This window comes from Anabas testudineus, chromosome 6, assembly GCF_900324465.2.
Source record: "Anabas testudineus chromosome 6, fAnaTes1.2, whole genome shotgun sequence".
NCBI lineage: Eukaryota > Metazoa > Chordata > Actinopteri > Anabantiformes > Anabantidae > Anabas > Anabas testudineus.
Genome location: NC_046615.1, coordinates 9,286,847 through 9,431,025, shown reverse-complemented (window position 1 = coordinate 9,431,025; position 144,179 = coordinate 9,286,847). Strand labels below are relative to the sequence as shown.

At 41.0% G+C, this 144,179-nt stretch overlaps 5 protein-coding genes across 6 annotated transcripts; 3 read left to right on the top strand and 2 right to left on the bottom strand.

The window, feature by feature from the left end:
* The first annotated feature begins 32,784 nt into the window (after positions 1-32,784).
* On the top strand, positions 32,785-38,837 carry ehf (ets homologous factor). Its single transcript, XM_026366504.1, has 9 exons — positions 32,785-32,972; positions 35,089-35,227; positions 35,737-36,015; positions 36,874-36,918; positions 37,014-37,052; positions 37,134-37,205; positions 37,323-37,367; positions 37,459-37,654; positions 38,452-38,837. The coding sequence occupies exons 2-9, from the start codon at positions 35,152-35,154 to the stop codon at positions 38,549-38,551; spliced, it is 852 nt and encodes a 283-aa protein (XP_026222289.1). The 5' UTR covers positions 32,785-32,972; positions 35,089-35,151; the 3' UTR covers positions 38,552-38,837.
* A 4,631-nt stretch (positions 38,838-43,468) lies between these two features.
* Positions 43,469-65,022, top strand: pdhx (pyruvate dehydrogenase complex component X). Its single transcript, XM_026366117.1, has 11 exons — positions 43,469-43,609; positions 46,027-46,110; positions 47,880-47,980; positions 51,800-51,984; positions 52,721-52,819; positions 56,546-56,723; positions 57,122-57,269; positions 58,839-58,897; positions 59,886-60,044; positions 63,390-63,454; positions 64,160-65,022. Exons 1-11 carry the CDS (start codon positions 43,474-43,476, stop codon positions 64,413-64,415), a joined length of 1,470 nt encoding a protein of 489 aa, XP_026221902.1. The 5' UTR covers positions 43,469-43,473; the 3' UTR covers positions 64,416-65,022.
* Positions 65,023-70,672: 5,650 nt separating this feature from the next.
* Positions 70,673-82,963, top strand: cd44b (CD44 molecule (Indian blood group) b). The gene is made up of 8 exons (XM_026366293.1): positions 70,673-71,067; positions 78,209-78,374; positions 78,830-78,972; positions 79,110-79,145; positions 80,162-80,485; positions 81,026-81,097; positions 81,189-81,267; positions 81,405-82,963. Exons 1-8 carry the CDS (start codon positions 70,686-70,688, stop codon positions 81,616-81,618), a joined length of 1,416 nt encoding a protein of 471 aa, XP_026222078.1. The 5' UTR covers positions 70,673-70,685; the 3' UTR covers positions 81,619-82,963.
* A 4,994-nt stretch (positions 82,964-87,957) lies between these two features.
* On the bottom strand, positions 87,958-94,959 carry slc1a2b (solute carrier family 1 member 2b). The gene is made up of 10 exons (XM_026365687.1): positions 94,820-94,959; positions 92,938-93,090; positions 92,488-92,738; positions 92,133-92,280; positions 91,670-91,796; positions 91,250-91,483; positions 90,960-91,154; positions 90,188-90,322; positions 89,797-90,055; positions 87,958-88,029 (listed from the first exon to the last, which is right to left on the bottom strand). Exons 1-10 carry the CDS (start codon positions 94,947-94,949, stop codon positions 87,958-87,960), a joined length of 1,704 nt encoding a protein of 567 aa, XP_026221472.1. The 5' UTR covers positions 94,950-94,959.
* A 24,306-nt stretch (positions 94,960-119,265) lies between these two features.
* pamr1 (peptidase domain containing associated with muscle regeneration 1) lies at positions 119,266-138,589 on the bottom strand. 2 transcript variants are annotated; one of them, XM_026365765.1, is made up of 14 exons: positions 138,140-138,589; positions 132,191-132,367; positions 131,300-131,425; positions 130,651-130,765; positions 128,346-128,563; positions 127,795-127,902; positions 125,627-125,797; positions 125,325-125,516; positions 124,433-125,146; positions 124,162-124,338; positions 122,580-122,646; positions 122,184-122,413; positions 120,409-120,767; positions 119,266-120,276 (listed from the first exon to the last, which is right to left on the bottom strand). In XM_026365765.1, exons 1-14 carry the CDS (start codon positions 138,291-138,293, stop codon positions 119,701-119,703), a joined length of 3,384 nt encoding a protein of 1,127 aa, XP_026221550.1. In that variant the 5' UTR covers positions 138,294-138,589; the 3' UTR covers positions 119,266-119,700. The 2 variants fall into 2 exon arrangements, with proteins under 2 accessions (XP_026221550.1, XP_026221551.1); XM_026365766.1 differs by lacking the exon at positions 138,140-138,589 and adding an exon at positions 132,461-132,760.
* Positions 138,590-144,179: the final 5,590 nt, after the last annotated feature.

Below are 144,179 nucleotides of genomic sequence, written 5' to 3'. Positions count from 1 at the left end.
ATGGTTAACTAATGGGCAAGGGTGAACCACGGTGTGAAGAGGCTCCATTTGGCACTGATTACCCTGTGACAAACTAACTCCCTTCATATCCTCTGCCATTGTGAAACTGATGAGCTATGTCTGTAATCGGCTCTAGTGATTGGAGAAACCAGCGTTGAGGGAAAGCCTGCCCTTCATTTGGCAGCGACAGCTGGAAGCAACTATGTCCACTGTTGGTGTGCTAGGGAAGGTGGTCTACTTGTGTTTCTCTTGGCAGCAGCACTTTGTGCGTTGGGTTTACAGGGAGGGAACAGAACCTTACACAAACATTAATGACCAAGCTGGAAGGACAGTGAGACACATTTCTGCTGGAAATGAAAGCTGAAGCACTGTGCTTGCCAAAATGTGACAGAAAATGTTCTTGTTCAGATGTCTCTTAGGGGAGAGATTACAATGGTTACATCCAAAATCATTGTTCTGCAGCAACTGTAAGTACACAAGTACATGAACACAACTGGGAATGGAGGAAATCATTTTCTCTCTGACAAGAAACAAGAACAAAATGCGAAAAACAGGAATCCGTTAATTGAAATGGTTAATCATGTCTGTGAACTGGACTTAAATGGCCAAGAAGAGCATTTGATATGCAATACTCTAAATAGGAGTCCGAAATAGGAAGGCTCAAAGATAATAATATTAATATTAATAATAAGGAAAAAAAGATTTCTGTGTGAATGTGACCATGATTATTTTCTGAGTTTCTGGATAACGAGGACATGCTTGAATGTGACTTGTTATTCACTTTTGCTGCAGTTGTATGTGTGCAGTGGAATCGGCTGCATTCTTATAGTGAAGTTGTATTCTTGAACCCATTCCTTTACTACTTTATACTTACAATTTTTATGGCACACTGTGGACATTATATCCTCTAATATCCCCCAACAAGATTATGTAATATTTTGTAATCAAAACAGACAGAAACACATCTTTGTACATTGGATTACAGTACAGTTAAGGACACAATTGATTATATAAATCAATAATGTTTTATGAATAAGTAAGTAAGCATTGGTGGCGAGGTTTACTGTGTCTACACTGCCAGAAATTCCACATTTATTCAAAAAACTATTTCAGTCTTCCTTTAGCACATCTTGTCTTTATCATTATGCCAACTTTTCTATCTCAGTAAAGCGTATGAACTTTTTATGAACCTGATGTTTACCTTCAGATTTTATTTGGCTGATATTCAAGATTTACATAAAAGCTGGAACTCAGGCAGTTCTGGCTACAAAGCACTGCTGCCACCACTAAAGGTGCTTATAGTGTTTAGCAACTTTGCTCCGCTGACTTATCCCCTTGATAGAGATATTTGGAATCCCTTTGCACATCAAGACATAATGGTTCTGATTGTAATACCCTTGTCATACATGATGTCATTATTAAAATGGCAGCAATTAGAAGTCATTAAGTGTCTTATCTACCACTGTGTTATCTTTAGAGTTGTAGAATACAATTGATAGTTTTCACATAATGTCACAACCTGGGAGAACAGTCTAGCTGAAGGGCAAAGACGAAGCATGTCACTTGATTTCTTATTTCCTTTCATTCCTTATGTCACTACTGCACACTGAAACAAAGGATCATGGATCAACGTTAGGTATTTAGGTAATGTTAGCTAATTAGTACTCACCTTGTATACAGTGTACAGTGCAACATGTCTTTAAATTCAACAAAGTAATGATCATGATGCCCATTAAACTCTGATGCTCTTTTTCTAAGGGGTATTATGCATATGTGATTGAATGTATGACTGGAGTGCTATACAGTTATTTTATGTATTTTAAATCAAACAAAATTATAGACAAAAACATTGGCATGTATTTTTAAAACCCCTTTGTTTTGTACTGTAAGTGAAGCACCTATATTTACACTTAAATCCACTGAGTTGCAGACATTGAAACAAAGAGGCAGAGCTGTATCCAGCTCTCTTAGTACATCTCTCTTAGCATTTAAGCTTGCTGTCAAAGAGCTTTTTGTCCTTCTGACTCAATAACCGGCCATGAGGTAGCAGGAGTCACTTTTTATGCCAGTGCTGCCATAATGTAACACAGCGAGACGTAGTGTGAAAAAACATTACAATCAAGCTCAAAATGCACATTTGGCTCCTACACTGTGGTATGGGATACACAAAGGGAACCATCAGGTTAATTAGGAATAAACTATGGTTGAGGAAGTTGTCATGGCAACTGGGGTCTTACAACCCTTTCTACCCCCTTTAAAGTGAGTTGGTGACTGTAGATTTCCTGGTGGATGTGTAAAATGAACTTGATTTTCCTATTGTTTTGGAATAGATGAAAGTTAAAATGGAGACATTTTGTATTTAAGGGTTCCACCTCAAACTGCAGGAGAGGTTTTCATCTTGAACGTGTATAGCCCCACCTATCCTCTCTCTGTCCAAAATGTGAACCTGATTGTCCTCAAATGAGTGACCTTTGTTATAATAAAGGTACGATATATAGTCATACAGAAAACCCAACAAATCTCCTTAAGGGAGCACAAAGTGACAATAGAAAAGAAAAACCTCGACCGGTTTGGGAGCAACAACATGAATTAAACTGAGCACTGGGCAGGTTGGTAGGACCAGTAGCTGTACTCTGTAAACATCCAGATCAGAGGCGGGGGATACCTCCAGAAAGGTACAGAGAGGGAGACAGAGAGGAAGAAACACAACTACAGGAGACATAAGACACTTTTAACACTGAAACACTGCCATATCAGTGAGAAGGTGGCCAAGCACAGAACTCCATGACTAACTTTTGTGTACATAGAAAAGTCGTCATTAACTTGTATAAACTGAAATCTATAGCTAGAATCTCGAGCTGAGATTTAAGAGACCTGTCGGCCTTGTCTTATAGTTAGATTGTTGCTTTGGTTACTCTCCAGCCTATACGCTCTGCCTGTTATTGCCTTTTGATCTGTTCCTGTTTTAACAGAATTACTGGTTCCTTGATTGAATCCTTTTGCCCGCAAGTATTTGTTGTCTACTATTCTGACCTCAACACCGTTCCTGGATAATCCCTCAGCTCTGTCCCCTGATCTTTTTTTATTATGCCTGGACCTGGCCCTGTAGTCAAGTTGACTGAGAGCTGGATTGTGGATATTGGATACTGTTGTTGATCTGAGGATTGGGGACAAAGATTTGAATGAAAGACTTTTCTGTTCTTTATTGAAGAGGAATCTTTATATTCTTTGTTTGGACTGAAGATTTCTCTTTAACTACTGTTACTTTCCTGTGAAGGAGATTTTCTGTTTCTGCTCGCCTACAACTTCACTCACTTGTTTTCTCAAAATGGTGTATTGCCCAAGTGCCAGCTCACCTTCTTGTCTGCTTGTCTGTTTGCTCACATGTTATCTCAAGTCCTCCGTAAATAATCATAATGGCTATCCTGTGCTTAGATACTGTCTGTTCCACCAAACTATGGGCGCTGCACCCTCTATGGCCTTTGTAATAAACAGTTTAAAACATTTGTCTCTGGGTGTTGCAATTCCTGCCAGCTATTAAAAAAAATATTCACTCTCATTTTTAGTTCTGATCTCATTGCTTTGGTGGAATATATCTATTTTAGCATCAACGTACTGAAGTACTGCGCAACTGTCATTTTCTGGGAGCTTATCATCACATTATAAAATATTGATTAGGGCACTTTTACATTTCTAACTAAATATGATTCCAATTTATGAACAAAGATCATAGTTGATTGTTTTTTTCCACGAAAGTCACTGGGATGACTTAAACTGCACAAATCTTTATTTAATTCTAGAGGTGGCGCACACCTGTGTATGTGTATACATGTGTTTCAGAGAGTGCCAGAGGGTCTCACTTAGTGACCCAGTCCCTCCAGAGTGCACTGGCCTAGCCTTGTCCTCCTGTCCTTTATAACAATGGGAAGGGTAATGGTCTCCCCAAGGCCTCCTCATTCAGTCTGATTGTGCTGCCAGCATCAGGCCAACCATGCCATAAAACAATTAGCTCCATTTATCAACCTCACAACCACTAACTGCGGGAGGGGGGGGGGGGGTTAAGGTTGGAGAGAGTAGTGAAGAAAAAAGAGGACCAGTTGGGCATAAGAAACATGGAACTGGAGGAGAGGTGAATGAGAGAGATAAGCATCAGTTCTCTTTTCATTTGTTAGTTTCTAGCTACTTACTTCAGCCTCAAAATAGCATTATATGTGCTTTGATACTGAAGAATATCTTCTGTTGTTATCAGCGTGTATGAATGAGTGACAGAGCAACAAGCATTAACCTTTGAAAAATACGGACTAAAACAAAACCTGAGTCAGTATTAACAGCAACTCATTTCTACCTCAAATGAAAGCATTTCAAAGACTGCTTCTCAACTGTAGTACCTCCAGGAAATTAAAATTGTAAAACCTGACATGCAGATGACAAACTGGAACATCAGTGAAATTAGAAAATGCTATAATTGTATGGCCTAAAGCGTCACAGCAGGATCCAGTGGTGTAGAACTTAATACTGCAACAAACATATGATTTCATATTTTCTTTCCACTACTATTATTAATTATTAATGTGGTGCCATGTAATACACAAACATGGCAGTGATTCCCATTCAAAATCAGGAAACATATTATTGTAATTACTCTCTCTGTGCTTTGATGATTTCACTCAGCATCCGTGACCATGTGGAAAAAGGCTGAGGTCAAATGATGAAGCCATAATCATATGCTGTGCGTGCATGCACCATGGCGACGTGTGCAATTGCAAGTATGATTAAGCTTGAATAACCAGACTGAAAGTGCAAATAAAAATAAACCTGTCACAAAAGATAGATAGCAGTCTGTGACACCTTTTTCACTGCAGTCCACTTCTCTGGAGAGATGTATGATGCAGCTGCTTCAAGCTGAGGAAGAGTAGTAGAGTTTTTTAATTCTTCTTTTCTTTATTTCTCGTACCTTTAATTCCTTTGAGCTATTTCCCCAACATATTTCTTGTCTAAGGCATCTATATGAAATAGTTATTTTATAACAAGAAGGGTCTTCTGCTAAGAACAACGCTGGTACTTACTGAGACATAATTGAACAGAAGTGGCCAAATGTCTTCCTCTGTAGTTCATTTTAAGAGCTGCAGTGTTTTAACAACAGAGGTCTGTGTGAGGTGAAATAAAGCCCAGTGCCAAAACCATGTATTATTAGAAAGCTCACCCTTCTTCAGACTCTTACATCATGTTAACATGTGGATGGTGTGGTAATTATCCCACAGCAGAAATAGCAACTCATTATGAGAGTTGTAAAGAGGGCACAAGGTCTCCCGAAACACACCCAGTTGTCGTGCCCCCATAATCCTCGTTGCTCATCGTTGATGTCCGCAGCAAAGTAGTATATCTCTGGCCCTAAATCATGCCCTGTACTTCTCAAAGTCTTTAATTAAGTCCTGCTCATCCTTTCCTCCATTCATGGTATTAGTGTGTTTAATTTCCTGCTGTCATATCACCTTCCCTTTTGGATATATTATTCATCAAGCCTCTCCACTTCTCAGTGTTTCTAGGGGCAGCAAGTGTGGTGCTTACTGGATGACTGCTGATTTCGATCCATTGGCTCGACTATTAAGGACGGCTTAAAACCATAATTCCTCAAGATATTACTCTCAGGTTCAAATGTCAACATTTAGATAAGAGTTTGATGTGCCTCCCACTGTGGATGAGGGATGAAGTCCTAAATGCCTGCTGTACTACATTTGTGTTTTCATTGGAAGAGAGTTCAGTGTATTCCCTCAGCAAATAATGCCAGCAGAAAAAAACAACAATCTGTGCCACAAGAGCAGCAAGAGCTGTAAAACAGCAAAAATATGAAGCCACAGTAGAAAAAACCCTACTTCAAAAATAAGCAAAAATAAATTATTACTATGTGTTTTTATCTTGTAATAAGTAAAACAAACATGTCAATAGAAGTAAACATTGGCTTGGTAAGATTTCTTGATATAAGATTAAGATATAATATTTAGAAAAAGCTGATCTCATTTTAAGTTATATGTTACAAGTATTTGGAACTGTTGTGCTTCAAAATAAGACAGCAATGCTCAACATTAGTGCTCTTGAATCAAAAGTTGCTTTTTGTTTAAATTTCAACATCTTTATTTAAGATGCATTTAATTTTTTTTAAGTTGTACAGTAGTGAGTCTGTTCTAGATTTAAGATGATTTTGTACTTGAAATAAGGATTAGAAAGTGTTATTTAAGCATTTTTAAGATAAAATGTTATTCCAGTTAAGTGAAAATACTCACATTTAACATTTGTTGCTAATATTAAAACATGTATAATAGCTGTTTGTAAGCTGTACAATGGTGATAATACACAACTGTATGATATATTTTATTGCAAAGTTCATCTTTACAGTGAATTACCAGCAGCTATGGTTGCCAGAACTTCACGGTAAAAAGGTACAAGGTTTGCAAGGTAAACAGATAAATCAAGAGTTATCCATCAGTCTGTTGTGGGCAGACATGATCCTCTCTGCAGCCAAAAAACAGAAAAAAACAAACAAACAACTGATTATTGTAGTGTTTGAGCATAAACTTGATGAACTGTACGTATACGAAACTGGGTCTATGGTATGGAGTCTTGGGGGGTCACATTTAAAATTAATACAGTATCACAATAAATATAGACATAGAGTGGCAAGGAAAAGTATGTGACCTATTTGAATTTTGTGTTGTTTTGGGTTTTTTTTTTTCATAAATTGTTATCTGACCTGCATCTTGTTTTTCCACTAGCACTATGAGGTTTTTAAGGTTGTTCTCAATAAAAACACATCGTATTTGTTAATACTCTTGCCTTTTTTATATGACAAATCAATGCAGAAAACCATGAAATTCTAAAAAGTTCACATACCTTTTCTTTTTTCTTGCCACTGAATTCATCTTTAGTCCCTTTGGGCAGTAGTCATCCTATGATGTCCTAGACAGTCCAAAGTCCACATTTCTCACTTTTGTGTTTGGGAGATGAGTTAAAGTAGACCTAGAGCATCATATCTGCTGAAATCATTCCTACACGCTGTTGGTGAATCTCAACGGTTTTTCATTTTCTATTTTCTTTTCGACAACACTGCAGAAATATCTCTGTCCGGTCAGAGAGCCAATCAAGTGTAGCAACTGGCCACCCACTGTAGTGACAAGCACAGAATGAAAAACACTCTAGTCCATGACACATAGAGTTAGGTGTCACACGTCAACAGGTTGTCTTATCGCTGTGCTGCGGACCGTGAGCACTTGAGTGAAATGGGCAGAGAGGCTCTCTGCTGTGAGATGAGTGGAAGAGACGGCGTTGCCTCTGATCTGGTTGGGTGGCTGAATACTGAGGAGCTAGGGCCAAAGCGGAAGCTTGTGGGTCAACATGACGGCCCAATTTTACAGTTGAGGTGCATTTGTCACCATGGATGCTGGTGGCCACTGCAATGCTTCAGCTAAAGCATCGTTTGAGTGACACACGAAGCCACAGAATGTGGCGGAATGTGGCCAGTAAAGTGTTTTTTCCCTCTCATTTTGATCCATATCCTTTGCTGGTGTTGCTGAGGAATTTGTTCAGCCATCAAACCAACGGGAGTTGACACAGAAATGTTATTGTAATGTCTTATTCCGACAGGTTTAGAGAAAATAGAGAGAGAGAAATCAAGCAGGATTACAGCTGTGGGTCTTTTTGTGTTTTATCTCATAACTGTTAGTATGTAGTAGTTAAAAAAAAAGCCATTTCATTGTATCCTTATCTCCGTGATCATTGTAAAGCCTGATCAAATAATGGCTGTTTAGTAGATTTCAAGTCTAAAGGTCAAAAGAAGCTGAGTAAAAAATAGAGATGATTCAATCATCCATAGGTGCCTAAAACATATAAATATACATATAAACTACTGCTCAAAAGTTTGACATTACTTGCAATTTCTTAGTTTTCCAAAGAAAAACACATTTTTATGCAATTCACAAACTCTTTTATCCATTTTACAAACAATTCAAATTAATCAGATGATTTCCAAAGATTGATCTACATCATACTATGCACAACATGCATAGAGACCTTATTATTAGCAATTGTTCGTCCTCTACATTAATCACCTGGTTTAGCTGCTAATTCAAGTTCTTCATTTTATAGGATTAATTGATTATGAGAAAACCTGTTTGCAATTGTGAACAGTTGTACTAATGGAGCAAACAAGGGAGCATGGCATTCTTTAAGTTAGCCTATTGTTTTATGAACGTAAATATAATATTATATATACATATATTATTAAGTTAAGTTATAAGTTAGCTAAATTTGTGCCTGGCAGGAACTGAATGTCGGTGCTATTTGTAGCAGTGATATTGGTATTAAAATGTCAGCTTTATGTATTATTGTAGTGCAGCTGGGCATGTGGAGGTTCAAACAACCCTGTCTTCTGTTAATTATCTTGCTAAACAACTCAACTCATCTGCAACTGTGGCTACATTTTCATATAACATAATCACTATATTGTGGTGAAACATATTTTTTGAATGTTGTTGAATATCCTTTGTTGATTTGTTGTAAACTTGCAATCTGACCTGCATGTACTGATAGCCATAACATGTTGTTTGTGAAACATGTTTGATGAGAATTAGGTTCATAAGTTCTTATGGAACAACCAACATCAATTAAAATATCAGACCTCATATTTAAATTCAGTGGATATTATTTTAAATTGCAAATGTCATTTTTCTCCAACCTGTTAAAAGGGCATAAATTATTGGAGCCCTGCACATTTAAACGGACAGATTCAATTTGTCACTGGTTAAATCAAAATAAAAATCATTTTTTTACAAATAAAAAAATACTAATCACCGCTATTAATTTTACAGTTTGTAGCCCCAGGCAATAAATGGATTGGCAGTAAAAAAAGAAAATCCTGTGCAAGTGAATTTCCACTATTCATTAATCAATTACCACTGCATATACATTGGATTTGTTAGCTTTAGTGCCTGACAGGGTAAGCAGTGATTCTTATATTAAGTTGATGTCGGATCATGTGTATTCTTCCATTTGCACACATGCTCAAAGTAGCCTGCATGCTGTTGTGCAATACTGAACTGAGACCGTGAGGCATAAAGCGTATACAGTAGGTGTTTGAAGTTATTCGAATTAATTAAAATCAAGTCAGGATCCTACATTTTGGGTGTGTAATGGCTATGACTACACCTTCAGTCATGTACAGATGCATTGAAAATACACACATAAGTAAATACTTGCAATTATATAGACTGTTTGTGTTGAACTGGTACCATTAAACTGTGAGCGAATTCTCTATGAACTTACCTTGTGTAAGGACACTGATAATGTTCCAGTACTATGGGTCAGGGGTGTGGACTGTTCATCCTCAACCCCTGCTCAGTCAGCAGTACAACCTACACCTGACAGCCCACAGGACCTGCGCCCTGGAAGTCCTGGCACCTACCTTATGAGCGGGCTGTAGATGACAGCGAATGTTCGAAGAAGCAAGGTAGAAATCACAGTGCACAGTGCCAGGCCCAAGATGTGTGTGGTCTACGCTGTTTTATAGTGCCACCTTATAGTCACGTACCCAGAGGTCAGTGTTGCCTTTGTTCCGGCTCTGGTCTCCAACGCCACGTCGCCTACAGAAGTTATAGCTCTGTTAGCAGAAGCTTGGGCGACATCAGCTGGTATTTTTTTGCCCACCCCGAGGCACTCCCAGGTCACCCTGCAATCCTTCACTTTCCTGCAGGTTTGACACTTTCTTATATAAAGGCAATACATCAAGGGGAAGGAATTTCTACCCCGTAAAAAGTTGCACAGAATGGCAAAGTAAAATACAAGATGGTGTGAAATGTGAAAAGAAACGCAAGGCTGATCGACACTGAAATCTTTTCTTTTTAAATAGACCTAAGAGGTCATCAGTCGTATTGAATTAAGTGAGCACAAACTCAGGATCTGTTGTGTTGGAAACTTATGTAAACAATTCTATAGTGTTTAATCCCTCATACACAGAAACATTCTTTGCCACACATAACACTGAGAAATCCACAAATGAACATAAAATGAAATTGCTCAAAACTTGAAAATGCTTGACAGTGATTGAGCTGGCTGAAATGGGCTTACACGGCACATTTGGTAATTTGCACACCTACCTGCTCCTTGCAGCAGTACAATTACAGAGTGTCTCAGGGGCCGTCAGTACCCCAGCAGCACCCAAGCTGCTTCCTTCTCCCAGTGCCCTGCTTGGCCACCGAGGTGCTAGCGTGAAATAGCTGTTAATTCCTTCTGCTATCTGTCCCGCACAGAGCCTGTTTTAAGCCTTCATATGAATCTTTTTTTGCCTGCTGACAATATATATATATATATATATATATATATATATATATATATATATATATATATATATATATATATATATATATATGTTAGAAAAAGAAAAACAGAAAGTGAAAAAAAAGAGCGAATGCTAAAAATGAAAACATCAAACATCAAGTATGAAAGGAAAAATAGCATGAATCTTCCATTTTCTCCCATCAGTGAGATTTAATGAGTATTCCACCTTCTGGCACCAACCATAGAGAAACAAATATAATGAAGAAATAACAATTCAGAAAGAAATGATAAAAGACAATCAGGACAGAGAAAAAAGAGTCAAAAACTGTGTGTTTGAATTCTCACTTTTGTTCCAAGGTTTCATTGGGATCCTTGAGCTACAGCATGTCTTGTCTGCAGTAAAGATTGATGTTTTTGTGTAGATTCACAGTCCAATCACATTCGCCTTGATTGTTGTCTTGAATCTCACGAAGCTTTAATGTTGCCATTTTGAGTTCCAAGTTTTAACAGCGTACTTTGTGCCTTTGTAACCAAACCATACTGTTTATGTAGCTGGAATAAAAAAAAAAAGCTATTTTAACCTGTCAGCAGTGAGTGATTGGTCAGTTTTAGTGGGGCTGTGATGGAAGTCTGGGCCCGACATGTTAGCTCACAGCAGCTGCATGCATGTCAACACGGTGACATGATGGACATTGGCACCTGTCGTTACACGTTAGTCCATTCCCTAAACTCAGGTTCGAACTACTGTGTTTCTCTTGAAAATGTAGGTTTTACATTCTGCTCCTCACAACTGAGCCAGATAGGATGAATATTAAATCAATAAAGTTGTCACAACACTGTGCCGAGCTGTGGTTGCTGTTCTGTGTTGGATTCTATTATCATGCGTTGCCATTATGTAGTTCTCTCCCTTGATGTTCACATTACTTTCTATGCAGCTACCTAATTGCTATTATTGTCACTCTCTGCTCAGCTGGAAGTGAATAAAAAAAAAAAAAACAAGGGATCAAATGAGCAAAGTAAAAATAGCCATTCCCTAGATGATGCTCCATAAAAGATGATTAGCAAGTTGATTGTATGAATAATGTATTGCGATGATGCACGCTATTTAATTGAAGTCAGCGATAGGAGGAGCATTAACCAAGTTTCTTCTCCTTCCGTTACCTCTCAAATTACAAGGTCACAGGTCAAGACACTTTAACACAAAATGTTCCCTTTCAGTTAACTTGCAAAGTATGTTCCTCAGTGAACAGGGGGGAAAAAATGTGAAAGAAAATGATAAGGGTGAAGGAAAAATCTTTTTCTAGTATTGTGCAGACAGCTATAATGAATGGGTCTCTCCATCTCACACTTTCTATTCTGATTCATTTTAAATGCATTGCAGAATAAGCTTTAGAACTGAAGAATGATCACCTATATTTCTATACAGCTTAGTGGGCAGGAGTGAATGATGTGGAGTACATCTTCTCCCTTAACATCTGTAGCTTTAAACTGCTGGGCAGCATAATACACTTTGGACCCTTTTTAATAATGTATGACAGGACTGACAGAACGCAGTTTTTATCCTTAGGCAAGCATAATTGTCTCTGTCATTATTGATATTTTTGCAAACGCAAACATGGTCAAGTTTTTTTTCTTTGTAATTATTAGGCAATCTGTATTGTTTGTAGCACATTTTGCAAGAAATTATTAACAAACTCCCAAAACAAACCTCTGTGGGTGGATGATGATAAAAGGACTTTTAATGGTTTGCTTGTTGAGTGCATGACTACAGCAGACACTGGTCACCATGACAGCGCTTTGTTTCCCTCTACTGGATACTGGTGCAACCACCATCTGCACCAGGCAACTTGATAATTGCAAGTCTGTGTTTGAACACAGACACAAGATGTGCGACTGTGCCTCGTGTTGTGTTAGTGAAATGCGCCTTAAGAAGCGCTACAAAGTAGGAAGGAGACAGCAGCACGGGGAAAGAACCAAGAGGTGCGTAAATGCTGTACCCACCCGCAGTTCATCAGTGCTGTGATGGATGTATGGCACTTGTCTTAAATAGAGCTGCTGGCAGCAGAGCGTAAGGGCTCAGCGCAGCAGATCAGTTGTGACAAAAATCGTCTGCTGCTAGGTCACATTATCCAGCAGCAGGTGAGTTACGTCACCAGAATGAGGAGCACTCAGTTCAGTCTTCTCGCCTGTGTTCAAGCATGCAAGCCGCTGTCTGCTCGGAGTGTTTTCCCAAGGTAACGCTGCAGTGCGACTTCAAAAAGCTTGCAGTGAAGCTCTTGCAAAGGCTGCCACTTTCCATGGGATTGTTTTGATATCAGTTGATAGGTTGATAGAAACAGACCAAAAGATCATACTGTATATGGCTTCCTGCTGATGACTCTGAGGTGCTTATTCTCCCATCTCCTATCGTCTCCCTAGAAACTCAAGCTCATCCTGGGGATATTGTGCATCGGCGCTCAGTGAGGTGTGTTTTCTTATACGTTTCAGATTTCATCTGTTCTTCTGTTTGACTGGCTGCCAAAGAGAACTCACAGAATGTGTGGTCCACACTTTCAGAGACCCTGCCCTTGAAGAAAGTGTTTATGTGCGAACCCTTCTCTTTCTATGTTTTCCCTTACACTCGGAGGACAGCACATGCATTACTAACATAAATGCATGCTTGCACAAACACAGACACACACAACACAGAGAGCTGCGCACAAACACGCAACCGCAACGTGAAGTCCCGATGCTGAAGTGGTTGTGTGAGGCCAAGGTCACCCAGTCTCATGACTTTATTCCCATAGTCCCTTGTGTTGGCTGGGTGAGAGGCCTGATAATGGCTGGAACTCTCCAAAAGGAGACTACTGCATTAACGCAGACTCTTGAGACTCTCACAGCCCACCACCCTGCGTAAAGAGCACTGAGCACGGTCTATACAATCCATCAACATGGCTAATTAAGCCTCAACAATATCCCTCAGAGAAGCATTAGGAGGAGAACCAGGGGTGTTGTATTAGCAGCATAGTTGAGATACAGTAATTAGAATACAGTAAAGTTAGACAGCTGGGGAAAAAGATCTGGATTTTTTCAAATCTATGACAGAAACAGACTTGATCCCAGAGAAATACTGAACATGAATCTTCAAATCACTGAAATATGTTTCCCACAATAAAATATGATGAAATAGAACAATGCACAGCCAAAATGTGACATTGGGATTTACACGACTATTCATTTGCCTGATGTCTGGAAGCCTCCTCAAGCTACACCACACATTACCACAGTCTATGTGTCTAATAGATAGGACAACATGACTTGGTTGTTTTTTGTGTTATTGTCAGTTAGATTTAAGGGAAGTGTGGTAGTTTAATCTCATACGGTCACAGAGCTCAACACATGACCCACATTTCAGAAAGTCATCCCAATTATATAGAATATAGAATTTCACCTTTACATATAAAGTCTGAGCATTTACACAGAAAATCTGACTTATGAACTGTGTACATGTACACCCTCTTTCATTTTAAATGTAGCTGTGTCATCCTGCTGAATTAAGAGCATACTGTATTTTTATTCTCTACTGTGTTGCGGAGCTGAAATAGTAAAGATTTGCTACAGATTTCACATTGATGTAATCTCAGTAGCGGCGTGATCGATGATCTGCATCTCACTCATCAGCATGTCACTCCATGCTTATTGACATCTGCTAGGTTTTACTCAAGAAAGACACGGTATTCATCAGCTGATGGATTTCCTCAAATTGAGGTGAGAGTAAAATTTAAGACTCTCAAATAGGATTGTCTCTCTGTTCCCTATTTCAATCCCTCAGATCAACAATCTGTCCTCCAGGTAGGCGAGAGCAGGCAGGCAGCCGAGAAAGTGGTTCAGATTAAAACGAGGTAATGGCACATTTGCTAGGCCCTTTGTGTGAGCCGTGCATGCAATTTAAGGGGCTGCCATACAGGACGAGTTAATATTTCATTGCACGCCAGGGAATGGGAATAGAGAAAAAAAAATGCACATGTCTCATTTTGCAATCTGATTCGTCTCAGCAAATCAGCCTGAGTCAATGTCATTCCATAATGAACTCTCCTCTACTCTTCTGAGCATTCTGCTGCTATGCGGCCGCTTACTTTCACACCCACTGAACGTGGAATATATTCTGCAGTAAAGGGTAGAGGTCCTTCTCTCTGTTTTTCCCTTGTCAGGTTATAGACAACTCTTTTTTTTTTTTTGCCTTTCATCTTTTCCTTTTTCTTTCTCCACCACCAACCCAGAAACCTGTTACTCCTCCTCCACAACCCCCCCCCCCCCCCCGATCCACGCCTCCCTCCTGCGCTGGGTTAGAGATCGAGTTGAGGGAAGGAATGAGAGGTTTTGATTGACTAAGTTGCTGAGATGTAATCTTGTGCAAGCTGAAATGTGAAGTGCGCGGTTGTGGGCGCGCGTGTGTGTGTGTGTGTGTAAGAGGGAAAGGGGCTGGGGCAACGTGTGATGCTCGGTTTATTGCATCGCAAGCTCATTTGTTTGTATTTTATACCTCATTTCGGCTCAGACGAGCCAGCTCCACGTTCCAGCTGCGGGTGACCCACTTTCACAACACTGTGACTCCCTCTCTCGCTCTTTCTCTCTCTAATAATATAACATTCCCCTTTTAATACATTGCTTTGAGTAAATATGCTGCACTGTGTGGATATGATTTAATGCAATATACCTATAAACTAGTTCACTGGGAGGAAAATACAAACTTCAGCGGTTGCACTGCGATAGTTTCTCTTGTGTGTCCTCGGGCACATCTATGCAGCACGTTAGCATGTTAGTGCTGTGCGTGACACCGCTCTGACAGCACTCTAAACATCAGAAGGACTACAGCACATCTGGGCCGTCAGAGATATAAACACGGGGTACTTAAACATAGAAATGTAGAACCTGTTTATGGTAAGCATATAAGGAGAATAACCTGTGGGTGAGACTATATAAATAGAAGCTTGTCCTATTTCTGTAGTAGGGGAGGCACTTTTTTTTTGTAATTTGCTACAGCGACACTATAGACAGTATTTCTTATGCCTGAATTAGTAGAAAATCTAGAAAGGGCCTAAAGCCACTCAGGAGTCAGATCAGAAACAAGGATCCTTCTCTTAGAGGAAGCTGTCTAACACAGCTGAGAGACTTTAAGTAACATTAACTCCACAGCTTTATTCTGGTATTATCTGCTGTGCCAAACCACAAAACCCATAGTTCTGCATTATCTGCTGTGCCAGAGCTTTGTTCATTCTCCCCTAGGAGGCCCCGAAGAGTTCCTTCCCTTCAGGTGGACAGAGATAGTGTGCTGGGGAGCCTGCTGTTCCAGTCCAGGTGCACAGAGAGAGCAGGTGGACAGGGGTAGGACTGCCAGGGGACTACAGGGGGCAGGGAGGCTTAGTGGGTCACAGTGGAAAAGGGTGGTGCAGCTCAATCATTCCCTTACCCTAAGGGCACCTCCGAGCTATGCAGCTGTGAAAGGACTGCCTACATAGGTACGTTGAAGCATTGTGGGACTACACAGTGCATGACAGCTTCATGACACGCACACAGTTTCCATCCAGCCAACTAAGATACGAACATACGCACAGGAGCTGACGTACTGTAAAAACTAAACACAAATGCTCTTTTTCACATTCTCTCCTGCACATCCCTCTTTTTGTTCTCAGTCCACAGTCCAAACATGTCCCCCCCCCCCCCAATACAATTCCCACCGCCTAACCCCGCCACCTCCCCTTCATTTCTCCCCCACTCCTAGCTCCGGCAGCAGGGCTTGGTTGTAGCTGGCTTGTGCCATCCATTATTCCCAGGCAGGAGTACATTAAAGATTCATCTCTGCAGCTCAACCTCAAAGGAAAGACTATGACCCCTGGTATAGCTGCTGAATTATGGAGACCGCCAATAAAGTTGTTTGCCTTTGATCTCATTCTCAGCTTTCTCCCTCCCAGGTGAATGTGGACAGGTGAACACATGGACACACGCTGATGCACACACACACACACACACACACACACAAAAACAAAGTGCTGTCACATACTCTATATTCCATTTTGACTCACTCTCGCCACTTCACTCCACTCTCTTACAAACACAAATTTGCACTCATGTGTTCTCTATATTCCATTTTCACTCTCTATTCCCCCTTCTCTCCCACTCATGCTCTCTCTTTGTCCCTCACAAGCACGCAGCGATACACACAGAAACACACAAGAATAAAAAAAAAAAACACTACAAACAAAAGCATATCTCTCAGAAGATGATGATGGAACAATTATGTGAAAACAGTCTTGTCTGTCCCTTCACTGCATACCAAGTGACTGTCTGGCGCTATAATTTTTAACCCTTGCCACCAGCCACAATCTGCGCCTCCTTCTCCCGAGCTGAACACGTCTTGCAGCGGAAAACACATTTCCTCACACATGTGCATTGTTTATATTTAATCGATGTCGAGTGGAGGGTCCTGTTCACAATGGCTGTCATTTGTCAAGTATTAATAATTCAGTCATGAGCACAAATAGAGCAGAATGTGCAGGAAAGCACAGGCGAACACACACACACATACTCCCAACACTGAACTGCCAATTTCACCTTAAGGAATGTACTCACACCCGGTTTTCATTCTCTTCTTCTCTGCAGTGTCAGTGAGGCAAAGAGGGTTGCATGAACAGCTTCACCGGAAACCAAATATGAACAACGAAGATGTCTCGAAGTGAGTCAGTGAGTCCAAGCATGGTCAGAGTTCATTTTATCATGATATGGCTAATGGACACTTGTACTGGTGAGCATAATAGGATATTAGCTTTCCTTTGAATCAATTCAAGGGAACCACACACACATATGCACACAGAAAGGTTATGTGAAGCCTTGAAGACAAAGAACAGATAGGTGAAGGTGGGGTTGCATGTGTGTGTGTGTGTGTGTGTGTGTGTGTGTGTGTGTGTGTGTGTGTGTGTGTCCTATTATCTACGTACCCAGCATCTCACCCTGGACCCAATTATAAATCTGGGCTGACCTGGACAGGAGTCACAAGGAGAACACAAGGAAGGACAGAAATGTGGAAGCTGTGGTTAAATCCAGCCTGTCTCACACACCAGACAGACCCGGTCTTGTGTCTTCCTTATGCGCTGATAGATTTGTGGAGGTTGTTACAAAGGATACAGGTGTATGGCAACAAAAAACAAGGATTCCTAGTTGATTAATGAGGTGTGACCAGCCCTCAGTGTTGAATTCTTACTGTAGATAGAGTGAATGCTTTTTTTTTTCCCAGGGGATTTGCAGGGATTGGGGGGGCACATACGCACACCCATTGAAAGTGGATAACTCCTTGCGGAGTTCTTTGTAAGCCTTGTGAAAGTGCACATGTTGACTGGAGACCACTAATGGTGTGTTGTTGCTATACAGAGGTGTTGCACCAGTGGTTTGGGAAGTGGGAGACTACTTCCTTACGTACGACAGCTTCTGAGTGGCAACTTCACCGTTCAAGGGCAGGTGCCTATTTGAGGACACCAGGTGGAGGAAGCGGGCATTAGGTGTCCGCAGATGCAGCAGCGGGGGGAAAGAGAAACGAAGCAGGACTGTAAGGAAGGACAAAGTAAGAGTGCAAAGTGATGGCCACGTAATGTTGCATTTGCACTTCAGGAAAAAAAACAAAAGAAAACAAGGTGACAAGAAGATTAGTGTTTTTAAAGGAGAGGTAACTTTCCAATGTCAGGGGATTAAGAAGTTGTTTTCGCACCAGCGTTGACTCTTTCCTCTTGAAGGTTGCCGAAAACATGCATACTAGAAAAAGCACACGGTCACAAAGTTGACTTCTATTATCGCATAATGAGCAACAGCAGGCCTCGAATAAAGCACAGTATATTCAATAAACCGTGATTTATTCGTTGTTTTCCCCCACGAGAGCATCTCTAAGACAATGTGTTACAATCACTTATCTCTCCCTAATGCACGTTACCTATAAACACTGACACGGATGCATTTTTTTTTTTAGAGCATGTAGATGCGATGCAAGACCTGAAATGACATACTAGTCTCTGCTCTTGGTCGCGTAATAGGTCAATCATTTTTCACGTGGAGGCAATTGTGCACTCCGCCTTTATCTGTGAGTATTATCATATATTAACCATCCAAAAAGCATTCACGTCATGGCTATAATACTCAAGGTGTAGAGAGCGGCGATGTGTGAAATAAAGGACAGCTTGACAGCACTTGAGTTGTGGGGAATCATCCACATTAGAAGACAATGGAATTCTCCGTGCAAATAAAATGCAATACATCACGGTGTTCAGCGCCACAATGGGAGAGAGACAAAAGGTAATAAATTACTCCAGACATGTGTGACCCGTTTACGTAATCCTTTTCTAATTTTGTCTCTGCTGTGCCCCTTAGACGGCCCTAACATGTTGTACCTGTGGAAGACGATTGCTGCCAGATGGATATAGGAGAATCTCCGTGTTTGCTTTATTACTGATCACAACATGGCCACAACTTGAACTTTCACAGATGACATCTGCCGGATCTGCCACCAGCTGCAGGATAAAAATAAATTACCCATCATGTGTGTTCATCCCAGGTGACTGACTATTACATGCAGCAGATATGAAATATATTTCCCAGCGTTCATATTTATTAGATGCAAATTAATTGCTCAAACCGTCAATAATCATCACTGCTGAGAAAACATGAGCAGACATATGGTATTTTTTAATCACGTTACATCAGACACAGACATTCAGAGATTCTTGGCTCTCGGCTCATACTTATTACTATTACTGTTAATAGACTGTTAAAAGTCTGTTGTTTGAATCAGCAGCTTACTTAATGTAATTGGGGTCACTTTGAAGTGCAGGTAAATAGAGACCAAAATCTAGCCAGGCTGTGTTTAATGTTTCATATAAATGTACCCTTGGACTGGTTTACAAGGTAGACATAGATGTGCTGTACACGGCGTGATGAGGTGAGACTTTACAGTACCGTCCGCTTGCGCGTACGCGTTGAATCAAGTGAGGTGAATGATGTGAAGTAGCAAAGTCGCTGTCAAGGTCATGCTTAAAGCTTTATACAGTAATTTTTATTAAAGGATTTTTTGCTTCATGCCTCCCTCCTCTACCTCTAACATGTGGTACTATCCAGTCTTAATCCTGGCATTGTTATTTCTTTACTTTATGATTTGATTGAACGCAGACAAGCATGCATCGTGTATAATGTGTGCACATGTATGTGTTTGTGTAGAGTGTTTGTGTGTGGATGTGTGTGCAAGTTGTCAAGGGCTGCAGGAAATGATCCTCCAGGGTGCTGTTTTATCTCACACCTGTTCTATGTCCTTCATAGTTCTCTCTTTATTCCGCCACCTAATCTGCAGAGATGCTACTGAGCATACATATCTTATTTGATTACTGCAGGGCAAAGCTTCCTGGAGCATTTGATGGAACCATCTCCATGGCAATCAGATAAGACGAGTATTGCTGTATAGTCAGCTGAGCCAAACTCAGCCAATGATCAACAACCTTCACTTTCTGCCTAATGACTATCACAGTGAACACAGAAACAGGCCATGCAGAGAAATCAGGTTGAAGATCCTTGTTCGCTGCCTTGCCTCTGCTAATTATCTGTGTTTTGTTATGATTCAAATTAATTGTTGTTATTTCCAGAATCTTAACATGGTCCAAGATAATGGCTGGCTATTAGGCAAAGGGACTAAACGGAGCCCACAATTAAAGATGATCAAGTCAGTGCGCAGAAGTGCCCCAGTAATAATGCATCTGAACTCAATAATCTATGGATGCCATCTCTGAGGCTTTGAGCTAATGCCTTCTCACTTCTGAAATTCATAGTATTCATAGGGCTTGTCTTATAACTTGTGCCTTAAAATATATTTTAATGCTTTTCCCAACTTAGAGTAACCTTTCACTATAATATGTTTTTCCTTTTAGAGCCAGGCAACTGCTCACAGGCAAAGACCGTAATAAGAGTTACAACATGACTCAGCTGATAGAGAGCTATGCATTTACCTAGTCCATACACACACAGCTTCACGCCAAAAATCAATGCAATAACTGCATGAGGTCTAGCATTAGTGTGAGGAGAAATGAAAGCAAGAGCTTAGTGGCAGTAAACAGAGGGGGGAAAAAAACACAAACATTACAATATCCCTCAAAAAGATCCAGATTTCTGGAGAACAGTACATAGTTCTTAACTGAAAGCAGTCAAATTAGATGAGTGTAGAAACTATCTACAAATTAATGTAATGTGTTGAACTGAGATCAGATGTAATGGGAGAGGCATCCAGCAGCGAATGAACTGAAAAAGGAAGGCGTGAAGGACGTTCTTTGCAATTTATATGAAAATTTTTATTCTGAATTTGTGGTATAAGGAAATTGAACCAGTCTTAAATGAACATGCCGCGATCACAAAGCGCTGTAACATGTGCTTCAAGCTCAGCAGGCTGGCCCTCAGAAAAGGAAATGGATAGTTGAGATGAGAGGGAGCACATGAGAAGGAAACCGGAGCAAATTGGCTTTGCTTTCATTTATTAGGTTAAAAGAGTAACATTTAGGTTCCCAATGACACTTTCAATGCCATCTGCATCATCACATAAACGTCCAGACAGAAAAGTCACCATGTGATTTGGTTTCTATTTGAAATGAATGTCTTATGATGGAGAGCATTTGATTTTTTTGCCATTAAGAATTATTTTTGAGTTCTACAAATCCAAACTGCAAGTGGAGAACTCCTACACAGTGCATATGTGTCCTGTGTTTGACTGGATTCAAACAAATATGATGGCTTAAATGTCATCACAAAACACTAAAAAAGCCAAAAGATTAGCAAAGAAAAAAAAAACATTCCTCTCATCAGTCTTCACTTTTGTGCTTCGGTGCAATGAGACTCAACCAAATTACAACAGAACTTCATTTACTCACAAAGGGAAAAGCACAGAGGAAAATATAGCGTTATGTGGCCATAAAGAGACAGAGCAGAGTGGCAGATTACCTGACTATCGAGAATGGCATTCACTACAGAACCACTTTGACAAAGCACACAGTCAGCAGGCAGGGCTCAGCTGTGCAGCTCAGCTGATTCAAGAAAACATGGCGTCCAAGTGACGAGCACCTTGAACGGCTGCAAAAAACAACAACTTCTCCACTGAAAACAATATATTCCAACAAGTCCGCGCAAACTATCTTAATATCTTACTATCTGAATGTAGGATTTCCTCCCACTGCAGCCTCAGAGAGTGTAGAGAAGGGTGACCTAAAAATACAGCCTGAACGCACCACATCTATAGTAGGCGAAAGCACGGACACCCATGATGCCAGTGCAATACAGAGCTCAGGTTTTGGCAACGGTGGAAAGAGGCGTGACTTGAAAAAGGTTTTAAATTTTCCTGTGGTGAATGATGTAGCAGTTAACTTTAGAGAAGGAGAAAAGCACTGGAGTGATGGATGAGAGATTGCACACAAGTGGAGACAAACAAGAAAGTCGCGGAGTTGGATGAAACTCTTTTCAGAACAATAAACAAGAGAAGTAATGCTTCAGTTTCAGAGGACCGCAGCAATAATGTATGTCATCAAAGCCCATTTTGAGGAAACATAAACAGTTTCAGTGGTCAGAAACAGTGGTCTTACTGGGCATAGATTTGTGAAACTGTTCGCTGCATGATGAAATTCACATGTGCATGTGTTAAATATAGCAGGAGTAAGGCGTGATTCATTTAGGACGGTTAAAAACCCTTATCGTGGTTTTGGTCATATACTGAAAGTATGTCTCTGCAGTTCTAAATCAGGATGCACAGCAAACCTGTTCTACCAGGAAGAAGAAGAAAAAAAAAATACTTCATGTCAGGATCTAGCCTACATTCCATAAGGTCATCGCATGACTTCCTGTCTTTGTATTAAAATATCTGTCAATCTAATGCAGCACTGATAACGTGTAGATAGTGAAACACCAATGAAAACTGTAAACTTTGTGTTATTTGCTGAGAATTCATAAAGCTGCCATTTTCAAAAACCATTCACAATTTATTTCTTATTTCAATAAAGATTATATTTAAAGAATAGATTTTTCTACATTCAGCAGCTGACACTGATCCCTGATATTGTTATTTAGTTACAATTTAGGAATCATCATATCGCGATAATATTACAGTTTATGTACATTTTTATGGATGCACTTTAAATTTTACAAAGAAAAACAGGAAATTTAAATTACTAAAACAAAGTCCACCAGTGTAAATGCATAAGCATTATGCATTTGCATAACCTAAGCAAAGGGCTTGCGCCATGGACACAGCCTTTGAGTTGAGCAACACTTTAACTCCACCACAATTAAAACATCACATCCACATGACGTTGAACATGTGGTGTGTCAAGAGGCGTTCTTCTAAACCCAGGTGACCTGGATGTTATCTTGTACACAACTGGTAGGCTGAATATGTAAATATGTGGCCTCCCAGAACAGAAAACCTAATCCCTGAGTTTGGTTCTGAAGAGGCCTCATTACATTTGTTGCTCTGGATTCATCATGTGGATTCCAGTGGGGGCTGGGAGTCTTCCTCCTGGAGACATGAGGGGGACATCAGAGAGCACAGCACATGTCATCTTGCATCCATCCCCTCCGTCCCTTTCCCCTGTCATTGACGACCGGATCAGGGCTAATGACTCTCACAGGGACCCGTTACAGGAAGGCGGTTATTACGCAGCCACAAACACAATCATCTATGTGATGGTTAACAATATGCTGTAATACAGCAAACAAGATCAGGCATTAGTGGTGTAATGTAGTGCGTCATCAGCCATTCGTCCTTCGCAGATACGCAGATCTTCGCTGCTTTGTGCTTGTTAAATCCCTACGCCAGCCCTTTTACAACATTTGCATTCATAAATCAGCAGGGGGGCTGTGAATAGCCTATATTCCCTCACTTATTATTTTCTCCCCATCTACTTGAATGTTTCCGTGCGGATCAGAGGGTCAAGACATCAACAACATGGTGTAGAATAAAAAGTCAAAATATACTCAAAAGCACAGCAGCTGCTTGTGATGTTCAGGTTTTGGGAGATGGCTCTTGGCCATTCTCCTCCTTGGATCCTACTGCTCTATGCAGTTACAGCTGCTGGAAAACCAACCTGTTTTTTAAAGCCAAGGCTTTAAGACGGACCATCTCCCCTCAACACTGTGAAGACAGCAAACATCATTAGTGGCCAGACTGTGAGAACTGCCAAGTTCTCAGGCTGTTGTGGAATACAACCTTAAACTGAGTAAACCTCAAAGACACAAAACAGCTCAGTGGTTTGAGACTCACGAACCAAGAATCCTGTGATTTTTTGTTTCTCATTTTTTTAAACTAAAGTTAAATCAAATGAAATGTTTGTTTGATTGTATTAACATAATGTACCTATGATAAGATACATATTATACAATGGTGTGCAAGAGCTACGGTGAACAACCTCGTGATGATGAAGTGCTAACGTTCACAAAGAATGTGCAGAGAATACATCTAACATGCTGATTTACTGCCCTCACCTCTTAATGTCATAAAGCCTCTCTTTCATTACTTTCCCCACTCCTCTCTCTCTCCCTCTCTCTCTCTCTCTCTCACCTTTCTCATACAACTAACACAGCCCACATTTTGCTGCTGCCGCCGCTTGAAAGTTCTAGCGTGAGCCACAGGCAAGGCTGTGCCACTTACACTCAGGTTTATAGTCTTGGTTTTATTATACACCTCCCCATAAGGCAGCCCTCAGAAACGATGACACCCCAGACACCTATTTACGGGGGCTTTGTTAGCTGCAGATGACGGTGGACCCGGGCTGTGGCAGGTTGTCATCTGCAGGGCCCCGTCTCTCTTTATGGGGCTGCTACAGTGTTTGAACCGCAGGGTCAGTCCTGCTGCGGAGGCACCAAAATACTCCGAGAGCAGACCACAAAATGAACAAAAATAAGTCCTAATGAACCTTTTAAGCCCTGTTGTCCATCCACAGGCTAGGGCCGCCCTGTGTAAAGAGATAATGCAAAAGGACAGGGGGAGAAGTGGTCTGCCAGCGGGGACAGTGAGAATGAGCAGAGGCCCTGTCACTGCTTGGTAAAACCTGCTGATCATCCTCTGAGGTGACAGATGCTGACGAAGTGATGTATACTGATGTGAGCATGAATGTGTGGCGGGGTGTGTCTACTCCTCTAACCGCTCTCAAATTTATTTTAAACAAACAGCTGTAGCTGTTTATATGATGGAAAGTCAATAAACTGCAAAGGATTTATAAGCATGGCAAACAATAGTCGGAGGCAGTTTAATTTTTCATGAGCTCAGAGAGCCCCTTCATCTTTTTCTGACAGCAGAGAAACATCAAATTAGAAAACATTCGCAAACCTCCCTTAGCTAAACTCTTTGCGATCAGCTTTCAGATCACTGGTCTAACTGTGCTTACTATTCTCAGAGCACCAGAATGCCTCTGTTGGGAGGCAACGCGCAACTCGAGGGAATAAGGAAACACATCTCAGAGGAGGGAATGAGGAAATGGAGTTTTTTTTTTTTCCGGTAACTGCTAAAGTGATGGATATGATTAAGAGGAAACCTCATTTTTACTGTAGGTGTGTAGGAGTTTGCTCAATCTACCTGGCACCTAACCTGGAATTGGAGACTATGTCATATATATGTCATATATACCACCTCTGGACATCTAAACCCAACCCAGAGGAGACCATGATCCATTTTCAGCCACACATAGACAGACATGACTCCCATACACTCAAACATACTGTGAGCCTAATAGAGCACTGGAGGCAAGTCTGTGATGTCCTGTATTGTTAGTATCATTATGTGACGGGATGTAGTCGATGTAGACTACCACCATCTAGGCAAAACAGAAGAAAAAAATGATCATAAGTCTTAATCACCCTCTATTATAACCTTCATTACTTTTTATTCCCATTTAATTCTAGTAGAGAATCATTCAATCACCGTCTTGTGGCTCTGCAGCTCTATGGCTGCACCTCAGCTCAGCCCACCACCAACATCACCCTCCACCTTTATCCCTGCACCTCTTTCAGAGAACATGTGGACAGAGGCTCGGTGAGAGCAGGCAGGCTGAGGAGGGAGGTAATTTCTGCTGTCTTACCTCAGCGCTTTCCTCATTCGGCTCTGATTAGCTCCAATAATGTATCTCGGGCTTTTCAGCTGTGCAAAAAGGACGGGGGCTGAAAGAAAGTGTGTGAGAGAGGCAATATGGTGAAGAATACGTCCCCTCCCTCACAGCTCTCTCACACCATTAATCTTTCTCTTCTCTCTGTCGTTTTGAGGAAAGTGATTATGGCGACTTAATTGTATTTGAGGAGTTTCTCTACATCGTGTATATTTTAACTCAGAAAAGGACTTGTCAATATTTGGAAATATAGATTTGCAGCATTTCTTCTTGACTACTTCAGAGGGAACAAATTTTAAGTGGTAATACCAATTACTTACATACATAAAAAAAGAGTCACTATTTTGTGACTGTTTTAATTCAATAATATAAATCAATGACAGATGATGTTTACTTTCAAATATTTGATAAATGTGGCAGATGTTTTGAGCGCTCATTAATTACAAAAAAACTCTCTTTTTGCATTATTGTGTTTTTTAACAAGGCATTGTTTTATTCGATTCAAGTATTAATTGTGTAGCCTGCCTCGCAGCCTTGCTGTAATATAAGAGAGCTAAAGTAGTAAGATAAAAAAAACAAAAAAGAAAAAAAACAAATAATAACATAAAAATGTGAAAACAACAAATAGATAAAACAGAAAACTATGGCAGTGCAGTTATCTGCCCTAAAAAGGAATAAAATCAATTTAAGACCTGAACCGCATGATAGTATGGTTACAGCTCTATACACGAGAACACAAGAGTCATCGTGTTGAAATATTAACTCCTTAAACGCATTCACTCATGCATCCTTTAACTAGATATGTGCGTATTTACTGACTAATCCACACAGTCGAATCACAGTTTCATTTTTCCCATGCAACTTTTCCATAGTCTTTGTACCTGGGAAGTCTTGGGTGTGCTCACCAATTGGTAGAGAGAGACATCACTTTTGCAACACCACATCTGTAAAGGGACCCCGTACATGAGGTGAGTCACATCTGTTAGTAGCAATTTTTTTAATCAATACATACGTTTCATTGCTACAGACTTGATGTAGTGGCTCTTCTGCCACTGTACAGTATGTTTACCATCTAGTCTCTAAGCTGGCTGAGTGATGCACAGCAGGCTTTAATAGCTGCCCTCTGCAGAAGAGCAGCAGCAAAATCTGACCAATCATGTTTCCCTTTCTTATTTGGAACAAAAAATACTATGTCAAATATCCCAGAGACCAAATGAAGGCTAACTCCGTCTATAATGATTTTGCGTGGAACCACCACATGCAAAATGATGCAGTGTTAGCAGGCTTGTGTTATTGATTAAGACAAGACAGAGCCAGCAGTGGGGCTTCTTGAACAGCACTGAAATAAAGAGAAATAAATGTTTTGGAAAAAAGGAACATTTATGTGCAATCGTTTTTTGAACTCAGTTACATTTGGACTTCAACAACGCACACGCTCCCCCATGTCTTTTTCCTTTTTAATTTCAAATTTAAAGAAGCTTTCGTGAGTATTCTCCAGTTGTATATATAATGCACATTATCAAGAAAAGCCTTAACCTTAACTCACTGGCAATTACACAGCCATTCTGCAGCAGTAGATGTGTAACTATGGATTCTCACAATATGCCGAATGCTAATAATGTTGATGACTGTTCACGCCTGCTGAATGTGTTTGACGTTCGCCAATCGCAAACAACTTCTCCGAGCAAACGGCCTCGCAGGCATTCACGCAAGCGAGGGGGAAATAATGTATGAACACAAACGCGGCGTGCACAGTGTCCGCAGCGTATCCAGTGGTCATCAAGCACTGTCTCTTTCCTTCAGCTCAGACAAAAGCTTGTGACATGTTCATTAACCAGCAGGGATCCCATTACTGCACTCAACAGCCTCCCTGTCACAATGCTCGCACGTAATTAGCTACACATGCAGTCTCAGGAATGCTAATTGTTGCTCTCCTCCCCTCACTCGTTCATTCCTTTCTATACAGTTCCTCACATCCTCCTCCTTTGCCTTATTTGTTCACTCTGCAGGTGGCATAGTGTGCCACTTTTAGACTGTCAAAGTTGTTCAGAAAAGCTTTCAAATTACAGTTTAAATTTCCCTGCTGCGAGTCCATTAACTTCATAATGGAGACAGAGGAAGAGAGACAGAGAGAGTGAAACAAAAGGAAAAGGAAAGGTATAGGTGGCAGACTGGGGGAATAAGACATTAGTCACTTAAGAATCCAAATGTGTCATTCACATCCAGTGTCCCTCTCACACCATCGCCCATTGCTAGCTGGTCATTTATGGGAACGGGTCAACAGAGAGCGTGCGCTCATGGTGTTCAGTTTTCATAAACAGCGTGAATTTGATAAATAAACCCAACATGCCCATTGGTCTCTGTAGGTATTTGATAGAATAGATAGATATCCTCCTTCCGTGGCTCTAAAGTGACAGATGGCAGACAAAATGTACACTAGTTGTGAAATCAGGTTGGGTATCTTCCAATCGTTATTATCTTTGTGTGTACCCACATAGTGTTTCCTTGTAGTAGAAGGATAGTAAGAAATAAATCATCCTAAAACGACTCTAACTTTGGAAGACGTTTGATGTGATTAACTCGCGCTGTTGAACTGCATTGTGTTATTGCATGGAAAAACGACTATGAATCTTGTCCCCGTCTCTCAGACCGGTTTCGAGGTAGGAAGGGATCCCTGCACAGAGTTTCTTTTTTTCGGGTACCCACAAGGCAACTGTGAACAGATTTCCCACAATATGATAATTACCACTCATCATATTTCATCCATGATTGCAGACAAACGGTACGGAGCAGGGATGCTATTTCAGAGGGTGGACAGAGACGAGATGCGGACTGTATGTTTCCATGGCAACTACTTTACCCATAAGCCAACACGTGATCGCAGAAGATCATGTATGTTGAAGTCCATTCCATTATTTGATGTTCGTCATGTGTTTGCTGGGATCAGTCAGTTAATCAATGAATGAATCATCCCAAGAAATATCAAAAAATCGAAATGACTAAGTCTTTTTCGTACTGAAACAAGCATTGTGTTTGAAATATTCTGTGCAAAATCACTTTCGCAGTGGGACCACTGTGTCAGGTTATGAAGTTAAAAGATCACTTGACACAAAATCCTCCAGCGGTCTGAGATACAGCAACTTTGTGGTTTCATTTGTTCCACTGTGGTTTCACCTGCTGTAGATCTCAACGACAATGAAGTGAGTATTTTTGTATGTGTGTTTGTCATGGTGTTAAAATCTGAAGTGTTGCCCTGTTCAATGATTTTTATTGAATCGTACCGAGGTTTTAACACAAGCCACAACACATCACTCTGACACTTTATAACTGATTAAACAAATGAGACGTGTTAATGTGTTAATTAATGAGCTTCACAGAGGTGCTGGTAGGCAGATCTTCCTTTTACCTGACAGAATCAGGCTACTTGTTTCCTACTGTTGCCAGTCTTTTATGATAACTTAAGGTAGAGGCTTGCTGCCTGCATCTTCATCCAGGTATCAGATAGGTATGAAGCATATTGCTCTTATATTTAAACATGTGCATTGACCTTTTTTTTATGTGTGTGTGTGTGTAAAGTAGCAAAAAACAGCACGACAAAGTATATTATTACACAGTTGCATCACCTAAGCAGAATAATAGAAGCATTACTATCACTTTGGAGTCAGGTTTCTGGCCACCTCACAAATACTGTAGTCCAGTTTTCACTCTCACTCACAACAGATTAGTCCTGCAATCCTTGGCGTCAGCTCTGCCCCTCCACCATCTCTCTCTCTCTCTCTCATATATCTTTCTTACAACTCGGTATAAGAAGGATGAGTATGATAATGTATGTAGGTTACTGTATCCCTTATGAGTAGCATCATCCACAGGCATCGTAGTCAATAACTGTCAGGAAGCTGTTTCATCGCCTACACTTTCTCATATCACATCAGCGTGGTTCGTCACATACCCTTGCTGCTGACATTCATGGCTGTAGACGAGACAACAGTGTCACCTATGGGCCGATGAGAGATCTACAACCCTCCATGCCCAAGTGCAGCCAAGTTCCTGGACACTTTGCCGGTAAACAGTTATTGTTACATGATCAGTGTCATACTCCAGCACCCTTGCACCTGAGCATATCACTTGTGAGACATAGAGAACCTGTGTTCTCCATGCAGAATCATTAATAGATCCAACCAAATGCTAAACAAATTCACTCCCCCCCGGAGTTAAAAGAGAACTAGAAAGGAAGAAGATTGTGAATAATTCATATTGTCTGTTGCACTTCTCATTGCTGTAATTACACAGTCATTGTTCTTTGGCAGGAAGGAAACATAAAATTACAATTTAGGCAGTGAAATTGTCATTTGTAGCACTAATTGACACTAATAAAATGATTTTTCCTTCTTTCCCCGTGGATCATATGCTAATCAAAATGTGAAGTATTAAAGATGACACTAACGGGCGTGATAAGCAGCTAATGAAAGAGGGGAGGCAAGTGGGACAGTAATAGACATACTCCCGCTAATAAGTTCCTGTTCATTAGAGCATGCAAACTGTACCCTCCTCCTGTCTTGTCTGCTTCTTCTGACTGACAGCTTTGACAGCCTTTCCTGTCAAAGGGAAACTTTTGACCTCCTCCGGAAATAAAGAACTAATATTTCACAGTGCCACTAAGCACGTTATAAGCCTCTTTATAAATGGATCAGTAGTGTACTATTATTGGAGGGTGACATAAAGCTCTACTTGAGTCGCTCTTTAAAAATAGATGACACTGTCTATAATGTCAGCATTTTGATGACATTTTCTTGTGTCTGGGTGGATGTCTTCACTGCCTCACACGACGCTGGTAGGCTGACTCACACAGACTGGCGCTGATATGACAGACTTTGATCTCTCCCACTCTGTCTCTCCCTTTTTGCTACTTCCCCCAGTGGACTTCTGCATATGTCGACCCACATCCACCCTGAAAAAGCAGAACGAAGATCCATGAAATGAGATGCCAAATACTAGGCTCTCCTTATGACATGGGGTGATAGAGAAAGAACAAAAAAAAAAAAAAAAAAAAAAGAAGTTGAGAAACAGACCAAACTGTTGGTCATAATGAGAAGTGTGTGACTTTAGTTTACTGATTGGCATATTAATCTTACTGCAGTAAAAGTTGGTGAGGCATTCACAGTTGGATGGCACCAAATGCAGCATAGGTCTCAAATTACACCCCGGAGGCCCTTTAGCCTTTGGAAAGAGGATAGGAAACTGCTGCAAAAAAATCCAAACAGGCTGCAGGGAGAGCTAGAGGCAACTCATCCCTAACCTGTGTATGCAGGAGGCATGGTGTCAGGGAGTTGCAGGAAGATCAGAAGTAGAGGGTTTTACCATTAGGACTGTAGCAATTTGGCATGCATGGGGAGATGAGGGGAAGTCTCAGAGATAATCATGCTAACACAGAATTCCCTCATTACCTCTGAGGCTGAGCTGTGGGCAGGAGTCCAAGTCAGAAACACACATTCACACGCACACACACACACAAACACACACACACAGGGTGAGAGTTTCCAATGGGAGCTCAGGGTAGAATTGGGAGATCACAGAAGCCACAGTTTTTATCATAAGGATCTATGAAATGCCATTGGATAAGGGGGGTTACACTGTAATGAGTTTTCTTTTCTGTTGAGTGTCACGATTATGACTTGGAATTTGTTTTGAATAATGACCTGGCTTCATAGGCCGACATCATATAAGATAGATTAGTGGAGTTAGTAGGTTCAGAGTCACCTCTTGTTTGCCTCCTCCTGAGTCTGCTGAAGAAGAGCTGAGAGAAACCTGACATACTTTCCTCGCAGCAGACTTCTACCTGCTTCAGCCCATTATACAGTTCAACCCAGCTCAAAGTCGCTTCAATTATCAACATCATACTGTTAGCACCTCTCGTCCCAAGAGGTAGTGTAGAAGTACAATGCTACAGATCAGATTTAGATCTCAGATCAAAGAAGCCACGTTTTGCCCGAACCCTAATTGGCATCAGGCAGAAAATAGAACGTCTGAACTCCTCTTCATCGTTGTCAGCACAGGGCAACAGCAGATATGAAGAGTGGCAAAGTTTACTAAAAAAGCAGTTTTTTTTTTTTTTAACACACTCTGCAAAGGTGCATTTATTTAAGCTCTCTGCTTTGATTTGGATATATGCGCTCAGCATTTGATTCATGTCAACTGTAAAAATCAGCTAAACAGGACAAACATGTTTTCAGGAACGTCAGTCGCTTTCACATTCGCCGTCTTTCTTTATTGGTACAACCTTGCAGCGCACAATGACTGATTCAAGCAGCAACATTCGATCCTTTTGGACAGCAGTTATTTGCACTGACCTGACTCAATGTAACTTGCAGTGTATCACATTTTGGGAATGTCGCAAGGGGGGAAAATGAGTAACTCGACAGAAAAACAGTTCAGCATGAATGCTGGCAAAGACACAAACAAAACATTAAAATAAAGATTGTGTTGGATTCTCACATGAGAGCGATGCTCACTGGGGTTTTTTTTTTTTTTTTTTTTGAACGCACACTGTACCACAGCTAATTGTCACCTGTCTGTCATTACTCACACATGTGGATTGCTGCATGTCGGAGGCTGTTTGAAGACTTAATTAGAGTATTTGTGTGCTTGTGATGAGGTGAGGTCATTCGTAGCTTTAGGTTAAAAAAAAAAATGCCTTACATAAAATAGTAATCATCACTCGTACGGGACGGAGAAGTGTGAATTTAATTTGCAAATTCAGGGCTCAATGAGGCCACTGTGTTGGAAGACACGGTAGAAAATAAGAGACATAAAAGTGTTTTTCTTTTTTTTAGATGTAATAAATAATCCCAGGTCCTCTCACCTAAACTGTCAGCACCTCCTTCATAACGATGCAATGAGAAACAAAACAAACGTGGTGCTACATAATGGCACATGGGGAATTTTTCTTGAAAGGTTAAAAACTATTTTAAGCAACAATGTTAACGGTGACTTTAAGCCGTTTAATGTTCCTTCTGTGCAGTTTTGGGTGTGTTTGGACCTATGTCTATGTATATGTCGCCTCACAAGCGTGTGCTCCTCTACTTGAGTCAGTGTGTGTCTGTGTGTTTTACAAAGTGAAAGAGTAGGACGGGAGGAACAGTGCCAATAGGGAATAAAAGTAATGTCAGGTCTGTGTGTGTGTGTGTGTGTGTGTGTTATGTCTTTGTGTGTGAGTGAGTGGGTGTGCGTTATGCAAATACTAAGCTGGTATGAGCCCGGACAGGTAACCAATTGGAGAGGAATAAGGAAGTTAGGAGGATAAAACACCCATTGTGGTGGGGCAGCACCTAGTGTGTCTGCATACTTTCATCTGTTAATTCAAAGATTCACCTCATTGTAAACACAAGTCCTCTGGAATCTGCAGAACCTGTATTGATCTCTGTTCAGCTGTATTGAAAGAGGGGGGAATCTATCAAGAGTACGTGAAACCTCTACCAGGCCTGATCGGACCCAAATTCTGCTGCTCTGGTAGGCTGCAATTTCAGTGCTGGGGAACCAGCAGTGTTTTTTTAAAATGCGAGAATGCAACATTATCAAAACTGAAAGCTGTTTTGTTAGCAAATAATTAATACGATTTTGTTTATATATTATTATTATTGTGATTTCATTGACTATTCAAGCCAAAACCCAACGATGACAGTGGACATGCAGACATGACTTAAGAATTAGTAGATTCTAAAACTTGGGAAGTGAATGTTTAATTTATTTCTCTCTCCAGTAACTTAGAACTTGCGCTACAATTCGCTGTCTTATATTTATTTCTTGTTCTTGTAACAATCACAAACTAACGAGTGATGTGATATAAGTCACAGGGTACTGATGCATTGATCTGCACGTTTGTTATGAAAATGAAATTACCAATGCAAAAAGTGGCCTATTTATCCACAGTTCAGTATAACATTCATTTTAAAGGATCTTCATGTATTTGGGATTTTTCAGGACTGTTTCACACTGTCAACAATGCACCTCATCACTGTTTCAGTTGTTAACGTCACAGAAAGGCTGGAGTTTATATTTTAATGCAACCTCACAATAGAATTAGAAGTTAGTTTTAAAAGCAAGACTGTGGTACAATAATAAAAAAAAAAGCAAAGAAGAACAAGTATTGAACCTAGTTCTTCACCTAGTTCAATCAAAGAGGATCAATGCTATCGTCAGGCTACTACAGCAGAAGTGAAACCAACAGCCCCTCGAAGAGCTGACACAATTCCTGTGTGAACTCTTCAGATAAGTGCTGCTTATCTCATCACGTCATGGCAAAGGCGCATGAAGCTGAGTGATTTTTCACTGTGACTCAGCCAGCAGGATATTGATCAATAAGTGTTACTGTCTTTGGCTCTTTTCTTGTATCGTTGCCACATGACCTGATAAGAGACCTGTTTGGCAATAGCCGACGACAGCGGCGAAGCTCAGCGCAGCGCAGGAGGCGTTTGAGCAAACGTGGTCAACTGTCAAGTCAGGAGCTCATCTACATTAACATGACGACATGTGTCACTGGAGGCAAAGTTTGCATTCAGGGATCTTTACTTTAGGCTCTTATGAAAGCCAGATCCTCAAACAGATCGAGTTACAGTTTATATGTCACGTACAAGTCAGGCTGGCAGAGCCGTGTTTACAGTACTGTAGAAATGTGTGACAAGGCTTGGCACAATTCGGTTTATGACTGATCATAAAAGCGTGACCAGTTTCTTCTAGAGAACAGTACGGGTCATTGCGTACAGAATTAGTTTAATTGTGTAGACATGTGAAACGGATGTCATTTGTCGCATTGACCTTTGGCAGTTTGATGTTGATATGGTATGGTTTACGATGCTAACTAACACTATCTTAACCATCACCCTGTCTCACCCTGTTTTGTAGATTTAAACAACAAACAAAAAGTTCTGTATTTAAAATGTGTTAACTTTCAAATCTTCTTGTTTAAATGACGAGGAATCTGACTTTTCTTCCACAAGGCCCCAAAATACAGTGCAAATCCATGTAATTTAACAGAATAACATAAAAACCTGACAACCCAGCTACTGTACGGGTGCAACACCTTTTTACCTCCTGTTGGGAAAAACAGTGGAGCTTCTGAAGTTCTGACAAGCTCTATTTACATAGGATGCAAATATATGTGTAGTTGAGTCTGAAACGTGCCTTTATTTACCTTCATATGTGCTGGGCACTGCACATGTGAAGCACGGGAGGGTGCGCGCCCCGCGCTAAACACTAAATCAAGTCATAAAGAAATGAGCACCTGTGGATGTGTAAAACCATCAAGTGCAGGAAAAAAAAAAACAACAACATCAGCAACTCAGACAGCAGCAAACATGACAGTTGCTGTCACTTAATGCACACTGAGGTTTTACTGAACTACGTTTTTGTACCCTTTCTGTTTAAAGTTGCAATGTTTAAAATGCCGGGTCTAGTGGATTAGATGTCGTTTTGGCTGCTCCTGCGGTGGATTACTGAACATGCATGTGTTGCTGTATAATACTGACTGGCCAATGCAGAACAAAACCAGCCACACACACTGTATTTTATAAAAACAATATCTCAGTCACAGTTGTTTCATTCTTACATTTTCAATCCCTCCCCGCAGTAAATTCCTCATCTCCTGCCTCAGCCTCTAGGCCATGGTACATCAGAGTGTAGCGACTTCAATATGAGTGTAACTTCAACCACCACCTTGGACAGCCAGCTGACCGCTACCTGGGGCTCTGCTAACACCTACGCCGACGGTGAGGCCTACGACACATACTAAACACTCCCGATGAATCCCGCTGCGCGCCTTCCTGGCATTCCATATGAACTCTTCACTGACATGAATCAGCTAATTAAATTGTCTGAGTAACGTCCTTAAAATGCCTCAAGAAAAATATGCTAATTTGTTCTGCTGCAGGATCGCGATTGCTCTCTATTTAACAATCCAATTCCCTCAATGGTTAGAAAACTGCCGTGCAAAATGAAAATCATTCAGTGGTTATCAGCTGATGTATTGCTCACCTGGTGAGCCCAGAGCTCTGAAAAACAAGGCATGATTTAAGGATTTCCGACAGAGAGGCAGCTCAACAGCTCTTTCAGCAAACTGCTCTGCATATTAATTATTGACAAATGCCCTCAGTAGATGAATTCATGTTTCCCTCACTGGATGCATATTTACACTAAAACACAATTAAGTCACTGATGTAGACAAATGCTGCTTTCAGAGGGTTTTCACACACTGTTAATCACCGATGTCTTCCCCCAGTTCCGATGGTGATGTCTGGTTACACGAGCCGTCTGTGGCCTCACGACTGCCAGCCTCAGTTCTGGAGCAAGTACCAGGTGTGGGAGTGGCTGCAGCAGGTCATGGACATGCACCAGATTGATGCCTCTAGCATTCCTTTTCAAAACTTTGACATGGACGGCCATCAGCTCTGCAGCCTGAGCTACCAAGACTTCATCCGTGCTGCTGGCAGCGTGGGACCCATTCTCTTCCACAGCATCACAGAGCTCAAGTGGAGTGGTGCATCGGAAAGTCTGAGAGGTGGGCAGTGGGGGGAGAAAAAAGAAAAGGGGAAAGCCGATCATTCCCACTAAAAGACCAGCTGGGTGATTCGAGTCTTGATAAAGTGTTGTTGAGGAGGTATCACAGAGCCAGTCAGGGGTCGCGCTGCAGGGTGCTTAGAGCGAGCGAGATGATGCATTCGTTGTTTGTGCTTGTCAGACAGACAGCAAACAAAGCACCGAGGAGAGTCGAGGCTGAGAAACTCGCTGGGATCTGGCTCATCTGCTATTTTTAATTAGAGTTTGAGGGTTGTTGCGCAACACAGCAGTTCATGAACTTCGTGTGGGCTGTTAACTGTAACACTGAATGGGGCTTATAGTGAAAATGAAAGGAACAAGAAATCGACAAAGACGTTAGCGCATCGCACATCACACATTATCTAACATCTGAAGTTAATGACATTTAACTTAACTAAACAAAAGGTCACGGAAAATTCAAGGTCAACCAAACCAGAGCACAATGCTGCTATTGTTGTTGCTGGCAGTAACAAGCCAGTTCACTATCTTGAGACAAGACGTTACATTTTTCTACATCAAATGTCAGTGTCGCGCCAGTGGCGACACCTGAGCACAGTTTCCACGCAGACACGAGGCCATTGTGTGGTAAGACAGGGGAACTGTCAAAGCCGTCATAATGTAGGTTTGATTTCCCTTGTTGATTCTTACTGAAATACTCTACCTGTGTTTATACTAAAGAGCTTAGTAAACCTTTTGACGTCACACCTTAAATGTGAACGTGAATAATTAATTTTCAAACATCAGTCAGCGGTGACAAATTTAATATCCTGTTTTGTGCCACAGCAGTCATTCATTTCCTTGTTCCTTCTAATCTGTTTAGGGCAGTACCATGTGGAAATAGGACAAATGGACATCAAACCAGAGAGTAAGAGACATACACATTAGAAGAAAATAATAAATTCGAATCAAGAATAAGCAAAAGTATTCATTGCATCCTGCTTTTTTTTTTTTTTTTTGCAGTTGATTTCTCCTGTCCGTTCCCAGACGTTGCACCTGGAGGTAACCTAAATACACTCAGATGCTGCAACACTGCCACATTTGAAACAGATCGTGTGAAAAATGATCTCTTTTTCTTATCAGTTAACTTAGAAATCTACGATCCCACAATTCACCCGCTGGCACCTGCTGCCTCTCCCACTCCTTCCAGTCCTGGTAAGGAATTTATCATGCATCCAAAATAAATGGCCTCACCTAAGCTCCCACCCTGCTCCTCTGTCATACGACTCTCATTTGTAGAGCTCAGCAGTAACTTCTTTTCTTGTCTCTCAGACATAAAAAGATCCTACAGTCGTCCTCATCAGGTCAAAAAACACAGTAAGTAGGACAAATATTTGCATTTTATTTGTTTGTTTGTTTGTCTTTTTCCTTTGGAGCATCTACTGGATGTTTAAATCTAACCCCACAGGCCCAAGGGGGACCCATCTGTGGGAGTTCATCAGGGACATTCTACTGAACCCAGAGCGAAACCCAGGTCTAATCAAGTGGGAGGACCGGACAGAGGGGGTTTTCCGCTTCTTGAAGTCGGAGGCAGTGGCGCAGCTATGGGGCAAGAAAAAGAATAACAGCAGCATGACATATGAGAAACTAAGTCGAGCAATGAGGTACGGCAGTGACTCACGACTGCACACCGACAACACACACTCCGAGTACTTTCAATACACTCGGCGCCCTGCTCTGACACAGGGATTTTCTTTAGTTTGGCAATAATTTATAAAATCTGTGATGAGGAAGAAATTTCACACTGCATTGCTCCGAATCCAATTTACTTAAAGCAGCTTACAATGCAAGTGCTAATGAAAAGAACGTAGTGGAACAGCTAGAACTTCTACTTTGAAACACCTTCAGATTCTTATAGGTAACCTATTAGAGTTACACATCTACAACCAGTGACCTCAGCCCAATAAAACACGTATTTACCATTCCACAGCACTGATTACCTAGAATGGACTCATTTTTGAGCTGCTATGTGCTGTCTCTGTTTTATCCCCCCCCCTCAAATGAACTGAAACGGTCCCTCTCCTGAGAAAACCTTCCTGGCTGCTGCAAAAGTCACAGTTTTACATTCAAATGAGCTAATCTAATGAGCTTAACTTCATTGTAGCGAGAACCATTGGGAACAACAAAGTGTGCCCACAGGTATTGTCACTGTGACCACAAAGCTGATTTTCTGTTTACTGTGGCGCAGCGGAAGGATTTGGAGCTCGATGGCATCACCAAACAGATCGGTGCTTTCTGTTAGGAATGACAAAAGCAAAGGAATCGCGCCCAGACTAACTTTTGTTCATGTGTATCTCACCGATTACACCAAACGTGCACCTTCGTGCACGTAAAACTTCATTTACACAGAGAAACACACTCAAATTCATCAACTAACCTGTTCATTTGTCTTATGTTACAGATATTATTACAAAAGAGAAATCTTAGAGCGGGTAGACGGACGCCGACTGGTTTACAAGTTCGGAAGGAACGCGAGAGGATGGAGAGAGACCGAGAAGTGACAATTTCATGACACAGTAATTTATGTTTTTCTTTGATGTTTTATGCCAATGTGATGTTTTATTACGGTATTTACTTTTTTATATATGTTTGAACTGGTGACACTTGTGTAATTATTTGTTTTTCTATAAATGAATCCATCCTCTGACACTGCACTGACAAGTGCTTCTTTAAAAACTAACACCAACACGCCACTAGTCAAACCTCATGAGCGTGTGTGTTGACGTGACACCTCATGTAAAACATTGTGAATCCTGTTGTTCTTACTTTTTAAAACACACGGCGGGGAAAAAAAAAGGATGTGTGTGTTTTGACATTGATACTGTGAAGTGTCCACTGGGGAAGGAACGGGATGGGACTAGAGCGCCATGAGCACAAAGCGGACGTGAAGTACAGACACGCATACACGAGCGATTTACAGCAAAAATGATCACGTGGTTTTGTCTCATATGGTTCATTTCATACGTTTGCATTAATTCAGCTGTAAATAAAGCGTGTAAATGTTTGTTAATACAAATAAAGTTTGTGACTGTTTTTATTTTATGAAGAGCTTTTTTTCACATGTGCGAGCGTGTGTGTGTGTGTGTGTGTGTGTGTGTGTGTCTACACTTGTGTGGGAATGAAGAAAATAATAATTTCGGGGACTTTTTTAAAAAATGAAATCTAGAAATATTATTCTGGGGGAATTGGTCGGTTGTGCAATCAACTGTTCACAAAGTGGTTTCTAACTTCGAGTCTTGTTCAAACTAAATGCGATGCAGGTTTGACTTTGAGAAGCCCTGCACTTAGAGATAGTGCTTCCGTTTTATCGTGACAGTCTGAAATGGCACAAAGTTAATTGTTCACCAGTGCATGCCATAGCTGCCGCACCAGTTCCTGCAGGCAGCAGACAAATGGCTGGTTCTCAATTGCCAGCAAGATAAAAAGCCGTGTCACTAAAAGGCCCCTTTCTTTGGCCTGTGTTCACAAGCAAATCTCTGTCTAATCTTCACTCTGATTTATCTGGCTGTTGTAACCCTTCTTTACATAGGGCCGCATTGATTGACACCGCGCTCTGGCTTCAAAATGTTCCCATTGCATCCGTGCATCCCCCTTTAGTCTCGCCGTTCTCACTCGCATTAGTGTAAGGAAACAAAAAATGTTCTGAAAAGCTTAGCAAAAATAACCTGGCGTCATTACGGCGAAGTAAACTTCAATCACTCAACAGCAGCATCAGCGCTGATGGAATTTTTAAAAGAGCATTTCTTCCTGGTAGTGGGAAACCATCTCTTATTAGAGGAGTTGTTTCCCACTGATGACTGCATCAAATAAAGAAAATTGCATTCAGAGACAATATAGCCAGTGACTGCTCCTGATTGAATTGAGATAATAGCAACTGATTGCCATATTGTTACGTATATTATAGGAAAACAAACAAGCGATGCAAAATCAAATTCAAGTGCTAGTTTTCCATTGTTTAGATCCTGTGTTGTTGCATCACTCACAATCACGCTTAGTCGTTTGTCTAGAGCACCACTTGCCGTTATCCATGTGCGCTCTTAATTTGAAATGTATACTAAATGAAACATAGGGTAGCTGTGTGGTTGAGGGTTCACTAATGTAAAAGCTCATCGGAAGTCTAATACATTTAAAATGCTTAACGTCTGACAAGAAAAAAAAGAAATGGCTTTATTATTTATTATTGTATAACTTTCAGCCTCACACGATTCATTGTATTTAATTCCCACCCCAATAAGATCCAGTACAGTGCATGAGCATGATAACTCAGTCAGATCAACTGGGACATTAATAAGAGTGTGGAGGGTGCTGTCACCTGGGGGACATGTTTGATGTGACTGATTGAAGATAAATGTGCAGTTAGGCAAATCGTCAAGATTTACATGACCTTTGTAGCAAAGAGGCCCTCGCTTGATTTTCCTAACAGACCACTGCACTGTGAATGCAAACCCCAGCTTTTACATACGCTCAGCATGTGACTGCCGCTGACATTTGATACGAATGAGACTTCATCTCGCGCCGTGTTGTCCGCGAGGAGCTTTCTTGTGCCTTCCTGTGAGGCTTCGAGCAGTTCTCTCTAATCAAGTGTGAGCGAGACAGGATATTGTGGCTTGAAATTTGGGAAAACACCGTTAAACCAGTGTAACAAGTATTTACAGCTCTTGGTGGAAGGGTACTGGCAGCACATGTGGCATGTAGGCAAACATGCACCCAAACCGGTTGTAATAGATCTGGGAAGGAAGAAAAACACACATATATATGCAGAGAGAGATATTTAAGCCATGTGTCTCGTTTCCGTGCTCAGTGGTTTTGTCGAGCTGAGAGTAAAATAGACAACCGTCTAGGAAGGTGATAAAAAATAAATGTAAAGGTATGCTCAGGTAAGATTACCCCAGTGGCCTCCTCCATTGTGTGTCACACTAAGCTACACAAATGAAACAATGGCGGCTTTATTTTGCCAAAAACAATAAGCGATATCAGTCCACAAGTGGCCTTATCTCCTATTGTCAGAAATTATTTTGCGATTTGAATAAGCCACGCGAGGGCTATTTTATTATTTAAAGGGGACATTAATTCAATCAGATATGCGCGCAGCAGGAAGAACAGAGGAGTGATGAGAGATAGCCCGAGCGTGCGCGTGAAGACAGCGAGCTGGGATTTAGTGTCTGCGTCCCGTGCCTTCTCAGTGGGGCTATTGTGTTCTCTCAGCAGACACCGAGCCCCGGCCTATCAGAGCCTCTTATCGTTTTCTCTTCACACTCAAATGGACCTGTGAGCCATTCAGTCCAAATTGCGAGTTGGACAGATTATAACTGAATCACTGATGCAGCTCTACTGTTTTTTTTTTTTGTTTTTTTGGAGGCAGCGCCGTGTTTCCACTTCACTGACCGTTTGGAAACAAGGAAGGGAAAAAAATTACATATACAATTGCAAATGAGAGTCTGCATACAGCACTCTCATCATGAACATGACTGTCGTGCCGATATTGGACTTTGATTGATTTCTTTCTGCTGTTGGCTTTGCTGACGTAGAATGGGTTGAATTCAATTCATCTGACACCAAAACTAAACGTACGGAGGCAAAACCACACTACACCCACTCAAACTGTTAATTCAGTGGTGCTGAAAGTCCTGTTATGTCTTTTAAGGCCTCTTGACTGTCTGTTTGTGATCATGACTGACTACACCTGGTAGCACTTGTCAACATACAAACGGGTTTGTTTGGAAAAATCCAAGGCCATTAGCGCGGATCTAAAAAAGAGGATGGTAGATAGGTGTGATTATCTCTTACAGCTGATTCCAAGATCAACAGTTCAAGCAAGTGTACATACATATTGGAGTTATTGTGAGGCGTACTCGCTGACCCACATTGAATTGCCATGGGCTGACAAGCTGCTGTGCAGGAAAGAAAAGAAAAAGAAAGTTCCTGCTCAAAACACCAATACCTTCAATCTTGACTAAAGTTTGCTATGGTAGTGTTGTGCTCTGAGGCTGTTATGGTGTCAGTGCTATTGAGACTTGGGCACAACTGGATGTTTCAACAGCACAATGACCCCCACACACCAAAGCAAACTATCGAAAATGAAGGGACCATACTTTAAAGTCATGTCTGAGCCAGAAAACCAACAAAGTGAATTGATCTCTACCAAATCTACCCCAAAAAAGACGAGAAATATTCAACCAGAACTTTGTCAGAAGCTTTTTTATGGCCACCAAAAGTGCCTACAAAAGCTGAAACTTGTACCAAACCGCTCTGAGGAATCAAGGCTTGATATCAACATGACAGTCGTGTTCATGATTAGTGAATGTAAACATTAATTTTAAAATTGTATGAATAAAGTTCTAAAGGGTAAAAATAAAACTTTAGACCGGTGTTGAATCAACGTTGAAGAATGTGAGAACTCATTTTGCCTTTGCATGAAAGGAACACAAATCCCTGGAGTCGCTGTACCTGCAAACTTAATTTATTTTAGTGTCATTTACAGCCAATCTATTCTGTATTTTTAATGACACCAAAACATGAGGAAGTGTTCATGATGATGCAAAAATGGTTTTGTCATGCAAACCTGTAATGGAGCCAATTTCCTTCTCAGATTTTTCAGACTTTCGATTAACGTTTGTTTCCCCGTGGACTTTTCACCAGTAACTCGTCTAATTATTTTTTAGTTTCTGTAAAAGAAAAAAAAATGTTGGGAAATGTTTTACATTTATACACAAAAGGTTATGTGTACATGTTGATGTTTGAGTATTTTCTAACGCAGCAAGCCCATGTGTTATTAAGAGACAATTAGAAACATCATATTTATTTGTAATAAAATATATATACTTGTCCTCAATCTTGATACTGTGTGGTATTACACAATATCTTTGTTTCATTGTTCTCTACAAAGGTAATCCCCCCCTCCCACTTTTATTATATTTTGTTTATTATTGCATGTTTCAAAGTACCCTAACATGATAGTCATGGGTAAATTCAGGTTTTATTGTTATCTGCATGGTAACTAGTATTAGGCTCCTTTGTACATTCAGTGATATAGAAAGTTTTGACAATTCAAGATTTAAAAGCTTAAATCTATATATATTTACAGGCGTCTTTGGCATTCTCCCCGTTAGATGGCAGTAGCGCGCTGTGCACTGGAAATTTCTACCATTACTGCGCCATAGAAGAAGAGTTTGGATGCCCTCGAAGGACCTCAAAAAAAGTTTCTTCTCTTTTGCCTGCTCGTTTATTGTTCACTAAATCAATACACGAGTTTCTATGAAAAATAAATGGGTCACTATTCGCTATGTGTTTTTTAAATGTTTTATGTACTGTAAAATTCTCAGATTAGTTATATTTTGTAAATGGTGGCACGCTGCCCCCTGCTAGTTGTTTTTTTTCTGTCAGGCACTTGTATGGAGACATTTCACTGTGGTCGGACGACAAAATGGCGGCCTCCTTGCGGCTGGGTCGTCAAGGAATTTTATTTGGCTTTAGATTATCTCATTTAAAGAAGTGCTTATGGGCCACACAGCCATGTCAGGAGCACGTCAGACACTTCTTCCAGTCGCAATGGTTGCTCGGTGAGTGTTGACAGTTTAATTTAAGAGTATGTGTTGCCCTTGTTGTCGCTGGCAGCCGCCTAGTTTTTCTAGTTAATCATTTTCTGTTTTCGTTAGCCAGCGTTGATCGTGTAACGCTAGTTTCAACTAGACTGACGTTATGTTGTCGCATTGCATCTTGGAAATTGAGTTTTATTTGGGAATATATCGCTGGAAAGCGGGGTCCCAGGGTGTTAGGATACCGTGTAAACATCACACACACTGGCGTTAACTGCGGTCAAGCCAGTGCCCATAATAGTGTCAGACCACAGCGTCTCCCTGCCCTACTTACTGCTGATCACCTGGACCAGGTGGCTGAGTTCAATCAATACGAAGCTGGAAGATACCAACTCTAATGTGGGTCGAGTGGAGAGAGAGAGAGTAAGTGAGTTGGTATCTTCCAGCGTCAGACTGTCTGACTCACCTGATCCAGGTAATGAGCGGTGGGTGAACACGCAGGACAGTGTGCGATGAGGACCAGGCTTGGAAGACCCCGACTTAGACAAGTGTCACACTCGATCGTGATGATTTTGGTTGCTTTTTAGGAGTGTTTGTCCAATCTATATTATTATAAACGGTATCAATTTACTGCTGTGTCTATTTGTGAAGCATGACAGCTGTAAAAGTCAGAACAAAACAAGAAAACTTAAGAACAGCAAACAAACAGATGAATTAATGATTGATTATGGCTGCATTCTGTAGAGGTGAGTCACCTTTTACAGTTCATGCCATCACTCACTGAACATTTTACATCTGTGCTTTTGCCACATTGGTAATTCAAGAAGTCCGCTGTGAAAAATTTAGACAAGGGCCAAAACATGCATAGTTGGCAACAGGCACTGTAACTGAGATAGTTGGTGGCGATCATTCAGTCAGGCTGTATTTCATGCTGTATTAAGTAAAGTCTGAAAGGTGTGGATTAATGCCACATTCAGGGTTTGAGAATCAATGGGGAGTTCAACACAAACTCTGCAGCATGCAACTGGTTTGTCCAGAGAAAATGTGGTAATTACTGTTTGTCAGTATCATCATAAACAAATATCAGCACTTCATCCACTGTTAATCACAGAAAAAGGCACAGACGTGGACTTTAGTTTCACATGTCACAGCAGGATAAACAACTGTCACAAATCACTTGGCTGCGTTGCAGACTTTGCCAGTAAGCAAACATTGACTATATTCATTAGCAGTGTCCTGGAATTGGCACACCCAATGGAAAGCTGCCATCATTAATATTATTACCTGCACCGGTGGTTTTCCTCCTAAGTCAATCAACAGTGTTTGCCAGGTAGTGCTATTGTTAATTTTTACATAATATAGCAACAAAAGGCAAGTTGATATTATTGTAAAGTACAAGTGTACACACATACATTTCCAGCAGGTGGCAGCAGCACACAGCATGGCCAGAGATGGTGGATAGTTGAGTTTTTTGATATGAGACAATGACAGAAATCAGACATTCCTTGATAATATGCATTATTATAATTTGCTTTGTAAAACCGAAAGACACCTCAGAATAGCTTTTGATCTTTTTTTTTTTTCCAGTAATATTATTCAATGTCTGTGGTGAATTTTTGTGTTTATATGAAGTCTATATTGTTACTTACGTGACTAATCAGAACTGTTTGGGTCACATCCAATAATAAAATGTATAAAAACAATTCAATACATATTGATGACAACCTTTTGAATCTAACATTGGACATGCTTTGTAATCTACTTTTAATATCTCTCATCAATTGTAGCTATGTGACTTTCTCTTTTGATACATCCTAAATGTCTGCAGTATCTGAGCAGTTCACTGAATAGGATACACAAAACATAGAGTTGTTCAGGGTTGTGTCATATCTGGGATAACAACCCATACTGTATCATCTTTTCATCTCCAGAACTATTTCAGTAAAGTGGCATTTTCTCTGCAGCTTTGATTTGTGTTTCCCTCCAGCAGCCTGGAGAGCCAGTGTCAAGCAATGCTTGTGAGTCAGGTGAACTCTGGCCTCCTGAGTGGCTGCAGCTGGTGACACTCGGGGTTTCCAATGGTAGCTCACGGGTCTGCAAGAGTACGAGCAGCTCAGCAGCCTCTGGTGCCATGTCAGCTGGGATCACAATTACATAAGTGACCTGCCAGCAATCTTCTGCCACAATAGCACCGTCTCTTCCTGCAGTCTGCTGCTGAGCTGCGCATGCAGAGCCCCATGAGGCCCTGCTGCAGCCAAATGCTTCTATTTCCAAGTGTTTGACTTGATATTAGTTAAAATGTACATGTTAAGGAAAAGTCTAACTGTAGGAACTTTCTGAATGTGATATCTACTGAACTATTGCTTATTCTTTACTTTAAACTCAGTGACATTGCTGCCACCTCCATGTAAATTGTATGTTATTTTCTTTCTGTCCTGTAGGTGTCAGCCCACTCAAAGTGCAAATGCCCGCTCTCTCCCCGACTATGGAGGAGGGAAACATAGTCAAATGGCTGAAAAAGGAAGGTAAAATAAACATTACCACACTCTTCTTCACTCCCTGGAACTAATCTGCTGAAGCTACCCTGTGTGATAATGTGTTATTCAAAATTTTATTTGCACATGTAATTATTCCCTTCCTGCAGTGATTACCTGCTCCCTTCCAGTTCCAATGTATGTAATTTTCAGAGCAACACCCTCTACATCTGCACTCAGCAGTTATTTTTCTCACAGTGGCAGACCAGAGGTTGCACTTATCATTTACTTGATGACATCACTTCAGTGCTGTGTAGATGTCTGAGCAGTGAAACACCTGAGGGCCTCTTTTGGCTAACTGGCTCAAGGAAACACGACAGTCACTATTCATCACTGCTTAGCAACTGTGCTCAGCCAGGTGCCTTAGCCACACTCTCATTTATCAGGAAGCAGCACACTGAATTCTGATTGGGTGCTCTGCTGTGTTGCCATGTGCTTGTGGACTTGGGGTGATGTATGTACTGTGTGTGTGTGAGAGTAAGAAAAGGAACAGTAGGAAACCTAAACTCTCAGTGACAATAAATAATATTCAAGATGCAAAATCTTACTAAAGATTCAATATAGTGTTTTAGTTTTTAGAGAGCTAGAGAGCTTGACATTAATGATAATGAGGATAATATGTTAAATGGTCCACATTTGTGTAAAAAAGTGCTCTTAATGGGGAAAACCACCTCTTTTGTGCATATTTTAACATAAAATAAACCCCTATCTGAAATGATAAAGAAATTGTCCAACACATTGAAACAATATCAGCACCTTGATTAAATACATTAATTTGTGTCAGTAATTTATTCATTATCATTATTTATGTATTTATTTCACAAAGTCCTAGCCTACACAGTTCTGAAGCCTGAGTATCCTTTGTTGCTTTGCCCATTGTCTTTCTGGTAGAGCAAAGGTGAAAAATCCTGGGTACGCTTGTTTAATCTTTAATATTGCACATTAGATCTAACCCCTGGGGTCGTACGGCCTCATACAAATCCAATCTTGACTCCACTGCTTGCTCTCAGGAGCTTCTGACATCAATACTTGGTTTTCTCAATCAACCTTCCCATCTCCCACCCCCATCCTCTCTTCCATTTTTCCTCCTTTTTCTTTCTCCTGTCCTTTAACATAACTTACAACCTCTAGATAACCCTTGACCTTTATCTCATATACTTTGCCTCCTTTCCATGCTTTAATACGTATTTCACAAAGAGGATTTGATTGTACTATGCCTAGTTTTGCCTGTCCCCATTAAATGGATTAACTGCCAGAGGCTAGAAATGAACATGTGCTGGTGGCTTTGACTTCAATATTAAATTTCTAACAAGCTTCTCCTGAACAAATTAGCTTAACAACTGACAATATAAGTTTCCCTCTACTTCTTTATGTCATAGGGTCCATTTCTCTGTTCTTGTACACAGATGTAGTTCACAACTGTATGAGCCTGGGAGAAGTGAACCAGTGTCTCAGCCACACTCTTTCATAGCTAAACTCATGCTAATATATTCCTGCTCCCTCATGTAGTGGACCAGTGGGAATCTAAAACAGGTGAAGATCGCGCCTTCTATCAGACATGCTGTGTCTGAGTATTTCACAATAATTCCCATGAAAACACTGATTAGGGTTTTCATTTGATATGTAGGCCACAGCCCGACATGCTTTCCCCACATAACCTTTTTGTCCCTTTCCGTGTGTGCAAATCACCAGTGAATGATTTAACATAATGAAATGATTGCATATGATAAGTTCTCTGTTGTGTTTCTTCACTTTTGCAGGCGAGGCAGTGTCAGCAGGTGACGCCCTTTGTGAGATTGAGACAGACAAAGCTGTTGTTACCATGGAATCTAATGATGACGGTATCTTGGCAAAGATCTTGGTAAGTGAGAACAATCACGCATTAACCACTGTGGCAGAATTTGCTACTGTAGATGCATACATACATTTTTGTGTAAGGCTCCATCGCATTACCTGTGACAGTGTGGGGCTGAGGGTGTACTTGCAGTAAATACTGTTTAACAGGATGTGAGACAGTACTGTTTCATAATGGTGTTTTTCAGATTTCAATTCTTTTATTATGCATTCAAACATTGTAAAGTCAGTCAGTTGCAGTAGTTATGATTAGTATTTTTGTATGTGATTCTTTCAGGGTTCCTTCGTTGCTCGTGCTACGCTATTGGCTGCACTTGTTAAAGCGGCTTTCCTCATACAGTGACAGCAAAGCTTTGATGAGCCGTCTGCAGTGACAAATATTTCTTCTTCCATCCCATCATTGTGCTGTTTGTTGTTGAATCTTTAATAGGCTACCAAATACAGCATGATTAGTTGTCTTTCATCAGCACTTGCTTGTTTTCCTGAACACAAAGATGAAGATGTGTTATCTTTTACCTTTTGACTGATCTGCGAAAGATCTGAATATATTCTGTGAAGTGAGAGGAAATGGAGGTCATTATGCAAGATGTAAGTTCACTTTCCTAGCTTCCTTATTTTAAAAAGTGAGGGCTGACAATAAGGCGTTGCTGTGTTTATGCCTGCTTTAATTAATAATACCACACATTCCTTGGTCATTAGGAACCTGCACATATTCTGGTGAAGCCTGAATGTTGAATGTTAATTAGATGATGTGACTGTTTGTACAACCTTAATAAATACATTTACAGCCAGTCAGAGCCAGAAAATGCACATCACATTTATCCAGTGCTCTCATGTATAGTTACAGTGTCAAGTGGCCAAAAAATTAATTACGTAATAATCTGAGGGATGATGTCAATTAAAAACCACAGAGGTTTCAATCTCATTTCCTGCCTTTTCACTTCACTTTCCACATTCTCTTACTCCATCCTTGTCTTAAATGCTGTGGGGGATGAGGTAGTTTCCATAGCAACCACCCAAGAATTGGGGGTAGGGGTTTTAGAGCTGACGCTGGGAGAAAAAAAGATGGTCTGCATTAGATAAGCCCCCTAGCTCTATCTCTCCCTCTCTCTGTGGTAGAGGGTATGTGTATATTTTATAGGAAAGGCAGCAGCTAGTGGATTTTTTTTCCAGAGATTTGTACACTCCTCTAACATGACATGTGGCATCTGCTTTGTCTGGGCCAGAATACATTAGCCCTTAGTGATGTAATTGTGGCTCTCCAAGCACCCAGTAGGTTTCTGATTTAGAGGCTATCATGATTACCTGCCTGTGGCCAAATGCCTCAGCAGGCTGTAGTAGATGTAGAACTTCCTGTGCTCCATGGGGCTTATTTATGGGGGTCAATTACTGCTATGGCCCTCTACCAATTCTCAACCATGATTGCTGGGGGTGAGAGAAAATATTCTGGTCACAGTGAGATGTGGAAGTTGGGGGTAGGAGCAGCAGCAGCACCATGAACAAGGATTACTGTATCTCATTATCATGTTACTAGCCGGACCTGAGAACTACAATCTGAAAATGTGCTCTGGGTACAATTAATCTTAATCTGTCAGAAAGTCCTCCCATATTTGCTGGAAAAAATGGATGCAGATGCCTCCTCTATGTTCAGGTAAATGTAAACACAAACCTTACTGGGTGTAGAATAAGACAGCATTGGCATAAAAACGGTAGATGAGATGGGTAGTGGAATGATCTGGTAACTGACATAATGATTTATATAGTAGGATTAATAGAGAGATCTGTGAATCGACAAGTTGATGGAGATATCCAACACATTGTGCTGTGCTAACCTGTCAGTTTTCAATTCATCATCCGCACTCCCCTCCTCTCTCCGTGTTAACACACTGTCATCCAAGGGATCAATTTAAACAGCAGCAGCTGTGTCCTCTAAACCAGTTGTTAGTATAAATCATTTTCTAACCTTGTAGCATTCTTATGTCTCTTTCTCTTTTAGCATTTCCAACCAAATACATTTCAAAATGAGAGTACGGAGCCCATAGGCTATTGGCAGAAAGCCTCCATATTTTTCATCTAAGCAGTGTGATTTTATAAGTGCACAGTATTTTAATGTAATCAAAGCACAGAGTGTAGAAAAATAGAAAATATGGGACAGAAAAACAGGGAAAAGATCTGTGATTCCTTGGCAGTATGAACCCAGAATGTTGCAGTTACATGGTAAACAAACCGATGAACAGAAAGAATGAGTTGACACATGATTTGAGGCTTGAATTGAACTATTGTTAAGAAGAAGGATGTGGCTGCAATCCTCTTTGTGCCATATCTGTCACACTGTATTGATCCAAGACAAACATTGTCTCACTCCCTAAACTCTCTCTTGTTTTGTTCTGTTTTCTTTTTTATTGCCTATTTTTCTGTCTGTCTAAATTAATCTGTCATTTACAAGTAAACCAACTTGCTTACATATACAACACAACCATTCATTTTAAACTGTTCACCTGTGAATAGACGCCTACTGTAACAGCTGACTGTCAAATTGGAGACATTGTTTTAGGGAATGTAAATGAAAAGCTTTACAGCAATCTATCTGGAGTTAAATGTTTCTAACTGTCAAGGATAAACCAATTGTAACTGAACTATTGAGACTCTCAGGGGGCTGAAGGACTGTATGATAACAGTTAGGTAATAAGTAGGTTAAGTCTCATAAATGCTCTAGCTTGAATATGTAATATCATTAGCTTTATTGATGGTCTCTAGAGAGGTCCCTTAAGAGCCTGTTAGACTATTTACAGTGTTAATGTTACCACAGAAAAGGCTGAAGACTGACTCAGACTCAGGATACTGTCTTTTGTCATAGTTGATGAGGCTGTGAGGACGTAAAAAGATCAAAGATCACATATAATCCTGTTCCATTACTCAGAAGTGGTCACTCATTCATGTAGAACATTTCAACCTTATACAAGATACATTTAATAAATGTTTAAGAATAACAATGTATGTGATTTGGCTTTTGCCGGCTATAGAAGGGAACAACTGCAAATTCAGTGTTAGCAGTATTTTACTTTCCATAGCTTTCACTGTGTTACATAACCATTTGACAGCAGTGTTGAGCCTAACAATGTGATTTTGCTTTAGCTACAAGTGCTACAGTCAAAATAGTAACTTCTGTCAGGAAGAGATGCAGGGTTTTTACCTTTAAAATTTAAGAGACAAGAGGAAGCACCTCCTTATCATTAAGATTGTATCTTTAATGTGTACCAACATCTTGGAGCGTGTTGTTGTGTTTTACAGCTTATTGTGTATGTGTTAATCTCAGTACCCTTGCTGCAGCTCATGTAGTGTCAGCTCATGAAGTGGACCCCTTTTTGAAAAGAGAAAAAAGCGTGGCTCCCTAAAGTGGTGTATATATTGCCTGGCCTTCCATTTGACTGATCAATATTACTTGAGGAACAACATCTTGCACACCCTCCTTGGGAGAGTAGCACAAGGCTTACAGTGGATTTGGATTACTCCGTAAGATAGTGAATCAATAGTTGAAAGCTTTGAACGATATCGAAACACATCCATCACACTCCTAGAAGCTTTTCCAACACAGTTGGGATTTTCTCATGTTGTCAAGTTAACAGAGGCGGAAAATGCAGTGATAGAAATGGATAGGGATGAGAAAGCAATGCCATTTCTCAAGCTGGTTCCCCTAATAATGGCTGTCAAAGGTTTCTGTTCACTGTCTACTAGTTAACTGATTAACTTTAGTGTCACTTTGAAGTGACTGAACTTGTTTTGCTAATATTCCCTCCAACAAGTGTCTGTCTCGTTATCTTTACAGATTGAGGAGGGCAGTCGCAACGTGCGTCTGGGCACTCCCATTGCCCTCATGGTGGAGGAAGGGCAGGACTGGAAGCAGGTTGAGATCCCCCCTCCAGATGCTGAAGCTACACATGCAGCTGCTGCCCCAGTTCTGCCCTCTGCTCCTCCTCCCCCTGCTCCACTAAAACCAGTTACATCAGGACTGTGAGTGTCAGCATCCTTCATTTCAACTACTCAGTCATACCTGTGTACAGATGAATCAGTTGAGAGTATTCTAGGTCTTCACAACCTCCTCCTGCCTAAAGTAATTAACAGTCATGTCATACAGTCGTTTTTAAAATTAAAATGTTGTTGTTGTCACAGTGTTAATTAGCAAATGAGTGCAGTGCATGCAGTGTTAGCATGAACATCAGGTAGGTTATTTTAAACGTTCTTAAACTGCCTCTTCTCCACATCCAGCAGCATAAAAACGTACAAATATTTATTTTTATTTTATTTTATTTATTTTAACATTTTTAGTTGAATACTATTGATTTGAAGTCTAACACCATCTAACATGCTGAATAAGATGTGAACAGACAAAGTTTGTTCCCATTTCAAAATGTGTGATATACTATCTGCCTCTATTTACACATGAAATACTCCCGTGTAAAGCAAAAAGGAGCTGCCACAGAACAAACCAGACATATTTGTTATGCAAACATTTTACCCAGAGCCCAGCCACGCATTCAGATTTCCACAGTTTGTCACTACCTTTGTTCACTCTACAAACAACGGTCATTGATGGTTAAAATGAAGATCTAGATCAAAACAGGTAAATCAAAATCAGCAGGTATGCAGCATTCTATGCGCTGTATTCAAGTAAGTAGTAGTTTACTGCTGATACTGCCTTTAATACTACTAGTTGTATTGTTGGCCTCACTCTCTCTTACTTGTACAGGTTACGTCTGAGTCCAGCAGCAAGACACATCCTGGACACCCATGGTATAGACCCAAAATTGGCCACACCCACTGGTCCAAGAGGACTTATCACCAAAGAGTGAGTATAAATAAAGGAGTTAGCTACAAAGAATTTCCTCAAGGGGATCAATGAAGTATCCATTACATTATTATTATTATTATTATTATTAATATCGGTAATAGCATTACTTTTGTTATTATAGGATACAATTTCCTGACTTGCACAATAAACATGTATGTGAAAATCCAAGATCCACTCAATCTCTCAAAAATAAACCACACCAGAGGAAGCGTAATCATTCTGCTCATTCACAATACAAATCAGTCAGTATTTTTTTCTTCTTTTGAATTGACAAATTCAATTACTTTGTGTAGAAGTTGTAGTAATTTGTAAATCTATTACGATGAACTACAAAATCAATACAGCCTCTAAATGGATTCTATTATGATGTTTCACACATTCAACATCTCCCTGAATAACTGACTACTTTTACAGTACATGCACTGAAATAACCAGGTTTCTCAGGTAATTGGGGAACAAGCTTACTGACAGCAGTGAAAGTGGGAGGGTGCACTGAGGGGAAAATAGAGGCAGCCACAATGGCAGCTTCTTTTCACAGCGCAAACAGTCTGAATTTTAAAGAATATACAGTGGACGTAGAGTTTCACTTTTAGTCTGACTTGAGTAAAAACAAAGAGGCCACTCCACTCTACTCCTTTCCCTGTCAGTGTAGTCGCAGTGTCTTCTGCCATTATGCAGTGACTAGGTTACTTGTTCCCCAGTTACCCAAGAAATCTAGTTTGTCTAAAAACATAGTAAACAGATACATTTGATTGGAAGGAAGGCTCCTTGTGCCAATCATATTATCTCTCAGGGGAAGACATGTCATCACAGCAATGGAGGTAAAAGTGTTAACTATGAGAATATAGGAGATACTGGGTAAGTGAAAAAGTGTGACTAAGAGGTGCTTAACATTTAAGGTGATTTAGTCTTGTTACCTGGTGAATTCGCACTACAGAAAGCTGTGAACGCACACAGGCGCGCACACAGTACAACTGGGTATCAGCTGTCAGTAGGGACCTGATTGAATGCTCTTGTTACCCAGCTGGGGAATCTCATTAAGCAACTTCTGTTGCCATAGCAACCCAGTCTCCAGAATCCACTGGTGACCATAGAAACACAGACCATATGATTTCACAGATGTGTGTCTTAGACAGTGAAAGAGAAATAAATATGAATTTCCATAAAGCCAAACACTGTAAAGTACATTAACTCAAGCCATCCTGTAAATGTACCAAATAGGCTCATTTCAATCTGAATGTATGGTATAACATAGTGATTTCATTAAAGATGCTCATTTTATGAGTAAGCATGATTTCTAGGTTTAAATTCTTAGTTAGTACATGCCAACAATTTACTTTAACATCATTGCTCAGTTACCTCTCTTTAAACCATGTATTTGATGCAGGATTTGCATGAATGGCTTGCTGATTTACTTTCTGACATCTAAGCTAGCCAGTTAGCTCAGAAAGGAAGACTGGTACTAAAAGGAGGAGGATAAAGGTTCTGCAGCAGATGAGACTATACATGCAAAAACATTTAAGAAAAATGCCTTTACTGGGGTAACACTCCTTATTGGGCTAATTCTGTGTTTGCTGCTCAAACCACGTAAAGAAATGGTACTGTTCAGGGTACGGAATGCATGACTTGAAATGGATACTGAAATGATTACAGTAAGACAAGTTCTTTAATGATTCTCCTATACAGCTCTTAAAGTCAAGTCCTATCTGGTGTGGTGTTCATATGTATGTTTTCGTGGGATAAAAGTAACAAACTTGATTCATTCTTTGATGCTGAATGAGACGGTCATTAACCGAATATTCAGATGGTTGATAGTAGAATAGACACTATTTCCCTTCCATTGTCCTTTGACACATCAGATATAACTGAAAGCAGGATAACATACACCTCTCTCTCCACCTCCTGCTCTAGTGAGGCCCCTCAACACTGGGCATGAATAACAGAGGTCACTCAACCCAGGGATGAGATAATTACATAGCGTGTTATGTAATCCACAACAGGGTTTGAAAGCAGAAGATTACAGAATCTATTAACTTTATAGCCTCAGGTATCAATTGTAATAATTTCAATTTGTATTTAAGGAAAAACTCAGAAGCTAAATATCAGTTTGTGTTCACAACTATATAGACAGTATATTTTGTAATGGTCAGAATTAAGTTTAACCGTATTAACTTATAACTAAGGTTGTGTTTTAAAATGTAGTAGCACATCTAAACCAGGGGGTTTTTTATACTGTATTTCTAGTATTTCAATTTAAGCTAGGACATAATTGTATTTTTAAATGTGGATGAAAACTGCATATTGCACCCAGAGAACCCTTTTCCCCATATTAGCTTGTCATAGGTGACAATAGAAGACAAAGTTTTATTAATGTGTGTCTGTGTACATTCACTGCTCATTTCATGTGGGTGCCGATGTGCATGTGTGCGCTGCCGTGATCCCTCTTTAATATTCCAGTCACTGTCTCCCAGTCTTTCAGGGGCTCTTTTGGCTTAGTTGTCAGTAGGAGTGTAAATGGCTAGTGTGAAAAGCACATACCAGCCAGTTACACAAAAGGTATCTATGGTGTTATCATCAACAGGCCAAAGTAGACTCTGTTGATTTGAACTTCATTTCATCTACTTTCAATATTTGATCTCTTGTGTGCAACTGCTTTGTCTTTTCCTGTGCTGTATGTGCGATGTGCAATTATTAAACGCTGTCTGGTCTCAGGTTAGCTGGGGGATTTCCAAGTTGCCTTAGTCTCCCCCACAAACAAATAGGGAGGGAGGAGCCAGTGTGCCAGAGGATATTTAAATGATGCAGTTCAGAAAAGAACGAGAAGAAAAACGCTGTGGGGCCCAGACTGTTCGAGGCTACATGGTGAGGTCAGAGGCAGCTGGTCCATACAAAAGGCACGTGTGGGATGGCGGATCCCAGTGCACTGAACTGGAATCACAGAGCTTCGAGCAGGCACACCTGATACCTGCCCCTCCCATCTCCTAAATGAATGGGTGAAAACAAATCCAGGGCAGATCTCTCCGTACTGTCCGTAACCACTCCCTCCATCTTTACCATGTCTGTTCTGCAGTCTCTCTGGAACCTGTGTGAAACTGCAGGAACATGTAGCTTTAAATACGTATATTCTCTGTGTTATTTAATATCAGTGCCTTAGGAAAAGGATGAAAAGTAGGAATGTCCATGGCTCACCATACCAGTGGGAAAGATAACAAAGCCAGTGTGTCTCTTGCAGCTGACATCTGATCCTGCCCAGGCTGTTAGGTGTTTGCTTGTGACTAGCAAATTATTCTCATGATGCCCATCTACTGGATAACATTACCTTTTTAAAGGGAAAAGTTTAATGTTACCTTTCTGTCTGCAGTTCTGACACAGATATAAAACCAGACAAAACTAGAAAAGTGCTATTTGAAAACTTACCAAATGGTATTGTTGTATATTATTCGTTTGCTGGTGTTGCTGGTTGAAGTGAAACCAAAAAATGGTACGTTCCATGTAAAAGGAAATGGCAAAATATTGTTGCCTAAGTTCTGAACTAAGACCTCAGTGTAGAGATATACAATATTACTGATTCAAACCCTATGCATAGATGTGCAATTCTGATGGCCATCAGCAGAAAGTGGTCAGTTACATTTGGGTTTCGTATCATTCTTGTCACAGAATGAGTTAGTAACTGTACAAAATGATGACTCCCTTGCATCATTCTTTTTGTTTTTACTTTAACAGAGATGCATTGAAGATCTTGAAGATGTCTCCCGCCTCTAAAACCAGCCCAGCTTCCCTGACTGCCCCGAGTCCTGTCCCTTCTCCGAGTCCTGTCCCCACGCCAGCAGCGACCCCTCCACCCCTGGGCAGTAGACCCAACATACCTCCCCTGTCTGTACCAGGGAAGCCAGGAGCACCGGTGAGTACTCTGTCTGACCCTGTGTCTGTGTCATGAAAAGCAAAACATTTGTTATCTTGGTTTCTGGATGGGAAATCTGTTTTTGTTATGGTGTTGTTTTATTTAACTGTATGATGTGTATGCTGTATCGGGTAAATTATTTATGTCAACACCTTCATCTGAAAGATGCTTACTGTCTTTCTTTCCATTGCCAGATCAATCAACACGTCAGTCATTAGCTGATTGTAATAATCATCTTCACATAGATGACTCCTTTTTTTTTTTTTTTTTTTGGATTGATTTATTTGTCCAACCATCACTTCTCTTGTTTCCCTTTTTTCCCCATATTCTCTATGAAATTGTTCTTTTCTCCTTGTTCAATTATTAACCTCCTACCTCCAATCACTTGACCTCCTCAGGGCACTTTCACAGAAATCCCAGCCTCAAATGTTCGACGTGTCATTGCTCAAAGACTAACGCAATCGAAGACCACCATCCCCCATGCGTATGCCTCTATTGACTGTGACATGGCTGCCGTCATGCAGCTCCGCAAAGACCTGGCAAAAGGTAAAAACACAAGATATCTATGCATTAGTGCTGTTGTTTACATGCATGGCAGTGCCATGTTGTACAATGACAGCATTTTTCCAAAAAAATGTGGATGTCAGCGTTTTTACGTAAGCTCTTATTCAACATACAGGACAAACTCCAATGTTTTCCTTACTGTTTTGTCCATTTCAACCTGCATATGTTGCAGCACTGCTATTGCCTAGCTCTACAGTGCAACATTTACCTGAGTAGGAGAATAAAATTAGAGCTTGTCAGAGTAAGATATAATTTGAGCACACATCACATCACATCACATCACAACACATCACAAGACTGACCCTGTCTCAATAAGACACCCATGGTCAGCCATACATATTGATCTAATCTACGTTGTCCGACATTTTATTATCAGAAAAGCAGATGGCTTGAAATGACTTACTTGAATTCAGAATGCAAATTGTAAGTAAGTTCATGGCAGTGAAGCTGTTAGCTGTGAGCTTTCCTTCATTTCATACAGTTGTTCCTTTGTGCTTGCAGGCGGTGAGGTATTCTGCCAGAGTGATGATTTGTCTCTGGCTCAAAGCATTTGTAATGGAGTGTTGGATCTTGGTTTGCCGTGTGTGATAAATGTCAGCATTTAAGATAAGGAAAAAGATTAAAGACTCTGCAGTGAGGGATATGTTTGAGAGAAGTATTTGTTAGAGCTTTGTCCACCTCTGCAGTAACATTAAGTTACATAATGTACTATATAGATGGAGAGGCCTGGGAGAGTGCAGAGTCTAAACACTAAAAAAAAATTCTAGTCCGAACATGTCCCCATGTTTTGGTAAGCTGCTCTTTTACTTTCCCATCTTCATAACCTCCCCAGCAGCTGTTATTGAGCAAACCACAACTTCTTGTGCAACACAAGAAGCTGGGGTTAGTGAAGGGTGATTTCACCATTAGATTTCTGTGCTTAATAGCTGCTTATCGTGCATTCTTAAAATGTAATCCAACTTTGGGCCATCTTTCATGTTGATATGACAAGAATGCTTTGTCAGTTTCCTATTTTTAAACATTTAGCTAAACACACTATCTCACACTTGGCTTTATTTATCTTAACTATGCCTAGCTGTCAAGCAAACAGTAAATCTCTTTGGAACCTGTCTCTGTGATGGAGGAAGTGGGACGGCCATTCCAGACCTATTAGCGAGGTTGTGTGTAGTTGAGGGATTCTCTGTCCGGTTGTTTTTGTGGACCGTCATTGTTCAGGAGCAGCACGATTTCACGCTTAGCTCGTTAATCATCCTGCGCACAGCGTTCATAACTGTCTGTCGGCGCTTGTACACTAGTAAAAGTTGGCAGCGATGCCAAGACCCAACCCTACTGCCAACCCATCAGCCCTGCTGGTGTCACCACATCGAGAGACAGAGTTACATAGTGAGAGACAGATTCCGATCACTGGAGTACAGGTCAACCAGATATAGGATATTTACCCCATCTGTTAAGCTAGAACCACCACTTATTAGCTGTCCATCTATTTCATAGCATCAGTTCTTACAACAAGCAGAGATTACAGGTGTGACTTGTCATTCTTTGTCTTTTCAGAACATATCAAAGTGTCTGTTAATGATTTCATTATCAAGGCAGCTGCTGTTACACTTAAAGTAAGTATTACTGTAATTCCTTCTTCAAACCTGTATAATTTAAGTCAGGCTTTTTGTTTATTCAGCCCCTGATACAATTCCATATACTGTAATCTCCTACTGTATTCAACTTGCTGTGTGCTTTCAACTATCTGATCTTTTGTCTCTTTCATTACATAACAAAGCCCACAGACACAGACATGCTATAGTTCTTATAGTAAATGATCTTGGTGACTTTTCCTTAATGCTTATTTATTAATGTAGTGAAAAAACTGGTAGCCCTAGCCTTGCCATCACAAAATGAGAGTAAATATGGACTTGGACTGCCAGTTTGTTGTCTTGTGTGTATTTTGTTTGTTTGTTTGTTTGTTTGTTTGTTTGTTTTGACAGTTCATAGATTTCGAGGTAACACATCAGTCACTCTAAAATTCTCCACAGTTCATGTTTTCATCTATTCAGTCTAAATTTGTAAATTTTGGTATCAAAAAACTATTAAACAGTTGATATATAGTTTAATTTGAACAATGTGTAGAGCCAAAGAGAGATTAAAAATAGATGTTGTCCTTTACTGATGTATGTAATAAATACTGTCTCAGCAGCATCTGATAAGAAAGTCACTGCAACATTATTTTTTATCACTTTCTGTGGGATATTGCATCTGTTTCAGTCAATCTGTGTTGACATTTCACACGCATTAGATGTTATAAGAAAATGCTTGAAGATCAAGCAGCAGTTGAGACACCTGTCCGTTTGGTGCACATGAAAATATAAATGTGAGGAATGTGGAAGTAACTTAAAGTGTGTGTAAAGCAGTACTGATGCACCAAAGGACCATCTCATTAGGTCTTGTTTGGACATTATATTTTACTGTTAAAATGGATTGACTCCTGCACTACTATAATACTTTTTTTTACTATCATCATAATAGAATAATTTGAATGCTGTAGGTCATGTTGTAGGATAACTATCTTTCGGGAACATTGTCTTACTATCATTCTCCTTTTTGCAGGAAATGCCAGAAGTGAATGTGACCTGGTCTGGTGATGGACCCCGTGCACTTGATTCAATCCACATTTCAGTCGCTGTGGCAACAGATAAAGGCCTCATTACTCCCATCATAATGGATGCTGCCAACAAAGGAGTTCAGGAGATCTCAGCTAATGCTAAGGTAGGAATCGCAGGGTAATGGCTAATTAAAGTCAAGACATTGAATGACATTTTAAACAATTCTCTGGTAGAATGCTATCAATTTAGTAAATGGGAGTGTTGTCTGCTAAAGCCACATTGTAAGGTCATTCTCTCATGCTTTTTCTGCTGTTGGTAGATTATAGCATCATGCTGTGGGGGTGTTCAGTGTATCACTTGGTGATGACGTGGCTATGGAGACATGCTGTTGATTTATCCGTGGGAATAGATAAGGGAGTTGAGACTTGACTGCATCCCAACTCTATGGGAAAACAAACTTTGTGGGCATCTGTAGAGTCTTGCTCATCTAGGTCCTTTGGCAAGAACCAAATAGTCACTTTTCCTGTTACTCTTCAGGTCATGTCAAGTAGAAAAATGTGTTTCAGGTCTGTAGATCACCGACTAGACTTGAGGTAGTTACATTTTTTGGTTTGTAGGTCTCATCTGTCACTGGGCACAGATGGAGGGCAAAGCAACAATGGTCAGTTTTTTCTCCTGCTCACAGCCAGCAGCTGGGCACAGACATTTATCCATAAAACCACAAATGTGCTCCCAAAATTTGATATGCATGGACACGTGTAGTCCTTTTGAGTAGAGACTCACTGTCTCTCACAGAAACCCAAAGAGATCAAACCGATGATTCTCAAGATTCAATTCAATTCAAAAGTGTACACATTAAGTCATCTCCAGGCACTTTACAATGTAAGGTAGGGTCTAAAGGCTTACAGCAGTGCAACTACGAATGATATAGAAAACCTAACAAACCCACTTAAGCAAGCACTAGGTGACAGTAGAGAGGAAACCTTCCCTTTAACAGAAGAAACCTGGCAAAATCTGGCTCAGGGTCCAGGTTGTGTGGAAAGAGGAGAGACAACATCACCAGCAGTGACACAGTGTAATATTTTCCAGTTATTAGTTTTTGATTTTTAAGTCAAGATTCAGCTACCAACCAGAAAAATTTACAATGAAAGATGGAGCAGAGCTCTCAAGGTGGAAGACTGCTCCTTATCCTACTGATACAATATTAGCCTGAACAGTGTAAACATCACATTTCAGTGTTAGCAGCAGTAATAAGCAGTAGTAGCTGTAATCATAATCATTCTGACTGTGGCTGAAGTATAATTAGTATATACTGTAAGTATTTGTATGAGTAACAGTACCAATTTCAGCTTGGCAGAGCCAAAAGTGTATGTGGTAGTTCAAGGAAATACAGTGTCTGCGTGTTAGTGAGAGTTGAGGGAGGAGGTGAATGGGTGTGTGATTTATGTTTTATGCCATATTACTCAGATTCCAGCATTCATCACTAGGCTGAAATGGTATAAACTTGTGCAATCAGATTGTTCAACAGATCGCATCAGCCTGTGTTGCTTGTTTGTGTGGACAGACATCCTCACACACCCTTGCTATGCAAGTGTTAGCAGCAGTAGCTGTGAATATGACGCTTCAGTGGATATGGAAACACAATCTGTTGTCTCAACAGTTTATTGCTTAGATGAGTAGATTTAGTCAAGTACTGTATTTCACCATAACCTGACACGGCTTGTCCAATGTGCAGCTCACACAATTCTGGTTAGGCCTTTTTGAAATGCATTCTGTAAAAAAAAAAAAAAACAGCACGGTATATAGTGTGTCTCTTTTCTCATTTGTTTTATTTTATATATCTTTATTCTGTCTAATGTATATTGTATATTTCATGTACAGTGACTATCCAGCACTTTCAACCTGAGAGCAATAGTTTAGAAAAAAAATTATTATTAGAACTTTAATGATACAACAAGAGTCCAGAGTAACCTGCTTATCATTTCAGTGAAGCCCTGTAGTATAACAATTCAATTCAATTCAATTCAATTTTATTTGTAGAGCGCTTTTTACAATTGACATTGTCACAAAGAAGCTTTACACAACCAAAGAACAGTACATGAACAGTGAATGTGTATGAATCATGAAATGAGATTGTCCCTGATGAGCAAGCCGAGGGCGACGGTGGCAAGGAAAAACTCCCTGAGAAGGCAACAGGAAGAAACCTTGAGAGGAACCAGACTCAACAGGGAACCCATCCTCATATGGGTGATTACATGCTATGTAGGCAGCAGGCAGTCCAGCATAACAGTTAATGTCTTTAAGTTAATGTGGAGTCCAGTTAGTTAATTGCAGGCAGACTTGTTCCATTCCTGGACTATCGAGCGTTGAGTCGAGACCTCCGAGAAACAGCTGCCGACGTCCGCCGAGGCCAAGACCGACTTCATAGTAGTGTGTGACCAACTCCAGTCTCCAAACGCATCCCATAGGGCAGAGAGACAGGAAGAGGGAAATAGAGAGGTAGAGAAAGAGAGAGATGGCAGTTAGTTTTATTCACAGTCGGATAAAGTTTGAGGTGAATGTATATGTAGAATAGTGCAGCAGGGACTCCGGCAGGACTAATTATGACAGCCTAACTAAAAGGGTGGGCCAGAAGGAAACACAGACATGAGGGCTCCCTGGGATGTAGAGCAACCGAACACTTCACCATCAACAAACCTGAGTGATCAGTGAGAGTTGGGAAGACGGCATCTAAACATACCAGTTCACCATAATGCTCTACGTCTATGAGTCCTTCCCAGATCTATTTACAAAATGCTTGACTAAATAAATAGGTTTTCAGCCTAGACTTAAACACTCTGACTGTGTCTGAGTCCCGAACGCTATTTGGAAGGCTATTCCATAACTTTGGAGCTTTGTAAGAAAAGGCTCTGCCCCCAGCTGTAGTTTTTATGATACGAGGTACTGACAGGCAGCCAGCATCCTTTGATCGAAGTAGGCGTGGTGGATCATAAGACACTAGCAGTTCACTTAAATACTGCGGCCCAAGACCATTTAATGCTTTAAATGTCAGAAGTAGTATTTTAAAATCAATGCGAAATTTCACGGGGAGCCAATGAAGTGTAGATAAGATAGGCGTGATGTGCTCATATCTTCTGGTTCTAGTGAGGACTCTTGCTGCTGCATTCTGAACTAACTGAACAGACAGTCAAGAGATAGAAAGTTTAGTACTTGACCTGTGATATGAGTTTGTAGGATCATTGGCATCACTTTAGCAGAGGTCAGGTCAGGTGAACCACATGCATACACGTATACAAGACATATCAGGAGCGCTGATTATTTATTGCGTGAATTTTCAATGATCAGGACATTAGCTATATTTTATTTTATAAGTCACATATCATGGAGTGCATTTGTTAATGTTCGCTCCGTGTATTGTATCCTGTCTAATAAACCTGTTTTGATCTTTCAGTATTTGAACCTCTACTTTAGAGTTTGAGTGATTTGTTGTGACACATTTATTCCATAGGCTTTGGCTCAGAAGGCTCGCGATGGGAAGCTCCTACCTGAGGAGTACCAGGGTGGATCATTCAGGTAAATTTAAATCACACACCACATCTTTCAGAAAGAACGACAGTATGGAGACTGACAGAAGGATCATTTTACTACTATTATGACTGAATCTGTTTTCACAAGGAGTCACCATATTATTTCATGTGGGCTTCGAGTAAATGTGGTTGTGTGCGACAAGGATCGTCGGTACCTGTTCCATCAATTGCAGAAAAGTGGAAGGGAGTCTTTACAACTCATTAGAATTAATGATGTCATTTAGGCATAAATGGGGTTTCTGTGTCAGGAGGAGCAATGAATTCTTATAATGATGCAGCCCTCTTTGTCCTCCTGAGGATGTATGTATTCATTTTTCCATCCCTCTGAGCTAGAATTCTCATTAAGGCAAACTGCAAACTGCCCCTGGGTCAGTCTTACTCACCGTACACAACACTGAGATTTCGAGCCTGGTGTTGTTGTTTTAATGTTTGCTGATCACTGTTCAATTTCTTTAAACGCGATATTCGCAGCTTAATAGCTGCACAATTAATTCACCCTCTCCCTCCCTTTTTTTGTCGTTCACTCTAATGGGTAGTTTTTCTTTGCTGGTTTTAAAGCCACCATAATGTCTGCCTACTTAATTTTTATGCTTTTCTCCCCTGCTGATCTTGACTAATGTAATACATGTACTGTCTCCTCTCTTTCCATCCCACCCCTTGGTCTCTCTCGATCTGCTTTCTTTTGTGACAGTATATCCAACCTAGGGATGTTCGGCATCAGCGGCTTCAGCGCAGTCATCAACCCTCCTCAAGCATGCATCCTTGCCATTGGGACTTCGAGGGCCGAGCTGTGTTTGTGTGAGGATAACCAGACCCTGCGCACCCAGCAGCTAATGACAGTTACGCTGTCCAGTGACGGACGCCTAGTTGATGATGAATTAGCTTCACGGTTTCTTGATAAATTCCGCAGCAACCTAGAACAACCACAGCGCATGGTCCTAGCCTGAGAAACAGAAAGACAGCAGTGTTGAAAGGGATTGAAAAGTCAAGGCAGGAAACACCTGCATGGCAAAGCCTGTGTCATTTTTTCACAAGCAGAGAGCAGTTCAAAAGTAGATTCCTGTTCGTGTTTGGATTACGGCTCATAAATTAGTCTTGTACATAATGTAAACTTTAGTTTCTGTCTTGCTTCTGAGAGATGATCAGCAGGCTTTGTGATGGAGGACTCTAGCAGTGGTGCCAAATATTACCAAGACAGAAGTGGCACTGCAGATTTCATCCCACATGGATGTCACCTCGCAGTGTGTGGTTGTTCTAGGTCAAGATTGTTTTTCTGTCCCGGAGCAGCTGCTTTGTGTCACTGTTAATACACATACAAAAGTCCATGAGACTATAAAACTCCCTATGTACATTTTCTATTTATTACTGGACATCAGTGGCAATGCAGGTTTCTGGTAAGGGTAAAGCCACATACCAACTGTTCATGTTAATATGCTCTAGCCTATTTAAAAACAGATAATGTGACATCCCTGAAAAGAATCTTTCTAGCCCATGTGTGTACAAATTTGGTGTGTGGTGTCTTTAGATGCCAATAAAACATACTGTTCAACCCCACGATGTCTTTGCACCTGACAATACTAATAATAATGTGTGTTTCTATATAGTTGGGGTTAAAACAGACTACATGTTTTTTTTTTTTTCAATTAGGAAAATTTGCTGTGCAAAAAATAAGGGTCAGCTTTTTTTTTTTTTTTTACTTGCATTTCAGGGCAGAACATAAGTCACGTAAGGCGAGTTGTGCATATTAAAACAGACTGCATTAAGGCTTGATGTGAAAAGAGCTGTAGTGGACATCACTGCCAGATACTAACTCCAACAACTTTCTTTTTTATTACTGCTCTTTTACTGCAGCTCTTCATACACATAACCACTTTTTAATGATTGCAGAGCAAGGACGTTTCGTTCTGTGTGGCTGTGGTGTCCTGCGTTCGTTCATGCGTCGAGACATGCATACGTGATGGGAGTTCGCACAGGCAACTGTTCTGCTAATCATTCGCACACACACATACACCTTCCACAGTGTTACCATGGTGATCGAAGGTAGATTCAAATTAAAAGTGGTGAGAGGACAAAAAGACACTTTAACGCTCTTTAACATTTAAGCTTGAGTCATAATCACAATGCAACAATGTGGAGAGTCGGCGGAGTTGTGCTGCGAGTTCAACAGCTGCTGGGAAGAGATACAGTGGTGTCATCGATCAACCTGAGATCAAGTCAAATGCAAAAATTGATACTCAAGGAGAAACACTTTTGTTTCACCACATATAAAAATGTGTGTATACTGAATATGTATGTGGATTAGTCCCTAATATTTATGTTAAATATTTTCAAGCTGATTCAACTTAAATTTTTTCAGATTCTATTTACAACTAAGTTTTTTACTTAAAATTATGAGTTAAGTGAATGCAACATATTGCATTTGTTGACCTCGTGTAAAATTATAGGCAGCCCTTTGACTTTTTTTTTGTTTTGAGGTTGAAACAAGTTACGTTTTACAGCGTGTAAATTAATACAAAATAGAAAAAACTCTGTTGAAAATGCCCAGAGCAGGGGCTAACCACATGTACATGTTCGTAGAAATATTTACTAGTTGTCTTGTGTTCATGCTCTATCATGACTAATAAGATATTTGAATTGGGACAAAGCCTCCTTGTCCAATTGGTATGCAGCATCCTTCAGGCCTAATACTTATGATAAAGTACACTATTCTTGCTGTTGGTACAATACCTTCTTTTGTTGTTACATGACCTTGTTTGGTAGAGCAGTCCAATCTCAAGAGGGTGAAATCATGTTCCTGTATTATACTTTCCTGCTATGGTATCAACTTGACAGCTGCTGGAGCTGTTTAGCAAGAAAACTGAACAATGCCCGTGCAAATATCAGCCTTGAAAACGCAGCAAAACCGATTTTGACATTTCTTTGGATTTCCCGTCACAGGCTTGACATTTACTCCTCTGACTGCTGGCTGCCAGTCTCTGCCCAGCAATCTTGTTATGTGTAACAGCTGGATAAGAAAGCCACCAGACAGCAGGAATCTGATTTGTTCCCGCCGAGGTTTTGATGAACTGCGTGTGGGGTCTTGAAGATAGTGCGGGTGCACAGACAGCCGTGTAGGTCAGGCTCATGGACAAACAGCATGGTGCTGAGTGAAGCAGCCAGTTGCTATGGCGACCAAAGGAGTGTGCACTTCTGTGGCGCTCATATTTGATGTCCGTCAGACAAGTCATCTGATAATTGTGTTGGGCCACATAGCAGAATTAGCTCAAAGGAGTGAATTCCATGCGTGAGGGTCTTGGCAGCGCATCTGAAGAAAGTACGGAGCCACCTGGGGGTCATGTAGCAGAAAAAAAGAAACGTTTACAACATATTTACTTAGTACTACAGGATTCGACATACATTAAATTATAAAGTGATAATGTATTACTGTAAATGTATTATCACTATAGTTATTTACTGTACCATATATGTTACAGAAATACACACACACACACACACATAATTATCCATTGGACCACATAACATACATATTTTCATACATGTCACCTAAAAAATGTTTTTTCTTAAGCCTCCATTGAGCCTTTCATTCCTGCTTCACATGGTAAGTAAGGGTTTGGATGATAAAACTGGGGCTAAATAACAAATGTACCTTCCAATAATAAACCATTTTAGCATTGGGAGCCCTCTTCTTTCTCTACTTTTAGTCTGTATGTATATTTTCATGTGTGAAAAGACTTCAACCCTCCAACAGGGCGGTGGAAAGGCTTGCTCTCATTCGCAGTGTGTCACTGAAAGGTGATTTCTTAGTAGAATTTCCTCTAGTCTCCCCGTTTTCCCTTAGTTGCAGCACTTCTCCATTGAGTTGTATTTTGCAGTAAGTGGGCTGCACTTCTTTCGCAAAGTCTACCACAGAAGTCCCACCTCGTGCTTCAACTTCCTTTTTCTGAGAGGCGCGTACGCTTCATTCAGATTTAAAGATGTGAGATTAACTTAATGTTGAAGTGTTCTGAAAGGAAGCTAATTGAAATAATTTAGTAACAGACATGGACATCACCACAGTTTTCACCTGTGAGGTAACTGAGCTTTATCTCACCCCATGCTTACAGAGAGCACAGCCCAGATAAGGGATGACAAAGGACATTCCAGTTGGCTATACAGTACTCTATGACACCCACTGTCCAAACACGCCCGCTCCGCTGTCCTAGCACCCAAACACAAGCTGGGCCCTTGCTCTGTTGTTGTTGCACAAAGCCTGGTCTTTTGAAACAGTCCAGTCATGCTCCCATGACGCCGGGACGGTTCATTCAGAGACGGAGACGCTGCAGGGGGAGGCGGTGCTCAACTGTAGGGCAAATATACACAAACACGCTTCTGAATGCCTTCAGTAGTCCCACTTAACAGGAAGCAGTAGAAGGAAACCGGTGGAGACAAACATCTGTCTGATAAACCCAATAAGTTCACATGTCCTTAAGTCGATCAGATAAATATGTTTGAGAACTCGGTACAATCTTTGTCACCAGCTGATAAAGCCGAGATATAAGAGATTCAGTGCCAGTAAGTGTGCACTATTTATCTCTTATTGTTCTAACACGCGTATACTCGCTGCATGGCCAGAGAGTCAATGGTGCATTTGGTCTCGCTCCTCTGTACGTATATGGACATCTTGTAATCTGTTCTCCACACATTCCAGCGACTGAACTCGTTGAAGGGAAAAAGGCACGTTGCTTAGCAGGAATGCTGAGGAGCTGCCATTAGTCAGGCCTTACCACAAGGATTCCCAACCGCAAGGACGTCTGGTGAGAGTGCATGTGTGTGTCCTCGCTGAGTGAACCATCATGGAAACTTTTTTATTTCATTGTTGGATGGGTTGTAGCTGACTCAGCAGTCTGATTATGTAGCGTTGGGTGTTTTGTTTTTTTTTTTTCTTTCTTTTTTCGTGGTGCTCTAACGTCACACGGCAAACTCAGCCAGATAATAAAGCCCGGAGTGTCACTTAACCGTTTATTTGTATAACCACCATTCAGGCAGGCCTAGCTCAAATAAGTTTATTCCTCTTTATTAATGCCACTTAGAGGAGAATAACGGCACACTGAGCTGTTAGATCGTGTTCAGGTTCACACAAGCACTACACAAACAAGATGAGTTCATCTAGGGTCAGCAGCTTTACTTTACTTGGATTTGCTGACATATGGTTGACAGAGTCTTTCTAACCCGTCTAGTTTACATGGAACAGTGTGTGTGGTCGGCTGCATGAAAAGAGATTATTCAGTCATAGAAAAAGTTACACATTGGCTCAACTAGTGATAAAAAGTGGATCATCTTTGCACTTCATGTCAATGTTTCTCCAGAGAGAAATGCTCAGGCTGTGAGAGTCTTTCTTTTTCTTTTACTTTCTTTTTTTCTTTCTTTCTTTATTCCATTAACTCTATTTTCCATTATTTCATCCGTCTGGAGTTCAATGTGACTGTTGCAGTGCTTTATTTTTAGCTGGACCTTACGAGATTGAAGTTTAGTAGTTTCATTATTAAAAAAAACATATCAATCACAGCTGACAAGGTAAGAATAACTTGATTAATGTAGCACTGCCACATACACGGTGCAAAAGACGCGGCCAACATGTAATAAACAGCGTGATCTAAAAACTGCGTCGCGTGGTCTTTCCTATATGATGAAAACAGGCTTGTCGTCGCTGTTTCTGCTACACTACAAACAAACGTCAACATGGCAACAGCTGAAACAGGAAGTGGCTCGCCGCTGATGGTAGGAAGTGTGAAAATAAGCTGTTTTCCTTATGACTTATATAGGTGTGCAAATTCACAATGACTTGGCCTTATGTCTGCCCCAAAGTAGAGGCCAGCAGAGGTTAAAGGGAAGTTGGGGCATCTTTATGTCAATTTCCTCAATATTGTTTCAGCTCCAGCTGTCTCTTCCTGCAGGTGTATTTGATGTTTATTATTAGCCCATAGCTCTAATGGCAGCCCTACAGTTTAAGCATGTGTTAGTTTAAGCATTATCACTTTAAGCATATACTGGCAGGTTTGGTTGTTTTTAGTGCCAGAATAAAAAAAAGGACAAATTAAATTACTCATTCATGTGGTATTTAAACTAGTGCTGAGAATAACACTCTATCAGAAATGTTTTATCTGTGTGATAGATGAGTTGTAATGCTGCCATGTTGGTGAGTAAACTGCCAACAGCAGGTCAGTATGAGTGATTAAGGTCAGCACACATCCCTAAAAATATTGATCAAGCAGGGCAACGTCATAGTTGGATGATGACGAGCACAGCAATTGGTTTTAGTTCTCTAAAGCTGTTTGGGGTAAAAGTCTAAATACTGTGATCCACTATAAAAGGGTCAGTTCCTGACCACGGTGAGTCATTACATATGCTTCATGGCTGGTTGTTGGGGAAGTAGTCATGCTTTGTTGTTACTACTGTCTCAGTACAAACAAGTTCAAGTGTTGCCGGGGAGCCTCCTTTGAGGCGACTCCATCTGGTAGCTGGTGAAATAATGAAACCTAAAGTCAAAAGTTGGAATTCTTCATGATGGAAGTGGCTCTAACTTAGGGTTTCTTTTAGCAAGATGCCTAACTAAATCATGTTTCTCACTCCTATAATGTGTGGAGGGTTCAATTGCCTAAGTAGCTCTTTACTGGTGTTCACTTCTGCATCTTAAAGGTGCTGTATTACTTCATTGACCCATCAATGCAATGTGATCATGGCAGGAAAATACCGAGAGAAATGTGTGCAACATTACGGAGTTTTCTATCAATATTTTGGATTTAAAAACAAAAAGAACAATAACAGAAAGAGTTGTGTGTCTGTGAAATGGTTGTGACTTCTTCCCAATTGGTGGCACAGGTTCGTGGTGAGAGAAAGACAGCGCAGGGGAGCAGAGACAAAAAAAAAAAAAATGGGATGAATTGAAAATGGAGTGAGAACTGAACAAAAGACCAGATGGGCTCTCAGAAACTGTAACATAAAAAGAGGGTTTGAAGGGGGGGGGGGGGGGGGGGGGGGATAGAGAAGGAGACAGACAAGGATACGCAGCCGGGCAGAAGGAGAGATCATCTTATCCGTTGTAGAGGCAGGAAGAGGGGAGAGAGAGAGAGCTCGACAGGAAGAGAGAGGCGGCGTGAGGTGGGGCGGGAGGGAAGGTGGGGCAAGTGTGGGAGAGGCAGAAGGGTGTGTGCTCCCATGAACCACTCTTCCCCTCCTGCATGTGTGCCACTCGTCTCTGTGTCTCTCGGGCGGAGAATAGAAAAGTTAGAGCAAAGTCTGAGTCAGCACCGGCAGCTACCAGTCACTCACATCAACTCCCCGGTGCACTACTAGGTTTCTTTTCTCTCTCTGTTTTTTTTTTTTTTTTTACTGCTCTCTCACTCATTCAGTCTCTCTCTCTTTCACACACACACACACACACACACACACACACACACACACTCCTGGCAGAGGAAAGACAGGACCACAGAAGAACTATTACACACCTTCACTCTCAGCCATTCACCCAGCCACCGCCAGACGCTCTCTTCAGGATGTGGATCCTTCTCTTGGGGGTCACCTTTGGATTACTGGCCTCTTCCAGTTCACAACAACACAAAGGTGAGAGGATGGTGCCTGCAGGCGACGGCTCTTTGTTTGATTTTTTCTTTTTCTTTTCTTTACCTTACTCTACCTAAATTGAGCCCGGCTGTCTGCCTGGCAACCCTGCTTTGCTGACAGGCTTTAGAGCCAGACAGACAGTGTTGTTATTTTTTTTTCTCGCCCTCTTGATCCTCGTTGAGAATTTAAGTGAGCATTCATGCAAAGAGAAGATAGTGAAAGAAATAAGCTGTGCTCTGCTGCTGCTGCTGCTGCTGCGGCTGCTGCTGCTTGTAGAATGGATGAGTGGATGCCGGCAAGAGAGCACAGACAGGCTTAGTGTCTGGCAGTCTGAGACTCCTGATAGACACAAAGGAGACAGGCGCTCTTGCCCACACTCTGTCTCATATGCATTCACACACTGAGAAGTCAACCTTTTTTATTTATCAGGGTTTCAGATGATCAGTCTAGCTTTCACAAGCAGTCCTGCTTTTCTGTTAGAATAAGTAATAGTGAAACAGATATCTTTTTTTCTTTTTTTTTGCTGTGCTGCCACGCATAATGTTTTATTCTCTGACACAAAGGATGTTCAGCAGTGATTCTAGCTTTACCCACTTCAGTGTCACTTCCTCTTTTCTCTTTGTCTTTTACTAACATGTGCTATCTGTGTTCCATTTTGATTGGATTTGTTGCTCGGAGCAATATATCTCTGGGGGGCATGAATCTGAATCAAACAGGTCTAGGGTTTGTCTGGCTTGCTCCCGGTGGAAATAGTCGAGTTGTTCACAAAGACTCCAACTGGCAACAATCAGCAACAAGCTGTAAATTCGACCAACATTTAAAGGCAAATAAGTGTGTGTTGTATGAAGGAAGAGGGTTGGGGTGTGTATTTTCCTCCTCATGATTCTCTAATGGCGGGGGCAAACAAATATATACACGCAGATTAGCTTTTGTGGGTATGTTATGCATGTGTGTCCATGTTTGAGAGTTGAGAGTACCTGCTGTCTGGTTAGAAGTGTGTCTTGGTGGCTGCTGCTCATACTGACATTGTCATTTTACCTTAAACCTGTGGTGGGGTTTCACATGGATTACATCATTAAGAGTCTGACTTATGACCAGGCCAGACTTCCGTGTCAACCAAGATGATTTTTTATTTTTTTTAATGCTATCTTCATGCCCACCAGTGGCTTAAATGAACACGAATGGTTTGATGAAAACTGTGTGGGACAAAAACAAATCTAAATGCAACTGATAACTGGAATTTCTAGTTACTGAACATATTTGAAAGGTATTCAAAGCTTTTTTTCTGCTAGTAGCGTCGTACATTTTTTTTCCCCTAACTGTACCAATGCGAGGAATGTAAAACAAGCTCAATTTGGCATATTTAAAGGCATCACTGCCCTCTTAATTGTCTTAATTAACTTAAATTTCCTATATAGACAACAAATGCAGATTGTCCAGTTGTGGCAGAACGACCATAAATCTAAATCTCACACACACAAACTCAACTGCATGTACTTGGGCCAACTTGATTCCTGGACTTCCTGTAAATGGAGCCAAATGTACCTCCCCTGATGCAAGTGCCCATGTCATGTTTCAAGGTGAAGGGTGGGCAGGGACCCTGTGGACTGAGACTGAGCCTTGACAAAGAACGGGCTCTGAGTACCATCTCCAGCCATCTGAGACTCTCACATGTGTTTGCCTCCTCTGCCACTGTACTGCACTCTCATTTACAAATCCACCACCCAGAAGCTGAAGCAGCCTGGGATCAGTATCTTTTTCCTCAACCTTATTTTCTCTTCTCTATCCAGTTCCTTTAATCCTGATTGAGCTGGTCATAAACAGTGTTGAGGTCCTCATGTGCCATTATATTATCTCTTTGTGTACTGTACCTTCTAATTTTCCCATCCACACCTCTGCTCTGTCTGTTTCCCCTCCTCATAGAGCTACACTAGTCTTTGTGTTCTTGGCAAAACTGCGTCACAAGATCTCTGTAATGTACACACATCTTTCTGCAGGAGGTGATTTCCAAATTCAGTGTGTCATCAGGGATATGAGAGGGTTATGCTCAATCTGTAGTTTGATTTAAAGAACAAAAACATTACATGTACATGTTGGAACAAAAAAAGGATTATCTTTGTTACATTGTTTATCAAACGCGATCCACAGGAATAGTCTGACATTTTTAGAACTAAGATATTTTAATTATTGCTTATGCCAGTGATTACATGAAAAGTTGACTGTATATTACTTTAGCTACAAGTGTACATGCTGGAAACCAGAGTAACAGCTATAACTTGGCAATGTCCAAAAAGTTAAGTGTAAAGATTAACCAAATCAGATATGTGTCAATCGTTAGCTTCAAAAGTGTGTTATTTCAATTTTTAACTCTGGTCAGAACTAGATTATGTTTCCCATGTGAGGCCAGTCTAGCTACTTGCTTGTTTGCAGCAAGAAGTAGATTTTTTGAATATAGTGGAAAATTGTTCAGTAAAACATCCTCTGATCAGCCACAGCCCCACCTGGGGCTTGTGGTGAACCGAGGTTGGTGTGGGTGTGTTACAGATTACAGTTTCTTTTTAAATTGCTTAGAAGCATTGGTCCAAACTGAAGTCATATTGTGAAAACTCTTCACACCGTCAGTAAAACAGAACTTGGTTCAAAACTACAAAAAAGAAAAGCCAATAATCACAACCCACTTGAGCAGCACTCAGAGACAGTGGAGAGGAAAAACTCCCTTTAGAGGAAAAAACCTCCAGCAGAATCATCCTCCAGGTGGGCGGCCATCTGCCTCGACCGGTTGGGGGGAGTGAAAAGAGGAGAGAGGAAAGAACAGCAGGCAATAAAACAATAACATGCAGGAAAAACACTGGACAGGTTGGTAGGAACAGTAGCTGCACTCTGGAAATATACAGCTAAGAGGCTGCAGAAGAGAGAGAAGAGAGAAAAGACACAAAACAGGAAAAAAAAACATGCTGCCACAATAAAAACTGGAGAAAATGATGCAAAAATATTGACAAACAAAACTGAGAGCAGTGTACAGCTGAAAACCTACCCAGGTGACCTGTGATTGACTTTGATTTTTTATTTTATATTTGCAAATACGGATTAAAGAGTACAGGTTGGTGGAGGGAAAAGAGGTTCATGGAGAGGGAGAAGGGGAAGGAGAGAAAGGCCAACAGCTGTAATTTCTAATGAGATAAGGGTGCAGTCAAACTTAGAACCAAACTACAACAGAATCCAAGAATAGAATTGAAGAAAATTACTTCAATGCTGATTCATGCATGTTACAAACAAGCATGAATCTGAAATGTTTGTTTTTAATGCAGACAAAAGCAAAAACAAAAGCAAAAACAAACCAAAAAACAAGCTGTGAAAGTACATTTGCAGTGTCTTATTTCCACTAAATACTCCTTTATCTTTAAATCCAAATGCATGAAAAGAACATTGAGTTCAGGTTTGCTTATCTACATTCTCATCTTTTTTTAATTTCAATGAGCGCTTTAAAGCTAACATTCACTAAAGGCCAAAAAAAAATAAAAAATAGTGCACCTTCCTGTTCTATGTAAAAGAACACCTGTTTATTTTCGAAAGTGCATATAATGGGTGGAGGTGAGAAAAAAGATGGCACCTTGGAGATAAAATAAACAGTGAGAGTCCTTTTTGTGACCTTTTGATAATGCTGTGTGTGTGTGTGTGTGTGTGTGTGTGTGGTGGGGGTGTTTCTAAGGTTTCACTTGTCCCACTGGCCCGGTGGATCTTTGTTGTGACCAGTGGAAGTCATGTCTGCTGACAGAGCGACTCCAACTTTAATATTAAAGATGAAAATGGGGGACACTGAAACTTGTGTTACGCAGAAACTATGTGAAGGAAGAAATAAAGACACTGGATAAAGGAGTGAACACAAACCAGCGTGGTCTGATTTATAATCTCGACATCAACGTCCTGATCGTACAGATTCAGCTGCCGTGCTCTGTGCTGTGTCACAACTCCACAGAGATCCCGAGTTAAGAGACGTAAAGCCGCCGCTCGGCTGTGTTCGCGTGCGTGTGTGTATCTGTTTGTGCGCCTGCATGCAGGGGACGGATATTTAAACTTTATTGCTGGCATAGAGAAGACAAACAGAGAGTAATGAGAATAAGAGAAAGAGAGAAGGGGGAATGCAAAAAAAAAACAAAATGTTAGTGGGGGTCAGGCTTGTCTGTTACTTCTGGAGCAGCTGGAGCTTTTGGCAAGTCGCTGTGTTAAAGCTCCATTTTCGCTCAGGTACTCGCAGTGGCAGTCTCCTTGGTTTCGACTTCATTAGGTGACAATGAAGCTTTTGGAAGAGTCATAGAGTTGGCATATCAGGCTCCTTCCCTGTGTAAAGACAACCACGACCATTCCCCCTGCATACTAATGACTGCTCCTCACATTCATGTCAGCCCTCTTTTCAGCTCTCTGATGGTGAGCTATGCTCGCTTTGATTGCCATGGGGCAGGTTTGGATAGCCAGGGCCGTTGTCTTGCCTTAAACTTTCAGGGACACTGTGCCATGTGGCAGCATGTGTTGAGACTTCACCAGTGTGTGTTTATGTGTGTGAGAGAGGAGGAGGAGGAGGAGGAGAGAGAAGCAAACAACTGAAACTTCCTTCTTGCCCAACTGCCAGTAGCAACGAGTTCAGCTTCCTGCTGCTGCTGGTACTCTGTTTACTCATAACAGTCAGTGGAAAAACGGGGGGTTTTTAAAATCATAGTCTAATCGGCATAAGGGTCAACTTTGTCAGTTCAACATGGCCACCAAATTACTTAATGTTTGGAGTAACTGTATCTTACCTATGGGATACTTATCTAGTAGTTCAGTTGGGATGTGAGTATCTGTGCTGGGGTACTGCAGCATACAAGACTTTTCATTTAGGTTAATGTTGATGAATGAAATACTGAGATGAGAGAAAAAAAACCATTGACATGCAAAAGATATCAGTGCCATTTGCCGCTAAACAGCGCACTTCCTCCTTCACTGAGGCTTACTGAAGAATCAGTCTGTTATTGCTGTTTGCAGCATGTGACTACTATGTGACCACATGCACGAGAGAGACACTGTGCCACATTGTGGTGAGCACATGTTAAAAAAAAAAAGCAGTCAAAAGCCAAAGATCTTCTTTTTTATAGCTACTTCTGTATCCCATACAACGCGCGGCCTGAGGCAGGCTGCTTTATTTTCATTCACATCAACGACAAAGGTGAACCCTGGCCAGATGCCACTATTTGTCTTGTCATAGAAACTTCAGTCATGGTGGCAAAGTTAACTAAGTTCTTAACTGTGCCCGCTAATAGTGCAACAAAAAGTCAAATAACAGTCAAATACAACGTAACTGTAACACCATTTACAACACTACTTACTTGCACAATGCCAGTCCCACATTCCCTTGTGTTTGTAGAGCAGATCACACAGTCCAGACGACCATTGCTCTTGGGTACAGTACAATGTATAGTAATGTAATACAGCAACTTTCAGAAACCGACCAAACTAAGCAAATTGAATGCCCATCAAAAGCAGCATTTTTTACAGGGTGAATATATTGAGCATTGTTGTTAACAAATATGTTCTGAGAACGTATTATTATTTTGAATGAGCATGTTTTAGTTTAATAAAGATTCTTTAATTGCAGCTTAAAGTTTTGCGGAAAATCATCTTTGGTTGTGCTGTGTATTCGTCCTCCAGGAGACCTGTACTGTAAGTGTGTGAGACATCCACTTCCTGGGACTTGGTAACTGACATAGCACCGCAGTTGCTTTATTTTGTTCAAAAACCGTGCACTAGGTGTGACTGGAGCTTCGATTTTTTTGTTCAGTTATTTCCCAGGTTCCACTGCAGGAAGCTGTGCAATCAAACAGATGCCCCGCTGCATGTCATCTGAGTCCTTCCTGTGCAAGTGTGATGTTGTTGCTGACTGACTTAGGCATCTTTCGCAACGTGTGCACCCGTCACCATGGCAGCACATTCAAACAACACCAAACAGACGCCGAAATAGGTGTCTTCTATTCGTGAACGTATTTTTCGATAACTCTCCATCTGACCCTTGTGGCATGTGTGGCAGTGAAGAACTACAGTGATACACTGGTACATTTTGTTGTGTTTAACCAATATAGGATATGAAACCCACAGGCAATCTGGGTTTTGCTGCATAAAATGCAGCATGACGTTTTCAAGGCAGAACTGATATTAACCCTTCAGCTTCCTGATCAGATTTTCAGATGCTGACAGTGCATTTTATGACTTTTGTAGCTTCCCTTGAAATCTAACTTGCAATCTTTAGATTTCAATAATACTGCACCTATTGGAGCTATGATTCTAATAGCTTTCAATAAATATCCACAGAAATTCTACATTTTTTTTTTTTTTGTCTATGTGGGAGGGGATCACTGTCCAGTGACAGCTGTATGTTCCTACTAATATCAAAATACTTTTGCCTCTTTTTTTTTTCATTTTTCAAACAGGAAAATCCAAGTTTTTAAAATCTATTTCTTGTCCATCTGCTACTTTGTTTGTGTCTGTCTGCTTGTGTTTGGTGTACATGCAGCTATTTGAATCATGTGACCTGGTGCACATGCTGCCTCCTCACCTGCTCATTTTATTAAATCTAGTTTGCATTGCTTAAGCAAACTACACACTGTGCAGATGTGACTGCAAAACGTTCACTGATTATCAATATTTTAGTTTGCACAAAAAGAAGGTTTTGAAGCACCTATATGTTCTTTGGCTCCTGTTGTTGTTGAATGTTATTGAAGGCTTGAAGACCAATCAGATGGAAAAAGAAGCAAATAAACCAACTTAAGTGATTTGTTGTTGCTTAGTCTGTGCTAGTAAATGGCATGTTACTGATCCATGAAGCAGTCCAAATGAAGCAGTCCAAATAATTTATAATCATCGATAACAGCACAACATTCAAACCCGTTATAAAAAAATGCCTTCTTAAAAGAAGTGTACTGTCTGTCCCTCCTTTTTTTGTGTGTGATTGTGGTCTGTACACTTTATTTGGATAAAAAGATGGAAATTTGTTTGTTTGTCCCAAGGGCCCGACACTGTACATGCTGTCTGTCTCATGATGACTTCATACTTCAAAATGAGGAATCTTGTAAAACACTTTACTTACTGTAATCTTACTTCTCCTTTCCTACAGTGAATTCTCGCAGCTGCAGCTTTGACGGTGTGTTTCTGGTCGAGGGGAAAAATCGGCACAGCCTGACCTTTGCATTTGCAAAACAGGTGTGTGAGCAGCTAGAAAGCACATTGGCAAGTCCAGATGAAGTCGAGGCGGCCTATAATGCAACTATGGAAACCTGCAGGTGAAACCACAAGCCTATTTTTTGTTTGTTTGTTTTAATTTGTTTGAAGAGCAAAATCATTTTAACATGTTTCAATAAGATGTACTACATTACAGAATAAACTATGAACAGTGTTATTACTGCCCTGCAGTCTTTAACATTTCATCTTGTGAAATGGATGAAAAAGCTTTGACTATTTAACAAATCTTAAATAAATTGCACAACTGACCTTTACTTTTAAGTCAACATGGTCACTATCATACTACTATCGTACTTTCTTCTAAAACCAGAATAGAGGAAGAAGGCCTTTCAGTTTTACATGTGGTGGAAACAGTGTAAACTTCCAATAACGGAAACCACCATCTGTTACTCAACTGTATGTTTACTTGGAGACTGATTACAGTCTGTATCAACAAATGTCTCCAAATTTGTGTCAGAGTGAGTCTTTGAATAATAACACTGTTGTGTCCAAACAGGTACGGCTGGATTAACAACAAGAGCTCTGTCATACTCAGACACGTGCATCATGAAAACTGTGCGAAGAACATGACTGGTTTAATTATTTTACCACATACAAAGCCTGATGACCAATTTGATGCCTACTGCTATGATGTCGAAGGTGACTATATCCTTAGAAAATAGAGATAATAATGAACTTTACCCATGCCCAGTACATTGTCAGACTGCGTTCTGTATAACAGACCTGTTATATATCTGTTTCCTCTAACATATATTTCCTTCTTCCACATGTGCCAGCTGGGCCAGGAAAGAACTGTACAAAAAGTTTAGCAGGTGGGTACAGTTGACCTTTGACTTCTTCAGTACTCACTGTCACCACATTATATCCAAAGTTGTAGTACTAATTTAAATCAGAACCCACAGGTCGAAAAATGATAGATCAACAGCGTTGAAAGCCGTTTTTATTATTCCTCCCAAACCCTCTGAGTATATAGTAGGATCTGAATGAAAGAAAGAAACAAAACAAACAAAAGAAAAAGAAACATAAGAAGAGAAACCTCTTTAACCACACCTTGTTCTAGTTACCAAAATATCTCATCTCTGTAGTCAACACCAACATCCTCTCAACTCCTACCTTTGCACCAATGGTGGGTGACAGAAGCTCAGTGGACGTTGGGTAATACGTCATTTTGCAGGTCTAATCCACAGTTCCAGGAAGCGCTCGCTTGAGGTTATTGCTGAGGTTAAATTGGTTCAACTAGTTATTAAAACGCTGTGTGTGTGTTTAATGTGTGTTCAATAAAGACATGAAAGATCAGGACTGTTTGTGTTTTATCAGCTTAGAAATACTGTGCGTGTAGATATTAGTGAAGATCAGATCAGATCATAACCAGGAAATTGCAAACAGTGCCAATATTTTTTATTTATACTCTATATATACTGCAGCATTTTTTTGCTCCAACTGTTGAATACATGTTATACTGTGTCATTGCATGAGGTGTGGCTCTGTTTTTGGCATGCTAAAATTAAATAAAAATAAAAGGGGATGATGATGATTATACTGTATCTAGATTGATGCTGCCCTTTACTAAAAAATTTCCGACCTACTCACCTCTGCACGCTCAGCTGCCTCACTCTCAATTTTGAAATCTTTGCTGAAAACAGAACTCTTTCTCTGCACTTAAAACCTTAAAAATAAGCTTGCACTTATACACCATGAAACAGAAACAGCTCTTCCTAAAGCACTTTGCTTTAAAGTTTTTCTCCTTGGCTTAGATTTTTATACCACAGTAAAAAATAGGTGAATGTAACCATTCTCTCTTCTCTCGTCTATGCTGTGGTAACACCAGAGAACGGTTCGACACCACAACCTCCAGAAGGGTCTGAAGGAGACTTTACCCAACAGGAAGATGCTCATCAGAACAGTACCACAGCTGAGAGTCCAGCTGAAACAGTGGATCCTACAGGGGAGGACACCAAGACCAGCACTGTGTGGCCAGCTTTGACTACTGAATTGGAATCAGCTGGTTCTGGGATGCTGACAACCCTCCACGAAGAAGATCGAGCCGACCCAGCAGTCCCTGATGGAAGGCAAGATGAAATGCAAACTACCCCAGAAAATGAGCATCAGGCTGAGACAATGGAAACTATTGTGGACAATGCTCCAACTGATTGTAAGAAAAAAACACACAAAAATCAACCAAGACACTTTTGCTTCAAATCAAAACACAAGCATGGTTGCAGCTCACTAAAGTATTCAGTATCTGGAAGATAATATAAAACACTATCTGAGCTTTCTGCTACTGACACTCTCAAAGCTACAGTGGTTCTACTCTATATTCATCTCTGATTACATTACATCGTAAGGTTCCTGTTATTCCTTGTTTGTCCAGCAATGTAATCATGAAAAATAGGAACACCTTTGTTTAATCTTTCATCTGTGATCTAAGAAAACTTTCAGCCGTGACATCACATGCATCAGTAGTTTTTGGAGGATTGAGATAACTTTTAGAAGACACGATGCCCCCTTGTGTTAGTTTGAGTTCCTGTGTGGATTTGTAGCAGAACAGGACTTTTACTGTTACAATGAGGTCAATGCGTTCAGCAAACACAGAAAAAACAAGTGTGCATTGAAGACACTGAAACATGCTAGAAACACATGTCTCTGTTTACACAATATATAATAATAATCTTTTTGTGTTATTGTTATGCAGCTAATGGCAAGAGGGGTGTCGTTGGTTCTGTTGACAAGAATTCTGAAGACCCAGGGAACAACGGGTCATCAAGTGAGCAGCCGTGTGATTTCTTTTTGATTAAAGTCTTTGTTGACAGTGATTTGGATTTCTTACTCACTCAGCTTGTTTGTCCTCCCTCTAGACTGGTTGGTGATTCTTCTAGTGATTCTGGCAGTTGCTCTTATTCTTCTTCTATGTATAGTTGTTGCCAAAAGAAAAAGGTATGACTTCTATTGCTCCTTTTTTTATTGTCTTCTAATAATAGTGTTGTCATGTAACAGTATGGACATAAACATCCAACAAGATGAGCAGATAATAAATCAATCATAAATAAATGTGTCTAAATGTGCCTTTGCAGTTTGTTCGGAAAACGGCAGACCCTGATGATCACGTCGAATGAAAGCGGCGAGGGCAACGGGGCAGCCGCAGTAGCATCCAGCTCTCACGCTCAGGAGAGAGAGCAGGAGATGGTGACCCTCATGAACAAGGAGAAGATCCAGGAGAATGGCAACACAGAGGAGTTCACCGTCATCACGTTAGAGGAGTCACCAGACAAAGAGCAGCAGGCGTGAGGGACGAGAGCAGAGGCAGGGAGGACAGAGTATACGTGAAAGCAGGAGGGTTCGAGTCAGGGGGTTGGTGGGGGGATTGGGGATCCATACACTGGGGTTGTAAAACTTCATTGGTGGCCAGCACTGAAGGAACACAGAGTAAGCATGTATGTGTGTGGTATTAAACCACATGTCTAACTGAGGTACAATATCTTGTACTGTGTCTGGTTGGTCAGGTCAGAGTGTCATGCATGGTGGGGTATTGAACATTGTTGCATGAATGTGTGTGTGTGTGTGTGTGTGTGCGTGTGTGTGAATGCATTTTATGTCAGTTGTTTGTGATGATGGGGCTGGAGAGGCCTGGGTGTCAAAGCGAGGGCGGGTGGTGAGGGTTGAATTTGTGAAGAACAAACAGATTAAATATTGATCTCTTTTCCTACATAACCCAGGAATGAGAAACTATAGTTCCTTGCAGTCTTAATGGAAAATAATCACACAGTGGTGAAAACAAGAATTGGCCGTTTTCGGAAATTGCAGATCCTCTGTGTTTTCTATGTATTTCATTTGCTTGTTGTAATCTTGTGTATATTTCAGACGTCAGCCTGGGGATGTCACTAGCTTAATTTATGCAGCTTTTATTTCCTTTCTTTGGTCTGTATATAAAGTTCATGTTTTGGAAATACATTAGCGATATAGCTGCCAGTGCTTTCTTTTTTTGTCAGTAGGAAGGGGGTTTTTATCCCTTTTAAAAGAAAGGAATGTGTCATGTTTGAGAGTTATTTAATTAGAAATAGCACCTTCTAAGATAAACTATATTGAATGGATATTGTATGATTAGTTCATAATTGGATTGTATGTATAGAAAGATCCAAAGTGGAAATGGTTTCACTTCAGATGCTGGACTAAAATAACATATATAACAATGGGGACCCACGTACTGTAAACAAGAAAAGCTGTCTGCGCGTGCCCCCCATCGAGGTGTCATGGATAAAACTCTCTGCGACCTCAATGTGCCAGCAACCCTGTGCATTCACGCATGTAAACAAAGAAATGCTGCAGTTTTTTTTTCTACTTTTTGGTAAAAGATCATACATTGTGTCATATACATTATTCCATTATTCCCAGTCTGAAAGCTAATTTTCTTCACTTTTCGAGTGTAAAGCAGAATGATCTCTAGCAACTGCAGAGCAACCTTTTCTTGTTTCTGACTAGTTTCTTATTTTTCCTGCTTTCGCTCTGATATGATTCATTTTTAGGAGCTGTAGCAAATGTAGTAGTGTTGGCAGGTTTTTATGACAAATTAACAAAGTGTCACTGAGAAAATTTGTAAAGTCATGAACGAAATAAATGTGTATAGAAAGAGTCACGCTGGAGTGTGGTGTTCTCTTACTGAGGACTGGTTATGAGTGAAGAGTGAACGTCATGACGGTGGGATGCGGGGATGTTTCCGTGGCGAAAAAACTGAGACAATGATGACCAATTAGAAAGAAGGCGATGGCGTCTTTACATGTAGCTTGTACTGTAAGTAATATAGTTATTAAAGGGGCAATACACACTCAGCTCCACCTGGCTGTTACATGCCTAATTATGATGTAAGGAGCAGAGCGATGGTTGTTACAAAGCATTTATGTGATGCAGTGGAGACTCGTGGGCAAACACTGACCAGCGATAACATTAAAACCCACCGGGTGCTTTTTTAGGTTGTGATGACACATGTAGCTACATCAGCTGGTAGAAAGCACAGCAGCAACAACAACAACAAAAAAAAAAGTATGTTTTTAGCTTTTAGGTCAACATTATCATAAAAAGATCTGATTCTTGACGAGTGTGTTTTTTGCTCAGCCACTAACAGTTCCAAATGTGGGCACGCATGTGTGTGTTTGACCTTAGTTTATAAAAAGAGCATCAGCTGTGGCCACTTCTCCCTGATCATAACACATTTCTCCGACACGTAGACGACAAAAGAGACTTGAGTTTCCAGAGCTTCCACTCCGTGTACTAATCTAAACTGTGAAAAATATTTGTCTGCATTCCAATAAACATCTTTGCATTTTCAGACAGATGTATTAGTAAACTAGGCTGGCTAGAAAGTCTGGGAGTCATAATTACACGCACGGTGGATTAGTGTGTGTATGTGTTTATGTGTTAGTTTGTATGAAAGTTATGTGTCATGCTGAAAAGACTCATATGGTAAAAAAAACCCCAAAACAGGTCATATTTAGTTATGAATCAACATTTATTAGTTATATTTGTATATGTACACCAAAGGTACAACACTTACTGATATGTAGAAACAGATTTTCTTATGCATACCATAGACCAAGGAAAGAATTCATGTATTTTCTTTTTTTTTTCTCTTTTATCTCTTACACTCTGCCTTTACATCAAAATGACAACTGCTTTAGAAAGAGGGAAGGCCTAGAAAAGTAAGATCAGGAAAGCACGTTGTAGGCAGGAATGAGACAGGTTATCGGCTCTGTTTAGGAGTTTCCTCAAAAAGACATTTCAGTAGAAAAGAACAGGCTCTTTGTTGAAATACTGCGTCAATCACTTTCCATGTAATCAGTAGCATTTAGACAGCAGGCTCCAGCTGTATGTGCGTGCATATAGTTTCTGTGTAGACAGCAAAAAAAGGCAAGTTGGGATAAAAGGCAGGTTACCAAGTGGGATTGCAGTTATCCTCCGTGGTTTTGAAGGTATGACAGAGTTAAAGGTAAAGTGAGTGAAGATGAATCATGTAGACAAGCTCACGCAGAACCTAAAAGGTCTAAATATCTAGAGAGAGTTCTAGATGTTTTGCAGCTTTAAATGCACCAAGTAAACAGAGATGCCTGAGACTAAAGCCGGTTTTCTCCATTGAAAAGACAAAATGGTTCAGATGAGTCACCTGAGGAATGTCGCTTTACCCTAAACCAGGCATCTGAGTACATCTGATGTTTCGTTTTCTTTCATTCAAGTCAACTGTCAGGCAGTGTTGGATTCCTCGCTCTATCCTACATACGGGGCAAATCTGACGTTTTCCTTTGTTCGTCTCTCTTTTCTGCAACCTCCATCCCAATAATTCCCACCAAAACGATTCATGTTGGCCCCACTTTGTCAAATCCATAACTCCCCCCCCCTGCTCTCGCTCTCTCTTTCTTTCTGTCTTGCTTCTTTCTTGCTCTTTTTTCATGCAACGTTGGCTTCAGGATCACTTAAATTTCTGGAATTTTGCATTGCCATTGGACAGAACAATTATATATTTATTTATGTACAATGAAAATGAATGCACACTGCTTATATCTTCATGGAACAAACATTCAAAACGCTTACATTAGATACAAAAAAAAAAAAGATATTTATATATTGGTGTGTGACAGGTAAGTAAAACGACTAGTTAACAGCTATTAGAGAATAAAAAAAAAAACAAGCAATTTATTACACGATTTCCTCTCTATACATTTTTTCTAATCTAGTTTTACTCAGGACATAGATGATACTTTTTTTTTCTCCTAGAGGATTACATTAAAAATGTCACAGCAATGAACCTAAAGTCCTACATATCATTTCAATGCCCCCCAAGAAGAAAACAAATGAAACAAAACAAACAAGCAAAAAAAAAAGAAAAAAAAGTTGTTACCTACAATATATACACAAAGTGCAAGGAGGCACTTCAAAATATCATGCTTTTAAAATAGTGGTGCAAAAAATAATCGTCATTTTTATTTTATTCATGCTTCTAAAACTGTGAGTTTGAACATAATAGTGGTCCAACACTCAATCCCCATCTGTGACACTATGGTCTGCATTGTCTCCTTAGTGGAGATTGTATATTTTTATTTATTTTTCCTGAAGATCACAAAGTCAGACGATGAGGCTGGAAGGGGCCTCGTCTGGGTGTCGTGCGCTGTCAGAGCTCTGCAGCTCCACTGGTTCCAATTAGAAATGCAGTGACCCTAAAGTTTTAAAAGTGTCTGCGCTTATGTAGTTGAAAAAAACCTGTGTGTGTATGTTCACTCGAGTGTGTGTGTGTGTGTGTGTGTGTGTGCTTGTTTCATCAATATGTGTGGTGTGCACAGCAAAAGACAAAGTGTCTACTACGAAGTTTCAGTGCACACGTCTACGTGAAAGGTGTCTTCTGAGAGTGTGTTTTCAGAAACTAAAGGACAGAGTGCCGCACGCAAGTGTTTTGTTAAGTTCCCTAGTGTTACTTTAATTGGCACGTGGAGTTGGCATTTGTTTGAAGAGAGCAGCTTCAAGGCAAGGGTTGTCGTTAAGAGCGAATGAACAGAAACGTGACAGGAGAGACGGACGTGACGCTGATGAAGACATCAAATCCGTACCCACGTCGCAGGACTCTCACCTCTCACTCACACAGGCCATAAAGGATTAACAGCCGGGCGTCCGGCTTTGAGTGTATGTTTGCAGATCTTTTTTTTTTTAAAGCCATTTGGTTTCTATGAGAGGAACAGACTTTTATTACCTGATAGTTGGCAACATTCTAGCATAACGTATGTCACTGTGAGTGTCCGTTGTTCTTTTCTGACTGAGGTTTCTTAAGTGTCTTATCACCACGGTGGACACGGCTGCAGCATCTAGGGTTTGTAGAAACAGTCTTGTGCTCTGGTGGCTCTATATGTATATATAGTTTACGTTTTCAGATTCAGCTAAACAAGAAGCCGGCCAGCCTCTCCTTAGAGTGTTATGTCAATGATCGATCTCTAGGGAGTGCTGCACTACTTCTTCCTCCATTTCTTCAGTTTTTAAGATTTTCTAGTAGTTAAAAAAAACTTTATCTGTGCTTTACCAGAGCCTGAAGCTCATTTAACCACTGGAATGTACTCTGAAATATATATATGTGCTTACTTTATGTGTTTCCGTCCCTGTCGGATTATCAATATAGTTTTATTGTACCTTTGCAGAGGCATGCTGTTGAGAGGTCAGAGCAAGTAAACATTTAGAATTACTATATTTTCCCTGTACACTAAACATACATGCCTGAGTATCTGTTGCTCTGCCTTATTGTGTTTTAAAATATGATCAGTGTCAACATGTGATCATAATGTGTATCATTTCACTCACTGATTGCGTTTCTCATTGGCATTTGAGCTTTTTTTGTGCTCTGTCACTTTATTTGTGCTCTTTACAATTTTGTGCTACAATTTAATCATATGTACTTAAATCATTTATTATCATTTTGTTTTCTCATAACAATCACGTTGATGCTTATTCAATTAAAATTTTATTGGCATCACAAAGTAATTTGGGGGAGGGGGGGTGGTACTGTATACAGTGTCATACTTAGGGCAGTGATTTTCTTAGATTAGACTTTTGAGGCTTCATCAGAAGAAGTAGTGGCATCAAACACTGTGCCAGCTAGTTATACATGGATGGATCGATGTAAGAAAAATGAGCACTATGTTGTGCCGTAGAGGCAGTTAAAGGTCTCTGTGAGTTGACTGATTTCCTGCGTGTTTGGTCCCTATATTTGACAAGTCACACGTCACAAGTTTTTTTTTTTTTATCACACCCAACATGTGACACAAATAAAAAAGTCCCCTTTCTTTACTTTAGATGAACAAATTAAAACAATACAGGGATAACAATGGGCTCCATGATATTGAATGTTATTGTGCTTTATGATTCCACGATGATGGTACTCGCGGGTTATGAGGCTCAGTGTGGTTTCCTTGTCGGTTATTGTTCTTTCTGCCTCCTACCCTTTCATCAGTTTGCTAGACCTCAGGGATAGTGAGTAATATCGGGCAAATGCAAATGCAGTCAGATGCTCTTTATAGCTTCTGACAGTTAAGTGATGGATTTAAATGGACGACTAAGCTGAAAAGGCAAAGCAGCGGCCTTCTGCAAACACTGGCACTGACAGGGATCTAAAGCAGGGAAGTTCAGTACGAACATTACATCGCGTCATGATTAGTCACACTTATCTTCTGGCATTAGAACAATGAATCACCTGCATGAAACTTGGAAGATAATCTGTGTGCGTCCCAGTGTATTCCATATTATACAGCCACTTCTCCATACTGTATTGCTAATAATAGCTTATCTAAAGTTGTTTTCTCTTCCTTCCCTCTCCGAGCCTTGAAGTATGTTGTGCAAGTATCTGCTACTGTATATAGGACATGTGCTCTAACAGGTACAGTATAACTCTGTTATCACTTCGAGGTTAAGTGAATTAGTATTATATATCAGTCAGGTAGACAATTACAAAAATTTTTAAAGGGACTAATAAAAACAGAAAACTAAACTACATAAAAAAACAATTAGTAGTTCTGTTTGTGTGACTTTTTTTTTTTCATTCACTCTTTTTCACCAGATACGAAAGCTTGTGGAGCCCAGGAGCAGGGGATCTCTGTGCTGCCATTATTCATGTTTCCATGGTTCCTCCTCAACAAGCGTGCACTCCGCAGCAGAGCCGTTAGTGGCTGAGGTTACCTGCAAGCAGTTAGCAATGGAGATCTAAATTGTGGATCCAACGCATAGATAAAAAACCACACAGTCAAAAAAACAAAAAACAAAAAAAAAGGAAAAACTATTGCATCATCGAACTTAACATTGCACTCGACACAATATGCTTGCTAGTCAGCTGTCCGACTTTGATCTACTATGCATCCTGTTTTTAAAATCTATATTCTGAGGTAAATGTTTTAATTAATACATGGCTATAAATAAATGCCATTCCAGACATTCATTGCTGTAGTTTTGGTGCTGTACCAGTCTTACGTTGGCAAATAAAACACAGCATCTTAGGTATCATAGCTCATTTTGCAACATGCAAAAATTATAGAGGAATACTGGAACTCCTGGATGACCACAGATGATCATGTTTATGGAAGTCCTAAGAGTAGAGGCTCTGTTACTGACCTGAGAACAGACCACATATTTATGATGACCAGGAAGTTATAATGATACAAATGAAAACATTACAAATACACAATTGACATTAAAATAAAACAAAGTACAAACACTACAGAATGAATGCTTTGCTATGTTTCGGCCACGTTGCAACTACCCTACAACCCATTTTCAAAGTGGTTTCCTTCTTTGAAAATGGTTTAGAAATGTAAGTCACTCTATTTACAGGCAAACAAAGAAGAAAACAGAAACAAAAGTAGCCATGATAATGGAAATAGCAAGCTTTTGTGTTACAGCTATATGTAAATGTCTGTTAATAAATGGAGACTTGCAAAGGAGGATATAACTTTTCACTATGAACAGATTACTTGTGTGACAGGTTGTCAGTGTTGCTAGGCAACACCTTTCATCCTTTAATAAATGAAAAGGCTCATCAGCAGACCTTTTCTGCCAGGGCATGTGTGTGTGTCAGAGAACAAGCACCATGAACGCCAATATATTTCTATTCTAAAAGCTTTGGATCCAGTGAAAGACAAGATTCAAAGTGCATTATGTATCATATTATGGCAACTACACTCTGCAGCTTTCAGTGTCACAACACAGATCTCACAATTGGCAGAAACAGCTGCCAAAATGACAAGAATGGGAATGTCTCAGTAAAAGGGTTTAAATACTTCACTGTATATTTATGTAAAATGAATATGTGTACTGATAAATAGCTGTAATACTTTTGCAGTTACAATTATAAAAAGAGGTGACTCTGCTGTAGGACCTTTAGAAAATGTCAAATAGAGCTAAATCTTAACAAAAAGCAGAATGACCCTCACTTGATTTTAAGGCCGTACAGAAAGGAAACAAAAGCTCAAATTATTACATTAAAAAAGGGAAGCAGTATAATATCTTTTGAAGACGGATGTAGTGTGAATTTTTCATAGATGGAAGGGCTGTTAAATAATTCCTCAAGGTCATAATGAGGATTATGTGGCACTGCTAAGAGCCCATCCCCAACAGATTACAGTCACTGGGTTAACTATGGAGCGAGTTCCTCGTCATTTTTGAATTTGTTCCGTTTTTTAAAAAGCTTTTGACAACAACTTCACTCGTAGGTGTTGATTCAACACAAAAGCTGCTATTCCAGAAGAATGAAATACATGCACACATACATACATACATACGTGCACATGTCTGTTGTTCTTCCTTCACTTCTGCGTAAAATAACAGTGGATGTATTTACATTGTTATGTACAAAGATGCGATGAATCGAACAGAGTCGAGCAAAGGTGCAGGGTGAGCATGCAACAGAGAGGGTTATATACAGGTCTCTACGTCTGTAAGCATTAATTGTACCTTGCATTCATCTACTACGACAGAATTGTTAGCAGTGGCGGTTGTGGTATCGGTAGCGGTTAAGACGCACTGGTTGGAATTGTTTTCGTGGTGGTTCTTCATGTCGTCGTAATAAGACTGGGTCTTTGTCATCATTTCAATGTCGTCCGATTTAGCCGCGTGCGCGTCCAGCTCTTCAAGCTCTGCCTTGGACATGTGGTACACGATGCCTGCACCGTAGGAGTCACCCACCACGTTCACTGAGGTCCTGAATCGATCTCTGAGGAGAGAAAAAGATGGATCAGCGTCGTTTGATCAATGAAGAAAGATACAGAGGAATTTAGAGATGCACAAAATGCAGCATAGAAGCAAAGTTGTTGTGTAACACCAATGTATATTTTGTAAAACTCACAGCAGCCAGTCGACAGCAACCAGCAGACTGATGTCTTGGGTTGGAAGGCCTACAGCTGTCAGGATCAACAGCATGGTCACCAGACCGGCACTGGGAATACTGGCTGCTCCGATGCTGGCCAGAGTGGCTGTCAGACTGAACGAACAATAAAAACAGCACTTGATCATATACTCCAAACCCACTACACCTTAGCACATCCTCCACAACCTCGCCACAACTCCTCCACACACCAGTGAGCATTAAATTGCTAGACCTCCCTGCTTCAGATGAAGGAATTTATTCTTCATGGTGCTCGTGTAAAGAGCAGCAGCTGGAGAGCACTGGAGTGGGTCCTCCATCATACATGAAGAGCGGTTTCAATGTGAGAGGTGGGATGTTTAATTTGAGGGTTTATGAATTGATAGGCTATAAAAATGTCAATCTGAAGGTCATCCAACCTCGAACCACTCTCTTAACAGGAGAGCATTTATGGAAGTTCATTACCGACACTAGAGAAGCAGCAGGTTTGTATGTATCTTCCTGATTACGACACAGGACGTGGTAATGGCACATGTGGTTGCTTCCTCCTGGTGGTTTATTTGCTCCACTGTAGATTTCCTCTATACCGCTCAATCACATAGAGCATTGTGTTCACTTTTAGGTATCTCTGCACTGCTGCTGTGTTTGTGCATGTTTATTAATAGATAACTGTTTTTGCTGCTTTTCTGTGCAGCCAGCAAACACAAACACAGTTGGCATCTAACATATATAAGTACAAAGAGTGTGTCCAGACCTGACAGTGACAATCTGACCCGGGTCAAGGTTGATACCATTCATCTGGGCAATGAAGATGGCTGCAACTGCCTCATACAGGGCAGTTCCATCCATGTTGATGGTGGCACCAACTGGGAGCACAAATCGGGTTACTCTTTTGTCGATGCCCAAGTTCTCCTCCAGACAGCGGAAGGTGACAGGCAGTGTGCCAGCACTGGATGGAAAAGCAGAAGAACATGGGTCACCTTGTAATATGTGAATAAATATTAAGAAACCTCCACTCATTTATCCATTTGTTTCGGTGCTGACCTGGAAGCTGTCCCCAGGGCAGTGATCCAGGCTTGGAAGATGCCCAAGAAAAAGGTGAAGGGGTTTTTCCTGACAATAACAAAGTAGATGCTCGGCAGGAAGATTGCTCCGTGGATGATGAGGCCAATGATCACAGTGATCATGTACATGCCCAGCTGCCTGGCCACCACCTCCAGGTCTTTAATGGAGATGATCTTACCACAGATCAGGCAGGCAATACCAAATGGAGAGTACCTGATGGGATGAAATCGCTTCTGTTATTACTGACAAAGTTACCTCTTAAATAAAAAGCACAAAGAATTCAGTAAATTCTTTAACCATTGTGACTTGAGAAATAACTTTCTGTGAACAGCTATTTCAGACTCTAAATAGCGACATGAGTTTCACAATGACTCAATGAGATTCTTAAGTGATACCAACCACATGATCATGATGACAAGTTTCATCACAATCTCATTGAGGATGTTGAAGAATTCAATCATGAGTCTGGCCTTCTCTCCCATCTTGCCCATGCAGATGCCAAATGCAATGAAGAAACCAATCAGGCCTGTGGCAGAAAATCATAAATGTCTCAAACTTTGAATACCTGTGTGGGTCAGCTGCGATGACCATGGCATGACCGAATTTTAAATCTGAGATGAGCTTTATCAGTCAACTGTTGGATGGATTCTTATGACATTTCATACAGGTATTCACGGTGAGAATGAATCTTTGACTTGTATGTAATCTTCGGGATAATCTAATGGTTTTGGTGAGTCCTTACATTTTCATCTATGTAAATATTAGCTATTTGTATTAAGTGTCAATCAGCAAATTAGCATGCTTAATGTTGTTATAATGCATATATTGTGATTTATCTTTTTAAAATGGAGGAAATACATACCCAGGACATTCATGCCACTTTTAAACTGCAGGGACTTTTTAATGACATACTGAGGCTCCTTGGTAATGTTAGCCACAAGCCCCTCCATGGTTGTGGCATTAACATCTTCCTCAATAACCACCTCCACCTTCTTTGTGACTGTCTGGATCTGAGGTTACAAAGGAAAATATTTCGATGATGAGCAGAACAGCTGATACCGGGGATTAGATCTCCTTTCTTATAAACAGCACTGTGCTTTTCCACTATATTTATAATGTACATTTGAGAGATATCTCAGACAGTGTTTTTAAGCATCTGCTGCCTGCACTGAAAATCCAACATTAAGTTGTGTGCATCCCCTTTTTATTTTTATTACCTGTTGGAAACAAGCCTGAACCAGGTTTTCTGGGAACAGGTTCCTAATCAGATCAAAAAAGGCGTCCAAGCTGGACACATCGTCATTCTTCTCGCCCTCGCCCAGATTCTCTTTCAGTTTGGGGTTGCCAGGGTGGATGATTAACACCAGGATGACTCCAAGGACAGCAGCGATAATAGTGGTGGTCATGTAGTAGACCATAGCTCTGGTGCCCAGGCGACCACTAGATTTGGCATCCAAACCAGCTAGACCTGCAGCAAAAACAAGCGAGATTGTGTTTACTTGGTAAAGGTTTGGCTTTACTGAGGGGAAATGATGGCTCAAGAAACACACATGTGCATTAAGCTTGGCGTGCTCAGTTAAGTAAATAAAATCATTTTTACATACAATAAAGTATCTAGTGTTCTTTTCAATAAACTGCTATATTTACCATAAATAATCACACTGTACCTGTGATTAAACTGGAAATGATCAGTGGCAGGATCAACATCTTCAGCATCCTCATCAGGATGTCTCCAGGAAAAGCAATCACCATGACAATATCTGGGTGGATTGGGGAAGCAACTCGAAGCAACATCCCCGCTACAGCTCCCAGGATCACACCTTAAGCGCAAGGAAGAGTGTGAGTGAGTTAAACAGCGAGAGTGTATAGTGGCAAAGCAGAAGGGAATCTGAAATGAAGTCAGATTATAGATAAACAGATCGCCTGTGCTACAGAGAAGAGATTCATCTATCAAATAATAATAACAAATAGGCAACATTTACTTAATGACACTTAATAACTCTATATTTGGATTTGTACAAGAGACCATCAGCCCAGCCGCATGTTTACAGAGGACAGTGGGTCAAGGAGATGAAACAGAAACCCGCAAAGAGAGAGTGAGGCTGGAGGATTAAGATCAGATCTCTTTGAAGCAGTGGGGAGCAGGTAGCATGTCAAATTCCCTGGTGAAGCATCTGTAATCTCTACAAACCCAAAATGGTTTCGAGGAAATTTTCCACTTTATGGCAGGGATAGTGAAAAAGCTATCATTCAATAAAGTAGGAGTATTTACACACATATATATATATATATATATATATATATATAGTATATATATATATATATATACATACATATACTATAAAGTAGTCATTCGGGCTTATCTTGTGCATAACTAAGGTTGCAATATGTTTTTGGCAACCCTGCCTTCTCTGTTTTTCCCCCACAAGCCTGAAAATAAAACAATTTGAAAGATCGGACCCTCTCAAACAAAGCCCTTCATCGTCCTCTGATTTATGTCTCTTCCATTTTCTCGCCACACAATGATTATTCTCTTATAAAAGTAGAGATGACCTCCGTGTGCTCTAACCCCCTGCAGCCCTGCCTTCCAGTCCTAGTATTTGGCCTGTGTGTCTGTCTGTGCTAGACAAATCTCCAGGACCCCCCTGGGCTGAACTTCCTCTGCTACCAGACCACTGCCAAAGATCACACAGCCCGAGATGTTGTTTAATAACACAAACTAGAATCAAAAGCCCTCCAGCTTACTTTAAAAAAAGATGTAAGCTGTCCTCTGTGCTTCAATCTATCCCTCAGTCTAGCAGCATCCTGTGGGTTCTGCACACCCAACGCGTTTGGATGGCACTTGATTTCCTGTGCCTTCTCTTTGGCTCATTTGCAAATTCTCGTTCTGGCTCTTATCTGCCAAGTGACAGATGATCAATGATCATGCTGGCCCACTTGCTTTGCAAGCGCCCTCCAAGTAGGGTGAGATGGGCACATTACACATGCTCACAAACACGCAGGCATGCAAAGCAGTGTGCAGATAGACAGGCTCAAGCGTAAATAAATAAAAAAATGTATTTATATTATATATAAAACAGCCCTTAGTTTATAAAATGCTTACACTGGGGGGTGGGGGGTCACATGGCTGTCAGACACAACACAGTATAAATAGTATGTGATAGTTAAACATCAATCTAATTTTACGACCTATAACCAGGAATTACTTTGGTGCCGTTTCCTCTTTTTATTAAATCTCCCCCGTTGGCGTGAGACACAGCAATGATTACAATATTTTTATCACCAATAAAAGATGTTTGGGTGTCCAGTGCGGCAGAGAGCTTTTGATAGCAACAGGTGGCACAGTGCTGTAGAAGGTCAGGACACCCAGTCATCTTACTGTCTGGTACACCAAGCGAGCACAGATGGCATCTCCTTCTCATATTACGAGCAAGCTGCATCACTGAGCTCTGAGTCAACAGAGCACTGAGCTTAGTGGTGGTTGGTGCCCGTCTTACATTTGCAAGGAAATTAGAGAGAATGAAAAAAAAAAAAGGCTAGTTGACTTACCGAGGACGGTGAGTGTGAGCAGAAGGTTCTTGAACATCTTGGAGCACAGTTTGGCACATTTGGACTGAGGCCTGGCCTCAATGGGCTCCAGATGACTCTCGTGCATCCTCACCTCCACTTGTTTAGGCATACTGTTGGCACTGTGACAGAGAGGGGTTATTTACTAAGTGCAAAACCAGAAATATGAACTACTTCAGTAACTCATTTTTTAATATGCAGATACCACAACATTCATCATACATCGTGTTGTCACATCGTTACGCACTAGAACAGAGGCACCATACAGAAATCACACATTTTTAGGATGTCTCAGAAAATCTTTGTATAGTATGTAACAATGCATAATGAAAAATGTTTAGCATTCAAGCGAAGTGCCAAGCTGTCACTCAAACCATGTTCCTTATTATTGTAGCATCCAACAGATGGAAGCTGACAGCAAGCTGCTGCTGGTAAAATCCTTTGGGGTGATACTTCAAACACACAGCATCTCATATCATTTTAAAGTGATTCTATGTAGCTCTTAAGTTTCACATTTTGTTACAGGCTTGTGTAAATAATAATTGACATTGTGAGAAACAGAAAATGATATAAGAAAATATTATTATTATAATCAAATTTAAAGCCCACCTTAATGGAGCATGCACTGCAATTCACAATAATGGATTATGTAATGTGAGTGTGTGTAATGTGTGTAAAGTGTGTTTCTGGATGTTAATTTAAGAAAAACAAATCAACAATGGAGGGAAAAAATAAAAAGACCAAAAATGGCAACTTGACATCACCTAATTTGATGAATTTCATGTAAGAGGAGGACACTTCACACACTTACATATACATAAACTCCAGCTGTTAATATTGAGTGCGAGTATATTTAGAGTAGCACAAAACGTCAAATGCAAATGTGGAAAGAGGGAGTGCAGTCACACAGCTTAATTAATTGAATGAAGAGTGTTTTCCCACTGCAGCCGACACAGGGCAGTTTCCTGCAGCCTCATTGAGGTGAGAATAATTTTGTTAGCGAGAAAAAGAGCCAGCTGTGCCTGTCACATGCCAGTTAGGCAGGTGTTCAGTTACTCTCGTCAGAGAAAGGGATGGAAGATGAAAAAGGAAGCGAGGTGCTGTAGCTTTGCATTCGTCACCTCAGACATAATTTATAAATTGCTTTGCATGGTTTGACATCTTTTTTGTCCATGATAAAATAGAAATGGCTCCATGTTACTATTCATCTCCAGTAACTCATTGATGTCTGCTGTGATGGTTTCCAAAGAGAAGCAAAGAAGAAATAATGTGACCCTGACCTTTCACCTAACCCCTGGGGTTAATGCCCTAAACTCGCCAACAGAAGCCACAATAGTGAAGTTATTTTTTTTGTCCTCACACCCTCCCCACAAAGTCCACTATGAAGTCAGACCACTTCACAAATATAAATCATGTCGAGCGTCAAGTTCTTTTTTCTTTTTTTTTGATGCTTGATCAAAGGCAAAACAGGGAGCGTGAATCAATAGGCTGAATTTAGAGAACTTCCTCACAACCAAAGGCTCTTTATGGCGTTATTGTTGTTGTGGAAGTAGTCTGTAATAATTACACTTGAGTGCACACACACACACACAGACGCACACATACGCACACATTTTCACACACCTCCCCCAGCTTTGTATACTGCTGCGTTGTAATTTTGGATTAAAGAAATACCACCTGGTCAGCTTCCAGGCACACAGATGGACCAGCTCTATCTCCAGTAGCCACCATTAGGCTCTACCTTCATTTCTCAGATAGAAGTTGGATTAATTAGTAAAATCCCCAAAAATAAAATGCAGAAAAAAAATCTCTTCGCTGTGTAGTGCCACTCCAAAAGAGTGATGAGTGCTGTTAATTGAATTCTGCCCCTTTTTCGCTCCCGCTCATTATTTTTAGCGCTGAGAGAGAGGAAGCAGACATTGCGAAGGGATGGGTATTATACAGTCTTATTAACACTTCTCTTCTATCACTTCAGAGGCAGATAAGAGAGTGGGTTGTGCGAACAAGATATATATGAAAATACGAATGTATAGTAGAGTAATCAGCAACAGAACAGACATTTAATAAATTCCAGTAAATGTACTCCTTATGATATGAAATCATTTAACTGGAGGGAAGATTTTCAGAATTTTTGTTTTCATTAACAAGACATGAGCTCAGCATCAATTCTACTGACTTGGTAACAGATCTGTTTCTTTCTGCTCCTTTTAGAAACTAAAAGTGTTTCTATGGTATAAATTGGTGCTGACAACAGAGGTTTTCAGATTTGGAAAACAAAAAAAAACCTAAGGATTCAAATTTCATGACACTGGCATAGAGACACACTTTGATGCACAGTTACTTCGCCTCATTCACTAATGAGATAATCTTATAAACCGGTTAATCTTGCCAGGGGGACTTGGTCAGATTAATGGTATTACAAGGCCGTAAAACCATGAAGAATGAATGAATACTTTAATAAAATGACACCTGATACACACAATTCCTGTTCACTAATACACAAGAGAAGTCAAAGACGTTCCTATAGATTTACACTCATTCAAAAATCACCTGCACAAGTCTTAGCGAATAATTAAGTGATTGAAACGAATGAAGAGAAAGAAGAAAACGGAGTAAAAGTAGATCACACGGAGAACTGTAAATGGGATGCACTGCAGGTACTTACTTCATTTCTGGTGGAGTTGAGGTAAGTGCTATGTACATCGACCAGGATCAACCCTCCAGCCTTTGGTATTTAAGAGCGAATCAGCACAAAAACTCTTTAACAGAATCACAAGTGCTCCATACGAAAATGTAGCCAGATGTCTGCAGATAAGGTTCCAGGTACAGAAATCACCACAGCTCTGCTGACAGCTAGCAGCTCTCAGCTGTCCACCAACTTGTCCAAAGCATCCAGAGAGGAGCGAGTCAACACAGTCCAGACACAAGACCCAGTCACAGCAACCTGAATTGCCCCATCCTGATGTCTGCAAAACCCCCCTAAGCCCCCACCCCCTGACTCTACAACCAATACCCAGAACCAATTACACATCAAGATACCCACACACGGCACACAACCAACAAACCTAAAAAATAAAAAAAATGAAAAGGGAGGAGTCAGCATTCGAACTTAAGAGTAAAATCCCTCAGAGACCCTCCATTCCCTGGACGCTGTAATCCTCCCAGGGAGCATGCTCCCAGACTCATCCAGTTACGTGGGATAGCGAGGGAAAGGTCAGGCTGCTGGAGATGAGCATGATGACGGTGGTGCCTGCTAATGGCACAACGTGGACAGTTGTGCTTTGCAAGTGGCCGTTGGCTGAGAAGGGAATCAACGGAAAAGGAGTGACAGATGAAAGGTTTAACGTCTATAACGTTGCCGCTTGGGGGCTTTGAGGTCATCCTGATGAACAGCAGATGAGAGGTTAATGTTTACCGCTCCCTGTAATTACACTGCTGCATATTATGTCACTCTTGACATACGGAAATCCAAATGCATACAGTATTTTATGAGGTGTACATGTACTTTAAACTGTAAATGACTATGTCAAAATAATCCATATGTAAAACAAATCTTCAAGATTTAAATATATATGTAATATATTTACATTTTTAATGTAAAGACCGACACAGCATTTAGAAAAGTATTTTAAGATGGCAAAATAAGGTCCACATATTTAAGTCACTAGTAGTTAAAGATATACAGTAGATTTACATAAACCCGCTATTCAAAAAAACTCCAAAGCACAAATGACCAACGTGATTCATGAGAGGATCAGGGTCACGCTGATTTCCTTCTAGACTCCCAGCAGCATGGGACTTCACATCGTATTGAGCAGTATCACATTATTCTAATTAGGCAAATGTGTTGGAAAGCTATTTCCTCTTCAAACAAATGACCAACTGCTCAACAAAGCCAGAGGAATGTCATCCCTGTCTGCAAAGGTTGTGTCGTGAGAAATCACTCATCCTAAATCCCTTGACATGTCATACTTATTCAAAGGGGTTCTCTCAGGGAGAGGGGGAGGATTTTTGGGGATGAGCGCGAGGGACCAGGAGAGAGAAGAAGGGGTTACAGGGAGGTGTAAGAGGGACACGAGGGGAGAAGGGGGTAGCGGGGTCACATCAGAACCTCTCAGCCAAAAGAGGGGCCTGTGAGGGGAAGGCCGAGGCAGCCATCCCTGCTCTTGGCTGGTACCATGTGAAGCTCTCTGCTTCCTCTCTCTTCCTTCTGAGGGGCTTTGTTTCACACGCAAACAGTGGCAGTGGCCCCAACTCGCTCGGCCAAATGCTGCATCCAAACTGGCAGGGGCGAGAAAAGAAGGGAGGGGGTTTCGAATGGGAGGGGGTATGAGGGTATAAGCGACAGGGGGAGGGCAGTGGGCATGTCCAGAATGCCAATCCTTTCAGGCCACTGATGTCATGCCTGTGCCCACCGTGGGAGAGCAGCGGAGGGACCAAGGCTCTCCTTTCTTCCCCCCCCCCCCCCTCCACAGTCTCTTTTTCCAGGATGAATGAATCTTTCAGAAGCGGCAGCCCATTGTGTCCATAATCGACGACGATTATCCTGATTTTATGCTGCCTTCCCAGTGCGAGGAGGTTCCCTGAGTGCTGGCATTGAGGGCCGCTGCGATGCAGCAAGGACCACGAGGGGTTGTCCTAGCAACACTCTGTGGCTTAGAGAGAAGGGGATGAAGGGGAAAGAGGAAGCACACAGTCCCACACACAACCATACAGACACACACAAACACACAGAGCACACAGACACATAGCCTGCACACACACCACATAAGACGGGATATAGCTTAAAAGAACAGCAAACAAAAAGACAACATGTGCCTTCACCATCACCAAAGAAAATTACATTTGTGTAAGTCTTTGGTATCCGTGCGGTATAATTAATGAACTACTGTCACATGCACCGCCATTCAGTGCCACTCTGCGCTGCACAACTTGTGCTTACATAATAATTACCGTGTTTGCATTAGAGATCAGCTCTGTGGTCATTCTTGTCACATTCATGTTGGTGGGATCTATGTGATTGCACAGGGGGAGATGTAAATGAGAATACCAGTTTCCCACCGGTCCTCTAAGGGGCCCAATGCCTGTTCTCATGACTAGAGCATCACAATATATTGTGAGGTAAAGACAACTGGAGCTGGGCCAAGCTCCGGATATATCTGGCCCCTCTGGGCCTCACAGCCACTTGCCATGCAGTGGGAAGAAATGGGCTCACACATACTGGCTACCTAGGAGCTGAAAAAAACCCTTCCCCCAAATGAAGCTGTCAGCAAACACTTCAGGTTGCGCTGTGCATAGGAAGTGGAGATAAATTCCTACATCTGAAGAAAGGGAAGCATTGTCTCTCTGTGCCTCTCAATTATGTATCCCTAGATGGAGACTGAGGTGAATGGATTCAGTGATAGTAATGTGATGAATGAAATGTGGTGACTGTCATGCAAATCCTGGTTATAGCATCCATGGTGGAATTCACTTCTTCAGTATCAAAACAAAACACACGTAGAAAACACTGTAAGACTGCAGATTGCTATCAAACACTATTTCCTATGAGAGCTGCCATTAAAAAAAAAAACATTCTCATGTGATGAAATTGCCCCAGAATTTAATAAGGGAGAAAGCGGGTAGTAAATTCAACCCCAAATTAACATAGCACTGTCAGACTAATTTTGGAAGACGGTTGAATTTGATCTTTATTGTCCTCCTATGAGTGTTTATGTTAGTGTTGACTGTCTAATTTCATGTCCAATACATCTACCACTTCTCAAACTACTCATCCAAAGTGCACATCACACGATGTTCCAGTCAGCTACTGAAGGCAGTGTCCGCGAGGAGATCAAACCCTTCATCTTATCTTCTATAGTAGTTAATTTAAGAGATTGACCGCGTTCAAATACAGGTGTGCAGAGTCACTGAGTGGTCCACTTCAAAGCTGCCTTGAACTGCGTCCAAGTGAGAACACAATCTGATAAAAGACTGGCACAGGGCCAGAGGGGTTGTACATTTGCTGTTTGTTGATCCAAATCAATTCCACGCTGCCACTTACTATTTTTGGACTCAATTAAATTGCATCACTAAATGTGTCCATCTCCAATTTGAGCACTGGTTTAAACATAAGGTTTAATTACATTAATGTAGGTCAGATTGTTTTTCCTTTATGAAGCGTTCTGATTATGTATCGAATATTCTTTACCTGTTTATTAATTAACTCTTAGGGTGATTGTGAAGGGCTCTCACCTCTAAAGAGACATGGGGTAGCAGGACAGACATTCAGTACCACGGTCAGTGACACAGCCTCACTCCTCAGCTTAGGTCAACCTGAATCTCCTTAGTGCTGACAGACAGCTGCTTTTATCATAACACACACACACACACACACATCCAGCTGAACTCTGGGAGCAAATCTTTCTGTCTCTGTGTCTCTCCCGTCTAATGACCACCAATCTGCTCATACTCTGCAGCAATTTTCTCACATGCTTCATACGTCGTAGGTAACAGCTGTCCCTCTTGTTTTCCTGATTTCAATTTTTACCTATTCTGGTTAACAGCCAGGGTGCATCGCCATCCTGGCAATGCATGACTGAATCATACGTGCCTACCCCTCAGCGTTCTCTAAGATTTCCCTTTGTTTGGCACAACTCTTTGTGTCCATAATGAGGCAGTCATTAGAGAGAGCCCCTGGGAATCCTGAGGCCAGTGTTGTAGTGTGCATAGGTCTCTCAGATGTGACCAATCCCACTGTAATTATGTGCTAACAACCCATTATACTGTGGAGTGGTTGTCATAGGACTGAATCAGGTGACTTCCATTCTTCTGGATAATATCTGCAGGGAGACTTAGTTTGATGGCATCTAATCCCACCACAACCCACTTCACTGCTGGGGCTACAGCTGGCCACTTGAACATAATCACATACTTATCCCCGCTTCTTTTACTGTCCACCTAAACCTTTAGATCTCCTCTCTCTTTGTTGCAAGCCACACATAGGTAGCTAAATTCATTTAAATACCTTTTTTTTAACACTCAGTCTTTTCTACTTTATCTCAAATGCGGTCTTAATGGTGTCCCTCAAAGCTGCAACCAATGATTTTGCTACAGCTTGTCCAATATCCCCAGTACCCAGCCCCCATCTTTGGCCTAAGGCTACATAGACGAAAGGTCAGAAACACAATCACATAGTCGCACATAAGACTATGTACGATTTCCCCCCTCTCATCTTGTTCTGTAATAGGAGGAGTAACACACCTCTTACTCGTCTATAGTCCTATAGCTGCCTCTGTGTTCATACCGGCTGTATATGAAGCGATGCAGCAGTATTCTCATTAGGAAAGGCGCATCTGTTTAATAGAGCTAGCTATATAGCAACACACAGCTTTTAATGGCTTCGGTCTGATCCCCAGAGGAGCTCATTAAATCAGCCAGTACAGTAGGACCACCCCACCCCCTACTACAACCACCACCACCATGGTAAAGCTGCAACATTTCTCAGAGGGTGTTGACAGAGGTAGAGAGAGAGGGAGGCGTGTGGTTGACAGAGGGGAAGGGTAGGAGGGGTGAAGCTGCAGGAATACAACAGAGACAAAGTCAAGGAGTGGCAATCAGATGAGAAAATAAGTGAAGGTGGGGAAAAGGTCAAAGGTCAGATAAAAAGACTCAATGGAAGCGGAGAATGGGATGAAGCATGTCTCTATATACGCAGCATATGATTAGCTTCTGTGTTCTCAGGTTATCTGTGGATACATGAAGAGCTGACATCTGTGTCGGGCAGCTGGCCCTGTGAAATGGGATTACTGCACAAATCACGATTCATATATCGTTAAACGCACCTGCCACACTCAAATATCAATACATGTAGACGCTAGATGCTCTTAGGCTGACTTGGTAACTGTCTCGGTCCTGTTTGTGTGAATACAACACGCACACACGTTTGCATGGCCAAACGCGCAAACTATTGCACTGCTGTCTGTGGTCATAAATCTCTGTTGGTCCAGTCCCATGGTATTTGAGGCAGCGTGAGGGCGTTACAGTCTCACTCAGGATTTGCCAATAAGAGGGCTTAGGAGGATGGATGCTCTTGCACTAATTAAACACTGTGGTCTGTAGGGACTGAGCACAGCCTGCAGCAGTAGCCATGCCCCACTCTCCTCACACCACCCCGCACTGTTGACAACAAGGACATTCCTATACACACATACACACACACAACACTCTTTACATCAGTCGCCTATGCACACACACGCACACATACATATTTCTGGGACATAACTCCATTTCCTAAAGGCTGATATTAAAGCAAATTTTCATAGGTCAAGTAAAAAAAAACCTATATGACCAAGAAAACAGACACACGAGGCAACATTACTTAAAATTAGTTTAAATTCTAAGGGCAGCTGCAAATGCTTGCACCGTGCATTGTGTATTTCCTGTGTATGTGCACTGAAGAAAAAGCCACCCCATCAAGTGTGACCAGAATGCAATGGGGAACCATATCAGGAAAGCAGGGAAGTGTGTCAGAGCTGTCAGTCTCCACTCTCTAGCTCATTGCATATGAATTTGTTGTGTAGCTTTTGTATCTCTCTTCCTCATAACACACACACACACACAGAAACATATCACACACATTCACTCCGGCTATCTCACTATGGTTTCTTTCTCTCTCCCTCACTCACATGTACAGTATACAACATTGTTACCAACGTATGGTGTTTGTATCTGTTCTCAATATCTGACGGGTAGCACATATTTTTGGAACTGTGTTGGTTTTGTTTCTAAGCATGTATACTTACAAAACCGGTGAAGCATGTGAAAATAAGAGTTTACCAACTGTTTTAGTGCAAGAAAAAAATAATGAACAAATTCTGTGGTGCATGAAATACAGCACGAATTAAAGGTGCTGTGATGAAGACTAAAAATTGTAATTCAGGTAATATTTTTGCTGCAATTAGTTTGACTTGACTTGAGGCAGCTCTGTGTGCACTGTGCAAGCCTGCTTTCCTTTCAGGACCACTTCACTGACACTGTTCTTTCAGAACCACATATATATAAACACGTTTCTCAAATAGCATAAGAATATGAGCTAAACACTACTTGTTACTGACTGTTTCTACACACGACAAGCCAAAACTAATCCCCCAGAACTCCTCACTTAATTTATTTACTTTGCACATCATAATTTGATGCATACTTTCGTCAAACTATAACAATAATATAATAATAATAATATAATGACAGCATGCTTAAAGTCGCTGTCAATCGTTACCAGAATCTCTGGGTAAAAACATTTTTAAAACAGTTCCACTGTCTGATCCCAGCATGCGCACACGCACACACACACACACACGCACATCTTAGCCTGCTCACTAGATGGTAAACCCCCTAACCCTCTCCAGCTTAGATTTAAAACATACAGCTTAAACTCCCCGAAATCCTTGTTTTCTGTAATCCTCATGCTAAAGGAATAACCAGAATTTCCAGTGATGTCAGGATCATTTGTACAAGCAGAACTCTGAGTGTGTAATAGTCAAACGTACTTGAATACACCCTATACAATATAATTAATTTCTCTTTTTCTGATGTTTCTAATCTTATTTAGCAAGTGCACAGAATCTACTAGAGATCCACTATTATGTAATAGTTCATGTACACTATATAAAATGTATGGATAGATGTCCAGATAGATAGATAGATTCAGCTCCTAATTAACCAGTGCATAATGTGCTGAGCCAAAACCATCTAACAAAACCCTCTCTGTGTTCATCAGCCATTGAGGCAAGCCGCACTTGGAACACACCACCCCGACTAGAATAATGGGCCACTTTACAGGCCTCCAAGTTAGTTCACAGAATGTAGAGCTGGGAAACAGCTAGCACGGGGTTCATGGGGAGGAGGGGCGATTTAATTGTTTCCTCCATTTTTGTTTTTATAACTCCCCCTCCTCTCTCGCTCCTCTTTTAGTTTTGAAAAGGGGCACTGACAAACAGGCAATGAAGGGGATTGTTGTGTGTTCCGCTGGACAAGTGGGTGAGGTAAACAAAACTGGACTGTAGGGTCCATCAGCTGGGCTGATAGTTGGGATAGGCTAAGCAGTGGGGAGCAGCACACATGCAGAGAGAGGATTGGTCGGAGATCGGCGGAGTGGGAGGGGTGATGGGGACGGGCAGTTTCGGGGGGAGAGCAGGGTAGAAGGGCTGAGGGTAAAGGGTCCTGAGTGAAACGGGAGGGGAGTGACAGGAAAAAAAGGAGTTTATTCCGGAAGAAGTGGGAGGTGGATGTGGGTGCTGAGGTTACTCCTCCAAGTGTGGGCATTGTATTCGGTGCTGAAGTTCTCATGCCTGGCCCATTCTGGCTCCCCAAAATGTCTGAAAGTGATGGAGCCCTCCGCGATTAAGTGGACAAGTGGCAGCTCTGGTCCGCACTCCCACAGCTCAGGCTATTTACATACTCAAGAGGAACATTAATGCTGACCGATCCCCCGGAGCTGAACAAAGAGGCACACAAACCTGCCTCAGAGGCCCATTACGCACTTAATTGAGGATTTGTGGAATAGTAAAAAGGGGCAAAGGAAGAGGAAAGTGGGTGAGATGAGGACGGGTGGTGAATGAAGTGGGCTTTATTTATTTATTTATTTTCAATTTTACATTTCTGTATTCCCTTATTTTCTGTGTTCCCGTCAGTCGGTTTAGATTTCAGCTGAGGCCACTCCTACCACTCAAATGTAAAACGATATATGGCTTGATCTCCGCCACCAAATGGAGAGCCATCAGTAAATCCTTTTTTATTCCGTCTTCACTGATCCTCTCTTCATCCTCACTATGAAATCGTTATAAAAGCTTTATGGGGTCTCAACAGACGTGAAACAAAAACTCTTCTTATGAGCACGTTTGACGTTCTTTTTTCACATGGTGCAATATAAAAAATGCTAATATTTATTGAATTGAGTTTTCTTATTGAATAATCTTCATCATATTACCGTCTGCATGTTGAGGCATGTGGTTCACAGAGCACACAGCATAAAGCAAAGGTGGCTCCAGCTGATCACCAGTGTGAATCTGTCACTGTGAATCTTGTGACGATTGTTCCGATGAAGTCTTCTATTTGTTTTGAACGAATCACTCAATGTGCTTTAATTATGAAGCTTTTTGTTGCCACACAATGGGCTGATTGTTGTCAGTGGCATGGTCTTTGGTGCCAAAAGACAAAAATGAGGAACCTGCCCCCCCCCCCCCCCCCCCCCCCCCGCTCTATCCAACCCCCTTCTTCCCTTTACCAATCACTTTCAGAGCAATTTCGTGACTCTCCCTGCTGACCTGAATTCTGATGTAGCAGGTGCCAATGGGATGTGGGTGGTAAGGGGGTTTCGGTAAGAGACAGTGAGTCAGTCTTTACTGGAACAGTCTGGGACTCCAGAGGGGAGTGAGTCAGTATGCAAATGTTAATATCTTTACTAGTTCTGAGGATCTGTTGAATCTGAAGGTGAAATTAATAGGCAGGCACTAGCTGGGAGTCTTAAGGATCATTTAACAATAATGTGGTAACACTAATAATAACTGTGATCATTTCAGTCACTGTAATAGTAAAATAATAATGATGCGTTTCATCTCTGATTTAGACCAAATCAAGTTTGTCCAAATGTGAGAAAAGACCTGTTGTGTATTTCTGTGATGTGTTGGTGTGACCGCCCTGTTTTAGCAGGGGGAAGCTCTGGACTTAGTTAGCTATTAATACACCTGTGGGCCACTCTCACCAATCACTTTTGGCCTGGAACATGGTCTTTGCACTACACAGTCATTTGTAAGTGGTTCTCATTCAGTTTTACTATTGATAAAGGATATACAGCATCACACAGTGGTCAAACACGATAGTCTTATTTCTAATTTGTGCATGATTTTATAGACAGTATTTATCAGACTGTCATTCTTTAGCACCTTAACCTTAAATAATATTGTGCAATGTCCTATATTTAATCTTTATTGTGGACTTTAGAGAATATAATAATTGAAGTGGTGTGCTGTGGTGTTGTGTGTATCACTAAGTCTCTCACATTTATTTGTATTGTTTGGTATTAGTAATACTGTAATTTAAACTCTGCTAAATGTAGATTCGCTGTATTTTCAAGTGACAGTGCTTACCTGTGCTGTGGGACCATGATATGAAGTCCAACAACCACAGGACTAATAATCATTCTCAAATGACCATACAGGGCATATGACACTGTAAGTGGTATAAGTATTTTATTTTCCACAAACATGGATTACAAATTAGCTCTTACTAAAAAGCAACTCCTTAGAAATTAATAATAACCCTAAATAATAACCACACATGGTTCCACTTATGGAGGCCATGTTTCTTTCCCAACACAGATTGTATAGGCAGCTTAATGATCACTGCTGTCTCATAGCGAAACTGAAGAAATGCCTTGACCAGGGCCAGTGGAGATCTGTCGTTTTGCCGCCCAGCAGCAGACTCGCTAGTGAATGCCTCTGTTTCTGTTCCTGTGCAGTCATACAGAAGTGAAAGGAGCCAGGCTCTTTGTTTGGTCAACCCATGGGAAAGGCCTCACTCTGTTCAGCTCTCTGAGAACCGTACAGAGATTCTATAGGCACAGCTACAACAGCAAAAAAAAAAGAAAAGACAGCGGATCCCTCATATCGGGAAGATACACACCAGGAATACAGTAATGAGGAGGAGATGAATCATAATTTAAAGCCCAGTGGGCACACCAAAGAGCGCATAAAGAGACGTGGAGAAAATCAAATGCTGCATTAAATAAAATCGAATGATATTTAGATAATTAGGAAGGACAGAAATAAAAAATAAAAGAAAACAGCTAAGGGGGAAAAAAAAAAAGAGAATTGACAAAGTGAGAAAAAGAGAGACAGAGATAGACGAGCATGAGGGTGGTAAAGAGTGAAAAGAAGGGCTGGATGGCACTTGGCAGCTTCAGCGTGTTCCCAGGAGGATTACTCAAGCACTAGATGCCACAGACTGCCAGCAAGACCACAGAGAAGCTCCATGAATGGGGACACACAACCACACACACGCCCGTACATGTGTGTGTATGCGTGTGTGCATGTCTAAAACACCAGTGCAGACATCTCGCAGCTCTACTCTGGTGTCTATCACCCTCGTTTCTACTGTCTTCTTTTTTTTTTTCTCTTTCATTCCTCCACTTTTCCCACCTCCGTCTTCTCACCCTCGGCTGTCTTTGGTGATCTTTTTCTCTCACTCCTTCCGCAGCTTCTCCAACCAGCAGCGAGAGGACACACTTGGCTTGGCCAGTGACAGACAGGTAACATATGCTGCGTCTTTAGCTTGTGTGTGTGGTACACGTTCCTCCTCATGGGCAGCTCAGCCCAAAGAAAAAGAAAAAAAACCTCCCTCTGCCTTGATCACCGACTCCATCCTTTAGCCATTTATCTCTTTTTAACTACAGAAGGAGTTCTATATTTTCCTGTCTGTCCTCTGTGTCGTTTTCTTTTTCCATTACTCCCACTCGATCTAACACTTCTGGCAGTGTAAAATCTCAGTTTATCTGGCAGAAGAAGAAGTGTTTCCACATTCTTGGGTTTTATTGTTTTTTCTTTCTCAGGTGCTAAGCTGCACTGAAGAACATTATGGAGCAGTGTACAAAATATTAAGGCACTGAAGATGAAGGCCAGCGCTGCATCCTAAGATGTTGGCATTATTGGAGAATTTACGGGAAAACAAGACCATATAAGCAAATTTGAGCCATTGCATATGAACATGAGAACATCTTTGCGTTCAGTTTGTCAGGAGTGGTGCCATCCTCTGTCAATCAGCCTCAACCACAGCAGATGACTATTATCAATCCATAAAACAGCATGTTGGGGATTTCTTTTGACCAGTATGCTGTTACTTCCTTTTCCTTTCCAGTCCACCCTTGGCTTGCATTTCTCCACAACCACCCTCCCCCCCTTCTGTGTGCATGTGCACACCTCACACTAGAACGAACAGCCCCATATTAAACACAAAGGCACACTCGCAAACACACGTCCGTGTAAACACCATCCTCCGTCCGGGGAACGCTGAGCGACGTCTATCCTAATTAAAGTAATGTCTTCGCAGATGGTTAACAGAACAGATTGCGAGAAATCTGATTTTTAACTCGTTTCACTTCCATCAGGCCGAGCTGCAGGGTTCTGTCTGGACTTGTGAGAGCTTCTGTGCATGTCTGTTTGCGCGCGTGTGCATGCACGATTAGTCGGATGCATTAATGCTCAGAAAGGTTAATATTTTCATAATTCAGCAGCACGGCACCCAGAGAAATATCAGTGATTTTCTAATTTGGTTTTTGTTTTGTTTTTTGTTTTTTCAAGTGATCCAGGCAGGACTTTACAAACAACATAAACACAAGCAACTCAAACAATAATTGGTTTCCTATTATTCTATTATAATACGTGCAGGTAAAATAGTTCATTGAGCAAAAGCAGCTGCAGTAATTCCCTTCCACTAATGATGCTCTGTAAACAAATATTAAATATGCGCATAATGTGCTTGAACAAACTCACCATTGATGTGAATATGAATTCTCATTTCTGTGAATTGCTTGTTGTGGCTGCATTCTGCAGCACGTAAACCCCACACATGGGGAACACCATATACTCGCTAAGTCAAAAACTAAAGGAAATTAGAAAAACATCCACACCCCCGCAGATTCAGGACATGCATTTCTATATTAAATGACTCATCCTGCCTTTCAGCATGTGTGAGCTTGCCTTGAAATGTTCGTTTTGTTCATTCATGTAAGGCAGCAAATGCCACAGTACGGTAGTTTAGAGAGCAGCCTCTGGTGAAAAAGACACAATGCATTAGTTGCATGGACACTTGCCTTCATACATGTCCCACCCCCCTGCCACATAATGCACATGGTAAAGCCAGTTCCCCTCATCAGGACCGTCATGGAGCGCAATTCATGAGAAGCTATTGTATACATTCATCTGCACCACGTCCTCCCCAGGTTGCGTTCATCAACGTGCTGGTGACAGAGACGTCCACAAGCACAGCCCGTACACGTTTTTTAAGTGACAAGCCAAGAGTAATGCTGAGGGTGATCAGCTATAGGGAGCCAAGAGAATTGGTTACCATGGTGACATTGATGTTGCTGTTGAAAGACTGTGTGTATGTGTGTGTGTGTGTGCATTTGGGCTGCAACGATTGGCTCAAGGGGTGGGTGGTGATAGTAAAGGCAATGGGCATTTTGTGTTTTGTTTTTTTTTCTTTCCGGGAGCTTTTCCAGCTATATTATGGCTCAGGGAAATCCGTGGATTACTGCACTCCATGACCACTGTGCGAGATGCTTCAAACATTTTTGAGGGTGGAAATCCCAGCGCAACTCACAGAGCAAGCTGTTTTGTTTCTGAGAATTAAAAACTCAGGTAGCCTTATTATGGTTAATCTATCAAAGGGAAATGTATTAAAGCAAAACCACTTTAAGAACTCAAGTTACCACTTGTTGACTGTGTTATCTTTAAAACCAGTGTAGTCTATACAGAAGAACAATGGCCTATTGTTAACCAGAAATCTATCAGCATCTCTTGTCTAACTGTGCTTTATTGCGCTCAGTGTCACTGTCAACAAAAGTCACAGCTTGATCTGACTAAACATTAACACTAACATTAACAGTAATAGTGTTTCTAATAATAACTGTTAAAATAAAACTTTCTGGCTGAGAAATGTTGCGCGCTTGACTGAATCAAGGCATGGGGGGGGGGGGGGGGATCCCTTTGGTTCAGTTTAGAGAAGGCTTCTTAAAACACGATTAAAAACACATCAGAGAGATAATTAAGGCGAAAAAAGAACGGTTTATCTGAGATGTTGCAGCCGCAGTACTGTCACCGAAGTGATGCCTGTGGCTACTGTTTGAACCAACGCTCAAAGACGGATTGGGGTTTTCTCCTGATGTGATGTTACTCCATAACTGACAGAGCGTGAAGATGAACTTAGATCATTAGTGCACAGACTGTATTGGATGCGTGCGTGGCTGCGTCTGAAATGTATGCATTCAAAGGAAAGGTGTGAGTCAAGGCTGCTCCGTTGTACCCAAGTAACGCACAGCGCGGTCTTATTGTGGACGGTCTGCACATTGGTCACTTTCACTTAGCTGCACGTTTTAATCTACGTGCACAATATAGACCGTGCAAAGTGGTTCATTTAAATCAAATAGATCAATTCAACTTTTTTTTTTTTTCCACTTACTTACAAACATGCACCCGGACACACCTGCAGCAAACTCTCTTTTAAAGCAGTTGTTTCATTTGACAGCAAAAAAATAAATAAAAAATAAGAGGGAACTACAAGTCACGATCAATTCAAGCCATGCACATCTCCACCGTCTGCACCACTCCACCTCCTCTCCTACTCCCAGACTAGAATTTAAAATAATAATAATAATAAATAATAACACAGCATTTTACCTTGGCTAAAAACCACGATGGATAAAACTTTTTGGTCCCTTGCAGGGTCTTCTAGCATCCGCTTCAGAGAGAGTCAGCCACGGCGAGCCGCAGAGCACACAGCGGTCCAGGACAGGAGCGCTTCACACACCAAACGGAGGGATTTTCTGTCAGTAAAATCCGTGGAGCTCCGCAGCTCAACGATCCCACTGAATGAGCTCTGCCTCACCTCACTCTTCGGCGCTTTGCTCCCCCACCCACCTCCGCCCGTTTCCTCCCTCTTTGTCTCTTGTGCATGGGAATGCCAGCTCCCGTTGGTTAAAGATGCCGTCGGCTACCCATGAATCTCGCTCCTCTAGCTGTCTCTCTCTCTCTCACACATTCTTTTCTCACGCACACGCACGACTTGCAAACACTGTCAAAGTTCATGCAAAACCTGCCCGAAAGGAGCAAGTTCACCTACATTCTTTTAGGAAAATCCCCCAAATCCGAAGCGCGTCGCAGCCGCAGAGCGCATCCTAATTAAATCACGCATTATCATGCACACGGTGCTCCGCTGTTTATGACCTTTATTTTGTTCCAGTGGTTAGAGATTCAAACTCTGATTCATCACAGAAATCCATCTCAGTAGTTGCTTATTTATTATTAAGTCCATGAGTGAATTTTAACAGGGATGATGTTCTTACTTTACGCACAGCCACGTTGACCTGCATCCATATGTTTCAAATACTGGAATGGGGCGATTTAACCCAGTGATGCACAACATCTTGAATGTGCAAGACAAGTCAAAACTGAGCCACATACCTCCGTAATCCGTAGCTGAATGTTTAATTTTAATGCTTCTGAAACAAAGTTATATCGTTACCTAGGATTTTAATAAACGATGAACTAACATAACAAGTCATTATCTTAATGTTCTGTGTCTGACTGTGTAGAAAATAATGTGCATCTGATCAGCCAGGATGAAAGACAACGGTGTGACACTTACACGTTTTATCATATTGCATCACAGGGTGTAGTGTTCATGAGCTCCATAGCCACATGTGTTATCATGAACTCCATCCACACGGACCTCCTCTCATTATCATTGAGAGTGTGGTGAACTCATCATGGAGTCGCGTTGAATATCTGTGGTTTGCTTGTCACTCATGGGTTTGAAGGGTTCTGATGATCAAATGTGCTCATGAAAACGCAATAGTGTCAACTTTTACTTGCAATCCCTCACACAGTACTGAGTCCCAGTTCATACACAACAGTTGGTCACTCTAATCCTTAGTCTTTGTGTGTAGTGGTGAAGATGGTGAATTTGGGATATACAGAGTAGATCCTTCTAAACATGCAGAGCAGATGATTCTCAATAATGTTCACAACGAATAAAAATACCAAATCCTTGCAATGCTTCAACCGAGCACAGACAAACCAGCTTCTCAGAATGCTGTGAATCCTCACTGAGCCCTCACGCCTTCCTACTCCTACGGCTTCCTCTTTCCAAAGACTTATTATATCAGTGGTGATCCCTCAGGCCCACACACCATACATTTGGACTCAGCTGTGCAGAATCAGGATCATCATCTTCAGAGACTTCTGATGCACATGATGGATACTGTGATGTCTGATGACAGTAAAATACAATAAAAACATATAAACAAATTACAGGTTCAAATTAAATTCCATAAAGAATTCATACGGGTCATTTTTGACTGTTGTACATCAGTAAGGCATCCATCCATCCATCCATCCATCCATCTATCCATCTATCCATCTATCCATCTATCCATCCATCTATCCATCTATCCATCTATCCATCTATCCATCTATCCATCCATCCATCCATCCATCCATCCATCCATCTATCCATCTATCCATCTATCCATCCATCCATCCATCTATCCATCTATCCATCTATCCATCCATCCATCTATCCATCTATCCATCTATCCATTATCCTAAACACTTGTCCACTGAAGCATCATGGGAATGCTGGAGCCTAAGCCCAAGCTGTCATTGGGCGAGAGTAGGGTAGTGATGCAAAACGTTTTTATGTATGTTAAAATGAAGAATGATAACATTAAAACATATGTTTGTGATGTTAACAAAACCTTGTAATTATAACTTTATAATAAATGGAATATTAAGTCATAAAATGCATCACGTAAAAGAAAAACCTGGTCTCTTTTGACCTGTGCTGTGTTACCAAATGGTTAGGAGGAGACTGTCCAAGAGCACATGACTTCACATGGGAGAGTGCTGTTGCTGTTGTTGCTGTCCCTGTCGGTCAGGAGCTACAGTAGAATAGTCGTTCACCAAGCAGTGGTTTGATTCCCAGCTCCTCCCGGCTCCATGTGTCATTGGCCAAGACAGTGTCAAGCCAGTGCTTTGCATTGCACCCCTGTTGTCATAGGTATAAAGATGGATGACTGAGAAACAGCTCTTCTGAGGGGCGACCTTTGCCAGGTGGTGACATAGCTGTACTCAAAGTAATCACCTTAAACTACGCTGCTAACGCTGGTCATTAGACTGCTACTATGAGAGCTGTTATTACAATTATGTTTGGGTCAGCGATCTGTATGACTTTGAAGCATACTGAGTAGTAAATGAGAGCACGGGGAGTAATAAGAACAAATCCCTAGAAATACTCCTAGAAATAGGAACAGAGCCAGATACTGACTGATGAATGCAACTGAATTGTGAAGCACCTATCGAACTAAATTGATATTTCTTTTGTTCACAATTGACTAAATCTGTATTTTCTAGTCTTTCTGTATGTATCCAATCTGCACTGGCAGCTGTGTGGCAGTTTTTGTGCGAGGAGTCCTAATTAGAGTCTTTACTGGGTCTAGATGCAGCCTTGCCATCATCGTTGAGGAGAAACCATAGACTACAATTGCATGTAAAGTATAAAAGGGACTTGACAGGATAGAGGACGGATCTTAGTAATGAGTGCATTTGTTTCTGTAGCTGTATCCCTATTAGATACAGGAATCCCATTCTCAGGGCTGCCCACATCTGACTCTCTCGTGTTGTGAGAAATTACGCTGACAAGGAAATAGCAGACAAGAAAAGGAACATGCTTGCAGGGGCCAGTGATGGAGCAGGATTGTTGGCAGAAGCAGAACGAGCCAGATCCCCCAGAGGGACAGACTTAATCAGGAAAAGATGGTGATCTAGTACTTCATAGTCTGTCTGCTTGAAATAGCATGCAGGTGTCATTTCATTTATCATCTTTAATAGATGGATAGAAGTGATTTATTGTGACTAAGAAGACATGTTTCCAGTGAATACCGTGATTGGTTTGGTTGTGCCGTTCACAGATAGTTGATGTTGTCTTTTTTGATTGTCACACGTGGGGTTGTACACCACTCCATTTGTCCCCTCAAGTGGATCTCCTGTTTCTGAACACTCTTCTAGTTAATGCCGACTACTTGTGACTTGAACACTCCGACCATAAAGGCTCAGCCATGTAAGGAAAAATTACAAGGATGTCCCTGGTGGTCAACATTGATTTACCAGCATTCATCTTTCCACCTCTCAATTCCCTTCCTCATTAACAACCCGTCCTTCTTCTGTGTAGCAGGATATTTATAGATGTGTCCATAAAAGTCTGTTACCTGTGACCACAGTTGAAGGGTGATTTGGGTGTGATACCAGTTTGAATTATTTTAAAATCCATGTACATCTCACAAAACAGAGATGCCTCTATCTCAGAGCTCACATTATAACCATAACATAACTTTCTCTCTAGCAGCTGCACTAATGAGGTAGCGAAGGCAAGTTTTTCCTTCTTGAAGAGAGACTTTTTTGTAAGACTAAGAGCCACATTTAATGGGAACGTAAGCTTACCAGCTAATCAGTCCTGTCTTCAGAGACAAGAAACCGCTCAAGTGAAACTAAGGACATGTGTAGAAATTAAGGCAAAACCAGAAAATGTAGAAAAGAGGGCCAAGAAGGAGAAGACAGTTATAACACGACCCTGTGTACTAAAAACAGCTCCAAATGCAATGTAACGAACTGAAAGTTAAAAGACGTTAGGTTTATAAGATGAGACACTGATGCTGCACCATGCATTAGTATCCATCATTTTTATGTGCTCTTATCAAGTTGTTCTTCATGAACTATTGACTTGCCACACGTCATTACATGACACTGTGCTAAATCTGTCAAGCATTCACACACACACACAGAGAGAGAGAGAGAGAGCTACATGTCAACAGCAGATACGACTTTAGATTCCAGTTATCAACAGCTTCATCTACATGGTTAATACGTTCTATATATTATGTATTTAGTAGTGTTTGATACATTTTTAACATTGATATTAATCTGGCTGTACCACATCACCCACCAGTGTTCATTTCTTTCTCCACTGAAGGTGAAATATAACAAAGAAAGGAAAGAAAGACAAATGGGTAGAAAATACTTTCTTCTAACACTTGTTTAAATGTTTTTTTTTTTAATCTTTTTCAGCATAAGAAAACAGATACGGTTCATTGTAAACTGGATGCCATATAGTTCCAACTTCTTGTGTTGACTAGTTTATCATACTTTTACTCATCACTTGGGTCAGCGTGGGGCCAGCACCACAAAAGTGACAAATGTGGTCGTCTAGGCCTCGGTTCATCCAGCATTTGGATATCAGAGTATACTGCGAGGTCTAATCTATATGCAAATGCTGTATGCAAAGCAGAAGGGGAAATCAGCTGCATATATAATCCTCATCCGTTTGCCGTCAAAGTTTTCTCACTAATGTCTCCTGATAACAAACAAACAATAAATGAGTAAAGAATTCGATTTTTTGTTTGGAGTTGAACTCTGTAAGTTTAGTTGGTGGTGAATTCACAATTTAGTTTTTTTCTGAAGTGCATATTAACCCTGAAGGCCATAGATCAATAGTGATGGGATTTCCTAGAGAACCTAGAGGCATCATGTGGGGGTCTAATGGTAATAAAATTTAAAGTTAAATCTTTAGAAATGCCCCAAAGGGGTTGACTTGGGGGAGGTGGTTAATGCAAGTATTGAACTGTGTACTAAATGCTGTTTGTTTGAAACACTGTCTTCTTATGGCTGGTGAACGTGTCTACAAGAAGAGCTAAACCACCTGCTCGCACATGCACATGACACATATTTCCTGCTGTCTCTTTCATTAATTCCCTCTCTATCTTGCTATCTGCGGTTCCATATTTATCTCCTCTCACACTCTTTTTTTTTTTTCTCAGTTCAGTAGCGGCAGCCAGATTTCATGCGTGTTGTCTGCAGCTGCTGTGGGAGTCAAACAATCACAGACGCAATAAATCATTTTGCCACTTCTGGCTGTGCAATTCAGTTTCAGGGCCTGCATATGGATGAAAACACAGTTGGGACTTCACATCAGTGCAGCAAAATTGCTTTTTGTGTTTTTATATTTATTCAGGACAGTGTAGCTGTGTAAAAATGACTATCTTCTATTTTACATGGGCATATGTGGCAGGTAATGGCTGAACAATGCCCGGCTCTGTTCCCAGTGTAGGTATTAGACGGCTGAAGGGGCTGGAATGATTAGGGTATGGGTTATTAAATGTATGATGGGTAGAAAATGGGGGTAAGGGTAATATCACAGGGCAGTAAACACATTACTGCTGAAAGGATAATGCTATCGATGCTCTAAAATTTAGAAGCGTGAACGAGAATAAATTGTCAACAAATCCTATCAAAATACATAATAATGAATTGAGCCTACCAACAACTGAGCAGCCTAAATGTACTCCAGCTTCAATAACATTTGCTATAAACCACAGTAAATTAGTATTATTTCTTTAATTATTTCTATCTTTAAATTGTAGAATAAAGTCAGACTCATCCTTTAAATGTAAATGTTTCAGGACCTCATGTTAGCAGAGCCACAGTGTAATGTGAGCCCAGAAAACTAACAGAGGAGCTGAGTGTGGGTACTTAGTGCCAAAATATTTTAGATCAAAAGACTTTTCTCCTCACACGGAGAACAAAACCCAGAGAGCCTATCAGCCCAACTGGGAAACTGGACCGAAACCTAAACATTTTGTGTAAGTCTGGTGTTAAGTATTTTGCCCCTCCGCCCATCCAGCGTTAACTACAGAGTTCTCATGGTAGCACTTTCACATCATTATCCAGGTATTTTGCTCAGGGTTCCATCTCTGTTCCCAGGCCAGTCAGCTTGTGGTTAAGTGTTGCCCACGTTTCTATTGATGATGCCCTGTGAGCTAACAAGGGGCCTGTGAACGGACAGTCTCCCAGCCCGAGTGGACAAGACTTTCCTTTGGGAAACACGAGACTATGCTGAGCTGTTGTTCAACTTCAGTAAATGGGTGAGCGAAAGACAGAAAGTCTTTGACGGAGGATGTTCCTGTGGAATGCAAAAAAAGGCAAAAGCAGTTTTGTACTGCAATCGTGCAATTTTACTACTTTTGGAATAATAAGAGGTAGACAAACTGCAACGCTCACAATTATTTTAAAAATAAAAACTGCAGTATTGACAAAGAGTAAGAACAAATATAACAGTAAAATAGACCTTAGAAGAAATTTAGAACCACTAAAAAAACATTCAAACACCCTAAATGTAAAAAAAGTGTAAAACATGTTCTGGGTCACATCATTTCAAAGATTATTGCAGTATTTATTATGGTGAAATGACCCCAAGACAGGTGTTGTGCCATCTTTTTTAGCAGGTCATAGACCAGACATAAGAAATAAGATTTGCAGATTCTCTTATGACTGCATGAGTAGAGGCCATAATTTAAAACAGATCGCACGGCAAAAACATAGAGAATACATAATAATAAATAAATAAATAGAGAAAAACATAGAAATCAAAAGAAATTGTTCTCAAGCTTTTTCTGGGTGTGGATAATTCTAGTGGGTCCTCCATCTTGGAAGCCTGGTGAGCTTCTGACCTGATCTGAAGAGGCGGGCAGCAGACAACGCAACACAGTGAATCATGACACAAAAATTAGATTGTGCCACCGGATTTCTAGTGACACCCTCTTCACTGCAAACACACAGCCCCAGAAGCTCCTCTCTTGCTCATACTCCCTGAGGAAAGTGTCTGTTTTTGTTGGCGACTGGGTTTCTCTTACAATTAAGGCACAAACGGAATCGTTATGATCTTTGCCAAAGAACCCTCCATCTTATCTCTCTCTGACTGAGAAGTCGTTCCTGTTTCGCATTTCGGTACTGAAATTTTTTATATTAGCAAAAAGTCAGTTTACTTTATTTGTAAAACATTTAGTGATAGAGAATTATAACCCAACTCTACAGGTTTATTATTTCAAGTATTTCCTTTTTGATTTTATTGTTCACAAATCCAGTCTCATCAACTTTATTTCCACTAATAACAGAACTTTGTTCAGATGTAAAATCCCTTTTATTTCTTTCAAGAGACTAACACAGACCTAGAAGGATGGTGTTGCCTACTGGTAGCATATCAATAGACAATTGTTTGCTAAAGCTACTCTGTAGATGGCTCCTACGTTTCCTTTTTGCGGTCCATGAGCTACAGCAGTTCTAGACCAGGCTTTCACAGTCTCGCCAGACTCAGCAACATAATTACTGTAATAATTAATTTACTCATATACAAAAGCTTGTAACTGTGTTATTTTTGCAATAAGCAAATTAAGAACAAATTAACCAACAGCCAAAGCTCCGATTTGTTCCCCTGAACAAAGATTAATAATGCATATTTTATTGCCAATTTCCAGAAGTCAATAAAAGCTGCAGCTCCTTCATCTCTGTAAACTCGTGTCTGAATAATGGAGGAGGGTCAAGATAGAAGTAATTGATTTCATTTGAGAATAGAAGAGGGAATTGATCTGTGAATAATGTGCTCTGGTTATGGTTGTGAAATCGGTGCTGCTCTAACTTGGATTTATTTGCTTCACAGGGCAAATTAAAGGTGCGTTTCTTTTTTCACGCCGTCTCACCATAATGATTTAATTCTGTGCTTGGTCAGTAAAATAAATGTGTACAAGGTTACACATGAACTTATTAACTAGGATGAATTATCACACTCTGTCACCCACATTTTCTTTAATTACAAACATGTTACAGTACAATATGTACATCTCTTGAGTCATATGAATAGATAGAATAATTCAGTACATTACAACATATATACACACCATGGAGTACAAGACAAACCATCATCTGCCAGAGGCTTGATTAGGTTTTCTGGTCGATTTCAAGTCTTTAACCTCAGGCTGAGGGACCTGAGTGCTGAAGTCTTCATACAAATTGGTTGATGCTGGCACATCTAATGTGCTAGCACCCCTTCAGTTAGAGCACTGTTGTTGTCCAGTGTTGCTTCTGCATGTAGAAATGTAGAAAATGCCCTTGTGCATGACAAGAAAAAGTGAGAGGTGGAGCAAATATAAAGGAGAGGACAGTAAGTTATGACATTTAAATATCTTTGAAGCATAGGGGGACAACATGAGTCACACAGTAGGATTTTTATTTCATGTTGCTCTCTATCCAGTCTTTGAAGTTGGCTACACGTGTATACACTGTGTAGAGGTCAGGATCACACTCCCCTTGGTCATATCCGAAGCTCACCAGTCCCATGAGTGTCCACAGCTCTTTGCTGTTCCCTTGTACCTGCGTGTAGCTAAGGAAAGGATTGTGGTTGTTGCTGGCTTGGTTCTCAGAGAAAGCAACAAGGATCCCCCCTGTGTCAGAGGGACATATGTTAGATGGTTTATAGTCAGGCTTCTGGCTGGCGCAGAGCATATTGTCTGTGACACTGACTGGAACACCATTACGAGCATACTGCTGCTCACAGGGGACTACATCAGCAAGATGAACAAGCCCAACCCTCGCCTTCTCATCAGGGCCTAAACTTGAATCAGGCAGTGGCGACCAGCCTGTCACAAGCCCATGTCCAGAGGTCTCCTCTTCTCCCTGACTTTCTGAGAGGCAGAGGGGCAGGACCTTCTCCCCAATCCTTGCTTTGTCCAGTAACTTGATAACAGCCATGTCTGAGTCGAGAATATTGGGGTCATAGTTGGGATGAATTACAATGGAGGCCACCTAAAGGAGAAACACAAACTTACTCACCTTAAATGTCATACAAAAAGGTGTTATAGATACGTAAAATGACAAGAAGCAGCTACAATCATCATGCGTTTATCATAAAAGTGAGCGAGATCTCCAGTTGCTCACCCTCAAATGTTGGAGACTTTTAGTTTCCCTGTGGTCATCACGATAGTGCTTCCCCACCACCACTTTGACCTTGGCTGCATCTAGAGGATAGACTTTGCCCAGCTCTGTCACACAGTGAGCTGCAACCACCACACTCCTTTGGTTCACCAGAGCCCCGCTGCATACCAGCTGCCAGTCAGAGGCCGGATGGTGGTTTTCAGTTCCTCCTTCGCCATCCTTCTTCAGAAACCCTGCCTGGCTGTCTGCCTTGGTCACCTTGGTCCCTACGCCATTGGTAGACTGGCGATAGATGGCTGCCAGCCAAGGCCAGTGAGCCTCTGCTGGCATCCCTGGGTCAAAGGTTGGATGCTTCCCACACACTGCCAAAGAGGAGGTGACAGGATGAGAGAGAGAGACCGTGATCAAGGGGAGGGCAGGAAGAATTGGACTTATACAGAGACAGTGTCAACATGTAGTGCTGTGGGACTGTCCCCTCTAGGAGCCTTTAAACATGAGCTTGTTTGCTGAAATGCAAAGTGGCAGCATAGATGGAGCAACACAAAAAACTCCTGATTAATATGATATATATAGTCCTTAGACAGATGAATTCCTGTTTTACCTAACCTCTATAAAATGTCCATCCTTAACTGAGTGGTAAATAAACACGTCTTGGGCTTGATTAGCTAGAATCAGTCGGTGTTTGTAGATATTGTTATAGACAGTATGTGTGCACGGCCCCAGTTTCCCACGGATTCAACGACTTTCCAGGTTGGTATTGAAGCATGCCGTCCAGAAGAAAAGTGATTCAAGTGGCTGGTTCAGTGTGCTTTCATTCCACTCTGAACAGACAAGGAACCCAATTATATAAAGGGTGTAATAAAAATGTGAAAAGTCCCCTGCTTCAGTGGTTAGTCCTGACTTAGAGTGCAACTTTCTTAGAGAAAGAAGGGGAAGCCATTGATTTTATGGCATCAGGCCTGCCCTTATCAAGTCGTGTGGCGTAGAAATATTCAGTAATTCTGACTCAACAAATAGGGAGGATTTATGTGAATGGATCTACACTGCAACACATCTGTTCCATCTTTTGCATTAAATCAACATTTTAATGTTGATCCAGGTCTTCAGTTGTTCAAAGTGGATACACTCGCACTACAGTTTAGTGTTAGCCTGACATCCTGCCTATCTGGTTGATCTGGATGTCCCGCATTGTCAAGTTACTGAAATATTGCCATGCACGAATGGCTGTTGGGCAAACAATAGTCACTCAGCACTGGTAGGGCATGGATACATATCAATTTTATATTTGTCTATGGGAAATGTGCAAACATGTGTGACACAGCACCTGTTAAAACTCGACTTCTCCAAACTTGGACAGGAGATGCAGTTGCTCTTGATAAAGTTGGCCGTTGTAAGTTGTGCATTTGACTATAGACAAATCAAATAATAATCAAATATGTTTTGTTTTAAACCATGAATTGCAAGTAGCAATGCCAATAGCTGAATTTCAGGTATTGGCATTGCTACTGAGTAGCTCAGGGAGCTTTCACTGAGCAGTGATGAGGGGACTACAGCTAGAAGGAGGGGAGAGAGCTGACAGGGTATTGCTCTGTGTTAGCAATTATAGGCAGTGGCTATATTTTTAGAAAGCGATGCTGCTACAATGTGCCCAGAATAGACTTGAAGATTTATTTCCACGTGTGTGTGTAAATCACATTATTAAAATGTGTGTCACGGTGCTTGTTCTGTGTGGGTTTTTCCCGGTGGTCCATCAACTGAAGGTCCTCTGCTGCCCTCACCTGGTGAACAGGACACATGACGCCCACTCCATTTGCCAGTCTTCAGGCAAGTGCGGCGAGGACTGCCGGAGTGGTGATAGAATTGAGAAGCACACTCATACTCTATATGCGAGTAAAGGTGGTGGAAGCCTTGGGGCAGCTGGGGAAGCACTGGGGGTCTTTTAGTGGGGCCTTCAGATTGCAGCTGGCGACCCAGCACAGAGGAGTACAGCTTGTGCACAGGTGTCTTCCTGAGAAGAAAAGAAAAAAGCGTGTACCTCTTAGACTGAGTCCGGCTTTCAAATGTGAGTGCAGAAAAAGTCTTTTAACAGACAGCTAACAGCATAATTATATACCGTAGACTAGAAATACTGTACTTGAAGCATAGCTTTATGACATAATACATCGTAAACATACCTGGATGGTGTCTGAGGCGGCAGAACCCTCTGTTTAACCAGCTCTGACACTTTGGGCTCCCGACACGCTGCAAATCGAGCACACACACACACACACACGCACGCACGCAAATAACTCATAAAATGCATATAAAATCTGATTGTTCTTTGATTTGAATGGAGCTATTACAACTGTGAAAAGCTCTGTCTTGATTTATAGTCCTGTCTCATGTGATAAGCTTTGTCAGGCGTCAGAAGTTTAAAGTAAATCGCTTAAAAAGCTTAAAGAGAGTTCGACACTGTAGGAAATACATAGCACTTCTTTAGCAAGGTGAAGTGTGTAGCTCCTTGTAACATCAAATATACTTCTCATTCTGCTCACTTACAGTTTCATTGTCTATTTAAAAGTCTGATTTCATAATAAAGACTTCAACTATCAAACAAAACGATAATAGCATCTGTACTTTTATTCTGAATAACTGCTTCATTAGGAACTACCAGATTCAAATGTACAGTAATGTCACGGGTTTGGCCAGCAGATGACGCCATTTGTGACCGTGTCAAATGCTTTAGAACGATGAACCAGTTTTAACACAATTAATTCAAGTTGGTTCAAAAAATCAATTTCCTTCACTGCTAATAAAAACCAAAGAGTTTATATAATCTATAATCTAACTACTGAAAATATTAACATAGTTTAACTAAAATAACCTCAACTCATAATAACTAATCAACAGCATGTGCACACGGCTCCACTCCAACATCCTCCTCTGACCAGAAGCCACTGCTTCAACACCCTCTTCAATCTGGAGCAGCCTCACTCTAGGCAGAACAAATCAACATTTATACTCAACTTAATTCACCCTTCATGCAACTGATGATGCCATAGCTATCTGATACCTAAAGAGGAAGCATTTGGGTGCATCTTCCTTTTGTCTCCTGAATGGATTGTGGGTATAACTGAGGCTCTGAGGATTAACTCAGATTGAATTGAAACAATATGTCTGTGTCTTACTTTAACCGGTAAATATTGATAGAAGGCAACACACAAAACTGGGATAAGGTCCAAAATACAGCTGGAATTTTGGCTGAGCAAACGTTTAACAATTCTCACCCACTTTGTCACAGTCAGGTATAAACAAAGCCATTTGGCAGCAGGACAGCACAACTTGTTTTAGACTAACTCCTTCATTCATCAGGACAGTCAATCTCTCAGTTTAACCACTTTCCTTTTGGCAAAAAGCTGCAGAGCATAAGGACTAAATGAGAACTAATTAACAATTAGAGCTCCAGTCTTGATGGATTACTGTACTGCAGGAATCTTTAACTCACAGGCATCTAAAGCCTTTTCTAGACATTTTGTCTCAAAGTTCAATGTCCTGATATAAAGTGGAAAACCATAATCAACCATTCCAGCCTGTAGTTACGTTCTGTTTTGCTCCTAAACCTTTTATATGCTATAACTTATTAGAGTGTGGTACCTTTTTATCACTGCAGCAGCGCTTAGATACAAAAGGCTCTCTGTATGTGTTCCACACATGCACAAACTCGCACTGATACATTATCGGTAATTACGGAGTTAAAATATAAACAGATGGCGGTACCTCTGACACAGAGGGGTTGTTTGCCACTCCAGGTACCATCTGGCTGGCAGATACGCCGGGCATCACCGCTGAGAGCATAAGAGTGGTTACAGAAGAACTCCACCGTCTCAGGTTCTGAGCCTTGCACCACCTGGTGGTAGCCATGGTAGATGCGAGGGAGATGAGGGCAGCTTTTCTCTGCAAGCGACACAAACAGAAAGTGAGGGCGAACGCCAAAGGAGAAGAGGGGATACTATGCATTTCAATTAGTTTTTCTTATTGAATCTCTTACCCGGGATGCTTTGGTTGACTTCTTTCTCCTTTTCCTTTTCTTCGTCCTCTCTCTCTGGTTTTTCCGGCTTCACACTTTTCTCTTCTCCTGCTCTATAAAAGGTGCTCTGTGTTATGTTAACTCTAATGATTTTCCTCCCAGGCTCCAGGGAACCGATGGTATTATTTTCTTTCCTTTTGTCCGTTGTGTCGAACGTAAGCGTGTTGTTCTTTGTCATTTCCGGTTCAACTGTGTTTTCACCCTCAGATATGATTGTTCTCAGCTTGGTATCATTAGGGCCCACTTTGTCCGGCTCTCTTTTTCCATTCACCTGCTTGTCTTTTCTTACACTCTCTTCTTGTCCTTTGTCTTTGTTCGAAGGTATTTTCACGATATGTGTCTGTTCTATGTCCAAGTTTGTGTCTGGGATGCCTTTTTTTTCAGGAGGAAGTGTGTTCACACTGTTATCTGGGTCTTTACTATCCACTTTATATTTACTGCCACCAGTGGTTTTCTCTGGTCCAGGCCCCTCAGTCACAGTTTTCTGGGGAATGGTAGTAGTATATTGATCTTCTGTGTCGACGGGTGTTGTATTCTCATGCCCAGCGTTTATATCTTTCCCTCCAACACTTTCTTTCACACCAGTTATGTTCTTTTGACCTATCTCCTCTTTACCCTTCTCTGTCTTATTTGCCTTGTAATTACAAGTTTCTACTTCAGTGAGAGTGTTATTCACTGTGGATAAAGACAACAAGAAAAAGCATTACTGAATTGCCAGTTGCAAATCTTTTTTGTTCAAAGTAAGTTTGTCACGCTGAAGGATTTTGGCACTAACTAATTTTTTCTAATCCACTAAAGATTGATTCATCCAATTTTTGCTCTGAAGCCCATTATTTCAGACACCTTGACTGACCTTTGATACAAACAGGAGCAGTGCCACTCCAAGTGTTGTTAGGCAGACATGTTCTCTGTGAGTTCCCACAGAGTTCATAGGGCTGGTGGCACAGGTACTGTAACGCAATTAGGACGTCATTGGGTCCATAAACCAGGAAGTGATCCCCATGTGCAGGCTTGGGTGGTAGAGCACAGACTTTTTCCACTGGCACTAGAGAGAGAAAAGGAGAGAAAATCAGGCTTTTTCCACAATCCACACTGCACATGGTCATCCAAGCAAACGTAAGAAATGACTTTACCACATGTACATCATTGACTTACCGCATTCTGGGGCAGGCGCACTCCAGGTGCCATCACTCAGGCAGATGGCAGTGCGAAATCCCCGCAGCTCAAACCCAACCTCACAATGGAAAGTGATGCGTGCACCCGAGTGGTGAAACAGACCCTCGGTAGAGCCGTGAACAGGCACCGGAGGCCTGTGGCATCCCACCACTGAGTGGAATTAGACAGGCACAGTTTACGTAGGAACACATGTTGTCTGAATTTCCTTTTACTTTAAATTGAACACCAAATCATCAACAACAGGATGCACAGAGGATTGACGAGGCATCTTAGACAACAGTTTATTGTACCTCCCTCCTGAAAAAGACCACACAAATAGCCTATTGAATGCCTCTGGAGACTGAATTAGCTTCTTGTGTTTGCAGCTTCATGAACAAAACTGTCAGCTCTCAGACTCGTTACTGTTCATTTAAAAATGTCCAGTTTTAAAATAATAGCTTATTACCGTGGAGGCCCAGTGATGAATCACTTCACTCATGTTAGTGTGAACAGTTCACAGCAACACTTTGACACGTGGCTTGTAATGAGGAAGAAATAGATGCAATAAAAGAGCTTCAGTTTAACTGTTTCCAGGGCTGTAAAAGTGAATTTCACAAAATGGACTAAGGTTATGGAGCGTTGTGTGTGTTATATAACAACCTGCTCCGCTTCGTTATACGGTGTTCCTGTGTGATTGGACTACACTTCTACGAAGGTAGACAGCAAACATATGCACAATTACAGTTTCAGGAGAGCCCTGCTCCACCCACAGCTCAGTTCACAAAAACTCAAAACTCCAGTTATCATACTGTTCATACATCCCTCATGAGACTTTCTGTGTTACTGACTTAAACTGGGTCAAATCAATGAAATGCACTGAGGTTTTATAGCTCCAAACTAAGGAATCCTCCCTATAATCTGAGTGTTTTTGGCTTAAGGCATTTCCATCCTTCTGTCCCTTAGGGGTTGAAGAATGCTGTTCACCAACCAAAAGACGAAGAGTCAACTGTAGCTGACCTCTTTGGAATATGTCAAAAATAAATTACGCACCCCGAGGTGTTGGTTTCATTGTTGTGTCTTGCCAAATGACCCATCTTCCATGTCAGATTGTGTGCGGAGATACTGAGATGTGTCTGGAGGTATTAGGGTGGAATGCTGACATATTATGCACAACAACACCTGAGAAAATCCTCATTCCTTTCTCAAATGCCCTAGAAACTATGACCAGAGTTGCTCTGGAAAATATGCAATAATAACTTAAAAAGTGTCAGAGAGGGGAAAAAAAAGGAAGGGAATTAATTTTGGGTGTGATTCTCTTATACGGAATGAGTTCTAGCTGAGAATTACAAAATACGACAGGCTGACATAAAATACAGCTGATATCAGGTTCATACTTAAAATTCTCCATTTTACTCCAAGGCAGAAATTTTTTCCTGTACAAAATGTGAGACACAAGCGTTATTCCAGCTCCCTTCCATTAAAATTAACAGCCGACGAGTCCTCATGGGAATACAGATGAATGCTCACTGTGTGGAACTGCTGCCTTTTTACGAGTGTTTCCTACAATGGAAAAGCTGGCTGGTGTTGCAGAAGTTGGTTTTAAAGACTCAAATTTTAACTCTGAAAATGACACTACAAGAAAAAGAAAGTGAATGGAACTCAGAAAATGTGTTTTGTTGCTTGAGGGGTTAAAAGGTGCCTAATTTCAAGCATTCGATAGGGGGTCTGTCAGCTTTGTGGTCCATCTCTTGAATTTTACTTTATATTTCTTGAAAACCTGCAGACTGTCCATGGACAGGGAAGCTTGCTGGCCTAAACCCAGTCCAAACCACAGACTTCTCCCTTGTGATAGTGAATCACTACCTGCCCTGAGGCAGCAAAAACAGAGAGAAACTCTCAGGAAGGATGGGTTTGCTGTAACTAGGTGTGTCTGATTTCAGACAAAAGTGACTTAAATAATTATGGGATTTATTTTGGTCAATAGGCCTTTGACGTGCAAGCTATGGAAATTTTAATTCATGTCATTTCTCCCAGTGATTACATCTTATTTATTTATTTATTTATTTTTAAATTTTGATAATTACATCCTTCAGGTCCAAAACTTAATAATCCAGCTTTTAAAAAAAAATAATCTTACTGTAGAGACTTCAGTTACATGAGAGACTCACCATTTTCACACCTCTTGCCAGTGTAGCCTGCCAGACAGGCGCAGTGATAAGTGTAAGAGCTGTCCAGAATACAAGTCCCATCATGCAGGCAAGGAGAGGAGCTGCAAGCTGCAAACATACAGATGTATGATCTCAGAGCACAAAATGAAATAAATATCACATTTATTAGCACTGGAATGGATTCATGAGCAAAACCAACGCCACTCAAGTCATTTTCACTTTCCAATTCTAAATGTGTGCAGGCACTTCTACACAAATAGCCTCTGTTTACTTTTATTAGCACTGGCAGTACAACTTGTAAATTACATATATGTGTGTATGCTTTTGAGTTTTTGCCCTTGAGAATGAGGGCATTTCTGGAAAGTGAGGAGATTTCAGCAAGTCCTCATTTTCTTAGTAGTCTGTTAACAGGCTTTTCATGAACCTGAACCAACTGCTGTGGAAACGTCCTATTTGTTGTGACTTGTGATCCCAAAGTTCCCCTTTGTTCATTCAGTATTAGATATAATTTCTATTCTTCACTCAAATAAAGCTATTGACCTTTGACCTACCTGAGTTCTCCTGGAAAGTTGCAAAGAAACCATCAAAATTCTTGTAACCATCAGACACAAAGAGTATGTGCAAACTGTTGCCAGAGCTCTGAATCGGGGCAGGCCTGCTGTTCCCACAGAATCGCCCAATGACACCTGAGTTGATGCTGTCGCCGTCTCGGACCTCCACGTAGTCATAACGACAGGAATGGTGAAATTCCAGACTTAGCATCATGAACCTGTTAGTATGAAAGCTGAATATTAAAACGCGAGGAAAAATACCACAAAACAAAACGCTCCAACACTGGAACATATTTCTGCTTTTGATTGTTTTCACCTGTGCCTACTTTTTAGATGTAAAAGTGATGTGAGACTAAATTATTGTAGGTTTTTGGTTTGGTTGTGTTTTTCCAGGATTATGGGAACACCTGTGTTCCTTGGCATTTTCACACCGGCTGGCATCGTGGTGCTGACACTTTAAAATACTGAGCCAGCAAACAACTAATGAACAATAATGAAAACCACCACTATTCGCCCACTATTTCATGACATGTGACACTTTACCGGGCACCACAGCAGTTAAAGCTTTGTTGTTTCATTTTTGTTTTGTTTTTTTCCCATGCAACAAGTATTAGTAAGAACTAACCTATTTGGAGCAGAACGATTTCAGGAGAAGTGTAACCTGAGGTTATGACTAAGACATGTATAGGCAGGTAAACACATCATTCTATTTGAAATAAAGCACAATCATTACTGACACTGGGCCCCAACATTCAAACAGCACAGTTTATACAGAGAGTATAGTTAACTCTCATTATGTGCCCATTAAATGTCTCAAATCTAAATATGAATGCTATTACTTTTATGTAAATGGTAGCGAGTGCTAATAAACAGCATGAGTCTCATCTGAATAGGCATGTTTTTATTTTAAATCTGCAGCTGTTAAAAGTCTGTAAAATATATCCATAAATCCTGAATAATGTCGATTGCACAATACTACTTGAAAACAAGTAGCACAGCTGGTAATTACTGGTATGGAATTTCAAGGTAATGGGTTACCATCCCCAAAACATCATTAGTGTGTTTTAATATCGTCAGCACATCCAGAGGGAGTAGCTTTAGGTTTTTTTTTAAGTAATTTTAAGTGACAAATAACTGCATACTCTTTTAATCCGCACGTTGTTTGGTTTAGATGCACTGAGAATGTGACAGAGAGAGGAGTGCCAGCTGGATTAGGAAAAATGCACTGAAAAAAAAAGCTCCTCTCCCTTTTCTTCTGATTTCATCTCCTTGACCTAACATTGGAACAGACATGAAGGAGCTGATGAACTTTAGACACGACACTGGTATTCACCCAAATCTTCAGGGTTTATCTTTCATCACAGAGGCTTACTTAGGCTAATGAGATATACGGTAAAGCTTAATGTTAGCCTTCAGCAGCAATTATTGCTAATTGTGATGAATATGTTGCCTGTGATGTCACTGTATTGCCGCCATAGTTTAAGCCAGAGAAATACAGGAACACACTGCCAGTAATTCCCCAGTGACTCAGGCACAAATGTACAGTATAACTTTCCATTCTTCTTTTTATCTGAACACAGCGGTATTATTTTATTTAGGGGCTTTGTTGGATTCATGTCACAGGTTAAGGATATAAAATAGGACATTTAAATATCAGTCAAGCCTGTACTCTTGTGTTCTCATAGAATGGATTTGGCACCTGCAGTCTATTTACAGTATGTCACAGTTCATGGTTGGTAAATTTAATGTGCAGCTTTTTATATAGTATTCAAAAAAATGCCTTGACCCGTTATATTGTTATTGCTTTTGTTTTTTCCACACATCAAACCATTGCAGCATGCACTTCATGCTCAATCCTAATCTAAGTATATGGAGCCTTTCTTTCTTAAACCCTGCAAAAATGCAGCGCCAGTAAAATGCTGTATGTGTAATGGAGGAAACGACAGAAATAGAAAGCTATCGCCGGACTGAAAAGTAATAACTTTCCTGAAAAAAGGGGTTGTTGTGGTTTCCAAACTCTACAGGAGACACATAGATCTTGCAGAAATATCTGAACTGAGTGGAAATTTGACTTTAGCGGGTCTGCCATTAATAACATTTACACATGGACAATGGAGATCCCAGAAAGTCAGATGAGCCTGTGGCAGCCTGGTGGTTAGTCCACTGCTTCGGTTAGGCCTAGCACAGCAGCTCCTCAGTGGACTTTCAAGAAATACCTGAATGATATTACCTGCAATGTTTGGACACGTTCTTGGAAATCAGAGTAATTAAAGAACCATAAAAGCAGAATATTGCACGAGTTTACCTGAGTTCCACGGTAAAGGGATGTTCCACCTCTATGGTCCACTCGCAGCGAGCATTGTTGGGGTAACTTTCGAGCACCAAGTGGCCCTGTTGTTTTCGGATCACACCCCCACACTCTGAAACACACAAGAATTCCAGTGTGGAAAGTTATGTTTTAAATGTCAGACATAGTTAATTACAGCTTGATTATTATTTTGAGAGTGCTTTGGTTACCATTCAAGCCAAAAGTAATTACATTTCAGTTTCCAGTGTCACTGCAGACGTCCTATGTTGTGCTCATAAACAAAAAGTATAAACACAATATGCACTGGGCAAAACAGCCAATGAGCGGTCTCTCCAAGTTTATGTTTTTAATTAAATGTACGCTCGTTGTGCCCCTTGGCAAAATGTTTGCGTATTGAGAAAGCTATAGTCGGCGTCCAAATGTTACATATTAAATTGTTTTATGTGATTTCTGAATGCGGACTCCTCCTTGTCATTCAGCTCCTAAAGGAAAACCTCCTGTGCTTATGGCAAAATTCCAACTTGGCACAGAAGATAAATCAGCAGGGAAGGAAAGTATATGTGGGGTGCAGTATTCATTTTACATACAGAAAAAAAATACAGTAAAGCCTGTAGAATACGCCAATTAGGAGAATGAAAAGACTTACTCATGCAGTCTCCACCAGACCAACCAGGTCGACACTCAGCGCAGTACTTGCCACTAGTGAAGAAGTCATCCCTGGGGCCCCATGTGCCATTGTTACAACGCTTACAGTTCTCAAAGATACTGCAACCTGAAAGCCAGAAACCAAAGAGTCAGACTTACACACTGAGAATACAAAAGCATACAAACCCCAGCGACGTTTCCTTTGGATCAACTCTGCTAAATTCATTATGCTCATCTTTCACTAAAATAAAGTGCACAAACATACTGCTGCTTCCTCAAATAGAAATGTGAATGAAATGGTTTCCTGGTAGGATGGATTTTTACTTAACGCTGCTCTGTCCACGGGGAGGTGACCTGAGTACAGTATGAGTTTTAACGGCAGTGGGCTGCAGATGTACACATATGGATTTATGATCATTTGCAGAGGTTGTACAGACATGAACATGGGTGAAATAAAGATGTGCAGAAAACATGACATCACTCATTCACTTTCTGCTTGAGCACTGTATACGTTGTGCTTACATTGTGCATCTCTGAATGCAGACACGCTGACTTACAACCATTTAATTCACAAATCAAATGCTCCAATGCTGCCAATTCATGACGCTTCCCCCAGTAAGTCAAGTGAGGGAGTCAATGTGAAGTTAGATTGGACACAAATGAGATCAGACGCAAATACAGCAGTTATTTTAAGTGCTGCTGAAGCGCTGTTTGTCATGCTTCAATGCAAACAGCTGGTCTTTGGTCTTGCACAAACTATATGGCAGGTGTTCAAGATGGACCCAATTCTCGACTAGCTGAGTGAGCAACTTCTCATTTTGTCAACACAAGTGTAATTTTGCAAGTGAAGTTATTAGGTAGGAGTACTTTGATGCATGGCGAAATGTTCTACCTGGATGGATGATGCAGGGGTCACACTCATTGATGGCGTTGCGACAGCAGGGCACGGCGTAGCCCACTGGAGTCCCCTGGAGTGGGCATTTACAGCGGATGACGTCATACTCACAGCAGCCTCTACACATAACGTTCCACTCGGGGCCCGGGCAGTTATTGTACAAATACCTGTAATCTAAGATGATATGAAAGAGTCAGCAAGCAGTTTGTCCAGCCATCTTGTGCACACGTGAGAAGAAAAAGATACAGGGAGGAAGATGAGTCAAACCTGGACAAAATACGTCAGATGTTATATCTGGCCTGATGGGAAAATGTGAGCTGACATGGGTAATGGTCAGCAGAAGCATGAGCAGCTGTGGAAGGATTCTGGTGAGTTCAGTGTTTATCCAAGTCGCTGCTCTTCTGGTTATTTCCACTTGCCATATGGTTACATGCTCCTTTTTAGAAGTTTACCTCCTCTGTGTTTTCTCATTCTAGATTACATCACTCAACATGCCACAGTGGTAAAATCACTGTCAAGAAAAACAGAATCAACCCATTAATCAGAAAGCTCTTTATGAACCCAAGTGTAAACACTGACTTGCTTTTGTTTTTGTCATGTTCTTACCCAATAAATGTAAAGTTTAATTGTATTGGAAACCAGTGATTCATGGAGGTTTATGTCTGAATGGTTATGATTATGTAACGCTGAATTTAAAAGCTCCAACAGACAAGTGGAAATTCTCTTGTGGCAGATATGGACAGAGAACTAACAGAAGCTGCACTTTAATCTTGGCAGCATCTCGGCCCAGCAGTTTGCATGTACCCTCCTTCCAGCCCTGCAAGCACAATAACATCTCCGCCCTCAACCCCGGACTCACAATATTTATTCCTTAAACCACTTGAAACACACTCATCCATGTTGCTTTTGTATGTAAAGCCACAGATGAACACTATAGTTATTAGTTCTACACGTTTTGTGAAATCAGGAATCTAAGACACAGACACACATAAATGCAACAAGCACCGGCAATTAATCTCGCCGTGGTTGTTCGCAGACAGCCGGGTAAAGAGGAGAAGCGCAGATGTCTTGGAATGCCGTGACTCCACATTAATGATATCATAAATTGTTTCTCAGTCCAGCCACGACCTGGCCTTCCCCTCAGCAATTTCTCCTAGAAACACATTGCTGGAAGACACACGCAGTGACATTAATCAGAGAGCGGACTGCGCAATGACAGTGGGTCAACTTTTATGCCGGTTTCTTGAGGACGGTTTGTGGTTCATGAAGCTGTTGCAATCATTTGGCTGTTGGTCGTTTATTGTTATGATAACACAGACTTTGCTGGATTTGTGTGTGAACTTGAGCTATGTTTAACAGGCTCATGACAACAGAGGCTCAGTCTGCTCTCTGATAGCAGATTTAATGTCACTCACATATACTTCCTTTACACAGTGCTCAGAAAAAACTCAACTTACACCCTCTCAGTTTTGTTTTTCAATCAAAACTGATGTTCTGCATTGTCTCGGTTTATTTAGCTCAGTCTGCCGGTCCGAGAGAAAAAAAAAAAAGGGGAAGCTCACAGTTTCTGTTGAGATTGTTTTGTGGATTTATTCTGACCATGTGTGAGAACCACAAAAATCCATGGCATGAGCACGCCCTGCTTGTTTAGAGAGATGTCCGTTGAGACAGTGCAAAAGAATGGGATTGTCCACCGTACTTTTAAGTATTATGACAACGGCAATTTATTCACGGCAAGTAATAACCAATGTCCAACTATGTGTTTACTTACAGCTGTTAATCGCCTCAATATGTTTTTGTAAAGTCAATTTAAAAGCTATAAGAACACGTCTGGTCCATGTTTTTTAAGAGCGCGCTCCACTGATTTCCCACTGGACGCCTTGTAACACTGTCCGACTCGGAATAGGCAGTAAAAAGAGGCGGAGCACACCCAGATGTTTTATGAGTCCTTTTTATGCCATGCAGTTCTCTTCATTGGCAAAATAAGATCCAGCAACCTGTCAACTGACATCGGCCCAAAATTCAGCTGTGTTGTGCTAATATTGGCTAAAGTAAGCTGTAAGCAGAGATGAGGAAAAACAAAAAACCTAATACATAAATAAAGATGAAAATAAAAACAAAGGAGAAACTGCTAAGTGTTTGATTACAGTAGCCAGATTTCGTTCTGCATACCAGCACTGAAACCAAACTCTGTTTTCACTCATGTATTTAAATGAAGTTAAAAACAACTCAAGCTCAAAACAACTATGACTTTTGATACGTCTGCAATATGACCCATATTACATAAGTTGGAGGCTGGGGATTGTCAAACAGCTTCAGGATGGACCAGTGCCATTGTCAACAGTGTTACTAGCCAGGATTATTTTTTATAGTATTAGGTGTTTAGATAGTGTTTAGATAGATAGTGTGATGCTTAGATACTGAGGAGTCCATATTGGACAGCTTTTCCACTTCCATAAAGGACATTGGCCAGAGAGACAGTGAAGCTGGATTTATTGGACATGAGCATGAAAGGACCAGACGACTCCATGAGCCGGCCTGGTAATGCCATTACATGCATCGCTGCTATGTGTCTCTTTCTTAAAGCTGAGAAATGACATCCTGTGTTTCTAACTGCCCTTCAGTGCACTCCCTACGAGAAGGCCCTCAGCTTAGGTCTGACCTCACACGGCCTGTGACATTACATACACACGTTTATGATGGTGATATGTTTCCAGATTTCCGCAAGCTGTTTTCTCAGTGCGACTGCTTGAGGCAAATAAACAGAGGCAGCGGTGTTTTTCAGTGTTTACAAACTGTGAACAGATTCAGTTTGCTGACCTCCAGCTCTCTCGATAAGGCTGTTATGTTTCTCTCTGGAGCGTGACTCAGAGGTTTTCTCCTCCACTTCAGCGATTTACACTGAAGATGACTTCAGCTACTAACTAAACCCTACCGATTTTAATGTAATCATTTGAGCAATAAGTTTTCTTCCTTGGAAAAACATGCAAGCGCAGGTACTGTGGAATCTTATTTGACTGTTAAAGACATTAAACAACATTATGATTATGTTCTGTTCACCAGACCTGTAATTTGAATGAGGACTGTGCTATGTGCCCCCGGCTAATGGGTCCTTGATCACAAACTGGAAGTGTTGACAACCGTCAGAGAGGTACAGTACTATGAGATCATGTGATACAGTTTGCTTCTCTTCCACTCAACCAATCTGATATTTGTGTTTTGGTATGTGTCTACATATTTCCCCACTGCAACATAACTCTCTGTGTGTGGGTGTGCGCACACAGCTTTTGTTATGTAAATGGAAGCTGCCTTTTCCATTCCAGATGTTAACATTCACGTCAAGAAGCCATAGAAATGAAAAAACAAAACAGCAATCATAACAGAAACACCATCACGTGCTGGATGTCTACATCTCTTTCTGTCAGAAGCTTTAGAGGGACTTGTTGTTCTCCAGCATGTCTCAGATGGACGCTTTGCTTGTGGCTCCAGAGACTGAAATCAATTTTACAGGGCACAAGAAAGTGGTGACAGAACTTTCTCTGGCCTTACTGCCCTGATAAACAATCAAATATAAGATGTCCACATTTTAGTTTTGCATCATTTTTCACACTGCACAACTCTCACAACTCTCCCCCCCAAAAAAACCAGGACTGTTAATAAACATAACATTGCAACTTTGCTGCAGCAGCAGAATTTGACCTTGAAGGTGACTCATAAACCACAAAACTCTAGCATCATTTTCTGGAAGCAACTTCCTCTGAACTCAGCTGAAAATAAACCCTGGGTTCAGGATCTGCTTTTTTTTTTTTCACAAATTTTGTATCAAGTTCTCATTTAAAACCAAGAGCTGCTTCTGCAGTCTCAGATAACGTGTCTAATTAAACTCTAATCTGATATCAAAATGCTATCAGACATGCATCTGGGCACACTGCTACACGAGATGTGACACGTAAACATTATTGTCTAGTTTTCATGCTCACTTCCCAGAAACTGTGTCATTATCAGCGTGAATACTGTCCTGTCTCGCACCCGACCACTATTGTAGTTAAGATATTTTTAACTCCAAACAAAGCAAAGCAAAAAACTAGTCATTACCAATATACACTATATATATACTGTATATATTTTGAAGCCTGTTCATTTTTATTTTACAGTGCAGCTTTGCACAATCTTTGCCAAAACGTCATTAGGTCATGCTCGCTCCCTTCCACAATTATGTGAGATCTCATGTCAGAAAAACTTCCCTGTGAAAAAAATGACAAATTACAGAATAACCAATCCTGAATAAATAGTTTCCTTCTGACACAATGCTTTTTTTTTCCACACTAATCTATTATGGAAAATAAGTTTTACAGCAGCTGTCAGTGCACACATACGTATGTGTGAGTGTTTGATTCCTTTTGCCTACTGGCCACAGCAGCTGTCTGGTATTTTGAGGTTGGAGTCATTTAGCCATCAAGAAACTGGGAAATTCCCACAAGAGCTATGTGAATGTAGTCCAGTGCCATGCGCTCATCACAGTGGTCATCCTATCTAAATGTGTAAATAAATCTCCCTCCACTAGGAAACCACAAACCCAATAAAATATCCTATAACTCTATTATCCACTTTGGTAAAATGGCACGTATGCACTTCAATATGTAGGTCAAACAGGAGTTTGAGATGGTTTTAAGCATTTAGCCTTTAAACTCGAAATGAACTCTGGAAACTGATGTGATATGCAGTTTTTCCAAATGCTCTACCGGGAGCCATGGTTTTCTTCTTCTAAATATGTTCTGTGCCAAAACCTTTACTTTCTAAAAACACATCAGCGAGTTCTTCAGACTTTGTTTCCCACTGGTCACTACCCTGATGTCTTCCCTGTGGACTTTTATCAAACACACTGTGAAAAGATGAGGTGTCATCCAGGTGGGGGGTCCTGCACAGTCTTAGTGGGGACACTACATTATGCATAATGGACAAAAAAGGACACACACACACACACACACACACACACAAACAGACGATTCCTGGGAATTCAGTATTAGCATGTAAACATCTCCGCTCAGCTTTTTTTTAACAAAAAGGAAAGTATGCTGGGTTGCTCAATAGAAAACATCTATCATCAGCTGATTAAACATTATTACGAAACAAGCCATGCTGAGAGTGACTCAGCTGACAACAAATCTTCCAGAGGTAACTCTCGTAACCGGAGCTAAACACAGCTGTTGTGTGCCCAACCCTCTGCCACATTCACCAACATGACAAATTGAAGGCATTATTTTACTCTGTGGTAGCCGTGCGAAGAGGAATCAAACAGAGGGCAGAGGTTTGGCCAGGAGTCTTGGAGACGGTTTATGGTATACAAGTAACCACAGTCAGCGTGATTGACTCAAACATGACTCACGTCTACAGTTTAAGTAGTCACCCAGAGTAAACAGGCAGAGTAGATCTGGATCTCTAAGAGAACTCACCCACAACGCTCTTGCACAAAAAAAAAGGGAATCGGCGCCAAGATTCAACAGCTCTATTAGCACACGAAGTGCCTCTCTTTACCTCAAGGAATGTGTGGCAACAACCAGCTATAGCTGTTATATCCAAGAGCAGAAAAACATCACTTTTATTTCACACAAAGAACAAGAAAGGAGCGTGAAGATCACACAGCCACTCTTTAATGGGACAGCAAACAAACCCCACACAGAACAATCCCTCGCTCTGTTTAAGACTTGTAAAGACAAAGATTTCACAGACTTGTCAGTGTTGTTTTCCTTTGCTGCCTCTGTTTCCTTACATCACTGCCTCACGCACAGTACCGCTGTGCTTTTAAAGGGTATGAGAGAAGGGGGCGATGGAGAAAGTGCTGATGCCGGGTTTTTTTGAGAACAAAGAACACAGCTGCCAAACGCAGACATAGGATGAGGAGGACAAAGGAGAGCAGTAAAGGTATAGTCATTGCCAGTCTCTTACCGTAGGGCCAGGCTGTCCCTTGGGGTAAGGAGATGAACATGAAGAGGGATGTGAAGAGGAACAAGGCCCCCTTCCCGGAGGTAAACATGCCGGTGTGGGGGATTGTGTGGATGCCCCCGTGCCCCAGTTGTAGTCCACGTCCCGCAGACAGCATGCTGCAGTCTGGAACTCTGTTTACTTTCTGAACTCAGCTGACATCACCTTCTCTCTGCCCTTCAGTCCTTCCCTCCCCCTTCCTCCATTTCTCCTTTTCTGTCTCTCTCTCTCTCCCTCTCTCTCTCTCTCGCTCACTTTCTTCTCCTCTCAGATTCTCCCTCTCTCACTTCTCTTTGGCTTCAGGTTACAGCCCATCCTCGCAAGGAGTTCCACTCGCAGTGGTCTCCCGAAAAACTCCCCTTGTGCCGCTCAGAGGGCGACGTCACTGGTCCTGAATGAATGCAGGCTGAAGTGTTTTGGGCTTACCTCACACACACACACACACACACACACACACACACACACACACACACACACACACACACACACGCCAGATAGCAACCAAAAGGCTACATCCCAGCACCTCAAAAGCTTACTAATCAAAACATTGTAACTCATTTAATAAATGATATAACTCTTTCTGGCCATGTGGGAGGTGTATTTGACAGTGAGTGTAATAGTTATACTGTACGTTTCCCACTGTGCACAAGCAACAGTATTAAATGTTACAGTACAGTTTCTTATAACTCGTAATATGTACCAAATAATATTCTGTTACTCTAATGTTGTGGAAAAGCATTATATTCCATTTCTGGCCTGACTGTTTTCAAACTTGAAAACTTTACAGCATCAACAGTGAAGCAGCCAGTGAAAACACAGTTGCTCGAGGTGCTTTTTTTTTTCTTTTCTTAACAATGGTTGTTATTTTGTATGATCTCCTGGGTGTGTTTTATTTCAGCTGGATTCAGTACTGGAATTAATTCATTTGTTGTTCTTCAAAGCTGCATGCGAGAGCTAACAGGGACCACGGATCAAACGAGTCAAAGAATGTGATTCAAATATTCCTGGTAGTTTCCTAAAACAGCAGGATTTACACCATGGAAGGCGCACATGACCGTTGGTCCACTCTGAAAAACAGGCTGAAACCAAAAAGGTTCAGGAGGAAAAAAAAAGATGAACAAAGTCAGCGGGATGCCGAGGGAAGAGTAGGAGAAAAAAGGCAGAGGGGAAAAAGGAAATATTGTCTGCCCTCTATACACTGTTTTTCCAGATGCCTATAAGTTTATTTTGTGAACCCAAAGCTTTCAAGTTCTTGTGGACACATGTTTAGTATTTTTACATAGACTAGTCTGGTTGTAGTCCACTCTCTGTGAAGAGCTGTAAATGCTCTTCAGTGCTGCTCAAGTGGGGTTGTCAGGTTTTTATATTTAATTCTGTATACAGTTATATTCTGTAAGGTCTTAAACTGTAAAGTTCTTTGAGAGGACTTCTGTTGTGATTTGCCGCTATACAAATTAAATTAAATAAATAGAAAAAACTCACAGAGGACAATGACACCAGGTTTATCATGTTAACTTTGTTTATGTTAACTTTGTTTAACACATTAAACAAAAATGAAACACATTGTGTAATGCCCCTCAGATCATGCTTTCCTTGTGCTGCTTTCTAGGAACAACTCAGTTGACACCACAGCAACTGGGGGCTGTCATAGAAAATGCGCCCACTCCCCTCAGTGCACAGCAAAATCTCATTAAAAAACCTAAAGCATGTGAAGGACATGGTACAGCAGGGGCAAAACAAAATACCTTCACTTAACGACAGGAAGAACTCCACTACACGTTTGTTGCAAATGTTTTTTCAGAGGCTACTTGTAAAAGAAAGTACAGTTCAAAGATGTCTGATCATTATTTAAAAACTTGTTTGATTGTGGTGAGGTACCAAGGATTTCACCGGGTCGACAAAATAAAGGCATCAGGTGTCAGTAACCATGTTGTTTAAACATGAAGGAATCTAATCATGGCATCACATTTATCCAATTTCTACAGTTACACTGTGGACACAGAGTAAACAAACACCTATTTTCCTAGCACTTATTGATTTGGCCTACTAGGTGGGTGGAAACTGGGTCATTTGTATTGCAGGTAAGATAGAGATATGTGGCAGGTTTTACGTAAAGCCCGGTGACAACTGTTGCCAGGAGCAAAGTGCCATGACGAGGTTTAGTAACTTAATAGTGCAGGACGGTGTCAAACTGGACACCAGCCACACTCTATTTTATATGAGCTGCGCTCTGAAGAGGATGACTCACTTCTAAAAACTGCTTGTTTTTATGAACTCTTTGAGGATTAACTTCTCTCTGCAGTCACTGTTCAACACACAAATGCTGCTGTCTCTACAGCGAAGCAGAGCCATGGCTGTCCCTTTACCTCACCATTCATTTTCCATTATTACACACGTAGTTAAAGAGGAGGAGCAGAGAATATAGAGGTAGAATAGACAATTTGACAGTGACGTTATATCAATTGCCAGAACATGAAAGAGAAGCTGAGGGCAAATCACTCTGACAGAAGAGTGTAGTTAATATTCATGTCTTTTAGGATATGCCCCTGAACTTACAGTCTGTTTACACATGAAGCTCATACTTGCGTATAATCATCACTTTGACATTTCACATATGCCTGCAGGTATGTCATGCTAGATTAGGTGGGATACAGTGCCTCAAGAATTACATTTCACATTATTCCAGATTCCTCAAAGTTATCTAGTCCAAGACTTCTAACGTAATGTTGCTCTTCTTGCTTTTAAGTCACACTCCAAATTAGTCTTGCCTGGCATTGATTTACCTCAATTTAGAACTCAGGTCAGATGCATTTACGAGTAACTTTGTAGAGGCTTTAAATCTTCAAGCTACGCAGTTAAGGCTGTCCTGCCTGGAAAGGACAAAGGCTTGAATTCCACATCTTATCATACCCTGTTATTCCCACAGCAAATGGTCCATGCAAGAGAGACTGCAACAGTAGTTAACCACATTAAAGTAAAGATTACTAAAGTACCTCTCGTCTACACCTCGTCTATAGATAGGATAGTAGGAATGCAGTGAACATATCTGAGCATATGCACACCCATATGTCCATCACGTAGCATGAAATCTCCCATATATCTATCTATCTATATCTATATATGTATACATCTATATTAAATATATATATACCTCTAGGAATATCCTGGACAACCCTGTCAGTCTAACACAAACCTTCAGTAAGCCTGTAATTGGGAGCTTTTCCTCTAACTGAAAACACAGCTGATCCTCAGTAAAACCTTTAATAGGAAACAACTTACAGTATTTTAATGGCAAACAACTTCATTCAAATTACAGCATTTGCAAAACGATCCTCGGGCCTCTGCTTTCCATGCAAATGCATGAAGTGCCAAATAGACAATCAGCCAGTTTCTGAAAACTTTAAACAACATTATTACACATATTCCTCATTTTAATGATTTCATCGAGATTTGAACACCAAAGCGACGTTGCTCGTTATTTTGACAATTAAAACTAATGCTCTACCCTTAAATTAACTGGTGACTCACTGTGCTTTAGCAATACTGTCAGTACTGTGAATGGGATTTGTCTCAGAATAGTCTCACGCCATCATCCAAACAGCTGTCAGCCCATCCAAGTACAAAAGAAAACTGTAGACTCCAGCTGAGCGGTCTAAAACAAGGCGTTATGAGAATCACTGCACAACTCTGAATATCAAGCAGTTGATCATAGTTCCTTGAGTAATTGCTGACAAAGTTCACTGTTTGCTTGCGAGCTTGAACAGAGCCTTGCTGCAAGAGAACAAATGTCAAAAAAGGACATGGACGGAGACAGAGAGGCGGAAGAGGTCTCTGACATGACATTGTGTTCTACAGATCTGCCTTTTTTTTAGACCGTTGCATCTCTTCTCTCCATCTGTAATTACTATAAAGTGACCTGAGTCACTGCTTCTAAAGAACAGCCGTGAATTATCTGCAATGGAGCGTCCCACACAGTGAATTTGTTATGTTGTGCCATGGAAACTAGCTTCTGTTTTTTGTGTGTTTATCCCCTTCCTGTCACAGCATTTTGTGGAGCAACAAGGCAGTGCCATTGTGGTGGGAATAATTTGGTCAGAGAGATATAGAGGAGACGGGATGAAGAAAAAAAAAGAGAGAGTGAAAAAGTTGGGTCGAGTGAAGTCAGCGGGACAGACCCAAATTGGAACCACTAAGCTACTTTAAAGAGGAAAAGTACCACCCAAAGCCCATTAACAAAAAACCCCACATTTTACAGCACATCACCTCCGTGCTCCACTTCTCCTGCCCAACTTCTTTGATCTTTGTGTGTTTTGTTATTCGTTTCTAAGGTTATAGCGTTTGAGGAGTCTCCAGACAGCAGCCAGTGATCTCAATGTGTTCTCAGTGACATAAGTGGCGTTTTGAATGAGGAACACTTGACTAGAGGAATTCACAGTTTTATAGAACAGTGCCCCCGTAATGAGAGTTGATGTGAAATACAAACAGAGAGAGAGGTCATGCTCATTGTACTGAATGTCAGAATGTAGGGTGTGGGTGTGGAGCTCCACCCTTTTCGATACTTGATCTGTTGTGTATATTTATAGTGACATTAATTTTTGGACTTAGTTTTCTGGGTGGGTTTGTTGCTCCGTAGCCATCATAATAACGCTGGGTGCATGTTGATATCCTTAACTATCGTGCCAAATATTTTACCTGACCTTGCAGCATGTCTCAGCAGAATTGAACGGGGCACAGGAAAAAAATACGTCAGCATTAAGAACAAAATAATACAGCATGTCTAGCGGCTTTTAAAATCTCACACGATCTCAGTGTGAGTCATTAGAACTCAAACTAACTTCACGGTTTTGGAAAACTCACGTAGCCATTTGATTTTGCAAAGTGCAGCTCAATGTGAAGTCCAACTGATATGACCAGCACATTACTTCACAAAGTTTTAAAAGATGATGAGTTAAATGTTAAAGCCACATGAGTGACTTTCTCAGCTGCTTCAATAATGAAGATTTTAGACTAATTGGACCTATTGAGTTCATCACTAAGTCAAAATAATAACTAAGTACTCACTATATACTATTTTCACTGTGTTAATCATACAGATTATTTTTGTAGTGTTATGTAAAGTACTTCACAAAGTAAAGTATTACCTTTAAGGGGCTAATCAATAAAGTTGGCTACTTCTACCATTGTACTGTAACAACGATCATGTTAGCAGACAATAGTGCTAGAGCTGATCTCAAATACAGCCTGCAGAGGCCAAGTAGACAAAAGGGGCAGTGAGGTGGTTACAAATAAGAGCAAAGAAGTCGTAATTGATTTCAGGTTACACCGTGACGACCTTTCTCATCTGAAAGGGTTCCAGCTTCAAGTTTCTGCAAATCCACATCACAGAGGGCCTCACATGGACAGCCAACAACCAACCTGTCCAAGCAGCTGCTCGTGCCTTTCTACCGCTGCTCCATAGAAAGCGTGTTGCATCACAGTGTGGTACGCTAACTGTTCAGCAGCTGACAGGACAGCTCTCCAGAGAGTCATAAACACTATGAGGACATAACCCCTGCCCTCAATGGAGGACATCTTCAGATAACACTGCCTCCACAGAGCCAGCAGCATTCTGAAAGACACAACCACCCCTGACCCCCATCTCTTAACCTTGTTGCCTTCGGGAAGATGGTACAGGGCCATAAGCAATAAGTATGGATAATTACTTATTTATTCATACATATTCTTCAAGCCAGTTTTTAAACTGCTTTTATCTGGCTCCATGCAAACCTTTTTACTGCTTATCTCTGACCTATTTATAGTATTTTCCAACCTACAGTACATGTGGTTAATTTTAGTTATTATGCACTGCTGTAAACGGGGTGGAGTTGCAATGGATTCCAAGTTTACCTAATGAAACAGTTGCTGAATAGTTTAGAAAGTATAAGAAGTCTGATCATAGAGATCATAAACAGCCGCCTCTATAAAACAGCTCAAATGCTGTGTGCTCTAGGCCAAAGTTCTACAA

Coding starts and splice junctions, on each gene's coding strand:
- ehf (XM_026366504.1), top strand. CDS start 35,152: ATGAGTGTAACTTCAACCACCACCTTGGACAGCCAGCTGACCGCTACC. Junction 36,016..36,873: donor TGCATCGGAAAGTCTGAGAG/GTGGGCAGTGGG, acceptor TAATCTGTTTAG/GGCAGTACCATGTGGAAATA. Junction 37,053..37,133: donor CCCAGACGTTGCACCTGGAG/GTAACCTAAATA, acceptor TTTTCTTATCAG/TTAACTTAGAAATCTACGAT.
- pdhx (XM_026366117.1), top strand. CDS start 43,474: ATGGCGGCCTCCTTGCGGCTGGGTCGTCAAGGAATTTTATTTGGCTTT. Junction 52,820..56,545: donor AGAGGACTTATCACCAAAGA/GTGAGTATAAAT, acceptor TTACTTTAACAG/AGATGCATTGAAGATCTTGA. Junction 58,898..59,885: donor CAGCTGCTGTTACACTTAAA/GTAAGTATTACT, acceptor TCCTTTTTGCAG/GAAATGCCAGAAGTGAATGT.
- cd44b (XM_026366293.1), top strand. CDS start 70,686: ATGTGTGCCACTCGTCTCTGTGTCTCTCGGGCGGAGAATAGAAAAGTT. Junction 78,375..78,829: donor GCAACTATGGAAACCTGCAG/GTGAAACCACAA, acceptor GTGTCCAAACAG/GTACGGCTGGATTAACAACA. Junction 81,098..81,188: donor AGGGAACAACGGGTCATCAA/GTGAGCAGCCGT, acceptor TCCTCCCTCTAG/ACTGGTTGGTGATTCTTCTA.
- slc1a2b (XM_026365687.1), bottom strand. CDS start 94,949: ATGCCTAAACAAGTGGAGGTGAGGATGCACGAGAGTCATCTGGAGCCC. Junction 91,484..91,669: donor CTTGTCATCATGATCATGTG/GTTGGTATCACT, acceptor TCATCCCATCAG/GTACTCTCCATTTGGTATTG. Junction 90,056..90,187: donor GTTGCTGTCGACTGGCTGCT/GTGAGTTTTACA, acceptor TTCTCTCCTCAG/AGATCGATTCAGGACCTCAG.
- pamr1 (XM_026365765.1), bottom strand. CDS start 138,293: ATGCTGTCTGCGGGACGTGGACTACAACTGGGGCACGGGGGCATCCAC. Junction 125,517..125,626: donor TGCGCCTGCCCCAGAATGCG/GTAAGTCAATGA, acceptor TTCTCTCTCTAG/TGCCAGTGGAAAAAGTCTGT. Junction 120,277..120,408: donor AAAGTCTCCAACATTTGAGG/GTGAGCAACTGG, acceptor TTTCTCCTTTAG/GTGGCCTCCATTGTAATTCA.